A 138,657-nucleotide genomic window follows, 5' to 3' on the forward strand; every position below is an offset into this window, starting at 1 on the left:
CCTGCCCGGGGCCGGGGTCTGGCTGAAGGAAGGGGGTTTGTGCCACTTAAGCATCACTCAGTTCCCCGGGGAGCCCCCAGCCCCCCGAGAGAAATGCACAAGGCCCCACGCACCCAGCCAGGCTGCCACCCCACACCTGTGCAGGTAGGACAAGGCGCCAGCCGCCCCCGGCCCCGCGGAGGGACAGGCTCTGCCTCCCACCCGCCACCGTCCCATCCCTGGGGACCACCGCCCGGGCGGGGCACCCCTGTCCCCAGGGAAGTGCAGAGCAGACGGGGAGGACCTGTCCCGGGGGGGGGGAGGGGCGCAGTGCACCCGGGGGGGGGGGGTGAGTGCCTGACCCGCGGCCCCACCCCCAGCACGAGGCGGACACCCGCGTGCCCCCCCCCCCCGCACAGACAGACCAACACGTGCCAGACCCCCCCACCCCCCCCCGGCCGGACCGGGGCCCGCGGGGGCTGCTCACTCACCGGCCACGGCGCAGAGCTGAGCCCGGCCCGTCCCGGGACGCGGGTGGCCAATGTGGGAGCCGGGGAGGAGCCAGCAGGGCCTGAGCACTGGGCAGCGCCCCCCCCGTTTCTGGGCTCCACCGCCCTGGGCGGCGGGCGGGGGGGCGCACAGTGATCCTGGGGCTGGAGATTTCACCCCAAAAATCACAAACTGGTCCTGCGAGGGCTGTGCCCCCCGACTCCCCCCCCACAGCCCCCCCCCCCCTCCGTGTGATCTCCTCCCCTGGCCCCACACCCCCCCATGGCCCCACAGCCCATCCCCCCCCGTGTGATCTCCTCCCCTGGCCCCACAGCCCCCCCCATGGCCCCACAACTCATCCCACCCCACCGTGTGATCTCCTCCCCTGGCCCCACAACCCCCCCATGGCCCCACAACTCATCCCCCACCCCCGTGTGATCTCCTCCCCTGGCCCCACAACCCCCCCATGGCCCCACAACTCATCCCCCACCCCCGTGTGATCTCCTCCCCTGGCCCCACAGCCCCCCCCATGGCCCCACAACTCATCCCACCCCACCGTGTGATCTCCTCCCCTGGCCCCACAACCCCCCCATGGCCCCACAACTCATCCCCCACCCCCGTGTGATCTCCTCCCCTGGCCCCACAACCCCCCCATGGCCCCACAACTCATCCCCCACCCCCGTGTGATCTCCTCCCTGGCCCCACAACCGCCCCCCCCCGGCTCCCCACAAACAACAGTAAGTTCTGAAGTGGCTCTTTGCCCACCAAAGCTCACGCTCCAAAGTATCTGTTAGTCTTTAAGGTGCCCCCCGGACTTGTTTTTGTTCTTGAAGCTACAGACTAACACAGTGACCTCTCTGGTACTTACCCCCACACGGTTCCCCCAGCCCATCCCACTCCACCCCACCATGGCCCCGGCCCATCCCTGTGCACTGAGTCACTGTGACCAAAGGTCTCCCTGGCTCATGCCAGGGGTGCGGTTTGTGCAAGCAGAGCTCTCGCCGCATAAACAGCCTTCGCCTCCAAGGGGGCGATGAGCCTGGTCTCCCCGGCTCATGCCGGGGCTGTGGTTTGTGCAAGCAGAGCTATCACCGCATAAACAACAGCCTTCGCCTCCAAGGGGGCGATGAGCCTGAGGCACTGCCGGCAACTGGTTCAGGTTTGAGGAAGGGGGACCCGGCCCAGCTGCAGAGATGGGCTACTGGGGGGACCAGGGAAACAGAGAACTGAGCTCCCCAGCACACCCAAGCAGCCCTGCACCTTTAGAACAGGAATTTAAACCTGTTTCCATTCACAGCCCCCCACCCCCATTCTTTGGGCAGTCAGACCCCTTTGGCGCTCCGCAGCTACGCGGCTCCGGCCGAAAGCACTGGTTCAGCCCCCCGAGAGGAGATACGGGATACACAGAACGTTGATAAGAACGGCCAGACTGAATGAAGCCAGAGGTCCATCTAGCCCTGCGTCCTGTCTTCCACGCTGGAGCCCCACAGAGAATGAGCAGAACAGCTGGTTGTAAACACCCAGGAGGAAGAGCTATTCCCACGGAAGGACAGTGGTGGCAAGAGAGCAGACTGGCACTGCCTGGCCATGAACAGCTGCAAGTTAATTGAAAGGTTAATGACCTTTGGAGGAGCAAGGCACTGAACAGCCCTCCCCGCCAGCGGGGGGGGGGGGGGGCGGGCGGCGGTGGGCACGCAGAACCTAACCTGGCTTCAAACCGCGCTTGGTAAGCGTATGGCCAGAACGTCATAGCATTGCCCTGCTGCCCTTTGGGCCTGGGCGTGGTTGTGGTACCACTCCTCACCCCAACCTCAGCCCTTAGCTGGGGGTGGGGCTCTACCGGATTATTGCTAGTAGATGACGATGATAGAGTTGAGGTGTAACCCTTGTGCAGCTACAAGGACTAGATTTGCAGCCTGTTTCCCAGCTGGAAGCAAACAGCAGAGACAGTTGTGCACTCACTGCTCTAAGCTCCTCTCATATGCAAGAGTCCCCTGAAGTCCCTGAGCAAACTTCAACACCATCAACCTCTCACTGGATTGCACCTTCTTGCAAAAATACACAGGAGGGGAATATTCTCCAGGCACAGCATGGCCCACTCAGCCCTCCCCACACTACAAGCTACTCATCCTGCTGCTGCTGGCTGTCAGCTCTCCTGCAGAGGACATGACACCTCACAGCCACTAGCTCCCAGACAAGGACAGTCCAGTGAAGGTGCTGAGCAAGACGATGCCCTCCTGAAAACTGACTGCAGCTGGTCAGTGGCTAGCAGCTATTTCTAAAAGACCCAGGGCATTTAGGGACCTCTGTGACCATCAGCACCCCTCCTTCTGCAAGAGCAACTCCCAACACCCCTACTGAACTCACTACACCCAACACCCCAGTTCCTCCTATTTATTCATGAATATCTTACAAGAGCTCAGAAGAAAGAAGGTGACACTGGTCAGCACAGGCACTGCAAGAGGCAGGTTTATAGAACACGTAAGGAGTAATGTAGCTACTATAAACATGTTAAATAATGTACCCAGACGTTTCTGCCAGACCAACCCTATCTATTCAGCTTCCTAGCTTAAATGAAGCCCCACGCACCCAGCCAGGCTGCCACCCCACACCTGTGCAGGAAGAGCAATGCACCAGCCTCCCCCCAGCCCAGGCCCCACAGAGGGACAGTCAAAACAGGATGGTAACTGTATTTGCATTTCAAGTCAATGTGAAAATGGGTAGTCAAGAGCAGACGACACCAGGTGCTAAATTGTCCCTAGACTATCAAGCCTATGAATTTGGGATATCCAAGAAAGGCACAAGGAGCCTTGTTTTGTCTCGCAGCCCAGCTGGGCAGGATGACGGCATTAATGAAAATGGGATCTCCAGCCGGCATTGGCTGAGACAGAACATTGCAAAGCACAAGGGAGGTTCCATTAGATATGGGAGCTCAGCCTGGCGCAGCTTTTTGTTTGAGCTGCACTCTGTTGCTCTTCTTATGCCTGCTCACTATGTCACATATCTTAACTGTTCATAGACTTAACATTTGTCCCACTAAGCTGCAGTGCTGTTATGGCAGAGCTGACAGCTGAACAGCCGCCTGGGGGCAAGTCCCTGGTAATGCTCCCACGCCCCCACAGCGGGCTGGAAAGCACAGAGGGATGCACAAGGAAGCAGATGGGTAACCAGTGTGTTAACCTGCTGGGCAAAGCAGGGGCTAGGAACAGCCTGAGAAAAACGTCTAAAATGGGGGCTGACACTCAGATTAACACCAGGGCATCTCTGTCTGAGGTGGGTGGAGGGTGACTCCCGGGCACCCTGAGAAAATGCTGACACTTCCCCACAGGGTTTTATACTAACAGCTGTGAGCTTTACTGCCAGCGCTAGGGGCCAGAAGAACTGGAAAAGCACACAGTGGCCTTCTGCTGCACATACAGGCTCCAGCAGCAGCACAGGGCCTCAGAGTGCCAGGAGGAGCAGGCACCTGCAGCCTCCTTGTCAGCGGAAAGGGGTCCGTACCGAGGATAACGTGCACATCAGATGGTACTGCCCCTTGGTCTCTTAACTAGGCCTGAGCGCTAGCTGCATTTCCAGCCTCCGCAGGCACGGGAGAAACTCCGCTTCTTGCCCCAGCTGGTCAGTGCGTGCACACTCTGCCTGCACCTTAATGGAGCGCAGCCAACAGCCACAGCCCCTCTCCCCTTGATGTGCCATATGCCCAAGGCAATCCCCGTCTCCATTAAAAATGCTGGTGTCAGTCAGTCACGGGGCTTGGGGAGGAGCAGCAGGAGGAGGTAACAGCCAGGTTTGCTTTCCAGATCCACTTTGATGACATTCCACCTTCGTCCCTCACACAGCTTGGGCACTGCCACAGCACAGAATTCTCATCTCAGCGAATCATTTAACAGGGTCAGTGCTGCCACCCAGCCACAGGCATTTCCCATCTCATCAGCCAGCCAGCCCGCTAAGCACAGAAACAGCAGCCCCAACCCCTCTGAATCCAGCCTGCACAGCGAGCTTTGGTACCACATGGGGATGCCCTGTGACAATTCTCAGCATCCTGAGATAAGACGTGAAAATGGGACTTTGCTTATTGCTCTAAGTCAATAGCCCTTGCCACAGGGTTCCCTGCCTTCATTTCTTCCTCATAAACTTCTTGGTCGTCGCATTGGGATTCATGCGCCGCCGGCCTGCACCCAGCGCTGCATCCCGGATCTGCAGGTTAGCTGCTCGGCTATAAATGTCATTTTCTGCAAAGGGAGAAACCCCAGCAATGTAATCTGGGTCGAAGACGTTGGTTTTCTGCCTTGCCTTCCGGGAAAGCCGCTGCTGAGGAAATCGCTGGTCCTCAGCCAAGTAGGGGTTCCTGGCATGTTTCCCCCCTTGGGGAGCAGGCAGGGAGTACTGAGAGAGAGAGAGAGAGAGAGAGAGAGAGAGAGAGAGAGAGAGAGAGAGAGAGAGCAGGGAAGAGTGGTTAAGAGCAGAGTCCCCTTGCAAAACCAGCTCCGTAGAGAGGCTGATTCCTCCCAGGGGCTACTCCACAAATAGGCTCAAGCAGCCACCTGTGAAGCAGTGACCTGATGACTCCATGAACTTGCCTAAGACCCCAACATTGAAGATGGGGGTTCTTTTGTCAGGCAGACAAGGGCACAACAATGGCTTGAAGTTGACTCTAGACAAATGTAGGCCCCAAGGAAATGAGGGTAATGAACCACAGTGGCACAATTTGGTAGGGTCGTGGTGGATTCTCCAGCAGTGGGAAACTAGGTGCTTTTCTGGAAGACATGCTCTAGTTCAGCCACAGCTGCTGGACATGGAAGACATGAATTAGTTCAGGGAAGCTCTTTAGTCTCTGTCAGGCAGAAGACCAGATGATCACGCAGACCCCTGCAAGTCAATCTGAGAAACTCCTTCCATGGCAACAAACCACAGCACCAGCAAAACACATCCCTGCCTGGTTTCACACCCCCAAGCAGGCCTCTATTCTTGGTGCCCTGAGCCATTAGCGAGCCAGACCCGCATGCTCTCACTCAGCAACGCTATGATTCCTAGGCTGCATCACCCCAGCTGACCAGACAGAATATGGTGCCTGTGCCCCAGTGAGCAACTACTCACCCGGAGCCCTCGTGTGTTCAGGACCTTTGGGTTGCGGGAGAAGTGCATGTGGAGGGTGCCATCAGTGCCCACGCTTACAGACACCTTTTTCAGTGTCTTGTTGCCACAGTGCTGACAGAAGACCCTGGTCATGTCAGAGGTTGTCCTAGAAAAACAGAAACGGTTCAAGGCTCCAGTATTGCAGCATGTGGCTAACCCAGCAGGATTCTAGCAACCAGCCAGCCTGAGCTCAAAGTCCCAAACCCCCATGACAGAAGCTGGGCACAAGGTCCAGAAAGAGAAAGGAGATCCACAGAGCTAGGCTATGGGCTGGCTTAACACATCTGCTCTTTTATTACGTGGGTTGCGAGCTGAATGAGTGTGTTCAGTCCTAACTTAATCTATGACAGGCATTTATCCAAAAATATCTCACCCCACCCCCATGATATGCACACAGCAGCAGTCCCTGCTCAGGAAAAGCCCAGGTAAAAAAGAGGGGAAGGTCTGGGCTAGGCCTGATGTGCCAGGGCTTAGAGTTCTCTTGGGAAGGCTACCTCCCGCTCTACACTCAGCGGCCAACCACCAACTACCAGCCACCTCCCTGGCAAGAGCAATGCTGCTCTTCACCGGCAGGTTCCAATGCCTGGATACGTACTTGAAGCAGCCATGACAGCGTAAGAGGTAGCTTCTTGCCTGGCGCACCAGCATGCCGTTCAGTGCCAGCACACGAAGACCCATCTGGAGCAGAACATTCTGCGAGCAGAAGGAACAGGCGGGTTACCAAGATTCCCTAGGCTGCAGTCAGCATCTTCAGCTGCTCCAGAGAGCAGCAGTGCTCACTGCTTTGGCCACACGTCTCCTCCCAGAACTACCTTTAGATTGTCCACAAAGCTGGCTCTGTTCAGAGGCCTGTAACGGGTCTGCTACAGGCCTGTCACCCTGCCTTGTTTGCATGTTGATTGGTGCCTCTAAGAGCTGCCAGCAGGTTTTCCCCATGCCTGTGTGCGCACAACAGGAGCCCAACCAGGGTTCCACCTAGGCCAGGAACATCTCTCACACTGTCCAGTGCCTGCTGCAGCAGAAGAAAGCTCAAGGAACGTGGTGGTGGGTGCAATAAACTGGCCACAGCAGGGAGGAGTCTCTTCTAGCCGCTAATGAACAGGGGTTTGGTTTATGCCCTAAAAATCAGACACTGACTCTCTTCAGCCAGGCCGGTTAGGGCTCGTCTCTTCTCCAGTACGGACTAACCGAAATGCTCCCTGCAGTATGGTGACAGCCTTTTCTCATTGGGTGGGCAAGTGCATTACAGCGCGGTTGGTGTACAGACCTTTCTGCCATTCCACTATTGTGCTGGAAGCTGCAGCATCCCCACCAACTCCATGCTCAAAACTGACCAATTCCTGTGCTGTTCCCTGTTCGTGCCGGTTTCAGGCCAAGGCACTTTGCATCTTACCCGTGTATCTGGAGAGACCTGGCTGGTTTGGGAAGGTCCTGGTGAGTTACATGCCCTACTCTCCGGATCCGACTTACTCAGCGACATGCAGCAGATACAGAATCTCCCTTTTGGAGAAGCTCTGCTGCCATTGCTCCCCTCTGCCTAAGCATGTTACTACTGCAGCCCCCAGCCACCCTTACCTGCATGGCAAAGTCTGTGGTCACGCAGCCCACCTGCACGTTGGCAGGTGACTCACAATGCTCCATTCCCTGCTGGATCTGTTTGATGTTGTCAGGAGTTATCCAGCCTTCATCGTCATCACTATCACTTTCACTTCCATCCTCCCCGGCACTCTGCTGATCCTTCCCAGGCTGGAGCCTTGTAGGGACCTCTGAGCTAATGGAAACCATGTGAGTTTTCTAGAGGGCAAGAGAGAGAGAGTCAGATGTGACCTGTGCAGCATGTAGGCAGGAGAGATGAGTGCTGCTGAGAAGGGGCAACCAACCCATCAGCCACAGACTAGACAGGAGTGAGCCAGGGAAAGAACCCACACAGAAACCAGCGAGCAGGCAGCAGCTGAAATGAGCTGGGGACACACTAGGGAATTAAAGAGCACACTCTGCCTCTCACCAGCAGGTCCTGCAGGTCCTCTTCAATGCTTGGCAGAGGGTTCCTCCAGTACAGGAAGGAGCTGAACTCTGGGCTCTCCTCCGCACACAAGTGCCTTTCAGAGGTGGACAGACACACATCTGCCTCCAGGTGTTTGGACTAGGTTGGAAAAAACAGAACAAAGTCACTGGGACTGTTGGGACACTCACAGAGCCTTGGACCTTCGCTGCCTCTTTGGCAGCCAGGCCTGACTGCTTGATCCTATGTAGGCAGTGGAGATAGGAGTAATCTGTATACCTACTGGAAGCTTTCAAGTGGCCCCCCTTTTCTGCTTCCAAAAAGCCAAGAGAGGTCAGGTGGAACTGGAACAAACAATGTGAAGGGATGACTATTGCACACCTGGCTCTGAAATGGTTAGAGCCAGCTGCTTGGAGTCAGAACTCCTGGGTTCCACCTCTATTCTACCACTGACTTGTGAAATTCCTGGGCAAGTCACAAATCTGCTTCTGGCTCAGATTCCTCAAGATACAGACATCTCAGCCTACCTCTCAGCACTTCCATCAGAGGATAACAAGATTTTATCCTAGCTAATGCAAAGTTACCTTGGATGGCAGGTGGAACCCAGCGACGTGAAAAGGAGCCTCTGGGTGCCTTATGGTGGAGCTGAGCTGAACCTGCAGGATATTAAGAGCCACAGTGAATCTGGCAGAACATATGACTGGGGCCATCCTGGGCTAGTTCCCAGATCATCAGAACAGGGATGGCTTTGGGCATCACTACAGAACCCCTCCAGCAATGGAGTGTCATTGATAACTGTTTTTCTAAACCAGAGTGGAAGATGCTGAATAGCAGGCAGCTGACCACTAGATGCGAGCCATCTGAGCACCGTGTTCAGGCCACAGGATGTCTCAGCTACATGTTTACAAGGCAATTTTGTTCATAAGATGTACCATCAAATGGGCACGTGAGGGGGAGTGTGGGTGCGCGAGTGGGAGGGGAAGCCGTGTTTATCCCTTATTACTTCTGGGTGGCTATGGGGGTTGGAGTGGTTCCCAGCATAAATCAGGCATTCCCTGAGGGCTACCAGGGTTAGGGCAACCTCCTTGAGCTGCCTTTAGAGTGACAATATGGTGCAGAGTCCCTGCAGTGTTACAGCTCTGCCACAAACATCCAGGCCAGCACTCTTGCTTGTGCTTTGGAGGCAGAGGGGTTTGGCTGTCCGACTGCGTTCTGCAGCATCTGCACAAGAGAATCCTCACTGGGCCAAATCTGGTACTTTTATGCCCTTTACATACTTCTGCTCTTTCACCAGTATAAAGGAGCCAGAGTGGTGCTGCAGTGACAGACTCCTAACAGGTATATCTTTGTGCGAACCCATAAGTTTATGAATTGATAGCTATTCACATGGATCATGTGGTACTGCATTTAGGTTTTGGGCTATACATTTTATAGGGACTGAAATTACTTAGAGGAAAGATGTGACTATTGCCATGTGGCCAATCTAGCAAGTTGGTTGTTCACTTGGCCAACAGAAAAGAACAGGCTGTGCCATGACGCTAGAGAATGCATTCACAAAGCATAAGTACAAGGGAACAACTGTAATTCCAGGATTTCCTAAATTGAGCATTTGAAGTTTACAATCTTAGCGTTCTTCTAATGCAGGTTTCTCAGAGCTAATATTTCACCTAGGTTCTCTAATGCAGGCAGATATTTCTTTAAAAAAAAAAAAGTAAATTCAAATTTTTCGAGTGCCCAGAACTGCTTTTTGGGGACCAGACAAAAGGTCACGTAAGATAGAACCAGGCTACAACAAGAGAGGCAGACTGAGTTTTACATCAAGAACTGGGATTAAACAATTCCCTGTGCCTCCGACCACCACCCTCCCTTCCCATCATCATACGCCCTCACTGGACACCCGCAGAGAGCCTGCTCCCCTACCCAGCACTATAGTCGGGGACTGGGCTTGCCACTCCAAGGAAGGTTACCTTTTTTTCTGGTTCCGTCTTCAGATGAGCCACTCCAACAGTCTCCGCCTCCAACTGGTAAGTCAGGGCCAGCACCTGGAGATCCGTAGCTGACAGACTGGGATAGTCACCCGTCTTTTTGGAAAACTCTGTTACTATAACAAATTAAAAGTATGCTCATTGACAGACTCCACCAGAGTGAATCCAACAGTTAGCAGACAGGCAGCTAATAATGAGACCTTTCACAGCCAGTTAGAACATTCAGAAAAATACAAAGTACAGAAGTTGACTTGAAGTGACTTTATAAGCTGCTCTTTCACTTGAGCATTTCCATCTACAGAGAATTTTTCCAACCCCTCATTCTGAAGGGTATTTTCTCTTTAAATCTCCCCTAAAGGCTTTTCTTACAGGTCTATGGCTACCTCTATGAAAGAGCATTTATCTGCTGAAATCAAGAATCCAGAAATAGCATCACTTTCTCTTAAATACTGACAATGAGCTTGTTTTAGGCTCAAGATACTGGTTTTAGTAGTAATGGGCTAAGCAGATCAAAGACACCTACATTCTGTCTTGCCTCTCCTCATCCATTACAGTCACTAGACTCATCTAGCTGGGACAGCAATCCCCGCTGTGAAGAGTCTGAAATAAATCCCATGAGAACAGTTTTATCTGAATGCTAACTTTCCCCGGTGCAATTTCCACCCAAAAGTCGCAGCTCTGTCTTTCTGCACAAGAATCAGGAAGCAAAAATTATGAGAAACCAAAGTAAACACCGACTATCCTGCTATCCTAGCTAAGCTGGGATGGACACCCGATGAAGAGCACAAATGGTAGTGCATGCTGGAGTTTTACAATGGTCCATGTCAATCACAGGAGCTAAATAAAAGAAAGGGGCTTTCATCCTGACAGTCGCTTTAAGATTACAGTTAACAGAATCCAGTTTATACAAACTACCAACAGAAAACTTGTTTTGCGTAAATCCGGGCAAGGAAGGATATTGGAATTAGCAGTGGGCACCTGAACTAATGCGCCGCTAGCTGCCCCCGAGCCCAGCTCACCTACCTAGTTTAACATACTCAGGGAAAGGCTGTTTGAAGTGGAGCTGATAGGGCAGCACAGCCAGTCGCCTCCTTGTTTCTTTGTCCCGAATTTCACTCACCACCTCTTTAATGGTGTAAATGTTTTTGCCAAAGTCCTGTGGTATGAGAAACACAAAAATGTCTGTTACGAGGAACAAATACAAATGACTTGGATTTGCAGGCCATGAAGGACATGGGGATGTCCAGGCCCACAGAGAACATAGCACAGTTCAAAAGAAACTCCATACGTAGCACCAATCACCATGGAGCCAGGTGCTCAGCCAAGAGCCATCACAAGAGCACCCTTTCATCAGCTAGTATCCAACCTGGCCCAGTTGGGAATGGGGCTGCCAGGCCAAAGGAAAACCTGGGTCCTCTGCTTTACAGCTATCAACTGAGAAGGAAGGTTCTGTTTTTATGGGGCCACAGGATGAATGAGGTGCTAAAGGAATACTGAAACAAAAAAGCCATTCCAGAGATGCTAAATTAATTCTCTGCAACAACCTTCATGGCACTAGATGTGAGGGAGATTCTACACCTGAGCTAATATTTTTAGGTGATAAATCTTAAGAATTGTTCCCGATTGACATGTCAGTAGAAGAGTAGCTCTGGGATAAATTAAGGAGTCATAAGCCACAAGGACCAGATGTTATTTGCCCAAGAGTGTCAAAGAAACTAAAATATGGAAGTGCAGAACTATAATATGTAACTTACTGTGTAAATCAGCCAAAGGCTCTGATGCAAAGTGAACTGTCATTGGATGAGAGAGAAGGGTCTCTCCCATATAAGCAACTGGTTGAAAGATGGTAAACAAAGGGTAGGAATAACCTGTGTTTTCAGAACAGAGAAATGTAAATAGTTGGGCACCTGTCAATTTGTACTGAGACCAGTGCTGTTCAACATTTCCAAGAGCAATCTAGAGAAAGGGATAAACAGTAAGGTTGCAAAGTTTGCTGACTATATAAAATTATTTAAGATACTTAAGTCCAAAGCAAACTGCAAAGAATTATTAAGGGAGCTCACTCAACTTGGCAGGAGTGATTGCTGAGGAAGGATGTGTGTGGGGGGGCGGGGGGGGAGGTGAGGGGACACTGGCCACATGACCCTTCCTTCCAGCACCCCTAGCCCATGGGAGGGCCAGGACAACACCCCGTTCTAGTCCCCAAACCAACTCTTACCCCAAGCCTCCTGTGAGCGATGGGGCTGGGTAACCAGCAGGGTAGTGCCCCCCCATACTCACTAGTGTAGGGTGCTGGAAGGGACAGCACAGCAACATAGTCCTAGCTTGCTCTGTCATACCAGCTCCTGAGGCATCACTTTGCTCCTCATCAGTGAGTGTGGGAAAGGAGTCCCCATCCCACACATTTCTCTGTTTCCCCTGCCGGCGAATGCCAGGTGGGGCAGAGGGGCCCAAACCTTGCTGCCTACACCAGCCCCTCAACAGTCCTCTCGGTTGACCAGAGGCTCTTACTTCTCCTGCACATGCCCCTCCAGCCTCCCTCACGTGTCATCCCTGTGATTGGACAAAACAGCAGAGGAAATGCAGTGCTAACAAATGGAAAGCATTGCACATTAACAAACGCAATTCCAGCACCACATACACACAGATGGGACCCAAACTAGCTGGAAAACGAGGCCATGAGGTCACCAGGGATAATCCTGCAAACCCAACAAGCAGCACACAGTGCCAGCAATCAGCAGGCTGGGGACCACTGGAAAATGGGGGGATAGAATAGGGGATATCACAGTGCCTATCCACACCTGGACCCAGGGATGTTTCCCCCCTTCCAAAGTGCAAGAAGATGGGTGCAGGGCAGAGAAGGGCCCAGACCCACTTCTGCAGGGAGCCCCAGGCCAGCTTGGGCCAGGGAGAGCTGGGGAAGGGCAGCCCCCGTGGGAAGGAGGGGGGGAGAAAACGGAGGGCAGCTGCAGTAGTGGGGAGTGGAGAAAAGGGAGGGCCGAGGGGGGCAGCCCCACTGGTGGGGGGGGGCGGGGAGAAGGGGGAGGGCTGAGGGGGGCAGCCCCACTGGGGGGGGGGGGCGGGGAGAAGGGGGAGGGCTGAGGGGGGCAGCCCCACTGGGGGGGCGGGGAGAAGGGGGGGCTGGGGGGGCAGCCCCACTGGGGGGGGCGGGGAGAAGGGAGGGCCGAGGGGGGCAGCCCCACTGGTGAGGGGGGGCGGGGAGGCAGCCCCACTGGTGGGGGGGGCGGGGAGAAGGGGGGGCTGGGGGGCAGCCCCACTGGGGGGGGCGGGGAGAAGGGGGAGGGCTGGGGGGGCAGCCCCACTGGGGGGGGGCGGGGAGAAGGGGGGGCTGGGGGGCAGCCCCACTGGGGGGGGCGGGGAGAAGGAGTGGGGTGGGTGGGGGGTGCAGCCCCAGCAGTGGGCGTCGGGCGCGGAGAGGCCCCCCAGGCGGTTTACTTGCCCTGCGGGGCCGGCTCACGCCGGGCCGCCCTCCCCGCAGTACCTGGAGCGGCGCCGCGCGCAGGAAGGCCCCCGCATCCGCCACGACGTGCTCCACCGCCGCCATCTTGGCCCGCGCGCAGCCCCGCCCAAGGCATGCCGGGAGCGCTGCCCGCCCCTGGCCCGCGCTGCCCCCTGGGAGCGGCAGCGTTCTGGGCCCGTGGTGCATGCCGGGAGTTATGGCCTCAGGCCCCGCACGCCGCTTCCCCCAGCTCCGTGACGCATTTCCGGGATGCGAGTCAGGTGGGCGGTCGGTGTCACATGATCACGATCGCAGGAGCCGGAAGTGGAGGCGAAGCCGTCGCCGGTAAATACGGAGGGGGGCGGCGGGCGGCTTGTGCCCTGTCCCCGGTTCTGGCGGGAGTCGCTGCTCTCCTAGCGCCCCGCCCGCGGGCGGCTGCCCCAGGCCTCTTGCGTGGGCGGGTGGTGCCCCCGGGCGGAGGGCTCGGCCCGGGCTGCTGCTGCGCCGGCTGGGGGGGGCCGGGGCTGCCAGCGCGGCGGGGGCAGGGCCCTGGGGCAGCCCGGTGACTGCTGCCGTCCGCCCAGGGGCGCGGGCGCGTGTGTTACCCGCGGCTGAGCGCTGGGGCCGGGGGAAGGTCGCTTCCCGTGTCTCCAGCCTGCGGCTCCTCGGAGCTGCGGGACGAGGGTCCCCGCTGAGTGCTGGGCGGGGCCCTCCTGCCCAGCCCGCCGGGAGTGTCTCCGTGCCAGGCTGTGTTCGGCAGCCGGGGTCGCAGCCCTCTGGTAGGAAAGAGCGTGTCTAGCAGAGAGTCTGTGGCTCTCTCTCACGGGGAGTGAGATGCGGCGTCCTGGTATTTCGTAAGGTCTCTCAGTGCCCTTGTGTCCCTCGCCGGGGAAGGTCCTGTTCCAAGGTGTTAGCCTAACTAGGGCACAATAACAAACGGTCCTTGGGTGCCTCAGAGACTAAGACACTTATTAGGTCATGAGCTGTGTCTGTGGTAGGGGAGCATTGTATCCCACCCCAAGAGTGAGTCACTCATCTGCACTTCACCTAAGATTTCTCTTTCCTAACTAGTATGTGCGGCTGAGTTTTTGCTAAATTACAGTCATCCAAAGCACTTGGCTCCCTTTTCACCAAATGCTGTACTTGATCCATTGCTGGCTCAAATTCTCTTTTAAGGCTACCCTGGCCATAGATGAGAAGGAGTCTCCTGTTTTTGTCTGTGTTCCTCCCTGAGAGCCACAGCCTTAAAACTGTAGAGGGTGTTGATTCAGCATGCTCATGAATAGCTGGTAACTATCGGCTTGCACTGAGATGGGAGCTGTGCTGGTTGTCTACCTCTTTCCAGTATTCATGTGGCAGTAGATTGTGGAGAGGCATCAGGAAAAGAACTAACTACATTCTTGCTCATGGACATAATTTAAAACAGGCACATTGCATCAGACCAGTGGCCCATCTAGCCTGCTATCCTGTCTCTTGTAGTGGCCAATTCCAGTGTTTCAGGATTGTGTATGTTTTAGGGCAGTTGGACTGGTCTACCTTATGTTCCCTTCCCAGCTTCTGACAGCAGAGATGCCTGCCTATAGAAAGGTTTGGGACAGCAATCCAGGGCCCTATGCTTGGAGGTGGGGCAGGGTAGTCTACTGGATTTGCAGGGGATCTGGGGTCAGCCACTCACTGGTGGTAGTTCCAGAAGTGGAGCTCTGGGGCTGTGTCACTCAGTTTTCTGCTACTGCTGGGTATAGGCGGGGGTGTGGCCGTTCCCTGCTGCCTGCACAAGGCTTCTTGCTAATCTCTTTGGCTGCATTGCTTGGGGAAAGAGGCAGAGTCAGGTGGGGCTCGGCCTGGGCAGGAGGAATGTCCAACTAGGGGACTGCCCAGTCAGGCAGTCTGGCCTCTACAGTTGCCTCAAGCAAGGGGTTGCATTCCTCACCATCTTTGCAAATAGCCTTTGATGGACCTTTTGTCACTGAACTTGTGTAGCTCTTTGCGATTTCATTGCTGGGGTGTTTTTTCTTCTGGAGATACACCTATCCCCAAGGGACCTTCAGAGGTCATGAAGTCCAGTCCCCTGCCCTCACAGCAGGGCCTATTGCCTCTCACCATCCTTGACAGATTTTTTTTTTTCAATCTATTTGCCACACATTCCTAAACAGCCTCCTCAAGGATTGAGCTCACAACCCTGGGTTTAGCAGGCCAAGGCTCAAACCACAGAGTTATGTCTCCCTTATTGTTGCAGCAACGAAGGGTCCTGTGGCACCGTATAGACTAACAGAAAAGTTTTGAGCATGAGCTTTCATGAGCACAGACTCACTTCATCAGTGATGCATCTGATGAAGTGAGTCTGTGCTCACGAAAGCTCATGCTCAAAACTTTTCTGTTAGTCTATAAGGTGCCACAGGACCCTTTGTTGCTGTTACAGATCCAGACTGACATGGCTACCTCCCCTATTGTTGTGATGGCTAAATTCCACAAGCCAACTGTGTGTTGTGTGGGAAACACGTTTCCTAGTTTATGCTAACCCTGTTGTCTGTTAATGTCCTTGGGTAACCTTTTTATTGTAGAAAAGGGTAAATAACTACCCCCCCCCCTTTGTGATTGCATAAATATGTTTCATATCCTCCTTACTTATCTCATTTGTAAACTGAACAGTCCTGGTCTCTCTAATGTTTCCTTGTATGGAACCCATTTTGTAGCCTGGAACTACTTTATTGCCCTTCTCTGAATCCTGTCCAGTTCCACTTCTTGTTAAACCTCTGTAGTTTGGCACTCTCTAGTTCAGCAACCTCCGTCGACCAGTGTGATTTTAATTAGTTGGCTTTCCCCTTATCATGGGTGTGACCAAGATTCCCACAAACAATACAGCTACTAATCCTGGCTCTCAGTGTTCTGTGCTGTTATTTAGCTCTAATTTACCTCTAAATGTCGACTAAAAGCCCATTAGGCAGTGGAAGTGTTTGTAATGCTGCTAGACAATAAAGACTTCCTATGGTTTGGCAAATTCTCTGGTTTGGCAGCGTCAGGCCCCGAGGGTGCTGGACTAAAGAGGTTAGCCTGTATATTCTTTTTCAACTGCGGCAACTGGAACTGGGAACAATATGTGAGCGTACTGTAGATTTCTATAATTGTGTTCCACTCACCCAATTAAAAATAGGGGAGGTTTAGCAGCTTGCAATGACAATTGCAACAAGACAAACCATCTGAGCTTGTGGAAGAAATTCCTAGTACTGGAGCTTTGTTTGGCTGTGGTTGCAAACCGACTTTCACCCTCTTGTGTCTTGTCAAAGGGGTGTCTTGTATCAGTGCCCCAGCATCTGTGAATTGTTCAGTAATCTGTTTCCTCGAATTGGAGAAGTGCCTCTGCCTTTAGCCTCTCGTGCTTTAGATTCACCCTGAAAACCCATATGTTCAGTGGTGGAAAAATATCCAGCTGCCAGTTTACTGCTGTCTGATAGGAAACATTCTGGATAGCGTTAGCTTCTGTGCAGCCCTTATGATTGCAAAAAACTTCCATAAGGTCAAAATATGAGCTGATGCTCTGCTGCCTTCCTGAGTCTGTGGGTAGCTCCATGGCCACTCCTCCAGGAATGGAATGAGTTCTGAACCCCTTTCTCTGTTTGCAGTTTTGCTGTTCCAAACCCGGGGGAGTATCAATGAAATTGACACAAGGGGGCTAATTTAATTCTGCTGTGCTGTGGAGGCTGGAGGGGGCTTGTAATTATACCCCTCCTGCAGCTGGTTGCTGGGGGAGGGGTGGGACAGCAGACATTCTTGTACACCCTCCCCTATTGCAGTAGCTAGACAGCTTTTGATTTGAATGTATCAGAGAGGTAGCTGAGTTAGTCTGTATCTTCAAACCCGACAAGATCTCCTGTGGCACCTCATAGACAAGCAGATATCTGTTAATTTATAAGGTGCCACAGGACTCCTTGTTGCTTGTGAGTTGAGGGGTGGGTGACAGGGAATAAAGGACAAGACTGTCCCTCCTGGCAGCTGGTGAGAGTTTCAGGGGCATGTGATGCTTTATTTACTTCATAGCCAGAGACTGACCTGAAAGAAGCCCCCAGGTACAGCTTTTCACCATTAACCAGTTGCTCACAGCTGGGTGAGACTGCATGTTTTCCCCTGTCTAGCAGGTCACTAGGCAATGTTTCCAGCTCTGTGTATGTGCTGTGGGCACAGCCTTTGTGTTCTTGTCAGTCTTGTTTCTGTAGAGGTTTTCCTAAAGGATCCTTGGGCTGTTTAGTGGCATGTGCTAGGCTCAAAGCCCCCCCATGCAGCCCACTCCACTGGTCAGCAGGATGGGGCACAAAATGAAGGCAAACGTATCTTAGCCCTAGAGGGGCTCCTTTCTCCCTGCAACAGGCGAGTACGGCTGTGCTCAGCAGGTGCCATTAGGTGGGATCGCTCTGTCGTGGGAGGAGGGGCTCAGGGGCCAAGCAGTCTCTGTACTTTGGAATACTCTCCCCACAGGGTCTGCACCAGACTGAGTTTATTGCCCTTCCGGCAGTGTGCAAATCCCAGCTTCTGTCTGGGCATTGGCGATGGGCTGGGGTGAAGCAGCCTTTGTTTCTCGGCAGGTGACTCAGTGTGGGTTGTAGGCTGTGAGGAAGAGGAAGTGCTGCTGCTTGGGCTGGAGCTACGTCAGTGGGGTACTCTAAGAGTCGCGGTCATGCAGCGCTTTAGACGGGAGCCCTTCGGTGTGTGCAAAGTATGGGACCAAAATGAAGAGCAGCCTGTTGAACAGCCAGAGGGACAGCAGTGTGTGGCTCTTGAGTGGCGATGCAGGGCAGAGGGCTAGAAAGGGAGACATTGCTATTAAGTCAGCACCTCTTTGGGTTGCTCTGGCTCAATGCTACCCCAGGGCCAAAAGATAGAAAGAAACAGACACCTGCGTCTTGCCACAGGCACACCAGGCTCTCTCCTCAGCCCTGTTATAGTAATTTAAGTAGAATAGATGGGACAAAGGTGTTGACAGACCCCTGTCTTTGTCCAACAAAACCCACTGTTAAACAAGGGTCGGGGTTGGTGTGCAGAGACCTTAGCCTGCTCACTGCTGCTGCCCCACGGTTTCCCCTGTCGTTGAAGGAAAGTTAGTTAAGGCGTTGGAAATGGAGGAGTCGGAGGAGTAAGGCTTTTGTTTTACCAACAGCCTGCGTTCCCTTAGGCTGCAGAGAGCTTGGAGAGGGAAACCCCTGAGTTGCTCAGCTGGAAATCCTGCCCTGGTGAGCTAGGCTGGGCTGGCTTCTCTTGCTGTAGGCCGATCCTGTTTCACCCCGGAGATGTCTGGACTTTAGCTGGAGCTATAGGAGTAATGAGCTACCTGGTCCCCTCTCAGGCTGGACAGGACGGCTCTTGGGGGTGCCTGGTGACACTTACTTCAGTAGCCTCTGCCTGGGCTTCTCCCTGTCCTCTGCCTTTAAGGGTCCAGAAATAGAAGGGGCGAGGAACAGCCTAGCCCCTTATTTTGCCCAGCTATTAATCTCGGTGTCTGGTGCCCCGTTGTTGTTTCCTGCATTTCTGATTCCGCGGCTTCTGTTTTTACTACCTGTGTTTCAGCCGAGTGCTAGAATTTGGTGCCTCTTTGCACTAGTTTCCCTGGCTCTCTGGCTCTCTTGCACTTGCTTGTCACGTTCTTTGTGGAAAAGAAGTTGACCTGCTTGCACTGTGAATTCCTGAGTCGGCAGAGTTGGCTCCCGAGTCTCACGACACCCGTAGAAGATGTCAGTGCTGCTCCCTCAACATCACACACAGGGGATGTTCCACTGTTGCTGAATCCCTGACAGCTCTGGGGTCTCCCCTCTTGGTACTGACAGGGTCTTAGAAGAGCCCAGTCGGAGGCAGCCTTGGCGCAGGCTGTAGCGTTGAGCTGCCTTTCTCAGGAAGCTGTGCTAAGGTGTCTGTCTGTCTGTCTTCCAGTCCCCTGGTGATGACATGGCATCTGCCACCTCCAGCAGAGCCGCAGCAGGGCTGCCCTGTGAGAAGTCCCAGCTCACCGTGAAAGGTGAGTAGAGCCACAGGCGGCACGCCAGGGTGCTGAGGTGCAGGAAGCAGCACTGAAGCTAGGCTGGAAGCTTCTGGTCCTGCTGTTGAAAGTAGATTTCAAGTGTGGCTCCGTTTGTCCTAACTTCCTTCGACAGCTGAGACAAGCACGTGCCTGTCGGTGACAGCCTGCTCCCCAGGGCAGGACGAGTGCCTTAGTCCTGCACTCCTGGTCTGGTGGCTGTTAATTGAGGGCTGATATTGTACCTGTCCAGCCAGAGACTGGACGTGCCCAGGAGAACGCATGCTGTCCGGAGCCGCCAACGACCACGCGCTCTGGCCTCAAGGGAGATTGTCAAAAACAGGCAGACCCCCGTCACGGGTTGCGCCCCCTCCTGGTCACTCTGGAGATTAGCTGTTCAGATCGACGGCCCCACCCGCTGTGTGCATGCCATCACTCCAACTTCCGTCTGTGCCAGGCGCCTCGGTGCCCTCTTCCTGACTCAGCCCTACAGCTGGGTCACTCAGTGCCCCCCTGGCCGGGGTTTAGTCCATTAACAGTTCTAGGCAGTCAGCCCCTTCCCTGCCCAATGCCACTTCTTCAGCAGCTGATAGGAGCACCTGCCCTGCCCTCATCTCTGGGTTCCAGTCCCTCCAGTCAGCAGTTCTGGGCTGCTCTCTCCCCCTTCCCTGACCTGCTTCTTACCTCTCCTCTCTCTGGCTGTGCCTCTTCCCAGGAGTTACTGCTCCCTGCCTTCCTGCAGCTGTCTCCAACCACTCCTCTCGCTTCCCAGCGAGCGACTGCCCTTTCACAGCAGCCTCCTGTGTAACCCACTACCTGGCTTTACAGGCCCTGCCTCACCTGCACAGGCAAGCCACTCTGATTAGCTACCTCCAGACTAAATCCCCCTGTTCGCATCCTGATTTGCTGACTGGGCCCATCTGTGCAGAGCACACCCCATTACATCCCTTAGACAGATGGTACCGTCTACAGCTAGATTTCACTAAGCCTATAACGTGAACTTCTTCATCACTCTAAGTTGTACTAGGGAGCGGGACAGTCCCCTTTTACTCTCCCTGTATCTTGACACCCAGAGGAACTGGCCTTAGTGATAAATGAGTGCTTACACCAAAAATTCCACTGCAGGTTGCTTCCAGTCCCATAAAACCAGTCGCTTACTGCAGATCAGCCGGTACCCTGGATTTTACACAAATGATATCGCTTGTAGCTGGTGCTGAAATAAGTCATCTGAAGGTTTCACAACTAGGGAAAAAAATGAGTTATTTACAGGTTAAAGCAAGCAGGCATCCACGATAAATTACCATCTAGAGCCACGGTGTCCAGCTACATGGTGGCTGCTGCTATATCAAGTGAACCACATTATTCTGAAAACATATTTATTGTTCAGGCCAATTAGCCATACTCAGCTGGCCAAATTGCCACCTGTGGCGAGTATCAAAACAAAAAAGCAGTCCAGTAGCACTTTAAAGACTAACACAATAATTTAGTAGGTAATGACCTTTTGTGGGACAGACCCACTTCTTCAGACCATAGGCATGCCAGAACATACTCAATATTTAAGGCACAGAGAACCAAAAATAGTAATCAAGGTTGACAAATCAGAAAAATTATTATCAAGATGAGCAAATCAGAGAGCAGAGGGGCAGAAGGAGGCGGGGGAAGTCAAGAATTAGATAAAGCCAAATATGTAAAGTAGTCCTTATGAAGAGGTAGAAAATTGCCCTCCCGGTTCAAACCACGTGTCAATGTGTTGAATTTAAGTATAAAAGAGAGTTCAGCAGCCTCTCTTTCCAAACAGCTATTAAAATTCCTTTTCAGTAAAACACAGACTTTCAGGTCGTTGACAGAATGGCCCACTCCATTAAAGTGCTGACTGACAGGTTTGTGAATCAGGAGTGTTTTTATGTCTGTTTTATGCCCATTAACTGTTTGTCTAAGTGAGGTTGAAGTCTGTCCAACATACAAAGCATAAGAACATAAGAACATAAGAACATAAGAACATAAGAATGGCCATACTGGGTCAGACCAAAGGTCCATCAAGCCCAGCATCCCATCTGCCGACGGTGGCCAATGCCAGGTGCCCCAGAGAAGGAGAACAGAAGACAAGTGATTTATCTCCTGCCATCCATCTCCTGCCCTTGTTATGAAGGCTAGGGCACCATACTTTATCCCTGGCTAATAGCCATTTATGGACCTGACCTGCAAAAATTTATCAAGCTCTTTTTTAAACCCTAATAGAGTCCTGGCCTTCACAGCCTCCTCGGGCAAGGAGTTCCACAGGTTGACTGTGCGCTGTGTGAAGAAAAATTTCCTTTTATTAGTTTTGAACCTACTACCCATCAATTTCATTTGGTGTCCCCTAGTTCTTGTATTATGGGAAAAGGTAAATAATTTTTCTATATTCACTTTCTCCACACCATTCATGATTTTATATACCTCTATCATATCGCCCCTCAATCGCCTCTTTTCCAAACTGAAAAGTCCCAGTCTCTCTAGCCTCTCCCCATATGGGACCCTTTCCAAGCCCCTAATCATCTTAGTCGCCCTTTTCTGAACCTTTTCTAATGCCAATATATCTTTTTTGAGGTGAGGAGACCACATCTGCACGCAGTACTCGAGATGTGGGCGTACCATAGTTTTATATAGGGGAAGTATGATATCTTTTGTCTTATTATCGATCCCTTTTTTAATAATTCCTAACATCCTATTTGCCTTACTAACTGCCGCTGCACACTGCGTGGATGTCTTCAGAGAACTATCCACTATAACTCCAAGATCCCTTTCCTGATCTGTCGTAGCTAAATTTGACCCCATCATGTAGTACGTGTAATTTGGGTTATTTTTTCCAACATGCATTACCTTACACTTACCCACATTAAATTTCATTTGCCATTTTGCTGCCCAATCACTCAGTTTGCTGAGATCTCCTTGTAGTTCTTCACAATCCCTTTTGCTTTTGACTGTCCTGAACAACTTGGTGTCATCTGCAAACTTTGCCACCTCACTGCTTACCTCATTTTCTAGATCATTGATGAACAAGTTGAACAGGATCGGTCCCAGGACTGAGCCCTGGGGAACACCACTAGTTACCCCCCTCCATTGTGAAAATTTACCATTTATTCCAACCCTTTGTTTTCTGTCTTTTAACCAATTTCCGATCCATGAAAGGACCTTTCCTCCTATCCCATGACCACCTAATTTACATAAAAGCCTTTGGTGTGGGACCGTGTCAAAGGCTTTCTGGAAATCTAGGTATATTATGTCCACTGGGTGCCCCTTGTCCGCATGTTTATTAACCCCTTCAAAGAATTCTAATAGATTAGACAGACACGACTTCCCTCTGCAGAAACCATGCTGACTTTTGCCCAACAATTCGTGCTCTTCTATGTGCCTTGCAATTTTACTCTTTACTAGTGTTTCTACTAATTTACCTGGTACTGATGTTAAACTTATCGGTCTATAATTGCCAGGATCTCCTCTAGAGCCTTTTTTAAATATTGGTGTTACATTGGCCGTCTTCCAGTCATTTGGTACCAAAGTGGATTTAAAGGATAGGTTACAAACCACTGTTAATAACTCCGCAATTTCACATTTGAGTTCTTTCAGAACCCTTGGGTGAATGCCATCTGGTCCTGGAGACTTGTTACTATTCAGCTTATCAATTAATTCCAAAACCTCCTCTAATGTCACTTCAATCTGAGTGAGTTCCTCAGATTTGTCGCCTAAAAAGGCTGGCTCAGATTTAGGAACCTCTGTAACATCTTCAGCCGTGAAGACTGAAGCAAAGAAATCATTTAATCGCTCCGCAATGGCACTGTCTTCCTTGATCGCTCCTTTTATATCTTTATCATCCAAGGGCCCCACTGCTTTTTTAGCAGGCTTCCTGCTTCTAATGTATTTAAAAAACATTTTACTATTGTTTTTTGAATTTTTGGCTAGCTGTTCCTCAAACTCTTTTTTGGCTTTTCTTACTACATTATGACAGTTAATTTGGGAGTGTTTATGTTCCTTTCTATTTTCCTCACTAGGATTTGACTTCCACTTTTTAAAAGCTGCCCTTTTCTCTCTCACTGCCTTTTTAACATGGCTGTTTAGCCATGGTGGTTCTTTGTTAGGTCTCTTACTGTGTTTTTTTATTTGGGGTATACATTTAAGTTGGGCCTCTAGTATGGTGTCTTTAAACAGTTTCCATGCAGCTTCCAGGGATTTTAGTTTAATTACTCTACCTTTTAGTTTCTGTTTAACTAGCTTCCTCATTTTAGTGTAATTCCCCTTTTTGAAATTAAATGCCAGAGTGTTTGACCGCTGCGGTGTTCTTCCCAACACAGGAATATTAAAAGTTATTATATTGTGGTCACTATTTCCAAGCGGTCCAGTAACAGTTACCTCTTGGACCAGATCCTGCGTTCCAGTTAAGACTAGATCGAGAACCGACTCTCCCCTTGTGGGTTCCTGTACTAGCTGCTCCAAGAAGCAGTCATTTAAGGCATCAAGAAATTTAATCTCTGAATCCCGTCCTGAGGTGACATGCACCCAATCAATATGGGGATAATTGAAATCTCCTATTATTACTGTGTTTTTTATTTTGATAGCCTCTCTAATCTCCCTTAACATTTCAGCATCACTATCACTATCACTGTCCTGGTTAGGTGGTCGGTAATATATTCCTAATGCCATATTCATATTAGAGAAATGAATTGTTATCCATAATGATTCTATGGAACATTTTGATTCCTTTAGGATTTTTACTTCATTTTTTACTTCATTTGATTCTATATTATCCTTCACATATAGTACCACTCCGCCACCCGCACGACCTGTTCTGTCTTTCCGATATAATTTATATCCCGGTATGATAGTGTCCCACTGATTGTCCTCATTCCACCATGTTTCTGAGATGCCTATTATGTCAACTTCCTCCTTTGATATGAGGTACTCCAGTTCACCCATCTTATTAGACAGACAGACTCCTAGCATTAGTGTAAAAGCATGTTAGAAAACTACCACTATTTATATGTCCGCCTTTCACAGACACGGTGGATTTTTTTATGCACGATTGTTTTACATCTGATCTTGCCCATATATTATTTCCCACGTTCCCTATCTGACTAACTTCTAGGGAATCCCTGTCTATGGAGCCTCGTGTAAGAGAAGTCTCCGTCCGATCCAGGTGCTCCCCCGCACCAATCGGCTTTCCCCCACCTCTTAGTTTAAAAACTGCTCTATGTCCTTTTTAATGTTTAATGCCAGCAGTCTGGATCCACCTTGATTTAGGTGATTTAGGTGGAGCCCATCCTTCCTGTATAGGCTCCCCCTACCCCAAAAGTGTCCCCAGTTCCTAATAAATCTAAACCCCTCTTCCCTACACCATCGTCTCATCCACGCATTGAGACTCTGAAGTTCTGCCTGTCTATCTGGCCCTGCGCGTGGAACTGGAAGCATTTCAGAGAATGCACCAAATGCATCTGGGCATTGTTGGCACATGATGGCATATATGATGTTAGTTGAGGAGCATGAGAATGTGCCCGTGATTCTGTAAACAACCTGGTTAGGTCCAGTGATGGTATCTCCAGAATAGATATGTGGACAAAGTTGGCAACAGGCCTTGTTGCGAGGAAAAGTCCCAGGACTGGTGTTCCTGCGGTATAGACTGTGGTTGTTGGTGAGAATCTTCATAAGGTTGGGAGGTTGTCTGTAGGAGAGAACAGGCCTGTCACCTCGGGCCTTCTGGAGTGTGGCATCCTGATTAAGGACAGGTTGTAGATCTTTAATAATGCATTGCAGTGGTTTGAGTTGGGGGCTGTAGGTAATGACCAGTGGTGTTCTGTTATTAGCTTTTTTTGGGCCTTTATTGGCCTTAGAAGCCAATAACAGAACAGCACTGGTCATCACCAGCACTCTCAAGAGCAGCAGTTCTCAACTGGGTGTGAGGAGCCCCATGGTGGGGGCTCCAAGCCAGTTTCTGGGAGTCTGTGTCTCTAACAGTCATCAGTTCTGGGTCCCAAGCCTTGTGCATGGGTGCTCGTCCTTGGAGCTTCAGCCCCAGGCATGACCCCCTGAAACTGCAGGCTCCCAGTGAGACCATCTGCTCTAGGGCCCTGAGTGGATAACAAAATTTGGATCCACATCCAGTCTGCAAAGATGGAAACAAAGAACTGCATCCACGGGTCCAGGCAGGTGCAGATACAAGGTGGGCGTCTGGATTGGCAGGGCTTTACCTCTCAGGCCACATCTACGCTACCGCTTACGCTGGCAAAACTTTTGTAGCTTGGGTGTGCAAAACACACCCCCTCGCCCCAAGCAGCATAAGTTTCTCTGGCACAAGCACCCTCGTGCAGAGCACTGTGTCGGCAGGAGACGTACTCTCAGCCCCAGCCATCGCTGCTCGTTGAGCTGGATGATACGTTGACTGGAGAGCTCTCCCATCGGCATGATGCAGTTGCAAGAGCATCCTTAGAGGCACAGCTGTGTCGGTGCTGCTGTAAGGTGGTAAGTGCAGATGTAGTCTAAGCATTCCAGCCACAAAAGAGATGGAAGTTTTCCTGTGACTTTCTTTGGTTTCCCTGTGAAGTCCCTAGTCGGAGCTTCCTTGCTTGCAGCACTTGCGGGGGTCTGGCAGGCCATTAACCAGTCCTGTGTATTGTCGTGTTGCTTCATGACTCTTCCGATTTTGATAGGACTTCTAGCTGGGTGGTGGTAGTGGTGGGGATACAGTTTCTACCTCCCTGGTCCAGCACCCTCAGGACCTCAGTGGTTCCAAACAAGGGATTTTGACAGACCAGGGGAGGTTAATGTCCTCCTGTTCCCTGGTCACCCCTGCTGTTGCTCACTGCTGCAGTGGGCTCTCGTCCCCAGCTCCATGCAGGGCAGCCAGGGAACTCTGGCACCCCGGCTCCATGGGGCTACCAGATAATGCTGGCTTCCTGTCTGTTGCTCCCCACTGGGCCCCTGGGGGCACTGCCTCGGGCCCCGACCAGGCTGCAGAGAGGCCACCTTAGCTAGCTGTCCTGCACCAGCACTCTGTCCAGGAGTATCCCTTGTCCTGCCAGCTGAGGGATGTTGGCATACCAGAGGATGCTGGGTTTTGGAGATGCAACCCGTACAAGTCTCGTGCCTGGTGTGATGTGACTGGATTTTCTGTTGGCTATGGAAGCCATTTATGTGTCCAGTGTATCTATTGGCAGCAAAAAGTGTGAAGGGAGGCCGTGTGACGTGTCTAATGAAAGCTGATGGTGCCCAGAACCTGCGTATACTATGTCTGTGCCTTGTTTATATATGAAGGTATAGATTGAAACTCTGTAGCAGCATTAGAAATGTTTCAGTGCTGAGGTTCACAATGGGAGGTGATCTCCACCCCAGTCAGACTAAGAAAAGGCCGGACGGCCAGTGCACATTTCACAGAGGTGGGGCTTTTCTTCTGGGGCTGCAAGGAATTGCAGCACAGCACAGCACAGCACAGCACGGTGACCCACCGGGTCGGGTGGTGAGTCAAGACTTGTGGGCCCCAGTATCTTTGTTCTTCAGTCTTCATGAATTAAGTCCGTCTGGATAGGGGCCCATCCCTCCAAAGGATGCTTGCAAAGACTTTCGGGAACCAGCCAATAACATCACTGGCCTGCATCAATAACTGCAATTGATGTATGTAAAGTATCTCTTTAACCGTTCTTCTCTCTAACCCTGTTCCTTCTTTGTAAATAAATCTTCAGCTATTTAGATCTAAAGGATTTGGGCCAGCGTGTTGTTTTTGGGTAAGATCCAAGTATATGTTGATCCGGGACTGTGGCTGGACCCTTTGGGCCTGGAAGAGTCTGTGTGGATTGGGTGAAATAGGTTTAATAACCACTCACCTTAGTTGCGGGTTGTTGGTCTGGGCTGGTACAACAGCTGGGAGATCTGTGGGTTTGCTTGTGTGGCTTTTGGCTGGCCTTTGGGCCGGCAGAGGTGCTTTTGTGGCTGATTAGGTTTGCCTCAGTGAGAAGGAAATCCCAGCCTGGGGCTGTAAGTGGCCCAGATTTAAGCAGAGATACCCTGGATTGAATGCCTTAGCTGTGCCCAGAAACCCTGTCATACTACACCTGGGCTCAGGAGTTCAGAGCAAATGTTTTCCAAGTCTTAGAGCAAACTGTACATATCGTTTTACAGGGTAGCAAACAGACATTACAAGCAAGGGTATAAAATGCATATAAATCACTGCCTGCCTTGAAGGCTAAGCACTAAATGCATTCGTGTAAGACCAAAGGCTGTTTGGCTCAAGAACAGATCAGGTCTGACAGCTCTTAGCTGAGGCGTGCAGCCTGAGGAGGACCTGGCTCTCAGCACCTCAGCATCACACATGGACTTCACCTCATGGGTCAGTGCTGCAGAGTGCAGGATGAGATGGCTTCTTCCTGGTGCCTGCACCCAGGTCAGGGAATTGGCTGCCTGCCAGCCCCAGGCCCATGGAGAGTTGAGGGAGGAAGGATGGGATCTCTCCACAGCATCCCCTGGCTTGAAGGGCTTGTCTAGGGGAATGCTGGTAATGAGCATCCTAGTTCCAGTCCCTGAGCTGGTCCAGAGGGGCAGACACGGAGCCCGGGAAGGGAACTCTTGGAGGGTGCATTGCCCATTATCAAACCTTCAGCCTCTCAGGCTTCCCATGAAACTGGTGCTGGTGAGCTGGGGGGGGCTGGAAGTGTTCCCTGCATGTGCCAGGCAGTGTGAGCCTTGGGAGGTGGCTGGCTGCCCACTCTGCTTTCCCTTTTGCCCTCTGGCCAGGGGCTGTCACTGGGGAGGGGATGCCCTGGCTGCCTGGCGTTAGGGGAGCTGGAGTGCGCGCAGAACTCTGTGAAGGCCACCAGGGGGCTCCAGACACCTTGAACTGCTTCCTTGGCTTCTGGCTGCACTCACTCTTATCCTGCTCCTGTTTCTGCTCCCACTCCGGGTGCGCCTCATTGCCGGTACCTCTCCCTGTCCGGCCCGTGCGATCTGGCTGCCAGGAGTACACCTCAGGCCCGGGTTTCCTAGGCTGGCAGCTGCTGTGTGGTGTGTGGGCCCTGTCTGAGTGGGGCAGCTTGCATATTGCCCTGGGAGAGGCACTGGTCCTGTACCGTCAGGGCGCAGGGTGCACCTTCGGCCTTCCCCAGGAGAGCAGAGTGGGTAGTCTGAGGGAAGGTAGCTCACAGGGACGGCTGGACAGAAGTGTTTGCGTCCAGGCGCTCCCGCTAGTTGCTGCCTTCACAGATGAGTTTGTGCTGAGTGGGGGCAGCTCCTGCCATCCCAAAGCCCCCGACTCCTTCCTGAGCACACAACATTGTGACACGGGCTGGGGCTCTCTTCAGCTCCCTCCAGGGTTGGCCCTAACCACAGCAGGGGCAGTGGGGTGACTCTCTGCCTCTCCCCCTCTGCCCAGTTGTGTCAGTGAAGCCCAAGGTGCACAGCCGCCAGTCCCGGATCAATTCCTACGTGGAGGTGACGGTGGATGGACTTCCCAGTGAGACCAAGAAGACGGGGAAGCGAATTGGGAGCTCTGAGCTGCTCTGGAACGAGATCCTCCTTGTGTAAGAGCACCTGGCATCTCCGGGGGGCTGGGGGTGGGGGGATCACGCAGGCACCCATACTGCCATTGAGCTCTCTACTCCTGCACTGGGTCATGGTGCTTAAGGAAGTCCACCATGATTGCCACAGGCTGGAAGGGGCCTAGGGCGTGTGCTTTGGCCACGTGCAAGAACACGGTCACCACATGGGTGCTGTGCTGATTGGAGAAGCTGGTGGGGGGCCTGGGTGTTCCTGTGGCTTTGCTCTGGCCTCTTCTCTGATCTTGGCGCCTGGCATGCTGGCGCTGCTCTGCTAGCTGCAGCTCTGCTCTTTGGCACCAGAGAGCAAGGTGGGGAGGTGACCGCCCTCCTCTTGGTCTCTCTTCCAGGAACGTCACAGCTCAGAGCCACCTGGACCTGAAGGTCTGGAGCTGCCACACCCTGCGGAATGAGCTCCTGGGAACAGCTTCCATCAGCCTGTGTAACGTCCTGAAGAAGAACGGAGGGAAAAGTGCGTATGAGTGGGCCCTGGTGCCTGGCCTGGGCTTTCTGCCCCAACCTGGAGAGAGCAGGGAGGGGTTACCATGGGAGGTGGGGCTGCTCCGGCTACTGGCAATGGGCAGAATGCCCTGGTTGAGTAGCAGCTGCCTCCCTGTGGCGCTGCCATCTCACCAGTCACCTTAGCTGTCCCCGAGCTCACTCTGCCTCAGCCCTCCTCTGTGGTCCTGCCGAATTCCCTGCTCCAGCAGGCATGTGCTCTGAGGAAGGAGCTGCTGCGTCCCTGGCCCCAAGAGAACAAGGTGTCATTGTTTGAGACTGGGCGGGCCCGTCAGGCACTCGGGCTGGTGTGTGAGGGAAGCCCACACTTTAATTGGCCAGGGTGCCACTGCCAGCCGGGAAGCACAAACCTGGATGCTGTTTGCCATTTGTGGTCTGCAGAGTGTGGCGGCAGCGGTGGCATAAAGGCCTCCATTCAGGGCCGGGCCTCTGCTAGCGGCTGCGTGGGGCAGGAAAAGGTTTGCTGTCTCTTCCAAGCAAAGCTCAGCTGCTCTGCAAGGACAGACCTTGCATTGAGAGTGGAGAGGGGCCGTCTCTCCCCCTGAGGGAGATGGGGCTTAGCCAGGCTCTGCCTCATGCCAGGGGCTGGGCTGAGTTGCGCCCTGGGCATTGCCTGCGGGGAGGCGTGAAACCACCGTGGTGTCCCCGGCATGCTCCCGGGGTAACGTCGTCCGGACCAGGGCCGTGCACTGGCTCCAGATGGGCTGGTGTGTGGACTGAAGGGGGAATCAGCAGGGCCTTCTTGGGGGCCCAGTGATATGCTGGCTGCCTGCGTCACTGGCCAGTGCTGCTGAGCTGGGAGTGTTGGAGGTGGGGTCTGGGTCTGGGTCTGGGTCTGGGTCTTGGCCTGGCAGGCCTGAGCTGCACCCCCCAGCTGCTTCCCTGCTCGGCAGCCAGCCAGTGCTCTCCTGGAGGTGCTGTCTGCTCCCGCCCTACCTGTGCGCGCCCCTTTTCAGAGGCACAGGCAGCCCTTTCAGTAGGCTGCGTCCCCGGAGGGCTGTGTGGAAAATGAATGGAAAAGGCAGCTGGCTGTTCCTGCTCGTGCTGAAAAAAGTCCCATTTTTTCCCCTGGCCGAGCGGGCTGTGAGGGGAGGAGTCTTAAAGCGGCAGCAAGCAGCTGCCTCTGCAAGGGGCTGCCTGGGAGGTGGAAGGCCTCCTGCTCTGAGCCCTGGGCCCATGCCCTGGTGGCTAGCCTGGGACCTTCCTGCCCTGTGCTTGCTCGTCTGGCTGACTTGGCATAGGCGCTCCCATGGTTGTCTCCAGGAAGCAGCCTGGCCTGCCGGGGCCCTGAGCGGGCAGAGTCCTGGGATCCAACTTGCTCACTGTGGTGCCATCGGGCAGGTCCCTCCCTTGTGGGGGAACTCGCTCTGGGCTGCAGGTCCCCTCGGCCTGGGGAATGGGAGAGCCTGTGGCTGCTGTGAGTTCTCCTCTGGCTCCCGGATGGCTTCCCTGGCTGGAGGTTCCCTGGGCGTGCAGGGCCCACGCAGTCTGGTAGTGAGGAGTGGTGGGGACAGGACAGATCCAGGGCAGAGGTGCAGCAATCACTGAAACATGGGCTATGGGGGCTGGCCTGGGGCTGGCTGCTGAGAGCCCTGCCCAAGCAGCAGCACTCTGGCCGGGAAGGGAGGGGGAAGTGCCAGGCAGGCTCCTGTGCCCAAGGGAGAGGGTCTGAGCTAGTCACACTAACCTCCCTCAAGCTCCCCAAGAGGTGGCCTGTGCTCCGTGCCCTGTCAGTCCCACTGGCGTTCCCCAGGCAGCACCATCCTAAGCCCATCTCCCAGGCCAGCTTCTGCCCAGTGGAGGTGCTGAGACAGCACTTCCCTTGCTGCCACTTGTGCAGATCTTTGCAGAACGACTCTCTGGGTCCTTCCCAGTGGGCCCAGGTTAGCCGAGAACAGTGAACCTTGTCATTTCCGTTCTCGTTTAGGCTCCCTAGTCAACACGCCGCTGAGGTGAGTGGGGCACTTCGCATCTCTCCGGGCTGACTTACCAGGGTGTCTTGCAGACTCAGGCGGACATCTCCAATAGTCACCAGGAGGGCAAAGCTTTTTGTATGGTACTGATACCTATGTACAACCTTGACTGTCTTAAAGCTTTGGGCCGGGTGCTTCCGTAGGTTTCATTAGCTGACAAGGACAAACGTTGGTCCCCTGGCTAGGTGTTCTCCAGCGTAGTTCTCCCCTCAACAATGGCTGTGGCAGCATCTCGAGGTCTCCTGCTTGCTGGGCCTGTGCCCAGGCGCCCTCTGTCCCCCCAGAGGAGAGAGTTGTGAGCTTCAGCAACTGTAGCAAGAAAGAGGGGCTTGTGTCCCTGGCAAAGGACCCACAAGGTCTTGGCTTTCAGGCCAGGCAAATTGAATCCATTTGGTGCTAACAAACCAGGCTGTGTGAGGGAAGAGCTTCCAGAAGGGGCTCCTTTTCCAACAGCCTCATTTTTCAAACATGCTCCTCTCTCGACTGCCTTGGCAGATTCCTGCGAGGGGCTCTGCATGGCGTCTGCTCTGGCGCAGCACGCCTGCCGCGCGGCACTCGGGGGTGGGGGAGCAGAGCACTGGGGAAAAGGGGCCTAATCAGAGAACACAAGCTGCAGCATTCTCTCACGCTGCTCCCAAGGGTCCTTTAAACCAGCTCATTTACTGCCGCCTCGCCCCTGCCCAGGCCTCTGCTGCTGTGTGCCGGAGAAGAGGCTCTTTGTTCTAAGGCTGAGGTGGCTTTAAGGTGCTCTGCTGGTGCTGGGCGGGAGGAAGGTCCCCGGGTGGCCTTGCTGTGGAGGTTGCATGGAAGCCGATATGGGGCCCTGCTGATTTCCACCCTCCTTGTGTTTGTGCAGCTCGCTGAGCTGCGGACAGCAGGGCAGGCCCCGGAGTGACTTGAACGTGTCAGGCTGCAGCCTACAAATGAGAGCGCTTGTTTTTATTACTTGCTCCTCAGGTTGCAAGTTACATCAACAGGCTCCTGTTTCTTGAGTGGCCCCATCTGCCAGGGTTTTACAGCTCCTGCAAAGTGCGCGCTTTGCTTTCCGCTCGGCACCTCAGGCAGAACTGCTGGAGCCACAACCTCAAGGAGTTCTTTCAGGAAGCCAGCAACAAACCCCCAGGCCTCTGGGAAGCTGCCGCCGACCCCTCCTCGTGAACATGCTGTCAGAGGAGCCTGCTGAATGGTGGGGAAGCAAAGGCTCTTTTAGCAGAGTCTCATAAAAGCAGCTCTGTAGCCTGCCTGAAGTGAATGTTAAACAAGTCGCCTCTGTCCGCGGCTGTACGGTCGTGCTGTCAAAGCAGCTGTGCCAAACCAGAGCACCCCAGCAAAGCACCTTCCCAAGTCGTTCTTCTGTGGCTTCTGCGGCAGTGCAAACGGCCAGTGGGACTAGGCAGAGATGCAACGGACCCTGTTCCGGCTGCAGACCCTGAGCAGGGCCCAGTTCTCTCTCCCTGGCAAAAGGCCACGCTCTCGTCTCCCTGCCTGTGGGCTGTGAAGTGAAGGGGTGCTGGAGGGCCAGGTGTCCTCACTCTGGGACTTGGCCCTGCCAGTCCTGGTTGCTGTGCCATGCACATGGCTGTTCAGCCTGTAAGCAGCTGTGTGCTGTGAGAATGAGGAGCAGCGTGCTTTCCCTCTGCTGCCAGTGTGCACAGGGCTCGTGGGTGATGACCTCAGGGTAGGTCTGCACTGTGGCTGGCCGGGGCGAAGGGGTTGTTCAATGGAAGTGTCGATGTTTGGGCTGGAGTCTGTGGTCTAGGACCCAGCTGCAGATTCTAGAGCTCCAGCCTGAGCCAGCATGTCAGTTAAATAGCCCCTTGGCCCAGGCCAGCCGTGGGTTTTACCTGCAGCGTAGACACACCCCGAGGCCCTCTGTTTCCCCTGCTCTTGGGCTCATCAGCTGGTAAGGTAAACAGGCTGGACGCCGCTGGCCCTGAGTTCTCCAGAGGGCCTGACATGAGGTGCTTTCCCCTTCCCAGCCTGCCAGCTCATCCGTGGGAGTGAAGGACCAAGCCAGCATGTGGCCTTGCTCCTGCCTGCTGCCATGGGCCTGGTGTCTCTTATGCTGGCACACTTGCGGTGTCACATCTTGCTGCCAGACTCGAGAAGCCCTTTCCTTCCTTGGCTGTGCTTTGGTTCTCCTGGGCTTGGGCTAGTAGCTGGCAGAGTTTCAGTCCCCCCCTTTGCGGAGGGTGCTGCTGGGTGGGAACTGCTCTCTCCAGGGAGTCGAGGTTTGAGTCACTGGGGGCTGGTGCCCTTTGAAAGGGAAGACAAGAGTCCGTTGCCAGCACTGCCAGCTGGCCTGTGAGCCAGCTTGGGTCCAGGGTGGTAGTCTGAGGCCTGCAGAAGCCAGCACATCTTGGTGTAAGGTTGTAGAGACTAGAGCCTGGGCCGGCTGCTGTGGATGGAAACAAGGGGCACAGTGGAGAATAGGCCCTGCTGGAAGTGCTGCCCAGGGAACACAGAGTGACAGGACCTTGCCAGCCACCCTGTTTAACTCAGGCGGGTGCTCCAGAAGCTGTCTGAGCAACCCCAGATTCCAGGCTGGCTGTGACTGCAGATCTCACCTGGTCTCCAGTTCTGGCTCTACTCTGTCCCAGTTGTGATTCCCCTGGCAGCTGCTCACAGAATTTCATCCTCTGTGTGTGACCCCAGCTCAGCTCTGCCCACTAGGCAGCGCCACCTGCGCCCATGCTCTTACACTTGGCTAGTGCACGCTGCACATGTAAAAACTGCCCATGTGCTGATTGTCTGCTGCTCCTTGTGGTCAGTGTCTGCTCTTGCACCCCGGGGGGCCAAGGCATTTCTAGGGGATTTGCCTCTGCCTTTGCACTGACGGAGGCTGAGTTAATTGCCCTCCTGAGGACAGTGTAAAGCCCATGTGTGAGGCTTGCAGGACAGTTGAAGGCAGCGGTACTGAGACCTCAGTGGTTCAGGAGCCAAACTAGCAATCAGCATTATGCAAAAGAGCCACAGGCCTGTGAATTCATTGCCACCGATTGTAGGATTCTAGATTTAGGCAGCAGAACACAAGACATATTTAGTTATATATGCAGTGAGGAGGCTCAGACCTTGCTTGTTGGATCCCACACTTCCTGGCAGGTTATGCTACCTCAGCACAGTCCTCCTCTCTCTAGAGGCCGGGATCACAGCCAGCTGAGCCACTTCCATCTGATGCCAGCAAGGGGTCAGTGGGAAAGGTCCCATTGCTGCCTCAGGCTTAATAAGAGCAGCGCAGCTTCCTGACCTAACTGCTTCTGGAACCTGGAGTAGAGGGCAGGCCTGGTTCCCCCCCCCGGCCCTCCCATCCCCTCCTTTCCCAGGGGGTGTTGCTGTAGTTGATTGGGGAGGGCTGGGAGGAACCCGGGGCCACTCTCTATTCTGGGTTCCAGACAAAGGACCCTGGGGGCAGCTTTCCCATCACTGCCGGAACTGCTACACATCCCTATGGCCCCTCTCCCTCAAGGCCTCCTCCTCCCCCTTCCCTCGGGGCTCCCTGCCCTGGGGCTAGCTGGCGTCCGTACTGCCCAGCCCTGCAGCAGTGCCTGCTCTGCCCGGACTGACTGGGGGGCTATTAAACGGGGTGAGTGGGGCCTTCTTTGGAGCCGGGTGTCCACATCAGCCTCACGGCCTCGGCTGCCCCTGCAGGTTAATTGGAATGAGGTGACGATGTTTGCCTGGAGCAGCCGTTGTGCCGGGTTGTTCCAGGAATGGAAAACTGCTTATCCAGTGGCCAGTTCATCTGTCGTCTGCTGCTCTACTGTCACCTTGGCAGAGCAGTGGTGCTGTCCAGGGCTCTATGCTCAGTGTCCCCTTCCGGTTCCCTTGGCTTAAACCTTTGACCATCACACCTGCCCTGGTTTTCTGTTTGCCCCCTTCACCCGTTATCATTTTGTTCCTGGGCTCTGTGGATCCTGCCTCAGGGCTGGGAGAGGGTCCCTTAGCGGTGGGGAGGAAGAAGCTAACACCCCTATGTCCCTGGAACCAATAGGACTGCTCTGCTGTACCGCTGCCAGCCTGGGTCTGTCGCTATCTGTTATCGTCTCACAGCAAAGAGGAGTATTATTTTATCAGCTACAGTTGGTTAAGAGTGGGGTAACCCTGATTGGTTGATAATTAAGTCATGCGGCAGTTTCATGCCCTGCTGTGAAGAGCCCCAGGAGACACACCCAAGAGCCACTTGAGGTTCACACGCCTCAGTCTGGGTATTGCTGGTCGACGGGATTGCCGCCCGTTTCCCACCGAGGCGCAGGGCATCTCAGCGCATGCAGGGCTTTCCAGGGGAGGAGCTGGCTGCATGGGGGGAACTGGCTTAGCTGACGTTGGCCTGAGTGCCCGGCGCCAATGTGATGGGCACACTCAAAAACAAGAAAGCAGGCAGGAAGCCCACACGTCAGCGGCTCCTGCTGGAAGGCCTCTCTGTCTACACACGTGCTGGGCTACGCCACTTCCCTGCGGAGAGCCGGCCTCGGGAGGAGCCCGCCCCAGCCTCAGCGGAAGGATTTGTGGTGTTCGTGCCAGCGAGCTGTGCGCCTTCACCAGAGCTCGCGGGGGCCCTGGGCTTGACGCGGGAGCCTCTCTCACCCGTGCTGCTACCAGCCTTACTTCTTGGCCCTGTAAATCCCCTTGATGGGCTGTGAGGAGCTGCCGCTGCACCTCCCTCAATGGGCACACTGATGCTGTGCGGGAGGGGCTGAACTGAGTCCTCATTCAGGGCCTAATCACCCCTGGCCTCCTCCCAAAGCACTAACAGCCCCTCTGACATCCTGCCAGCTTGCTGGACACAGGCTGCCTTTGTGCTCTCCCTTGAGGGGACCCTCTGTTGGGGCAGCAGCGAGGACCCTTTGTGCGGCCTGTGCACCGAAGGGGGACAGGGAGTGGAAGGTTCGGCTTGTGTTTGTTTGCGTTAAGTAATGAAGCTGGGCTGGAGGGAGCTGGCTGGGAGGTTTGTGTCCACGTCCTCCAGTTGGAGACACCTTGTCTTTGCTGCCGGGCTAATTTCCCCCTTCCACTGGGGCTGTCTTCACAATGAGGGCTTGTGTAGCCCACAGAGCAGCATGCGCTTGGCTGCTGGCCGCTCACAAAGGCGAGAGCCCTGGAGCATGCTGGCCTTCTCCGCGGCTTGGAGGGGCACCGTTCTTGTGGCAGGCGGTGACCCGGAAACACCGGAGTGCGGTGGCTTTGCTGCTTTCTGCAGCACTTTCCATGGGAGGATCTCAAAGCGCTCTGACCAGGCTAACAAAATCGGCTCCCCTTCAAGGCAAACTGGGGGTAGCGCCTTTGTCCCGCTGAAGAGAGCCAAGTGGTGAAGTGGCTTTCCCAGAGCCGTGCAGGAAAGGGGCCCAGGGCGGTAGTTAGGAAGGGGTTGCTCTGAGTTGAAGGCTTCCAGCTGCCTACAGAAAAGCTTGAGGTGCGCGCACGGAGTCGGAGTGAGCATTGCTTATGCTGCTGCCCCCCAGCGTGTGTCAGTGTCCGCTGCGCCAGGGTCTGTAGGGCTCAGTCTGTGTCAGAAAGGAGGGTGGGGGACCTGTGTGAAAAGGGCCTATCTCAGGCCGGGTTGTCTCCAGCACACGGGTCCTGTGGGAGTCTGTGCCATACCTCTGGTGTAAGCAAGGAGCCCTGTTACTTCTTGGGCTTGGAAACACCTGCTGCTGCATGGCACACTGGTTCAGGAGAGCAGGCGGGCTGGGCCTCAGACCACGCTGGCCTGTTTGGTGCATGGCTCTCAGAAACTTTTGCTGTTCATATTGGGACCTGAATCCTTCTGGCCTGAGCTCCAGCTAGCCAGTGCTGGGGAGAAGCAGCAGCCCCTGGGGCTAGTTTGGAAAGCCCAAGGTCTCTCCCAGTCTCCCAGTGAAGCTGGGGCGGCCCTGGTCTCGCGATAGCCCTTGTCAGAGCCTGAATGCTGGAAGGGAGGGTGCTCCAGACAGGGGTGTGCTTTGATCCTCAGCTCTGCTGTGGCTCACCTGAGACTGGGGCACAACACGGCACGTGGTCCCTCTGCTCCATTCCAGCAGCTGGGTGGGCTGAGACAAGGCCCTGGAGGCGCTGGGCAGCATTTGGCCCTCTCAGAGAGCTGATGGTGCAAATGTGGAGCTAGCTTGCAAACCGCCCTGCACCCCGAGCTCTGCCAGAGGGGCTGGTGAGAGAGCCAGGCTGGAAGCCTAGGAACCCCTGGGACGCTTGTGCGGTGCTGTGTGAACAGCTGCTGTGCTGTGGCTGTAACACCCCCTCGGGAGGAGGCCAAGCCAGGAGGGCAGTCCCTGAAGGCCTATGGCTAGGGTGGGAGCTCAGCAGAGTGTAGCCGCAGGAGTGAGGAAGAGGATTTTCTTTCTCCACTTTCCTTCTCAGTCTCTGGGTGGGGAGAGGGTCAAACCCAAGGTGCTGCCATTTGAAGTCCTCCCAGAGCACGACTGGCCAGGCGTGAGGGCCTTTCCTGCCTCCTGGTACCAATGCAGTCGGTAGTCAGTTTTCAGCACGTCTAGGCCTCCTTGGCTGCTCCTGTCCCTGAGGGGAAGGCGCTTTGTTGTTGGATGTCAGAAGGGGAGCTGAGTTAGTCTGTATCTTCAGAAACAACAAGAAGTTCTGGGGCACCTTGTAGTCTAACAGATATTTTGCTGTCAGAGTTTGTTATAATTACAAGCCACTTAATTGCTGGAGCACTGCACTCCCCTTCTTCCACCTCACCCAGCCCTGAGACCTCCTCGGCAGATCTGGCCCTCGGTGGTACAATGCAGCCTCCTCACAATGGGGTGTGCGCTGGCTCTGGACCCTTACTTGTCTGGAGGTAATGGCTTTGCTTGGACTGTGTTGGGCGGCGGGCAGCCTCCACTTGTGTGGGAAGGAAGAGGTGGAGGCCTGTGGGTGGCGACAGCCCTTGCTGGGATCTGAGGGTCTGACTTGGGGGCTCTGGTGCCTCTGGGGGTGCCGGCGAGCGCGGCGCTGGCGCCTCTGGGGGTGCCGGACAGTGCGGCGCTGGCGCCTCTGGGGGTGCCGGCGAGCGCGGCGCGGGTGCCTCTGGGGGTGCCGGACAGCGCGGCGCTGGTGCCTCTGGGGGGCGCTGGACCAATGTCAGCCTGTGTTCCTGCCACTCCTGGCTCTGCTGGAAGTAGAGCAACTCACCTCTTCTACCTCACTGCGTGTGGAGCAAGCCTAAGCTCCCGTGGCCGGCGGGGGAGGAGCCCAGAATGCGAAGCTGTCCCTGCGAGGCAAACTTTCAACTGCTGGTGACTGTGTCATGTCTCCTTCTCTGCAGTGGAGAACACGCAGCTGACCCTCAACCTGCAGACGGAGAACAGAGGCAGCGTTGTCTCTGGCGGAGAGCTGACGATTTTCCTGGACGGGCCGAGTGTTGATCTGGGAAGCCTGCCAAACGGCAGTGCTGTGATGGAGGGTGAGTGCTGCCCATCTCCTTGGGCAGCTCGCTGCTCTGAGCACGAGGTGGGGCGTACAGGGTGGGGAGACAGCTGGTGTGAGGGCTTGAGTAAATACCAAGAGACAGGAGTCACGTCCTTCCCAGGTAAGGGCCCTGGCGCCACCAGTCGGAGCACTGTGCGGTCTGCCCAGCAGACTTGCTCACCTGGCCGTGCTGACGGCTACCCAAAGGCTCACAGAAGTACCTCTGCCCAGGATGGAAGCCTTGGGCGCTGCAGGAAGAGGTCTCCTCCTCCAGGGACACACCGCCATCTCTGGGCTCTGCATCCCAGCTAATCTCTCATGGGCTTGGGATTGTGAAGGTTTTGCTGGACCAGCCTGGCCAGTCGGGCGCAGGCTCCCAAGGTGATGCCTTGCCAATTAGGTCTCCAAGGGAGAGCGGCAGCGAGCGGGCGTGTTTGAGGCAGGGTATCTCATGCTCTGTGCAGCCCCCTCCCCGCCTGGGGCCATCTGGGACGTCTGAGGGCATGGCGCAAGCAAGTTTTCCCTGCACGCCAGGATCTCTCCTGGCCTGGTGCACGTACCGACCGCTCAGGTGCTGGGTTCTGGGCCATGATGATACCGAGGTGGAGTGAGAGAAAACCATCGTATGGGGTGACTTAAGAGCTTTGGCTGAGGAGAATGCTGGCCTGGGGGCTGCGGGAGAGAGAGAGGCGGAGCTGTGTGGGGTGCCCAGGGCTGGCTCAGGGTAGCCAGACCCAGGGAGAAGGGGCTCTGGCAGAATGGCACCCTGGAAAGTAGCCTGACCCCACTACTGCCAGTCCCTCTTCCTTGGGCCACCACTTTTCCAAGTCCCGGTAAGGCCCTGGGTGGCATTCCCCTGGGGTGTCGTGGGAAGGTGCTTTCCCCCGCAAGACCAGACCCATGCACAGTGCACTGGCGTCCCCAGCGTGCCGAGCTGGTCTCTCTCCCAGTTCCCCCTTCAAGAGGAAGCCAGCACTGGAATCACCGGCAGCCCACATGTCTCAGTCTGTTTCGTTCTCCTTTCCCTGCTTGTTTATTGTCCAGGGGCACAGCTGTCTGGCCGGGATCCCAGTGGTACGGCTCCGGCTGCAGAGAGCAGACACCAGCCACCCAGCACAAACTGCTTTGGCGGTAGATCCAGGTAAGGGCCCTGCTGGTGCGTTGATGTGGGCAGGAGGGGCTGCTTCTTGGAGCCAGCGTAGGCGGTCGAGAAGCGAGGTTTGGGAGCAATGTACAAAGGGGACCATTCAGTGAGCCCACCAGAGAGCCTGCAGAGTGTGTGGGGAGGCACGGGGGACCCTGGCAGGGCCCGCAGAGAGGTGGTGGGAGGTGCCCGGGGGTGAGGTTGGGGGTGGAGCTGCCTGGCTGGGACGAGGCAGACAGAGGAGGCTGGTCATGGGGCGTGAAGGCGAGCAGTCTGCTGGACAGAGGAGAAATGGGCTCATTGTAACCTGCCCTGAGCAGACTGCAGCCAGGAGGGAAGCCCGTCTAAGGCACTTTGACAACGTCTCACCACGTCCGCCCGCTCCTTCGTCCGGCTGGGTCTGTGAGCGGGTTCGCCTTCGGCGGTACCAGCTGGCCTGGCCTCTGCTCGGCAGAGGTGTGTGGGGAGCCCAGGCTGGCACGAGAGAGGCTGCCTGTGACTGTCCTGGAAGCTGCGTGCAGGGTGTGGCTCCAGGTGGCAGGAACGAGGCTGCTTTGCACAGCCTCAGATCCATAGGGTCCCTATCAGCCCCTGTGCTCCATGGAGGAGAAGCATCAGGCTGTGGTTTTGTGCAGCCCCCCGTTCACGAGGAGCAGGTTGGGCTCCTGCCCTGCTGTCCAGCGGGTGCAGCTGCGGGTAGCAGGCCAGGACCAGCTTTCTTTTCTCCGGTCTCGTCTTGTATCTCCATTGCTCTGCTGTTAACGACCGGGCCACTTATCAGTCCTTTCTGCTCCAGGTCAGCCTGTCCCCAGGGACCTGCAGCCTCCCTTGCTCTTCTCCATCCAGTCCCGCCCTGACCCAGTGCCTCCCCTTCAGAGCCCTGCATTAGAGAGGTTCTTCACCCCAGTCTGCCGTTCAGCCAAGCCACACGCTCTGCCACGATGTCACTCGAGGGGGAAGCGGCACTGGCCCCCAGTGCCCCAGTCCAAGCCAAGAAGGTTTCTTCGTCTGGTGCAGCAGTAGCCATGTGGCCCAGAAGAGCCCTTGGCTGAGCCTCACCTCTGCCCGTGGCCAGCTGCCGGTGTCCTGTACTGGCCCCCCCATTCCCAGTGCTGGCACTTGCCCTGGGGTGGCTGGAACAGACAGTTCTCTGCCCAGGGATCATACCCAGCACCCTGCCTGTCACATAGGAGCGAGCCTGGGGGGTTCACTTCTGTTCTCCAGAGCCCCAGGAAGGCCGTTCCGGAGGGCTGGTGAGCCCTGGGACGTGGGCCTGGGCTGTGCCCATGTGAGTGCCTTTCTCAGAGGCTGCAGGCAGGTGTCAGTCAGTCTGTGGCCATCCAGGCTCAGCAGGTTTGCAGTACGCTGACTTGCAAGAAACTCTTTCCTCTCTGGCATCTGGCAGGGGCCCCCGAGAGGTCAGGATTGTGACAGCTCAACAGCATGTGACTCATCACACTGCTCATTCTGCCACGGGTGCAAGTGGCCATCCTGCTCAGACAGGATCTGTCAGCCTTCCACCACCACCTAGCCTGGTGCACCCAGCTCTGCCACAGGAAGCTGCGTGTGCACCCGGCCGAGAGCCTTACCCCACTGCCGCAGGGCAAGGCCCCATGGTCAGGTGTCAGTTTGGCCAGAGGCAGTCCGATCTGGGCAAGGCTCCGTGCTCCCAGCACCTGAGCTGGATGGACAAGCTCCAGCAGAGATGCTCTCCGCTCCGTTGCAGCCCTGCAGATGTGGGCCTGCCCCTGCCCATGTCTGGGGTCTCCAGCCTCTGGTGTCATCTTCCTGTGCATTGCACCCAGAGGCTGCTCTAAACCCACGGTTCCTTATCCAGTCGGGACCAGTGGGATATTTCAGATCCCACCCAGAGCTTTCCAGCAGCTCCCTGTGGCTCCGACCATCTCCTGGCCATACTGGGTCCGATCAGAGATCCATCTAGGCCAGCACCCTGTCTTCTGACAGCGGCTGGTACAGATTCTTGGGAGGGAGTGAACAGACCAGGTACTCCTCAAGTGATCCAGCTCATCGTGCCCCCGAGCACCTGGCAGTCAGAGGCGCAGGGACACACAGAGTATGCAGTTGTGTTCCTGGCCGTTGGGCTAACAGCCATCAATGGACCTGTCCTCCAGGAAGTTGGCTAGTTCTTCTTTTGAACACGGGACAGCATCTCCTGGCGGTGAGTTCCACAGGTGGGCTCTGTTCAGTGTGAAGAAGTGCTCCCCTTGGTTGTTTAAACTGCTGCCTATTAATTCACTGGGCGATCCCGGTTCGTGTGGTATGTGGTGGGGTAAATAACACTTCACCATTCACTTCCTCCACCCCAGCCATGGTTGTATAGAGCTCTGCCATGTCCCCCTCCATCGTTTCTTCTCCAGGCTGCGCAGCCCCAGCGCTTTTCAGTTCTCCTCCTCCAGAAGCTGGTCCTGACCCCTTGGCGCTCCTGTGGGGCCTCTCTGTGCTGCTGCGAGTTCTCAGGAGTGGCCAGAACAACGCACTGGTCCAGGTGTGGGCACGGCCAGGATTGATGTAGCGGCATTACGGCATTTCCTGCTGTATTCTCTCTTCCTTTGCTGATGGTTCGTACCAGGCTGTTTGTGCTTTGCTTGGCGCTGCCTGTGGAGCGGATGTGTTCAGAGAACTGCCTACGGCAGCTCCAGGACTCTTTCTGCATTCATGGCGTGAGCAGTGAGACTCCTCGTGAGGGCCCAAAGGCCGTCTCCTGCTCCTCTCCAGGGCAGCACAGCACAGCTGTGGAGGGAGGGCCACTGGCCTGCTCCCCTCTGGGCCCCTGCTCTGCTAGAGGTTTTCCCTGGAGAGAGCGCACAGCCTGGGCTCGGCCTACCTTAGCCGGAGCCATGAGGAGTGTCTGGATGGATCCTAGCATTTCCCTTTGACTCCAGCACAGCATAACCCGATAAACTGGTGCACAGCCAGGCTGCAGGGGCTCCCCTGAAACAGCTCCTGCCATTTGGAGAGCCCCAGCCTGCTGCTGCGGTGCAAGGGGCAGCAGGCTCCTGTGGGGTGAGGGCACAGGGAGAGGGAGGGCAGAGTGCCCAGGCTGCGTAGCTCGTTGGAAAATGCAGGAGAGGCGAAGCAGCTGGGGCTGGAGGGAATCCAGCGAAGAAATGAGCAGCTCGGGCACTGGGCCATCCACTTCCTGGCTCGGGGCCACGTTTTCACCTGGTGGCTCTGCACGAAGCGGGGAGAAGAGGGAGTGCGTGGGAGTTGGGGTTACTGGGAGATGCGTCTCACTGTCAACGTGAGCTGGATTCGAGGCCTCTGTGGATGTGTGGCTGGTGTCCAGCAGCTCCCAGAGTGCTCTGCATGTAGGGAGTCCCAGCAGTCCCCTCAGGACAGCTGATATCTTAGGGCGCTGCTGCTCTGCACGGATGTGCTCGGCCTGCAGGGCTCCTTAAGGGGCTGTGAGGGTGCTGAGCCCCTGGCTTCTGCAGGGCAGGCTCCTCTCTTCCTGGTCCACGCACTGAGCACCCGTGGGCTCCAGGCTGGGAGAGGGGAGCGTGCTCACTGCGCCATTGACCCTTCCCGGGTGGTGCAACAGTTCCGGAGCCTTGTCTGGAGGGCGGCTTTAGGGGCTGGGCTCTAGCTCTATGCCCAGGGACCAGGGCTGGTGGCTGAGCTGCTGATCGTGGGCTGCAGGTGACGTGACACGGGTCGGCCGGGCCTCGGGTGGGGTGTGTTTAGGGGGCTCTGTCCTGGTTAGGTGAGTTCTGGAGCTGGGAGTGCATCTGGGGCTGCATGTACACACCCAGTGCAGAACTCCAGGCCAGGCATTTCCGAACTCCCCTCGACTTGCCGGCTTGGCCTGCCCAGCTCTGCACACTACACAGCCGGGAGCCCTCCAAAGGCGGGGAAAGTGCTACGGGCCCATCCGCCAGCAGGATGCGTGCGAGGGGGACTGAGGGGCTGGGCTGTTGGCTTTGCTGTCTGTGCTCACTGAGCATCCCTTGCAAGAGCTGGGATTCCGGGGGCGCGTTCTGCCTGCCTGCGCCGCCAGCCGTGCGAGAGGCAGGGTGGTGCTGGGCTGTGCTCGGTGCGGTCCTGCTGCGTTCTGCCTCGGGAGTGGCTGACCTCCCGTGATGGAGGGTGATTCCTGTGTGTGCCTGAGAATAGGCTGGGAGTCTGCCGGGGGACAGGCTCTGGTTGCACGCCAGGGGTCCTCCTGGGGTGGGAGACAGGGTGGGAATAAAAGGGCTAGTCTCTGCTCCTCAGCAGTCTCTGCCCTGTCTTCTCCAGGGAGCAGAGCTTCCTTTTCTTCCCCAGCACAGATGGTGCTCTGGGATTTGCTGGTGAGCTCGGGGGCGGGGTGTGAAATTCCGCAGGTAGCTGTGTGAATAGAGAAGAAAGAGCCAGTCATTTGCACTGGCTTGGAAAGCTGGTGCCCTGGGCGTGGGGGAGCAGCCGCAGACCTGGTGTGCTGTGAGCAAGGGGCAGAGGTGGGGGCAGGGGAGGAGGATGCCTCGATGCTGCTGCTTGGTGTATTGCCAGAGGCTGCAGTTGCCAGGTGTACACGATTTGCTCTGGTCGTGGTCACATCACTGGTGTCATGAGTTCGGGCATTCCCAAGGGCTTGTCCAAGCCAGGCACCTGGCCTTACAAGGGCTGAGATCCTGCCCCCCCATTAGTGATGAGCATCAAATTCCTCCTGAGTGGCCGTTCATTGCCCAGGGAATCTAGAGTCAAAGCTGTGGTCGTGCACCCCCAGACAGTGCCCTGCAGCCCAGCACCTCCCAGGGTTTGCCGGGGCACACGGTGGCAGAGCTCGGCGCTATGGGGTGTGATCCCAGAGCAGGGAGGCCCTCCAGTGGGGCGTGGCGATGCAGGCTGAGGACGGTGATGACTGATGACGGGCGGGGGCTCGGAGAAGAGCGCTGCTGATGGCCGGGCGGGGAGAGGGTCTGGCTCTGTCCTGGTGGGGATCAGAGGGAGAAAGCGGGGGCGGGGGGAGCTGAGGAAGGCTCTGTGTGAGCTCTGTGCAAGGCTGCGGAGTGAGCTCCAAAGGGCAGGCCAGCGGCCCCATCAGCACACCTGGCAAATCTAGGGAAGAGGCCAGTCTAACGACCGCCGGCTCTCTTCCGAGCCTGCACCGGGCAGCTGCCTGTGCCTGCGGGCAGGGAGGAGGTCGATGTGTCTGCGGCTCTGTCCGTGCATGCGCTGCCTGAGGCCACCTGCAGCGTGGGGGGGGTCCCTGCGAGGCAGACTGGAGAGTCTGTGCGTGTGGCATCCTTCACCAGTCCTCGCCGGCTGGGGCACGTGCGTCTCTCCGGCCTGCAGACACATGAGGGAGCTCTGCTCTTGTCACCACCTCCCCCACTGTCACAGGGACCAGCGGAATTTCCCAGCGGTTGCAGGTGGTGGCTGATGGTGTGGGCGTGGGGGGCTGGAAGGCGGGGAGAGCAGGTTTTCCAGAGCTGCTTGGGCACCGGTCACCCTGGAGCCATCCTGGCCTAGTGCACCTCCTGCCGCCTGTCCTCCATGCTGCTGCAGCCTCTGGTGAGGAGAGCTCCTCCTGTGTAGGTGCAGACGGAGGATGGGTGCTGGGTGCAAGGGCTGTGATGTGCTGAGTGGGTTTGCTGGAGGAGCTTAGACACACCCTGGCCTGCCCCGCCCTCGCAGGGTTTCGTTTTGGCAGCACTTGCTGCCCTGCGGTCTCTGAGCTCCGGTCCCAGGGCTCACACAGGGCCTCAGGCCGGCGGGGCGTGGGGACGCAGCCTGGCTTTGTGCACAAGGGGGAGAGCCTGGTGCGGCAGGGTGTCTGGCAGCGTTCCTGGCTCTGCTTGGCATCGGCCTCTCTCCTCCCCCGGGTGCGGGCGAGGCTCAGAGCTAAGTCCATTCCCAGAGCGCTCTGCCCTCTTTTCCCCGGCTCCTATTTTAAGTGTTAGTTCCCAGCTGCTTCCAGGCCTCTATTAAAAGATGGTGCCCTCGTGGGAGGACTGGGCTGCCACCCTGGCGAATTCGGGACTGGTAACTCTGCGTGTTCGGCTGGCAGCCTGGAAACAGCCTGATTTTGTTTCTAAAACCTTCCCCGGGTTGCTTTGAGGTTCTCTGTACTGAGACGGGCCCAGTGGGCACCTGCAGTTGCCTGCCTGGGAAGGGGCACCTCCTTCCCGGCCCCCAGCTGGGTGTCTGGGAGCTTGACTTTCCACCCGGGGGAACATGTCCCTTGTCCTGGGGCCCCCTTGCTTCAGCGCAGCTCCCCTCTCGGTGGCTGGGGGGGGGCCCATTTACTCACTTGGAGGGAGCAGGGGAATGTTCCTCCTTGGGCCAGAGCTCTCCCTGCAGTGCGTTCAGGCTGTAGTCCTGTGCAACTGGTCAGGTGCTCAGGCCTGGCCCAGACCGACAGTGAGGGGAGGCTGCCTTGTCTAGCTCGCGCCTTCCAGACCCTAGTCTAGACTGGGTCTCAGTTGCCTCGGCAGCCCCAGGAGGCAGGCAGCCAGGGAGGCAGATTTCTCCAGGTTGGTGGTCAGAGTGTGCCCCCGGTAGTGGTGCGGGTTACTGCCCCGCTCGCTCGCTCGCTCTCAGCAGGGACAGGGATTCCCTCGTGCTGAACCCAGCCGTGCTGGGAGAGGCCCCCGCCAGCTGGGCGTCAGGAAGCACGGTGGAGACGGGGCTGGGGGGTATAATGGGAACTGTGTTTCTCCAGGGCTGCCCCACGGCAGGAATCCCGGCAGATCAGAAGCAGGCCCCATGGCTCCTGCTCACTTTCCAGCCTACCCGGCTGCCGAATGAGCTGGCTGCCCTGGCCGGGGCTGATTTCTCTTGAGTCATCAGCTTCTGGCCGTGCCCAGGCTGCCTCCCAGGCCAGTGTCGCACTCGGCTGCTCCCTGCCAGGCACGAGAGCCGAGCGACTGGAAGTGCTTGTGGGCTTGCTAGTGCTTGTGTGGGGCGCGCCTGATGTCATGGTCCTGTGGCTGTCAAGCTGCCTTTGCCTCCTCGAGTCCAGCCCTGCCCCGAGTCCCGAGCCACAGGGACGGCTGGAGGGTTTTGCCTTTTAAGGCGATGGCTTGTCTGGCACAAACCAGCCTTTTTTCTAGGCACACTCCACCCTCCCTGCAGCAGGGGCTGCTTCAGCCGGGCTCATTTGGGAGCTGTGTGCTGGTGGGGGAAAGTCCTGGCTTCTCTGCCCCATCCCCGTTGGGACAGGGGCTGTTCGGCCCTAAGTCCTCTCCCAGCTCTCTGCTACGCAGCTAGGGTCCGAAGCCCAGTAGGGACAGCTGCTGGGGCCGGGCTATTTCCATGAATCAGTGTTTTCCATTGCTGTCCCCAGCTGTAAGCAGATGTCTTCTGCAGGCACCGGAGCCCTCCCGGCTGTTCTGTGCCCTGGGAAGCGGGCTGTGTTTGCTGAGGGTGGTGGCTCACCTCCCCTGCCTGCAGGCCCTGAGCTCTGCCCTGCCCGGCTCAGACACGGCCTTTGGTAGAGACACCCAGTAAGCAGGGAGGGGCTGTCTCCTGAGGGTCTCAGTGCTCTGCTGAGTGGGGACGGCCCCATGCACCGAGATCGGGGGCCCAGTGTGCCATCAGTTGCCAGCATAGCTTGGGTTAAAGCTGCTCAGGGAACATGGCAGCTGCCAGTGTTTTGCTCCTGCTGGAGGCCTCAGCTGGCGTGGGTCTCTCTCCCCGTAACCAGGTCACTCCAGACTGAATCCCCTAAGCATGTCTGTGTAACTGCTTTGGCAAGTTCCCTTCTCCCCAGCTCGGGAGCGGCCAAAGAGCCCAGGGTGTGTGCCGGTGCCTCCTGCTGCTGCTCCAGGCACATTGTGTGGGACAGCCGAAGGCCCTTGGTCCTGGGCATGCTGCAGTGCGTGTGCTGGCCGTGCTCCTGAGGGCCTGCTCCGAAGGCAGTGACACCGAAGGGGTGGGCAGCAGGGCGGACATGGTGGCAGGAGAACTGCCCTGGGGACACCAGCGCAGGTGGAGCGGGGAGGGGGTGTGAGACAAGATGGCGAGTCCTAGTGTAAACAGGACGTGCCTGATGTCACCAGGCCAGGTGGGAGAGGAGACCCTGCTGGAGCCTGCGTGTCTGACTCCCAGCTCCCGTCCCTTTCTCTCCCAGGAGCCCGGGTGGCGCTTGAGAGATCCGGGGCTTTGCACACCCATTTCCTGAGTCGGCGGCTCCCTCGTTGCTGCCAGCAGGGCTGGGTGCACTGGGCAGCCGGCTGGTTCCTTGGCTCTAGTGTGCAGTCCGTGCAGCCCCATGCGACTGTCCTCGCCCTGCCTCATGGACTGGCCTCGTCGCTCTTCTCCAGCTGGTCTCCTGCTCTCCAGCTCCGTGTGCCTCACGAAAACGGCGCTGCCAGTGCCTGTGACAGCATGGGGAGGGGGTGTTGGAGGCAAGGCACAGGGGCGGGCGGTCTGTGTGGGTCAGGCCTCCACTGAGGACGGGAGTGATCCCGTGAGCCGTGGCAGGAGCAGGCTGTGTGGAAGTGTGTGCCTGTGTTCCCCGGTGACTGGCCTCTGCTGCACCATGCAGACGGGCTGTTCTGGGGGTGCCTGTGCTGGGGGCCGGGGAGGGAGTCTGTGCCTGGGAGCTGCCTGGCCCTGCGTATGAGCTGCCTGATGCCTCCAGTCCCTGTTAATGCTGGGGCAGAGGGACAGGGGCTGCAAATAGCCTCTGGGTGGACACTGATCAGCCTGCTGCCCCCCCGGAAAGCTGCCAGGTCCAGTGGAGTTTATGAAAGTTATGCCGTGAGATAATTTGCGTATACCCCTAAACCTGATCTTGCGTGATTTGACTGTGGGTGAAACCCCAGCTGGCAGCCCTGGAGAAGGAAGCCCAGCGGGTGTTCCCAGAGCGGCAGGAGGGCAAGCGTCCCATGCGCACTGCCCTGCCGCACGGCCCATGCTCTGTGGGGGGCACGGCCAGTCGCAGTACCAGGGCAGTTCCATCTCAGGCATTGGGAGCCCCCAGCTCCTCCTACAGGGGGCCCCATAGGGGTTGGACAGGAAGAACTTTTCATCCCAGCTGAGCTGGTCTGGGATCAGGCAAGTCCGGAAATAGCCCTGCTTCGGTTTCTAACCGTCTGGGCCGCGTGGAGCGAAGGGTCGGCGTGCGCCTGTGGCTGCCTGCTGCAGTGGGATCCTGCCCGCGCAGCTTCCTGTCGGTGGGAAACGCCACAAAGCCTTCCTCTTGGAAAACCCGTTTCCACCATGCAAACGGCCCTCCCGGCCCTACAGCCCCTCCCTCGGCAGATCTTGGCTCCCCTCGGGAGTCGTGCCAGGAGCTCCTGGCGGCCACTCCGATACCAGAGTGGTGAGCGGCAGCACAGCCCCTGTGCTATGACAGAAGCAGAGAGCTGGGCTGGCTTCTGGAGGTGAAGGCTTTGTAAGCCATCAGCAGGGCCGTGAGGTGCCTAATTCCCCAGCACATGTGAAAGTCAGAGGGGGGCCTGTATAAATGGGTCACACCACAAACAAGTGTTAGAGTGTTCAGGCTGCAAAGCTGAGGAGAAGCCAGAGCGAAGGTTCCCAGGGCTGCCTTAACCCTTCCTCCCCCGGGTCCGTCTTAGCCTAGTGGTGCCCTTCACTGGACTCACAGAAATGTGGGACTTGGCAGGACCTTGAGAGGTTTTGCAGGCCTGTTCCCCACACGCGTGGCGAGGCTGAGTGTCAGCCAGCCCAGCCCTGCCAGGCGTCTGTCCCACCTGCCCTTCAAAGTCTCCGGCCAGGGAGATTCTACAGCCTCGCTAGGCAACTCGTTCCAGTGCTTAACCAGCCTGACAGCTGGGGAGCTTTGCCTAAAGCCTCCCTTGCCACAGGACAAGTCCATTGCCTCTGGTCCTGCCCTCAGGGCAGCGCTTAGGTAAACAGTTTCTCTCCCTCCTGCTTACGCACTGGGATCATGTCCCTGGGGCCCTCTCCAGGCTAAACAAACCCCCGATCAGTCTTTGCTTGCAGGTCATCGTTTTCCCCACCAGCAGGGTTTCGGCACAGGCACGTCCCAGACCTCTCGCCTCCAAGAGCTGGTCTGGCTGGTGCAGCCTGAGAGAGGGGCAGTGTATGTGGGCGGCTGGGATCTCTCTTCCCTGTTCAGATCCTCGTCTGGTCCCTTCCCCAGTCAGTCCGCCCAGCCCCTGCTCCCCACCTCTCCTCGGGACGTGCTCTGAGCTGCATAGTGCCTGGAGCCGCGTCACCTCCAGCTGCGGCCGCAGGGGGATCTGCTTCTCCTGCGTCCAGCTCAGCCACCCCCGGGACGTGCTGTGAGATGCAGGTGGGGGATCACAGGGCTTTTGCGTCTGTGTGCCGCTGGCCAGCCGTGCTCTAAACCCTCAGGCATAGCCCAAAGGCGCACTGCTGGGCTGCCCATCCGCGCGCCAGCAACTCCCGTCTGCGACTGCCCAGCCAGTACCCTGGCAACCAGCCAGCTGGCCCCCTCCTGCATGGGGAGTGGTTGGCAGTGCGATTCCAGTGCTGCCGGGCATTGCTCTCCCTCGCTCCCCCCCCGATGTTTGGTGCTGGGGCTCTCCAGCCCCACCCTGGGACACGCCTGTGCTGTGCTGTGCTAAGCTGATGGTGGGAGGCTGGAGACAAGCTGCCCAGAGAGCGAAGTCAGCTGGCTGTGCTGGCACTACAGAGACGAGCTTTGGCAGCGGGCACGGCTCAGGCCAGGCAAAGGTGGTGGTGCACATGGGGCCTGGCGGCCTGACGTGAGCTGGGGGTCACTTTGTGAGAGAGCCGGGTGGCTGGGGAGGGGCAAGACGGGCTCTGAAATGTGACCACGGCCGATAGGGAGGTTCTGATCCTGCAGTGCCAAATAACCAGGAGCCTCCCGGAAGAGGCTTGGGCTGTCTGTGAACACACCGGTAGTGAAGGGTGAGCAGAGAGGTGTGGAGTTGGGACATCCCAGCACCTAATGCCCAGCAGCAACGCCCACGTGCTGGTTCTCCTGGATGGGACTTGAGAGCTGGTTAGATAGGAGGATGCTGGCCTGGGACCCTTCACATGGCACAGTGAGTCACTGGGAAGGCTGGCAGGGCGCACCTGGAGGGCGGGAAGCCTTTGGCACGGTGCCGGGCAGGAGGAACTGCAGCATTTCCTTCTGAGGTCCGCCAAAGCTCTGACCTGGCGTGTTGTTCTCCCGCAGGGCGCACAGGCATTCAGCTGGAGGGGCCAGACAGAACAGAGGGACCGGAGACCAAAGTCCCAGTGCCAGGGTTCGCCACCGACAGCAGATCAAGAGTCAGAGCACAGCTAACGGCACAGGTGAAGCACGGTACTGGATGGGCTTGTCAGGTGGGGTCTGGATGGCTGGCAGTGCTCAGGGCCTCCCCTAGTGGCAGAAGAAGGAACAGATGCCTGCGGAACCAAAGCACTCTGGGTAACACAGCGTGGCCTTGAACTTCATGAAAACATGGGCGTGTGGTTCAAGAGGGCCACCAGCCCCTGCATGCGGTGCTGAACCTTGGGCCAGACGCCCTACTGCCATATGGGAGGAGAGGGAAGTTCTGGGCCAGGTCTCTTGTGCACCCTTTAGTTGTGAGTCGCTGCGGTGGCCCATGGCTGTGTAGTCGGAACGGTACAGTCCTTGGTCTGACGTACTGCACAGGCTAGAGAGTGACCCCCCAGCTAATGTCATTGCTTTCTCCCTAAATGGAGAGCTTGTCTGCATTTGCACATTGGCAGCGATGGACAATCTACCCTGGCTTTTGGGGAGCTGTCGCCCTAGGAAGCGCTGGCACCTCACTTTCTGTCCAAATTTGTCTAGTTCCAACTCCCAGCCACCTTCTGCACTAGACTGTAGAGCCCATTGTTACATGTTTTACCTCATTACATGTGGTCTGAGGTTAGGGCCCCCTTACACCCCTCTTCGTTAGCTCTGTGGGTCTGTCCATACAAGGAGCAGGTTCAGGGCCCTGCCAAACTCACAGCCATGGAAAATGCATCATGGACTGTGAAATCAGGTCTTTTGTGTTCTGTTACCCTATATTACGGGAGGGAACCTACAGCCCACGGGCTGGATCGGGTCAGCGGCTTGCCTGGATCTGGCCCACAAGGCTCAGGGCTCGGCCCCCGCTGGCACTCCAGCCCTATGGTCCCACCATGAGACTGGGACCTGGAGGCTTTTCCCCCCACTACTCCCATTGGCTGGAATTGTGGCCAATGGGAGCAGCAGGGGGTGGTGCCTTGGAACCGGGGCACAGACCCATGTGTGCCCCTGGGGAGCTATGCAGGCAAGCACCTCCTCATCCCCCTGATGTGCCCCACTCCTGTTCAGATCCCTACCCCCAGCCTGTTCCTGTACCCTCCCTCCTGCCCAGAACCCCACACCTGCCTCTCGGTGACCCCCTCCCATGCACTGAACACCTCATTTTTGGCCTTGGCCCAGAGCTGTGGGGCGGGGAGCAAAATCTAATGGCTCCAAGACCTCAGAAGAGATAATGTGGCCTGGGGGAATCCCTGAACCTCAGTCCTTCCTCCCCCCGATAGGGCTGGAGTGTGAGGGGTCTCACTTGGGCCACATCAGTGAGGGTTTGGTTTTTTTTCCCACTTTTGTGTGGCCCCTGGCTGATTTTTCTGCGGCTGGGTGGCCCCCTTACTCAGAAGAGGTCCCCCACCTCTGCTGTAGTGTAGCAGATTTCACAGGGGAGACCAATGTTCCTCCAGCTGGGGGCCCTGACCCGAAAGGGAGCTGGGGGGTTAGCAAGTTATTGTGGGGGTGGGGTGTTGTAGTTTTGCCACCCCAACTTCTATCTTGCCTTCAGAGCTGGGTGTCCAGAAGTGGTAGCTCCAGCTCTGAAGGCAGTGCCCCATCAGCAGCAGCGCAGAAGTGAGGGTAGCAGTACCACAGCACTGGCTGCACTACAGTGATTTTGTGACCCTCCTCCCAACTCCTACAGTTACAGGGCCATGACGTTTCAGATTCGTGTAGCTGAAATAATGACGTTTACAATTTGTGTAGCCTCTGGGTGTGAAATTGACCAAGATGGACTATGACTTTGGGAGGGCCCAACATACGTTCTAATCCTTCATTCATTCTTGTGGCCCTTCTCTGAACCCTCCCAGTTTATCACCACCCTTCTTGACTTGTGAGCACTAGAACTGGACACAGATTCAAGCAGTGGTCACCCCTGTGCCAAACGAACGTAAAGAAACCTTTGTACGTCTCAAGATTCCTCTGCTTACGGCATCCCAGGTCACGTGAGTTATTTGGCCTCACACTGGGATTCCTTCTTCAGCCGATGGTCCACTGTGACTCCCAACTCATTTTCAAAGTCACTACTTCTCAGTACAGTCATCCATCCTGTAAAGGTGACCTACATTTTTTCTGCCTTGATGGATACGTTTACATTTTAGCCACATATTAAAACACACACCCATTTGATTACAATTCCCCATTTATTACGTAGTTTTTAATCCCTTTAACGTATGCCATGTTAATTTTATATCATTCTAGCTTTTTAATGAGAACATCATGTAGTGCCAAGTCAAATGCCTTACTGAAATTTAAGCACAGTACCTCAATACTGCTGCCTTTATCAGCCACACCTGTAACATCATAAAAAATCAATTTATTTTGATGGCTCTATTTATCGTACATCCACATTGATTTGCGCTAACTGCATTATCCTCCTTTCATTCAATATTAATCAAGTCCTGTGTCTGCAGCTCCATTGCGTTGCTCAGAGTTGATGTCTGGAGGTTAGTCCTATAATGGATCGTCCCATTTACCATTTTTAAAAATTGGCACAATATTAGCTTTTTTCCAGTCTCCTGGAAGAACTTACCCAGTGCTCCAAGACTTCCTGAAAACTAGCATTAAAGATGCGATGAGCTCCTCATTCAAAACTCTTGCAGGAGTTTTCTGGACCTGCTGATTTAAAAATGTCAGACTGCATTAGTTTCTGTTGAACATCCACTAGAGATGCGACGTTGCCAGCATAGATGAGATTGAATTATCTGTTTTCCCCCAATAATGAATGTAGTTTATAAATTATATATATTTAGTAATACTGTGACATTACCAGCTGAGTCACCCCTCCCTGCAACCGCGGGGCCTTATAGTGCCTTGCTGAAGTGACACCCGCCTGGGCTGCTCACAAACAGGCTTCCAGCATGCAAGCAGCCCCTGAGTGTCTCTGTATAACTGGAGCCTGCCAGCCATGATTGGCTTACACTGCAGTTCTCACCAGCCTTGGGTGACCCCCAAGACACCCCTGTGTCAGAGTTTCCCCGGAAATGTGTGTCCTCTACTGGCCAGCTCCCCACTTCTGGACCATACAAATATACTAAGTTTGTTGTTCCTTTAAAGGCATAATATACCAATATATTATCTTAAATATATATTCAAACACTTCAGTTCAAATGCACAAGGTTTGATAAAACAGTAAGGCAAGTTTGTTAACTACAAAGAGATTTGAAGCGAGTACAAGTAATGGAACATAATAATTAGAAACGGTTATCAGAAAAATAAAGATTAAACATTTACTAATGTCTTCAGTGAACAAGCTACATTCATTTCATACCAAAGCTTTGCAACACGTGTTCTTGCCATTTCCTGAGCAAAGTGACCCCACTCCTCACAGTGCAGCACCTACTTCCTTTGTCTCTTCAGGTGCAGCAATGGGTAGGGAGGAGATGGCGTAGCCTTTGAGTCTTTGTCCCTCTTTTTTATAGTTTGCCCCTCTCTTGAAAAATATTCCCAGCTAGGTGCTAGGAGCCAGAGTCTGTGGCAGGATATTCCCTGCTGGCTTTCTTTCTTTCTCTTCCTGCTTGATGACTGTTTTCTGCTTATATGCAAATTAAGCACATAATTCTTTCTTTAGGCCGTACCTGGTTGCTGGCTTCTGTTTGGTCAGGGCTCTGGGGTTTGGAACATGTGGTAATAACACCATACAGAGGAGACATAATTTCACATACAGCATATTAAAAATTGATACCTTACCAGCATGCTTCAGACAAAGATTATTACAATAGTGTGCAGGTTATGACTTTACGGGTGTATTCTGTCACAGATACTCTCTACTCTACCTTTTCTGAACAATATTACTGTTTTCATTTAGTAATGGACCAATACCACTTTCAGGGTTCTTTTTGTTCTTAATATATTTAGAAAACTCCTTCTTGGGCCACAACATTAAGGACCTAGATTCCTGCTTGTGTTCCTTGGCTTCCCATATTGATTTGCTTCTGTTCTTAACTTATTTATATTAATTATTCTCAGTTCCCCTTTTTTCCCTTTGTGTGATTGTGTGTAAATTAATAATAACATAGAGTTTAACTCCAGAAGGGACCATTAGATCACCTAATCCTATGCTGTACATCACAGCCCTTAAAATTCTGCATTACTCCTTACTGAGCCCCAAAACTTGCATTTGGCTAAAGCATATCTTCTGAAAGGCCATTGTCTGGATTTGAAGGCATTAGGAGAGGGCTTCCTTTGGCAGCTTCTACCATTGTTAATCCTCTTCACTGTTGGAGAAAAATAAAATAAAAAATTGTGCCTTATTTCTACTCTGAATTTGTCTGGCTTCAGCTTTCAGACCTTGGTTCTTGTTTTGCCTTTCCTTGTTAGATCAAAGAGGTCTGGAGTGCGTGGTATTTTTACTTATACTCTGAAACCAAGTTAGTAAGTCTTTCACTGTAAGGGGTTTCTTTTTTTTTTCTTCCCCCAACCTCAGATTGGTTTTGTGGCTTTTTTCTGCAGCCTTTCCAATTTTTCCACATTCATTTTAACGTGTGGAGGTCACGCAGCACTCCAGTACCAGTGCCCCTAGAGCTGGGAAGTTTGCTGGCAGCCCACAAGGGAAATGCGAGACACTGCACACCCTTGTTCCCACATACTCTGCTTTGTCCCTCGAACCTGCCTGCGCAGACAGAGGAGGTGCTGGCAGTGGCAGCAGATGCAGAGGAAGAGAGGCCCCAGCGCTGCTCCCCACCCTGGGTTTCACAGTGAGGCTCCCTTTGCAGGGGGCCGCAAGCTCCTTGTGACCCCAGAGCCCTGATGGGGAGGCTAAACCTTGCGGTCAGTCAGAACGGCTGTAGTGGCGTGTTCCCTTCTTGTGTAGGTGGTGTGGCCAAGCATGTGTCAGGGCCCACTGGGTCAGCCCTGGCAGCCTGTCCCTGCTCACTCAGCCCTAATCTCTCTACCCTCTGCATTCCCAGTGAATGGGGACTCTGCTGGTGCCACTGACACCGAAGAGGAAAGGTCAGTGGTGGGAGTGACCTCAGCAACTGCAGCTGTGTCGGGCGAGACTCCCAATTCCACCCTGGCCGCCCTTCCTGCATCGTCTGTCTCTGGGGAGCCTGAGGAGCCAGCCACCGGCTCAGGCACCCAGCCGCCTCTGGCTGCAGCACCGGCCTTGGACGCTTTGCCACCCGGGTAAGCAGCCCTGCTGAGGGGCTCATTCAGAACAGGCTGCAGCTCGCTCCCTGGCAGGGCGGCCTGGCTCTTGCTTCCACCATGGCTTGGGTCGGGGAATGGCCAACAGAGCAAGAGGGAGTGTGCAGACAGGGTGGAAGGAGCCTGACTGAGTCCAGCTTCCGCCCCGTGCCTGCAGGAGCAGCGCTAGTGGGGAGAGAGGCTCTGGTCTCCCAGACTGGCTCGGGGAGCAAAAAGCACCTGGGGCCCTGGCCAGCTTCTGGATCAGCCCAACAAGAGCCCATCTGGGATGTTGGAGTGGGCTGTGGACCAGCGCTGTTTGGCTGTGCGAGGGGACTTGCCTGCTCCTCCTGCAGCTGGGAAAGGGGTCTGGCCCTGCTTGCTTCATGTTCTCAGGGTCTGTACACATAGGTGAGCTCCATGTGCAGAGGATCTCACTTTGGCGTGGTTTCCCATGCTAGCTGTCTGTCCAGAGAAACGTGAGTCTCATCCACCACAGCGGACGCTCAGATGCTCACCAGAGGTGGAATTGGAGGGAGCTCTGTCCTGGGCCTGTCTCCGGACCTGGGCCTGTCTAGACTTACAGGGAGGTAGACAATACTCACAGCACAATCTGGTTTTCAGCCTCCTCCTGTCCCTTGCGAGAAAAGATATGAGACTTGGCTGCTCTGTCTGTCCCCTGCCCCCGGTGGTGTGCTGCTGGGTGCCTAAAGCTAAGCATCTTTCTGTGCCTCCTGTGTGGCTCTGGGTCCTGGAGGTGATACCAGTGCCCAGCAGAAGATGGGGAGGGGGATTTGGTGCTTGCAGTGGCTCTGGGCTGGGCAGAATTACACTGCTGCAAGAGTGGTTTCCTGGCCAAAGCTGCAGGACAATCGCCCAGCCTGCATAGCAGCAGAGTGAAAGCTTTCTCCACCTGCCTTCCAAGTCCCTTCCTTCAGTCTGGGCTGCTCAGGCAGCGCAGCAAGGGGAGTGTAAAGGGGAAACTGTCCCCCTGCATTTCCTGGGAAGTGAGCTGTTTGTTTTCCTTCGGCTAAGCCAGGGCCTGGAAGGTCAAGGCCTCGCTTACGTGTCAGTCACAGGTTATTAGGGGTAACAGCTCCATGTGTCTCTGTGGGGTGTGTGAGGGTTACTGTTCTCAGGCCTTGGCCTCTCTGGTTTCCAGGCAGCTGGCGGAGGCCAGTGCTCTGAAAAAGGCCTTTATTCTACCAGGAGCTGGGGCCTCTTGCTGCTCCTGTGGGTCAGACTGAAGCTCCTTTTCTGGTGCCCCAGCATGTTCTGGGCAGCTCTTCAGCCTTGTCTCCTTCCCAGCCTGAGTGGCGCTGACTGCCATGGCAGCCTGGGTGTGGCTCATGGACAGAGGAGCGGTGCAGGCAGCTTCAAGCCACCTCTCCATCACGTGCTGTTCTCCCGCCACCCATTTCATGGCACTGTGGAGCCACCCCGAGGACAGGCTAGTGCTGTCCGGGGCCTCGCTCAGGGGCACGTTCTTGCTTGTGTTGCTCTCGGGGACTGGAGCAGAGGATCCAACCTGCTGGAGGGAGCCAAATATTCACCTTGTTCTTCAGCATGGCGAAGAGGAGGAGGAGCAGCAGAAGCAAAGCCCCTTCTGTTGCACCCACTGGTTTGCAGGAACTTTAAGGGCCACCACGCTGCAGCTTGGGCCATTTCCTATCCGTAACAGGGCCAGAGGGTTTCCAGGTGGTAGAAAGACACTACGTGGGCTTGTTGTCAGAGTTCAGACTCATGCTCTGCTAAGCTAGAGCGCTTGGCTGCCAGCCTGCTCGCTCTGGCCTGCAATCGGTGGGAGTGGAGTATTTTCTGGGTCTCTCCTGGTGGTGCTGAGCACATCAGGAACTAGACTTCAGGGGCACGAGTGGCCAAGGGTGAGACCAGCCTTTCTTTCCCAGAGCCTGGCCCTGGCTCAGCAGCGCCCCAGGCTAACATGAGGGAGGGAAAAGGTTGGTGGTAGATGACCCAGAGCTGGCCAGTGAGCTTGTGGGGGCAGGAGGTTCTTTACAGGCTCTGCTCTGGGAAGGCTCATTTCTGACTCTTACCATGTTGGGGTACTGCTGGGTGTGATTCTGGCCAACAGTTTGGGGAGCTGCTTGGGGGCTGGGGAAGCAGTCAGCTGTGTCCACGTGGGAGAGGTGTCAGAGGAGGAAAGGGCCCCAGACCAATCAGAGTAGCAAGGCATTCCCGCGAGTGGTGGAGCTGGTGCAGGTCAGCTCGGTGGTGGCTGGTGAGGAGCGTGGAGTGCATGTGTCCTGGGTCCGGGGCTTGCTGCCTATTGGGGGTCTGGGTCCCCATGTGCTACTGGCCATCGTGCCCTCGCAGGTGGGTCTAAGGGACACCACATCACTTGAAAAGCTGCAGGGGTGCACCTGTGTCCCCTGGAGAGAGGCCATAAGGTCATCTCCCCCCATCTCCACTCCCTTCCCTTGTACTTGGGGGTCCCAGCTTTATTTAATGGCTGCCTGGAGCCTGCTTCTCTCCCCAGCTCTCACCTCCACCACACACCTGGAATTGACAGGGGCCAGGTTCATGTAGTGTGCTGGGATGGCTGTCTTGAAACAGCTGCACCAGATGCGGGGAGCACAAAGGAGTCTGATACTTGCATGAGCTGGCGTCTGTTCTTGAGCTGGACAAGCCTGGAAGGTGGTCTGAATAATTCCACCTCCAGCCGTGCCCCGAACCCATCCTCTGCCACCCACCGAGCCTTACGCTGAGACTTGCTGCCACATGGTATCTTGAAGGGAGGTGCAGGCTATGTGGGGTGAGAGCAATTGCTTTGTAGGGTTGGACATGTTTGGGGTGGGGACCCCTGTATGACATGGGTTTCCCAGCTGGAAGGGGAACGCAGCTGGAGACACAAGCTGCTGCGTGTGGTTCCTATCAGTGATGATCCTGTGCTGGGGAGGGAGCGCCGGTTACCCCGGTGTATACACAGTGCTGTCTCGCACACACAAAGAGGCACATTATGCTGTCTGGCGCAAGGCGGGGGGCTGTGGTTTCTTATATAAGGCACGGCATTTTGTTTGGCCTGCAGGTTACCTTAGCTCTGCCGTCTCACCCAGGCCACTGCTCCCTCCAGCTGCTGTGGGGGGCAACCGTGTCCTGCAGCCAGAAGAGTGACATGGATATGCATGCTGAGGCTGTGACACGGGACCTGGTTAAAACCGCCATCACCTTGCTCTGGGGGAGGGAAGGAATCCTCTGGTTGTTTCCCACCAGACGCGTCCTGGAGCGTGACTGGAGAGAGAGAGGTGCTTGCAGATAGATTGCTCACATTCCCAGGGAGTTTCACTGGAAGCTTCGTGCCTGGGCCTGGGCAGTGAGCACAAGATGCAATGCGCACGCATGAGCAAAACCCAGACACTGACTTCTTTGCAGCAGGTCATTGGGAGGGTCTTTTCCGTTTTTACCTCTTACCCTGACTTAGTGCTAGAGTCACAGCAGCCAGCTGCGTTCTAGACTGTTCTTTGGGGGGTGGGGGTGCATTCTGCTTGGCTCAGAAAACAGGCTGCAGCCAATTTAAATATATACACATTTTAATTACAGATCATAAAAACATCTTTGAACGAGCAGGTTTCTGATTGGCTGGACTGGTTTTTATCTCAGCTCTTCCTGCAAAGGGACGGTTGATTGTGCGATGACCCCTGCTGGTCTACTGTCTTGCGGAAGCTCAGCTGTTGCTGGACCCTGAAAGAATACAGAAACTAGTTTATTATCCACATTTTTGCATCCATGTTGCAATAGTCATCCAGTGTCTGGGTAACTTCTGTTTGAAGACACTCAAACCTGCATTTGTCAAGATGCTCTTTGATGTGCTCTTCACAACTGTCCACCTGGTGGGAGTTTGGCAAGTAACTTGCCCTTCTTGATGGCCTGGACGAGTTGCAAGCGCTTCAGCTCTCTGTGGGTCTCCTTTTCCTTCTCACCTGATCAAACAACACTGTTACCAACTTTGTTGCTGCAGTAATTGTGGCTTGTCAAATACTTTCCCCCATTTGGCAGGATTCCCGAAGCAGTAAGTGCCCTTTGTTTTGATAGCATTAACCAGGGATGACACAGAGTCATCCTGTTCATGAGCATGCCGAAGGCAGCGTGTTGCAGAGATCAGGAGTGACATGGTTTGCAGTCGCATGAAGAGGCGCTGGTGAGTTTTGCTGGTAACAGCACCTTTTTCAATCCACCTGCTGGCTGCGTGTTCCAGGTCTGGAATCTGTATCAGATGACCTGATCACTGTGGTTTCTTTGACACCAGGGGAGCTGACAGGCATGCTGGGCCATGGGCCAAGGAGTAAGGGGGGTATCCAGCTTCACACTCCTGGAAGGGGTACGGCCAGTGGTGGGAGGGGTAGGCTGAGGGCCACTGGCCTGGAGCGCTGCCCAGACCACAGTGCTTTCCTCCCGCTGTGCTGCCCGGAGAGCACAGCATGGCGCCCTAACAGCATCACGGAACGCCGCAGCAGTTCTCTGGTTGTGATTTAAAGGGCTGGGCTCCAGAAACCAATGTCAGTGCTGCCACAGTGAAGGTAGTTGGCGCCTTGGGTCCCTTTAAATCACTAGGCCCCGGGCTACAGTCCCCTTTGTCATTCCTGCCCCTCCCCCCTTGCTGGCAGGCCTGTTTGACACCAAAGACCCAAAAGCCAAGTTAGCACGTACCATATGCAGAAGCATCCTTGTATCCACTTCCGCTTTAATATGGTAGAGCTCTTTGGCTGCTTCAGCACCTCTGCTGGTGATGCACTTTGGTACATCACCATTGGAAAAGACTCCAGCGAGTGAGAAATATTTGGGTGCATCTCAAATCCTCTGTTCACAGCGGAATTTTACAGGTCACTGACTGCTCATAGGGTGCTGCGTTTATAAACTTAAGAATACCAATCACCTGGTATTTCTTGCAACCTACCTTAGATCCTGTCCAGCACTGTCTTTCTGCAGTTTTCACAGAGTTTCTGGTGTCATATCAGTCAAAGACTTTGATTACAGAAGTAGCTTTATGAAATGCTTTTAGGATTTGCCTCAGGTGATCAGCAGCTGATGCATTGAGTGAGTGGAATTTGTCTCCACCCTTCAAACTTCTGCACGCTTCCTTTGTGGCATGCTATTATCTCCTGGCTTGAGGTTCCAGCCGATTCCCTAGCTTAGCATCTCTGTTCTTCTCATTGTTCCATCAGCATGGAAAAGTGACACGGATCCTGCGTGATTACTGAGAACAGTTGCCCTTGAAACATCATCTCTGCATTTTGAAGCATTTGGAGAATGGACTGGTAGCTGCTGTAATTGTCTCTTCCTTATCAGACCTAAATTTGGTCATCTTGGTCATGGCTGCAAGTATTTTGACGCTGGATTTTTGACTAGGTTGCAGAAGCTGCATGTCTCCTCAAAATCAAGTGCACCTCTCAGATTTCTCCATTTCTGCTTTGTCAGCATCTGCAATTAGCAATCGAGATTCATGTGTATCTGACATTACAGCCAGTCCAGTAGGTATGTTAAACCCCTCCGAGGTGATAGAGCAAAGAACAGCCAGCCTTGCGGGGCGAGGGGGATGAGAGAGGAGTGACCTAACTTTTCAGTCAGAGGGAGTGGGGGCACTGGGGGGAGAAAGAGACATGGCAGAGCCAGAGATGCATAAATAAAGAAGTGTCCTACATTCCTCACGCTCCTGGGTACACAGGGCAGGAGCCGATGTCTTGCAGTGGCAGGGTTTTTGGGGTGGGGGACTGCTGCTCTCCCTTGCTTTCCTGCCCCCAAATGGTGCCCCTGCTGCATGGATGTTTAGAAGCAATATTTGCATACCCTGGACAAAAAGATTCCAGACTTGAATGTAGCAGACTGGGTGTATGCTCATGTCTGAAATTCCTCCAGTAGTGGCAGTGTATGTTGAGTCTCAGCACTGTCAAGCTTTTAAATGACTTATTGGTACAACCCAATGTCTTCAGCCTTAGACGCCTCTTTGAATGTTAGCCAGCCTACATGAGTATCCCCCTCCATCCCTGCTTACAGCAACGGATAAATTCGTAACGCTCCAGAGCAGCCAGGGCTTCAGGTGCCAGTGCCAAATCAGGCAGAGTATGGGACCTGTAGTGCATGCTGCAGACACCTCAGAATATCCTGCGCCTCCCCAGGACGTGCCATGAAGCTGAAGAAGAGAACACCACCCCGGCCAATCGCAGCACCAGGTTAATTTGGGAGAGTCCGTTCTTCACGTGCTGCGCAACGGCTTGCAGTGGTAGGTCCGTTGTCTGAGTGGCATGCAGCTGCCCTTTCCTTACATTTCAGCATTGTAGGGGAGTCTTTGGCCATCTCAGTGCCTCGACATCCATACTCATAGGCAGCTGCTGTGTAGCGGGTCTGGGCTGCCAGCTTGTGACTGAAACTATTCCAAGATGGAATCACCTGGGTGTGAGCAATTTCAGGGTCACTTGGCCTTGGCAGGACGTCACAAGGTAGTCATCTTAAAAGATCCCAGGAAAGCTGCTGAACGATGTTCATTCGTAGGTGAGAAGAGTTTTATTTTCTCAGGTACTTTTTCATGGGGAATTTGTTCTGGGGGTTTCAAATGTTGCCTACTGGGGAAGAGATCTCTTTACCCAGGGCAAATAAATTACTTTTTCCCCACAGTGAAATTTGCTGTAGTGTGGCACCATCTGCAGCCTGTGCTTTCAATGCCACTAGACATTGAATGGAAGGGGTTATTTCCAGCAGTGCGCTTTGAGTTGGTGTGTGATCTGTGTGATGGTCGTGTTCATGGATGAGGTTTCCACCTGCATTAATCAGTACAGTTTCCTTTGAAAGGAACATACCTCCCTGGAATCTTCCCACTTCAGTTTTTGCAGTGATGGTGCTGAGCTATGTCAACTCATCGTGATTGAGGCAAGGTCCATGAAGGTGTAGTCTGTCAGTTGTGAGACCCAAACTCCTGGTGTAACTGTGCAGCACGGCTTGTGTACAGTGGTGTGATGATTTTGGAACTGGCAAGTACTATAAACACGATATCAAAGTACAGAAAATGCTTTGAGAACACAACCCACAAAGCAGCCAAGTCGCACTGAAAACGAACTGCTCTGAAATGAAATATGTGCAGTCTGGTGTCTTGCCAGAAACCCAAATAATCAAGGAAGAGCAAATAGAAGTTGAGCAATACTTCTGTTTGGGCCAAGAAATTAACATGCACCATGATCAAGAAGGTGAACTCTCATGAAGAAATACAGCTTGTTGGTGGCATTCAGTTTTATCAAGGAAAATTCCCAAGGCAACACACGCAAACCTGTTGAGTGTTGTACAGCTGGGAAATATGGGTGCTGATGAAGCCGGAGGAGCAACAACTGCCCAGCAAAGAGGGGGCACTTGAAAGAATTCTGGGGATTTCAATCCGTGGCCAAGTCCCCAGTGAAGTGATCAGACAATAGAGTCGAGCCCAAGACGTTGTTGAAAGCAGGTAGAGTCAAATGGGAAGGCTGGGAACGAAGATCGGCTTGCTGATAATTGAGGGACCACAGCTGTCCCTGACTGATACCCACAGGAATGGAAATGACCCCTTGGCCGATCTCCAGTGAGATGGGAACGCTTTATTGTGAAAAGGCATGGCTGCACGTGGAGAAGGAAGAGCAGAAGATGGGTTGTGATCAGTGCAGTCTATATGAGGGCTGAAGGATTGCTCAATCAAAGTTAATTACTAAACACATTGCAACTGAGGCACCTTTCTGAATGTCGTCTGAAGGATGATGCTAATTGCTACCTCGATATCTGTCAGCCAAAGAAGAACTTCCTGCACCAACTGGGGCAAAAAGGAGCTGACCTCTGTCCACAGCAATCACCTGCGTGGCATGATCTGAGGCTTTCATTTGGCTATGTCAGACTGAGGGATGGAAGCAGTCTATACAAAACCACTTGCCCATTTGGAAGCATTTCATCAGACTGACTTGCCAGCAGAACATCTGCGCATATTTGGTGACCTGAGTTCCTGCTTCAGATTACTGGCAGGTTGGGTATCATCAGCTAATGTGAGGCTTCGTAGAAGAAGAGTAGATTTGCCTTGTCCATGCTGTGAATAGAATGAAGTTGCAGAACCTCAGTATTTTTCTAATCTTGCCTGTCATGTGCTGCTGGAATCGCTTGCAGCTTGAAGGGAAGTAGAGCTCGGTAGTGTTGTAGCAGCTTGGACAGGAGAAGAGGTCTCTTGCTGCACAAAAGATAGAGACTCTTCAATCAGATAATAAAATGCAGTGTCATAGAGGGGCTGTTGTTGCATTGCAAGCAGATGTTTTTGCTTTACGATTCATTTTACTCAAGTAGAAAGAAAGGCAACTTGAATGATTTTGGCATTTTTAGTAATCAGGTTTTCCCCACGTATTCTGAAAAACATGTGAACCTCTCCTCTTTGAAGTGCTGCCTCCCTTAGGCTGGTTGTTCTCTCAAACGTTTCCGTTTTGTGAAGTTTTTGGTCTGCCATGTATGTTTTCTCTCAAGGAAACAGTGCGATGGGACCAGCCTCTGGGGAGGACATGCTTGTGGTGGTGGGTGCAGAAGCAGAGGAAGATGAGTCTGTTGCCAGCATCAGAGGATTTTGTCCAGAACTGATGACTTGTGGCAGTTTTTTACACTCTTCATTTTTCTCAATAACGAACACGTTTTTCACAGTTTGTGGAGTGCTTTTTTGATATAAGCTGAAAGGGGCTTGTATCTTCCATATCTCATATAGCACAGCTTCCCTGCAGAGGTAAAACTCCCAGTGTGTGGTGTTAGCATGACCATCATTGTTTCCTCTTATACAAGTATGGATGCTTGCACTAAATCAGATCCAGATGTTACCAAAGTGGACGTTTTTGTTTAGTGAGTGCTTTGTTTGAAGTCCACTGTGAAGTGGTGTATTGTCCTCTCCAGCACCAGTACAGTGCTGGTGGTATGGAGTCCTGTCTTGGTGCTTGAGATGCTTAAGAGCTCCCATCCATTTCTAAGTACTTCCGTGAAGCTCATGAGATAGCTATGCATGGTATTAGAGGAGCCGTCAGTAACCCCGGTTTTGATTCTTCCCATGGTGGACGTGGCAGATGGGTCGTCCTGGCTCGTTGGGTGTTTTTATTTTCACTCGATGGGGGCAGCGATATTTGCCCATTTGAAATATAAGGCTCTCTCCTGCTGATCAGAGCCAAACCTGTCCCAGTTCTGGGGGACAGCACCGATGTGTTACGTGACACCTACTGCCCAGGACGGGTTTGATCTAGCCAGCTGTGCTAGGAGTTTTCCCATCCTGACCAAAGTATCAGCCATTTGATTACTCCAATGTCTCCTTTGCCAGGAAATGACCGTGTCTCAGCAGACTCAAAGTCGTGTTACGCTAGGCTACACAAGTGCTGCGAGTCCCATCTAAGTCTCCTTCTAGCAGAGATGATGTCTTTTATCCTCACTTATGCTGGGGGACGAGCAGAAGCCAATATTGCTGACCTATTCCTTTTTCTTTAACTTGGATCTGAAGATCTTCTGTGTATTGTCTCTGAATCCTTCAGGTTGGCAGGCGTATTCGGAAACCAGCGGCGAGAAGCCAGCCTGCTCTCAGTAGCTGTGTGTAGGGCTTGGCGATTTTCTTGTTTGACGTCATAGGTTTGCTGTTGCTGTGCATGGACCCTGTTCCCAGATTACCAGACTTGCTGTGTCGGGGGGGAGCTGAATCTCCCAAAGGTCACTCAGCGCCCCAGTTTGACTGCTGGGTAGGCAGGATGCTCAATCAAATGCATTCTGGTGAGCTTTGAAAGACCTCGTTCGGAAGGAGGAGTCTGGTTAGATGACCTGTCTGCACTGAACTGGAAGAGATTCCCCAGCTGAGCCGAGAGAGTTAGCCTGAGAAGGCCCTGGGTCTTAAGGCTGGACTGTCCTTGTGCTCTTGTCAGTGTGCATTTGGCTGCCATCCCAGCTACCTTCCCTGGGCCTGGCTCAGCGTTCTTCCCTCACCACACAGTAACCAAGTTCCTGACTCCGTGTGCTATTAGCAGAGTTTGGGGTCGTTGCTTTCTTCAGGTTGCCACAGAAAATGGGAACGTGTGCTCCCTTGCAATGCGTGGTCTGTGCTGGGGCAGACAGGCTCGCCTGTGCCACTCTAGGGAGTATTCCCAGTGTGCAGGCATTGCAGGCTTCTCCCACAATGCACCTGGCCCTTTGTTCTGTGTCTCTGAGATGGTGCCGTTTATTACACCTGTAACTTCAGTTCGGCAAGTGAGTGAGCAAGCTACAAGCCTAATCCTATTGCTGCATGTGCAGTACTCAGTGCCAGATCTATGGTGCTTCTGCGTCCACATCCTAAGTCCTGCCTGAGGAGGTCCCTGCCTTTCACGTGCATCCTGGTCACTGGACTGGTCTCGTCCAAGTCCTGTTCACATCCACGGAGAGCGAGCCACACCCTGAGGATGCCCAGAGGACCCAAAGTTTATTTGTATGGGGTCAGACATTTGGGGCGTGTAGGCTAAGCCCACGGGTCCATCCATGACTGCTACAGGGCTGTGCCACTGCGTTGTGCTGTTTGCTGGAGGCTGTGGCATGCGGGTGTTTACCTGCTCAGGTGGCTGCACCCGGTAGAGTGAGAAGTGTGGTCACTTCTAATGCGCTTGCCCAACGCCCAGAGCAGATGTTCGTTGGCCAGCTTTGCTGTCCTTGTTCACTGTGAGCCCTCCACCCAACTCCTGGGCCTGTTTGTGGACATCCCACCGGAAGGGAAAAATGAAGGGTGGTTTCTACTGGTGAGGTGAGTCCTCATTAACGTTCCTTGCCCTCTGTCCCAACGTCTTCAGAGCCATAGGTCAGAAATGCCCCTCAGCGGAGCAAAGTGTGGTGCAATTGGGGCCACACACGGTGTTACGCTCTGGGAGGGGAAGAGGTGGCTGAGGAGCCCCAGCAGACGCTGGTCACCGGAAGATCCAGAAGCGTCCAGAACAGCTGCGCTGGTCCTGCACATGAGCACGCAGGGCCTTGTCTCAAAGCTCTCCGCTTGCCGAAGCCTTATGCAGCAATGATTCTGGATGGTCCCGCAACGCATTGGTGTCAGGCTTGAGCTGCCGGCCAGTCCTCATTCTGTGCGTGGGCAGAGCACAGCTGAGGCTGAAGCCACATGCAGAGGCTCCTGGTGGAGGGCACAGGAAGTGGAGCCGGGGAGAAGTCTGGGAGTATAAGGCAGCCAGCCGTGCCCCAGGATGACCAGTACCACACATTCAGAGATCATGAGTCAGGCCCCAGACATCCTGAGGCCGGCTTAAAAGCCATGAACTATTCTTCAGTAATAGATTTTGAGTTCTGTCTGTTGCCTTTTGGTTTTTGAGCCTTTAGGTGCACTTGCTCCCTGTCACCGTGAGGGCTGAAAACTTGCTTTGATTACATGAAAGCTGAGCTGCTCAACTCATAACTCGACTCTCGCAGCTGGTGCTTTCAGAAGAATGCTGGTTATGGTGGGACTGGCAAGGAAACCGCACATCTTGGCAGCCACTGCTACTCTGGAGTCGTGGGGGAAGCCCGATCGCTTCCAGCGCTGCCGGGAGACGCGTAGTCTTCTGGCCTCTGAACTCCCAGCTAGAAGCAGCTTTTGAACCCAAAGGGAATGGGAGTTAAACTTGCTTTTCATTGCAGGTCTTGAGCTCTCGGAGTTGAGCCGGCTGGTGCGGGCCAGACACAGGTGTATGTTGGCAGTGTAAGTGCACCCTCTGTGGCCAGCGACAGGTCTCAGTCTTTGCTCCGGAATCAAGTGCATGCAAGGAGTTAGGGCCACAGCAGCTGTCAGTGTATCATCTGACTAACATCTAGCGCTCTGCTCCGGGCTTCACCTCCAGAGCAGCTGGAGGGGTAGTGGGCCTAGCTGGTCTTCCCTAATGGCCTCTCTCAAATGGAGGCTGCTTTCGCTTGCTACAGCAGCGTCCAGGCCACTTTGGATGGCTGCTCACTTCAGTGTCCTGAGGCTTCGGGGCTCTGTGTGTTAAAGAGAGATGTGGCTTCTGTTGTCTGTCTTGTGCCCGGCTTTTGTAACAAAAGCACTGGGGAGTCAGTGGAGCGCCTGTCTGTCTTGTTCTTTGCTCCCCTCCGGCGACATCTCTGCCGGCGGGTGAGGCTGTGGCTGTCCCAGGCACCGAAGGGCTGGAGGTGAAGTACTGGGCTGACTGATGGCATGGCAGTGGGACACAGGCCTTCTCACCTGGAAGGCCAGGCTCAGACCTAACCGTGGGGTGGTGGCTGAAAACCACGGCTGCCCCCAGCTGTCTGAGCTGTGTGAAGTGAGGACACTTCCCATATCCCATCAGCAGTTGTCAGTACTCAGGGGCAGCCTCAGCTGGGGGATTCAGATGTGCCCTTGAGACCGGGTGCCTGGTGGTGGTGTCTCAAAGGGGCTGAGACGTCTGGGCAGACTCAGGCACGTAGTGGGGGGCAAGGCTTGTGCTGGGCTGGAGGTGAAAAGAGGCTTCGGCCGCTGGGGCTGTAACCCCGCATGTCTCTCACTCCAGACCCCTGGAAGAGGTGATGCCTTTGGTGCTTTGGGAAGCTGCTGGGCTTCACTGCTGCCCTCACGAGTGTTGTGTGAGTCCCTGCTCTGTTCTGGAGCCAGCTGTGGCCATTCAGGGACCCATCTGCTTGGAGCCCGTCAGTTACCGGGAAAAGATCTCCTGAGCCCCGAGTCATCACTGCCACCTCTGTGCCTTTCTCTTCCAGCTGGGAACAGCGAGAGCTGCCGAACGGGAGGGTCTATTACGTGGACCATAACACCAAGACCACCACGTGGGAGAGACCCCTGCCTCCAGGGTAAGGCGTTTTCGAGCTCCGTGGAGATGGCGAGGGCAGAGGGGAGCCCTGGACAACAGCTGCCTGGTTGGGCTGGGCACACAAACCCTGGGAGAGACAGTGGGGCGGGGGGGTGGGGCGCGACTCATCTCCGTTTCCAGGCAGGCCGCTGCTTCCTGGGGATGTGGCACCTGTTCTGCCACTTGTCCCCTTTCTGCCTGGCTGTGAGTTGGCTTCTCGGTCCGTTTTATGTTCCCTTAAGATAGGAACCTTGTTGCTTAAACCAGCCAGAGAGAGTGCAGGCAAGCTGGTCAGGAGGGTAATCACAGCTGTGCCGAACAAAGGTGCCCTCAGGCAAAAGGAGCGGGGGAGCCCTGCATGCGGGAGGAGGGAGCAGCCTGTTCCGATCATTGCTGGTCCCTGATGGTCAGGGGTGTGCACTGCCCCCACGCGCCACAGCAAACCTGGGGACGGCGGGGGTCCTCCCTCAACGAGCCCTTTCCCGTGCTTCCCTGCGGTGGGGACTGCGAGCTCTGACCTGAACAGAGCCCCAGGCAGCCTGGGAGGCGCTGCTCGAGGAAGTGGCCTCTGCCAAGCTGGTGAGTGCAAGCGGCGGGGTTTTCGTTGCAGCAGTAACTAGCAGGTCCAGTCTGTAGCCCCTCTGAGCCTGTGTCTGGAGGTCTCATTGGTTCTCTCCTCTCTGGGCTCCCTAAAAGCTGAAAGTGACAAAGCTAAATCACAGTTCTTCCCTCAGCTGCATTTAGACAGGAGCGACCCAGGCCTGTGAACGTACTTGAAAAGCCAGCCTGCAGTGTGGGGCCAGGGAAGGCCTTTCCCACGTGGCTTCCCTACCCAGGATCTCCCTGCTCACATGCAGTTCCTGCTGCTCTCCCTGCTGCCCTGCGGCCTTGTCAAGGCTCATAGGCTACCCCAAGAGTAGACAGACCCACATGTGGGTGGGAGCCCTCTGGGAAAAGCCCTGGTGATGGTTCTGCTGCAGTAGGGGGCGCTCTTCCCTCTTTGCGCTGATCCGGATCTCCAGCCTGGTGCTGGTGGCGCTGTGCTCCTGGAGGAGTCCAGCTCTCGGGGGAAGAGAGGGGGAATAGCTGTTGACTCACTAGTGCCATGTCCTGCAACACCTGGGTTCTCCTTGGACCGGTCCTGCCAGCCACCTACTCAGCGATGCTCCCTGACTTAACACCACACCTGCAAAGAGGGACCATTGCGCCTGCCCTGGCAGTTGCAGCTGTTCCAAGTCGTCCTCTCCAGAGGTTCCAGAGCTATCGTGTAAAGCTGGCAGTGCCGGCTCCTTGGCGCGAGGAGGAGCAGGGTTTGCAGTGAGACTGCAGGGCTAGGACTCAGTGCAGTCAGGATCATGCCGGGAAATGGCAGCCCAGCACAGCTTTCACAGTCCAGCTTTCCCGAGACCGGCACTGAATGGCCCCTCCTGCCTGCAGACCCCCTGAAGGCTGCCAGGAGCCCATAGCCCATCCTCTGCAATGCACTGTGCCCTCTGTTTCGTCCCCATGCCTCGGACGGTGTCTGTCCTGCGGGGGTGGGAGGCTGGCAGTGGTCTAGCTGCCAGTGGCTGGGGAAGGGTTTTAGGGCTCGCTTCCTGCCCATCCGACACGTGTGGAGGTGAATTCCTAGGAAGGACGGTCTGTTCTCCCTGGTGGTCTCTGAGCTGCCAGGAACTAGAGCAAGTCCTGGCCAAGGTGGCATCGCCACAAGGCTGCAGCTGCAGCTGCTGCTGGCTGGAGACTTCTCAGGGATCCCCAGGCGCTGGAAAGCAGAGCAGCAAGCGGCATCTTCTGCTGTCCCAGAGCCAGCAGCAAGGGCAGTGGCCAGGGGCAGACGGACCGGACCTGCAGAGGGGAGCTGTCCCACAGCGCAGCAGTGCTGGCCTGACCCCGGTGCCGTTACCAGGGAGAGCGCAGCTGAGACCTTGCACACCCTGTGCTCTCCTAACTCACATGCCTGCCTGCCTGCCAGGGGTCATGGCTGCTCTGGGCTGCTGGCCCCTTGTGCTAGGGACGCCATTTCTCTGCGAGCAAGCAGCGCAGGGAGCTCTTCCTCAGGCCTTGAAACATCGGTGGTGGTCCCCTCTCGCCCCCGACCTGCTGTGTGTGTGCCAGCCAGTTGTCCCTGCAGGTCCCCTGGGTGGACCCCTTCTCCCCAGGGCACAGCCCTGGGCTCTGGCGTTTCAGCCACTCCTGACAAGTGCTGGTTCTGTGGCCCTGGGGGTGGCTGTCTCTGTGTGGCGAGGGCAGCATGTGTTTGATTTGCTATGAGATCACAGACTGTGGGAGCTTACCCAGGGAGATCTGGTCCCTTCCTTCCAGCCACACACTCCTCGGCTGAGCCCCGGGGATCTGCAGCACCCCCACTAGCTCGTGCGAACGTGTTAGCCGAGCCAGGGTGGCTGTCAGCTGAGGTGGCAGGGGTGAGGGAGAGCTGGGGTGGGTGGGTGCTCCTGTGCAGACTGAGGCCAGCTTTCTGTGCCGTTCCAGCTGGGAGAAGCGAGTGGACCCCCGTGGCAGGTACTACTATGTGGATCACAACACCAGGACCACCACCTGGCAGCGTCCCACCGCTGAGTACGTGAGAAACTACGAGCAGTGGCAGACGCAGCGAAACCAGCTCCAAGGGGCCATGCAGCAGTTCAGCCAAAGATTCCTGTACCAGGTAGGGGCAAACGAGGGTCGGGCGGGTGGGACCCTCCCAGAGCAGCGTGGGCAGAACACGTCCCTGCTCAGCAGTACTGGCTGTAGCTGGGGAATGATGGGGAGGGTCTCAGCTCTGCTAACCAGTGGAGGTGACATGGGACCCAACCAGCCTCCAGGGTAAATAGTCTTCTCCAGCCACAGCCTCTAGGGCCCTGCCCTAGCTGCAGCATCTTTCCCTGTTGGGTTGGGCACTTCTCCAGGGCAGTTACCAGCCCTTCTTCTGGTTTTGGAGCCTGGCTCTCCTCCGGGGGCCAGTCCAGCAGCTCCTCAGCAGCTGCCCTCGTGCGCAGTATCCCTGGTCCGTTCCTCTCCACGGTCCAGGAACAGCCGGGAGTTCAGAGCAGGGGGCAGAGCAGCTGGGAAGATACCACCGACACCTCTGCTGCTGCTGCAAGCAGGGAGCCATGAAGCCCTGAGGGAGCTGGCTTTGCTTAGATTTGTAGGGCTGGGAGGGGCCTTGGGAGGTGTCTGCCCCAGCCCCTGCTGCTGAGGGAGGGCCAAGCTAACCTTGGCCTCCCCGAGCGCTGTTTATCCAGCCTGGTCAGCGAGGGGGATTCGCAGCCTCCCTGGCGGCCTGTCCCAGAGCTTTGCCGAGAGAGAGAGAGTTTCCTCCCTAATGATTCATGCAGCAGGAAATGACCTCAGCTGCCCCCTGCCCCGCACCAGGGCCAAGATCATTCCTGGCATGAAAGGGGACGAGCCCTTCCTGCTGCTTGTGCGCCCAGCCAGGCAAGGAGGACCATGGAGCTGTCCCTGGGACGCCTGCAGGTCGCTGCCGGCTGCCAGGCAGGGCTCACGCTGCACTGTGGAAACCACGTAACCAAGGTGGGGGATAAAGGGGCTGGGAGCCCAGCTGTGCCTGGCTCTCCAGGAGCAGAGGAGTGGCTGGGCTCGCCTGGCGCTGAGGGCAGGGAGGCCGTGTCCCAGGAGACTGGCTCTTGTGTCCCCAGTGAGCCGTTACAAGCCGGGCGGTGGCTGCCCGGTGAGGGCCAGCAGGCCCTCGAGAGCCCTGGGGCTAGGTGCTGCTCTGCTTGGTGCTCAGTCAACTGCCTGCTTTCCCTGCCTGTCTCCCCTGGGGCGCGAGCCGGGCAGAATGGCCACGGCTCCTTGATCTGTCCCCTAAGCCAGCTCCCATCCCCTTCAGGCAGGACTCCAGCGGCTTCTCCTGAGAGCTGGAATGACCGCTGCAAAGTCAGATAGCGCCTTCTGGAGCCCCCGCAGGGGTCTGTCAGTCCTCAGACCCTCTGCCTCCCGCTGAGCACCAGTGAGCCCAGCTGACTCAGACCTGGTGCCGTCAGGCCGAGGTCACAGCTGGCAGGATGTGCACTGACTTACCCAGGCGCCTCTGCTCCCCGGGCGAGGGCCCACACCGCTGCCCTGTCAAACAGCCCCCTGCTGAGTCCAAGCTCACGCACAGGGCTGCAGTTCGGCAGGGCCGCTCTGCGGCAGCTCGCTGGCTGGGGAGGGGGGGACCCCCCTCCCCTTCCGGCGTCCACGTGCCTGGGCCTGCACAAGCGTGGGAAAGCAGGCGCTCCCGGGCGAGGAACTTCTCACCCCGCGGAGGGCGCCAGGCGTCCGTGCGTCCTGGGAGCTTTAGAAACAAGCTGGGCAGGTGGCACCTCGCCGCATGCTCCCAGCCTTAGAGCGAGGCTGCACCAGCTGGGATGCTGGGCTGCTCTCGTGTGCCCGTTGCTCTTCTCCAGGCTCTGGGCCGGGGGGCACCCACGTGCCACATGGCAGGGTAGTCCGCTGGCCTGCTGCATTGCCTGGGGTGTGAGCACCTCGCTGCGCACAGCCCAGAGCCCTTTGTGACGCACCAGGCAGGGCCGGGGTGGCCGGGCCGGACTCAGCCCCACAGAGTGAGGGTTCTTCTCTACTAGCGCTGCTGCTTGGCTTCCTTCCCCTAAGGCTGGCACAGGCTCAGCCCCACCCTTACCCCCTGGGCCTGCCTGTCTGTGGCCAGAGAGGCAGCTGAGCTGGGCTAGGCTGGCATAGGCAGGCGGGGGGCGGGCGGGGGCACCCTTGTCTCAGGGCTGCTGGCCTCTGCCGAGGGCTGCATTTCAGGGCCCTCTGTGCAGCAGCTGCTCTTCCTTGCTGGGCCAAGGGGCCCTGCTGTACCCTCCCATTTTCCGTGTGCCCCTGCCCTTGGCAGCGGGGGAGCCTTCGCTTTACTGGTTTCACTGGGCACCGCAGCCCTTTTTCCTTGCGCTCCTGCATTGCCCCGGGGAGCAGGTCTGCCCCGGCCCCTCGCTGCACACGTGAGCGTTGCTGGGAGCAGCCTGGGCTGGCTCCTCTTGCGCTGCCGGGGCTGTTTAAATCGGCTATTTTTAGGCCCAGTGAGGTGACCCCTCCGGATGTGACTTGGCTGGGTCCTTGGCGGCCGGCTCCCTGTCTGGCTGAGCAGGGAGGGGAGCTGAGACAGCACGTGGGAGCCATGCCAATGGCCTACTCGGCTCACTACCTGCTCGGCAGGGTGTGTGCTGGGAGAAGGGGCCGTGGCTGGCAGGGCCTGGCTCACCCCCCACCCCGGGGCCCAGATGGCCCCTCGGGTTCCGTGGCGCTCTGACACCAGCACGCTTCCCTCCGCAGGCAGCGGGAGGCGCTGTGCGTGTGTGGCCAGGTGGCTCAGGCCCGGGAGAGCCCCGTGGCTCCGAACGGGAGCTGTGCGGCCCCGTCGTCCATTTCCCTGTCTCCGGGGCCGGGCACGGGCGCAGGAGGGCTTGGCAGCGTGGTGGTGGTTCTCTGAGCCTGGACTGCCTTCCGGTCAGGTTCCTTGCGTGGTGCCCTGCCGCCTTCCTCCCGCCTTCTGCCAGGGACGGGGCTACCTCGGAACGTGAGCCCCAACCCCACCGTTCAGCCGTGGGAGGGGAGGGGAGGGGAGGGGAGGGGAGCAGCCGGTTCTAGCAACAATGTGTTTCTTATTTAACGCGGAGCCGTGTTTGCCGAGACCCCTGAATCCTGGCCTGTTTGCTCTGGCGGGCCATCCCCAGGAGACCTCCCCGCAGAGCCGGGGGGAGGGGGCAATCCAAACAGTGCCACGCCAGCAGCCCCCAGCTCAGGCGGCTCGGCTCGCCCCGAGCCAGAAGAAAGGTGCTTTGTGCGGTGGCCCTGTCGGGGGCGGGGAGGTGCGGGGGGCTTGGGGAGACGCCTGTCTGCGCAGGCATGAATGTTGCCTTAGTGGTGTGCGGCTTGCACACGGCTGCCCGCTTTCCCAGCCCTGCGAGGGGGCGGGGGAGGCTGCAGGCCCAGCCAGGAAGTGCTGGGCGTGGACAGGGCTTGTGGGAATGATTTCATTGGAAAGGCCTGCGCTATTTTTTCCCCTCTGGTGTGTGGTTCTTGGAGAAGGTTGGAGGTGTAACTGTGGTGGTGATACCAGTTGCCTGGGCCAGCAGGAGCAGAGCAGCCGTACGCAGCTGGCGGCTCCAGCAAGCCCCTCTTCCTGCTGCCTGGCCTCTGGGTAGCGGGTGCTGTCACCCCCAGCGGGCACGTTGTTGGTTCCGCGGCAGCAGGCTCCAGCCCCCTGCGGTGAGAGTCGGGGTGGTCGGAGGTGAGGGGAGTGGGGAGCCCGTCCCCACCCCTGCTCAGCTCACTCCCGGCTTTTGACAATCTCTGCTTTTGTTTTGTATTTTTGCCCCTCTGCTGCCTGCAGTCGTCCGGCGCCTCATCTGACAATGACCCTCTGGGCCCCCTTCCTCCCGGCTGGGGTAAGTACTGAGCTGTGCCGCTGCCTCTCCCTCCAGGGCGCAGACCCTGCCTGTGCCTCCTGGGCGCCGTCCGGCAGCACCTGTCCGTGGGCTGGCAGCAGAGGAGCCAGGGGCTGTGCGCGCCCCCAGGGTTTCCCTCTGCGTTCCTGGCAGTGTGTGAGAGCCTGGGGCTGGGAACATTCTCCCCGCGTCGGTGGTGCCTGTGGGGCAGACCTGTGGGTCTCTAGTGTTTCCAGTTGGGAGGTGCCCGGCTCTGAGCCCGGTAGTGCATGTGACTGTTGCCTGGGCTCAAGCCTGGACTGGAGGTGTCAGAAGACTTTCTGCAGGGCTGTGCTTCCCCTCTGCCTGTGGGATGGGAGGAAAGGCCCCTCCCCAGGGGAGGCTGCTTGCAGATGGGTGCAGAAGGACATCTGCATTGGCACTTGCGGTGCTCCATTATCTGTGCCATCGCCTGGCCTGCCTCCCCCAGGCACCTGCCTTGTGTCACGTCGGAGCTGGATGACACCCCAAGTGAGGCTGGCTTGTGGGCAATGCAGGGATGGGCCGGCCACTTAGTGGAGATCCAGGAAGTGGCCACAGCGTGTGTCCAGGGGAGTGGCCGGGGGTAGGGGCGAGAGCAGATGGGGAGCCTGAAGGTGGTGAGCTTGTGTGCAGAGTGTGAATGATGGATGGGGTGATCCCAGGGGTGCTGGCCCAGTGTGTGCTGGGGGCTGTGGAGCAGGGTGCGGAGCAGAGTGCTGTGGGTACCCAGGGGTACCCCGGAGGCGCTGCTGGGATGGGGCGGGCTGTGCTGGAGGGTGTTCTGGTTTGCCTCCCTAGCGTACACGCTTCTGCGGGGACGGCCCCACTGGTGATTGTTCCGGCTGGGCTGAAACCCAGGGTGGCAGATGTCCCCCTAGAATGCTCACGTTTTGGGGGACGGTTGTGAAGCTGGGACCACAGGGCTGCCAAGAGAACAGGGCTCTGGCCAGGGGTTTGCTGGCTGGCACAGCACCGTGTCAATGGCCATGAGCTTAACTGAGCAGGCGATGTGAACTGTGGTGAGGGCACAGACCAGTACGGGGGCCAGGGCCAGGGCCAGGGCCGGGCCCTCTTGTGACCCAGCCCACAGCAGCCGCGGAGACGGCTGCTGGGATCTTGGTGCTGCCCCCGTGAGCAACGTGGGGCTGGGCAGCAGTTGGGCCCTAACACCTCAGGCCAGGGGTGTGTGAGTGCCATAGGAAAGCTGGAGCAGGGGCCAGAGCAGAGGTTAGCAGCCTGCTGGAAGCACCACTGGGGCAGCAGCTGGTTTCCTGCCTTGACACCGGGAAAGCTGACAGGAGTTGAGAGCCCCTTGAACTGTGTGTGCAGTGCTCGTGGGTGGGGTGGTGGCAGTGGGCTGGTCAGTGCAGAGGCCCCGGGTGGGCAGTGGACTGGGCCCGGCTGGGCTGTGGGCCAGAGGTGGTGGCCCAGCTCAGCTGCAGGCTGGCCATAGCAGGGCCATGGAGCAGCTGACAGTCCTGCGAGAGCCCAGCAAGCACAGCGTGCAGGCAGTTCAGGGTGGTGCTGGTTCTGCCCGGTTGCTGAGGGCTGCGCCCTACAGCGGCTTCTCTGCTCAGCCCCCGGGCAGGAGAAACTTTGGTCTGGACCACGACAGGGCTTCCAGCAACTCTCAGCTTGTTGGCCAGCTGGAAGGGAGGCCCGTGGGGGCAGAGCAGGGGCTGTGGGCAGGAGCTGGCTCCCACGTGCACAGCCCAGTTGGCTCCTTACCTTTGCCTCGACTCGGTCGCAGTAGGTAGGGCCCTACCAAATTCATGGCCACGAGAAATGCATCATGGCCCAGGAAATCTGTCCTTGCACACACACGCCCTGTGCTGTGTCGATCTCGGCGGGGAGACCAGCCTGTCTCTCACCCGTGCGCCTGGCCAGGAGACACCTGCAGAGAAGTGGCCAAGTTATTTTCGGGGGTCGCGGCATTGCCACCTTTGCTTCTGTGCTGCCTGGAGAGCTGGACAGCCAGCGAGCAGTGGGCTGTTGCCTGGGTCCCACCTGCAGCAGTGCAAAAGGGAGGCTGGCAATGCCATACCCTGCACCCTAACTTCTGGGCTGCTGCTGCTGCTGGCGGGGCACCGCCTTCCTCCCCAGCTGGCGGCTCTGCCTTCAGGGCAGCTGCCACTTTCCAGCCATCCGGCTCTGCCGGGCAGAAGTGAGGGCAGTGATACCACAAACCCTACAGTAACCTGGCAGCTCTCCCCCGACCCCAGCTCCTTTTGGCTTTGGGCCCCTCCAGCTACAGCGTGCTGGCACTCCAGAGTTAAGTAGCTGAAGTGAGGAAATCTCCCATCTTTACAGCCCTCTGACCGTGAAATTGCCCAAATTGGACCATGACTTTGTAGGGGCCCCACCAGCATCCCTGTGGTCTGAGCGAGGAGCGTCTGGCAAACCCTGGGTGGCTCTGTGCCTCGGGCTGGGAGCCTGCAGCCTGGGAGCCAACACATGAGCTGCCTTCGCATCCAGGCAGGGAAGGAGAAGGGAGCCTGCTTCCAATTAGTGCTGCAGCCTGAGCCACCCTCCGGGAGGTGTCTAAGCCACGGGGGAGCCTCCTGCTTCTCCACCTCAGGCTCTGGAGCTGGAGGGGAGCCGGGCTTCTCCAGGGAAGCAGCAGGGTAAAGCCTGCGCTCCCTTGTCGCCTGCGCAGGAGGGGCTGGTGCTGGGTTGGCACACACGGCCGCGTGCACAGCCAGGGAGGAGGTGGAGGCCAGAGGCCAGGGCCTCGAGCAGAGCAGCATGGCTGGGCACAGGCCTGGGGGAGCCCACGCGCCATTGTGTGGGAGGGTGCATGGCGGGGTGGCAGGACGAGGGTGTCTGGGTGTGCCGGTGGGCCGCAGACGGGAACTGGGTGTGCCTGGGAATGGGGACGGGGCGTCTGAGAAGGGGGCCGGTACTGGGGGGCTCTGTAAGCACTGCCGCACCTGTCTGCCCGTCGGCCGCTGGCTCGTGAGCGCCATGGGGTGGCAGTGGGGACTGTCAGCTCTGGGCAGCATTAAAGGGCCAGGTGCAGTGTGAGTGTTTCTGAGGGAGGGGTGTCCGTGCCAGGGCGGGGGCAGGGGCATGTGTACAGGGGGAGGAAGTTGGGGGGTTGTGTGTGAGGGGGAGTGTTGTAGGGGTCGGGGAGGGGTGCATACGAGGAACATGCAGTGATGGGTGGTAGGTACATGTGGCTGGGGGGAGGAGAGCGTGTGGGGTAGTCGTGGTGGGGGAGGAGGTGGGGGTTGCATGCGATGGGGGCAGTAGGTGGGGAAGGGGCATGTGAGGTAGTTGTGGTGGGGGAGGTGGTGGCAGTTGCGTGAGGGGTAGTTGTGGTGGGGGAGGAGGTGGTTGCATGCGATGGGGCCAGTAGGCGGGGGACGGTTATGTGGGGTAGTTGTGGGGGAGGAGGTGGGGGTTGCGTGCGATGGGGGCAGTAGGTGGGGAAGGGGGGTGTGTGGGGTAGTTGTGGTGGGGGAGAAGGTGGGGGTTGCGTGCGATGGGGGCAGTAGGTGGGGGAGGGGTGTGTGGGGTAGTTGTGGTGGGGGAGGAGGTGGGGGTTGCGTGGGATGGGGGCAGTAGGTAGGGGAGGGGTATGTGGGGTAGTTGTGGTGGAGCAGGAGGTGGGGGTTGCATGCGATGGGGGCAGTAGGCGGGGGAGGGGTGTGTGGGGTAGTTGTGGGGGAGGAGGTGGGGGGTTGCATGCGATGGGGGCAGTAGGTAGGGGAGGGGTATGTGGGGTAGTTGTGGTGGAGCAGGAGGTGGGGGTTGCATGCGATGGGGGCAGTAGGCGGGGGAGGGGTGTGTGGGGTAGTTGTGGGGGAGGAGGTGGGGGGTTGCATGCGATGGGGGCAGTAGGTAGGGGAGGGGTATGTGGGGTAGTTGTGGTGGAGCAGGAGGTGGGGGTTGCATGCGATGGGGGCAGTAGGCGGGGGAGGGGTATGTGGGGTAGTTGTGGTGGGGCAGGAGGTGGGGGTTGCGTGGGATGGGGGCAGCAGACGGGGGAGGGGTATGTGGGGTATTTGTGGTGGAGCAGGAGGTGGGGGCTGCATGTGATGGGGGCAATAGGCGGGGGAGGGGTATGTGGGGTAGTTGTGGTGGGGGTTGCATGCGATGGGGGCCGTAGGTGGGGGAGGGGTATGTGAGGTACTTGTGGTGGGGGCTGCATGTGATTGGGGCAATAGGTGGGGGAGGGGTATGTGGGGTAGTTGTGGTGGGGGTTACATGCGATGTGGGCAGTAGGTGGGGGAGGGGTATGTGGGGTGGTTGTGGTAGAGCAGGAGGTGGGGGTTGCGTGGGATGGGGGCCGTAGGCAGGGGAGGGGTATGTGGGGTAGTTGTGGTGGGGGTTGCATGCGATGGGGGCAGTAGGCGGGGGAGGGGTATGTGGGGTAGTTGTGGTGGGGCAGGAGGTGGGGGTTGCGTGGGATGGGGGCAGTAGACGGGGGAGGGGTATGTGGGGTATTTGTGGTGGAGCAGGAGGTGGGGGCTGCATGCGATGGGGGCAATAGGCGGGGGAGGGGTATGTGGGGTGGTTGTGGTAGAGCAGGAGGTGGGGGTTGCGTGGGATGGGGGCCGTAGGCGGGGGAGGGGTATGTGGGGTATTTGTGGTGGGGGTTACATGCGATGGGGGCCGTAGGCGGGGGAGGGGTATGTGGGGTAGTTGTGGTGGGGCAGGAGGTGGGGGTTGCGTGGGATGGGGGCAGTAGACGGGGGAGGGGTATGTGGGGTATTTGTGGTGGAGCAGGAGGTGGGGGCTGCATGTGATGGGGGCAATAGGCGGGGGAGGGGTATGTGGGGTGGTTGTGGTAGAGCAGGAGGTGGGGGTTGCGTGGGATGGGGGCCGTAGGCGGGGGAGGGGTATGTGGGGTATTTGTGGTGGGGGTTACATGCGATGGGGGCCGTAGGCGGGGGAGGGGTATGTGGGGTAGTTGTGGTGGGGCAGGAGGTGGGGGTTGCATGCGATGGGGGCAGTAGGTGGGGGAGGGGTATGTGGGGTAGTTGTGGTGGGGCAGGAGGTGGGGGTTGCGTGGGATGGGGGCCATAGGCGGGGGAGGGGTGCGTACACAGCACACGCAGCAGTGGGGTGGGGGGCGGGCGCCTGCAGCCCCACGGCAGGGCGAGGCTCCTTGTCCTGCCCCTCTTGCAGCTGCTTGTCTGCGGGCCGGCCCGGGGGTGGCAGAGCCGGGGAGCGTGGGGTGGGCCCGGCTGCTCCTGCTCCTTTTCCCCCTGCCTTCAAGCAGCGGCTCGTCCCTGGAGCCCGGCTGCGGGTCCGGGGCGCCCCAGTGTGGGGGCAGTCGCTGCCTCGCGGGGCGCTGAGTTACACAGCTCCTCGCTCAGGTCACAGCCGGGCTGCGAGTGCAGCGTGTGCCTCTGACCGGCCTGCCCACCACCCCAGCCCGTCCTGTGCCCAGCCAGCCCGTGCCTCTGCATTGTTATTGTGGGTGCTGCGGACATCTGCCCGAGCGGCAGCCCCACGTGTGACCGCAGAGCCCCGGGCGCGGGGCCGGAGTCGGGGCCCTGTGTGCCAATGGCCCGGGGGGCAAGTTCTCACGGTCTCCCTCTCTCGTAGAAAAGAGACAGGACAACGGGCGAGTGTATTACGTGAACCACAACACGCGGACCACGCAGTGGGAGGACCCTCGCACACAGGGGTAGGGGGCAGCACCCGCCTGTCCTAGGCGAAGTTGCACTCTGAGGAGGGGCCCCTACCCCAGCCCAGCCCTGGACATGGGCCCGGACCACAGGCATCAAGTGCCAGGGCCTAAGGGGACGGGGGCACGGCGGAGTCCCCTGGGAGTCTTGGTCAAGGCCATTGTGCCGGGCCCCAGGCTAGGAGGCAGCCGGGGCCCAGGCGCTCCTGCAGAAGGCACTTCCCGCCAGTGTGTGCTCTAGGATGTTAATGGTTAACTGGTTGCCCCTCGGGGATGGAGCAGTCACTGCCGGTAGGGGGCTGCTGCAGCCCTGCAGGGCTGTCATGGTCAGGGACACTCCAGCCTGTCTGGAGCAGGACCCCCTCCGGCCACTGCCCCCCGAAATTAGATGGGATTTTACATCCCTCATGTGTTCTGTGTAGGCCCCTTGGAGCCCCAGGTCCTCCTACCATGCAGCTCTGTGTTTGGGTTGCCACCCCAGGCTGGGCCAGTGCATTGGGGTGTTCTGCAGAGGCTGGGGGTGTTGCTCCCCATTGGGCACGTCTCCTGGGAGGCGGCAGAGTGCAGTTGGCTGGAGCCTGTCTCCTGGGCTGAGCTCATGCTCTGTGCAGGGCTCCTGGCTCAGGACCCCTGCAGCGTGGAAGGGTGAACTGTGGGCCAAGACGGAGCTGCAGCAGGCGTGCCTGGCCTTAGGGTAGCAGGCACGGGCATCGGGGCTTCACTGTCCCGGCCTGGAGGTGGGGGCCGGGGCTGGGCATGCAGGGGGACCCCAGTGTACCGTATGCCCAGGAGCATTTCCCATGTGCTGGGCAGGATGATCCAGGAGCCGGCCCTGCCGCCAGGCTGGGAGATGAAATACACCAGCGAAGGGGTGCGCTACTTTGTGGACCACAACACTCGCACCACCACCTTCAAAGACCCCCGGCCCGGGTTTGAGTCTGGGTAAGATGCTTCCTCTCCTGACTCGGGCCGCCTGGTGCTCACGCCCAGGCGAGGCTCTAGGGCCCAGCACTTTGGGCCTCCCCGCTGGCTCCGTACCCCATTGCTGGGACTGTGAGCTGCCACATGCTGCCCTAGGGAGGAACTCTGCACCTTGGGCAACTCGGCACCACTGGTTCCGGTCAGCCAGTGCTGGCTGTTGTGCCTGCAGACTGCACCAGGGACTGCTGGCTGGGACCACCTGCTGCCGAGGCTGGTAGCCTTGCGGTGCTGGGCATGCTCACTCCAGGCGTCTGTGCCCCAGGGCCCGGCAGTGCAGAGGTTGGCCAGCCCCTGTCCACATTGCGAGGGGGCCACGGGCTGGGGCTGGGGCATGGCTCCCACAGAGGTGGGTCTGTGGGTGTGCAGGGTGCACAGGTTTAAGCCAGGCCCCGGGTGTTTTGCTTCTGCAGGAATAAGCAGGGGGGCTCCCCGGGTGCTTATGACCGAAGCTTTCGCTGGAAGTATCACCAGTTCCGCTTCCTGTGCCACGTGAGTACTGGCGAGAGGATCCATGGCTGGGTGGGCTGGGCCTCGTGCTCTGCCCAGCTGGAGGCGAGGGCTGGGGGTGGGCGGGCACGGCCTCGCGCTCTGCCCGGCTGGGGGTGGGGGCGGGGGCCGGGGGTGGGGCTGGGGGTGGGTGGGCACGGCCTTGCGCTCTGCCCGGCTGGGGGTGGGGGCGGGGGCCGGGGCTGGGGCTGGGGGTGGGGCTGGGGATGGGCGGGCACGGCCTCGCGCTCTGCCCGGCTGGGGCTGGGGCTGGGGGTGGGCGGGCACGGCCTTGCGCTCTGCCCGGCTGGGGGTGGGGGCGGGGGCTGGGGGTGGGCGGGCATGGCCTCGCGCTCTGCCCGGCTGGGGCTGGGGCTGGGGGTGGGGGTGGGTGGGCACGGCCTTGCACTCTGCCCGGCTGGGGGCGGGGGCTGGGGCTGGGGGTGGGCGGGCACGGCCTTGCGCTCTGCCCGGCTGGGGGCGGGGGCCGGGGCTGGGGCTGGGGGTGGGCGGGCACGGCCTTGCGCTCTGCCCGGCTGGGGGCGGGGGCCGGGGCTGGGGCTGGGGGTGGGTGGGCACGGCCTTGCGCTCTGCCCGGCTGGGGCTGGGGCTGGGGGTGGGCGGGCACGGCCTCGCGCTCTGCCCGGCTGGGGCTGGGGCTGGGGGTGGGCGGGCACGGCCTCGCGCTCTGCCCGGCTGGGGGTGGGGGCGGGGGCTGGGGGTGGGCGGGCACGGCCTCGCGCTCTGCCCGGCTGGGGCTGGGGCTGGGGGTGGGGGTGGGTGGGCACGGCCTTGCACTCTGCCCGGCTGGGGGCGGGGGCCGGGGCTGGGGCTGGGGGTGGGTGGGCACGGCCTTGCACTCTGCCCGGCTGGGGGCGGGGGCCGGGGCTGGGGCTGGGGGTGGGTGGGCACGGCCTTGCACTCTGCCCGGCTGGGGGCCGGGGCTGGGGCTGGGGGTGGGCGGGCACGGCCTTGCACTCTGCCCGGCTGGGGGCCGGGGCCGGGGCTGGGGCTGGGGGTGGGTGGGCACGGCCTTGCACTCTGCCCGGCTGGGGGCGGGGGCCGGGGCTGGGGCTGGGGGTGGGCGGGCACGGCCTGCGCTCTGCCCGGCTGGGGGTGGGGGCTGGGGCTGGGGGTGGGCGGGCACGGCCTGCGCTCTGCCCGGCTGGGGGTGGGGGCTGGGGCTGGGGGTGGGCGGGCACGGCCTTGCGCTCTGCCCGGCTGGGGGCGGGGGCTGGGGCTGGGGCTGGGGGTGGGCAGGCACGGCCTTGCGCTCTGCCCGGCTGGGGGCGGGGGCTGGGGCTGGGGCTGGGGGTGGGCGGGCACGGCCTTGCGCTCTGCCCGGCTGGGGGCGGGGGCCGGGGCTGGGGCTGGGGGTGGGCGGGCACGGCCTTGCGCTCTGCCCGGCTGGGGGCGGGGGCCGGGGCTGGGGCTGGGGGTGGGTGGGCACGGCCTTGCGCTCTGCCCGGCTGGGGGCGGGGGCCGGGGCTGGGGCTGGGGGTGGGTGGGCACGGCCTTGCGCTCTGCCCGGCTGGGGGCGGGGGCTGGGGCTGGGGCTGGGGGTGGGTGGGCACGGCCTTGCGTTCTGCCCGGCTGGGGGCGGGGGCTGGGGCTGGGGCTGGGGGTGGGTGGGCACGGCCTTGCGCTCTGCCCGGCTGGGGGCGGGGGCTGGGGGCTCCCTGGCAGCAGGGCCATGCTGCCACTGAACACCTGCCTGTGTTCGGTCCCAGTCGAACGCGCTGCCCAGCCACGTGAAGATCAGTGTTTCCCGGCAGACGCTCTTTGAGGACTCCTTCCAGCAGGTGAGCCCTGCGTGGGGGCGGTGGGAGGACTCTGGGACACTGCAGGCTGGCTGCCCGGGCTCTTGGGGCAGCCCTGCCTGGCAGGCTCCGTGGGCACTGAGCCCCAGCTCTGCCCTCGCAGATTATGAACATGAAGCCCTACGACCTGCGGCGCCGGCTGTACATCATCATGCGCGGCGAGGAGGGGCTGGACTACGGCGGCATTGCCAGGTGAGGCCCGCGGAGTGAGCAGGGCCCTTGGGTTGGGGGCTGGAGCATTCCCAGGGTTCAGGTGCCTCTCTGGGGCCCTGCTCAGCACCTGGGCACAGATGCCCAGGCAGGCCCTGCTGGGCTTGAATGAGGAATGGCCTGACTCTTTTGCGTCCCACGGTAACAAAACAGAGCAAGAGGGTCCCGTTCTGGGCTGGGATACGGGGGGCTCTGCCTGCTCCCCTGGGGCTGGGGTATGGGGGGCTCTGCCTGAACCCTGGGGCTGGGATACGGGGGGCTCTGCCTGCTCCCCTGTAGGAGAAGGGGTCTGCACCAGTGTCCCGCCAGAGTCTGCTGTAGCTAAGCCTGAGGCCCGTTGGTGCTCCTCAGGCCAGCAGGGCCATGCGTGGGCAGAGCCCGGGCAGGAGAGCTCTCGAGGCTGGCTCCCACGCCAGGCTGAGCGGTGCTGCCCCTTGGAGGGCTCAGGGGCTGGAGCCCTGGCAGGGGAGGCTGGTTGTGGGGAGCTGGCCTGGGCTTGGCACGCTTAGCTGGGGCTCTGAAGAGCGCCTGTATGTGCAGCGCTGGGCCACAGGAGGGTCCTGGGATGCTGCTGGCCCCAGCCTGCCTCTGCCTGGTACCTGGCTTGGTGTTGACTCTTCTCCCTGCCCCCGGTGTTGTGCCCCTCCTGCCATGCCCAGCTCCTCCTCCTGCGCTGTGACCCTGCCGGCCTCTGGTTCGTGGGCTCCTGCTCTGTCTCTCTGTGTCCTGCCAGTGGTTTTACCCTATGGTAGGTTACGTCAGGCTGTTCTACCACAGGGTAGAACCACGGACAGGATGCCGGGCGTGCTCTGCGTTGGAGGATTCCTCGTCGCCTGGGCTGGAGGGAGGACCCCGGGCCTCCCCCGTGCTTCTCCTCGGAGCCAGCGAGCCAGTGTTCCCTGCACCCAGCGCGGGAGGCCAGGCTGGGGCGGGGGGGCAGCGAGGCGTGTGTGCGGGTGTGTTCAGGCACACAGACAATGGGGTGTGCGCGCTGGGCACGAGCAGGCAGGCAGGCATGCAGAGGTGTGTACGTGTGTGTGTGCCCACGAGGTGCAGGCCGGCGTGTGCGGGGGGGGCATGTGCTCGGCGTGTTAACGTGTGCAGGGGTGTGTCCCCGTGCTCTGGGCACAGGCAGTGTGCGCCCGTGAGGATCGCTGGGGCTGGGCCTGACAGGGACGGAGGAGCAGGCAGGGCTGCGTGGCTGGGGGAGCGTACGCACATGGGCGGGGGGAGGGGGCAGCTGTTCAGCATGTCCTGGGCCCCAGCACCCAGCCGGGCCCAGGGCTGATGCCAGTGCGGGGCGTGTGCACCAGGCCCAGGTTTGCTGGGTATGGTCTAAGCCTTTGTTATGCTGCCGTCTCCTGCAATGCTCTCCGGGGCCCTGAAACGCAGCTGCCGGGGCCAGGCTGACCCGGGAGCTCTCCCCACCACCGCAGACAGGCTCTGCCCCGCGGACGGGCTCGCGGCACTGCCTAGTGCAGTAGGCCCAGGCCCGCCTGCGCCGCGCAGGGCAGAGTGGGGCAGCCGTGGCTCTCCTCTCCCCCCAGGGAATGGTTCTTCCTCCTGTCCCACGAGGTGCTCAACCCCATGTACTGCCTGTTCGAGTACGCCGGGAAGAACAACTATTGTCTGCAGATCAACCCCGCCTCCTCCATCAACCCTGACCACCTCACCTACTTCCGCTTCATCGGCCGCTTCATCGCCATGGTGCGTGCCCGGGCGGGAAGGGGCGCAGACAGGCCCCAGGGCACTGCCAAGCAGGAGGGACCTTACAGGGGGGTCTGTGTGTGGAGGAGGTGGGGGGATCCGGGGGGGTCTGTGTGTGGAGGAGGTGGGGGACTCTGGGGGGGGTCTGTGTGGAGGAGGTGGGGGGCTCCGGGCGGGTCTTTGTGTGGAGGAGGTTGCAGGAGCTCTGGGGCGGGGTCTGTGTGTGGAGGAGGTGGGGGCAGGGGAGTCTGTGTGTGGAGGAGGTTGTGGGAGCTCCAGGGGGGTCTGTGTGTGGAGGAGGTTGCAGGGGTCCGGGGGGGGCCCTGTAGATGGGAAGAGGTTCAGGAAGGTGGGACAGGGGCCCTGTGGATGGGGGTGGGTTGGGGGGAGCCTGGGCTTGCCTGGCTGTACTGCCGGGATGTGCCTGGCTCCTTGGCCACCCCAGCCTTCCCTTCTAGTGGCTCTGCAGCTCTGGGGACTCTTTTCCTCCCCAACATGTGACATCTTCCAGCTGCCAGGGCGCAGCCGGGCCTGTTGGGTTGGCTCAGCCCAGCCTGAGTGTTGGGCTCCCCTTGACCCCGGGCTCAGAGGCCCTTGGCTGCGGGAGCGGCTCCTGTGGGCCCCACCCATCCCCGGTGCCGTGCTGGGGAAGCAGCTCTGTGCTCGGGTCCCAGCCATGCGGGAGTCTCACAACCCGGGCTGGGGGCGCCAGGTGAGCGTTTGCACTGCTCTTGGTGGCTCTGCCTGAGGGTGTGGGCAGCCAGGGACCCAGGGCGGGCGTGGCAGGGCTGTGAGAGCGAGCGCGTGGAATAGGGCGCAAAAGAACTTGGGGCAAGAGGGAAGTTGGCTGCTCTGCGCACCTGGGCTCCCAGGCAGGACTCGGCGTCCCGGCCTCTCTTAGGACATAGGGCTGAGCTGAGGCAGCACCGATCAGCTGTTCTCACCCGTTTCCTTAGCACAGCGTCCAGGGCTCTGGCCCACCTGTGCTGCTGCCTGCGCCTCAGGGCCGCAGTGCGCAGCTGCCTGGCGGGCTCTGGTCGCTGTGACCTGCAAACCCGGCGGCCGTGTGGCACTCCAGAGCCGTGACCGGTGCGTGGTCTCCTGGGCAGGCGCTGTACCATGGGAAATTCATCGACACTGGCTTCACGCTCCCCTTCTACAAGCGCATGCTGAACAAGAGACCCACGCTGAAAGACCTGGAGTCCATCGACCCCGAGTTCTACAACTCCATCGTCTGGATCAAGTCAGTGCCTCTCGTCTGTCCTGCGAGCGTCTCTGGGCGACGGGGCCAAGTCCCCTCACGGGGCGTCTCGCCAGGGCTCCGTGGGCTGAGGAGCCTGCCTCCAGCCTTGGTGTGTCAGACCCACCATTGCCTGCATGGGGACCTGGAAAGTCTCCAGGCAGCTCCAGACAAGCCTGTCAGGCCAGCCTTTGCAGCTTACAGACTCAGAGAAAACTGGGGTTGAGAGAGCCCTCGGGAAGCCCTCTAGTCCAACCACCTGCTCCAGGCAGGGTCAACCCCAGCCAGCTCATTGCAGCCCAGGCTGTCTGTCTGTCTTGAAATGTCTGAGGAGGGAGGGGCCACCACCCCCGCAGGTGTCCCACTGTAGGGCTCACCACCCCTGGTGAAATAGCTCTTCCCAAGAGCCAACCTACGCCCCCGTCCACTGCAGCTTGAGCCCATCGCTCCTCGTTCTGCCAGGCATCACCACGGAGAACAGCCTCTCTCCATCCTCTACGGAATCAGCAAGTTGGAGGCTACTGCCAAATCGCCCCTCACTCTTCCATTCTGCAGGCTAAATAAGCCCAGATCCCTCAGCCCCATTTTCGTAGCCCTCTGCTTGACTCTCCAGTTTTCCGAATCCTTTCTGAAGTGGGGGCCAGTCCTCTGCACTGCTGAATAGAGGGGAACAATCACTTCCCTTCACTGGCTGGCAGTGCCCGGGGACCCCAGGGTAGCCACCGGGTGCGCCACCGCCCCCGTCCCACCAGATCTCGCTGTGCCGTGGGTGCAGCCAGGCTGAGGTTCCTGGTGCTACTTTCACCTCCGCCCTAGGGAGAACAGCTTGGAGGAGTGTGGCCTGGAGCTCTACTTCATCCAGGACATGGAGATTCTGGGCAAGGTGACCACCCACGAGCTGAAGGAAGGAGGGGAGAGCATCCGGGTGACGGAGGAGAACAAGGAGGAGTACATCATGTAAGTGCCAGTCCCTGGGCTTGTGGGCTCCATGCTTCCCGCTGACTGCGAGGGGAGTTAGAGCCTTGGGCTCCCGGCCCTGCCCATCGCAGCTCAGGGGCTGCTGAGTCAGTGTAGCGTCAGACCCAGGCAGCAGAGGAGTCCCTGGCGTTTCTTTGGGGCCGGGGTGGCCAGTGTGCCCAGGACAGCTGCTGCTCTGGTCCCGAGGTGCCGCCAGAGCCTCCAAGAAGCAGCGCAGCGCACGGAAGGGTTGGGAGGAAGGGTGAGAATTTGGCGGCTCCTGGCCCTGGGAGGTCAGAGCTGGGCTGGCAGGATCCTGCAGGGCTGTGAGCTCGGCTGGGGGCCCCATGTCTGTGTCTGCCCCGGCAGGCTGCTGACGGACTGGCGGTTCACACGGGGCGTGGAGGAGCAGACCAAGGCCTTCCTGGATGGGTTCAATGAGGTGGCGCCGCTGGAGTGGCTGCGGTACTTTGATGAGAAGGAGCTGGAGGTGCGTCGGGGCAATGCCTGGAGGTTGCAGGGCCCTATGTGGGGGCATTAGTGCCGGCTGGTCCACAGCAGGTGTCCTGGCCTGCGCCGAGGCAGGATGGTTGCTGGCCGAGTCGCACAGCCACCCCCCGGCTGCAGTCCCAGTAGGGTTCGTATGTAGCCCCCTCCTGGCAGGGGCATTGCCTTGTGCTGCCCCTGGCAGTGGGTGGGCCTGTAGAACCCCCCAGGCTGGAGACTTCCCGTTAGCCCTGACTTGGGCAGGGTCTGGGGGAGGGGCGGCAGTGGAGCCTGCTGCCTGGGCCCCTGTCCAGCCCTGGAGGAAAGAGCCCATCTGCCAGGCCAGGCCAGGCATGACCCCTCTTCAGGCGGGAAGGGGAGAGGCCGGCTCAGCTGCTGACGTGTGCCTGGCCTCCAGCTGATGCTGTGCGGCATGCAGGAGATGGACATGAGTGACTGGCAGAAGAACACCATCTACCGGCACTACACCAAGACCAGCAAGCAGATCCAGTGGTTCTGGCAGGTGAGCCGAGGGAGCAGGGTTAGCCTGGCCAGCAGGCAGGGCGGGATGGACCTGAGCGTGTCTCCAGTACGAGGGCTTTGGTCACCCCTGGCCATGGCTCCAGGGCAGCATGTTGTGCTCAGGCCGTCTCCAGCAGCGGCTGCTGCTCTGGGGAGGCAGGGACAAGAGGCTGGCAATTAAGCAGCCCCAGTTCTGGTGCCTCATCACTGAGTGGCCAGGACAGAAGGGGAGCGACTAGCCCTCAGCTGCAGCAGTGCCAGGTAGAGCCTGTGTCCAGGAGTCCCAGCAGCAGAAGCTGCACCTGCTGTGGTCTCGGGGTCCTCTGCTGAGGCCTGTTGGGCAGGGCTCTCCTCCCAGCCCGCACCCCTCTGGACAGTGCGCTTGGTCCCCCAGCTGCAGCGTCCGGTGGCACCCGGTGCTTTGCACTTTGGGTCCCTGCTGGAGGCAGTGTTGGTGAGGCTGAAGGGAGAGGTGCGGCCCCTGCCCCATTGGTGAAGGCGAGAGCACGTGGGGCTGGCAGAATCCTTGTCTCAGTTCATCACCCTGCAGGTGGTGAAGGAGATGGACAATGAGAAGAGGATCCGGCTTTTACAGTTTGTGACTGGGACCTGCCGTCTGCCCGTCGGAGGCTTTGCAGAGCTCATTGGTATTGACCTCTCCTGCCCCCAGCTGCCCCAGCATGCAGCAGTCCAGGGTGGGAAGTGGGCAGCAGATCTGGCCATGCTGTGACTGTTCCACTGGCCTTTCCCCAGCACCTCTCATAGCACTTTCCCAAGGCTGGGAGGTGAGCTGAGGCCCAAAGAAGGGACAGGAGTCACCCGGCGCACACGTTTTTAATCCAAATGTAGCACAGTGCGAAGCCAAGTGCCGTACTGCAGCCCCAGCCTCCTTGGCCAGTAGCTATGTGCACCCACTGGTCATCTCCTCAAAGAATGGGATCAGTGTTGTTTAACACAACCTAATTCCATACAGCCAGTCTGTCTGGCACTGATCACGCTACCCTCATTTAATTCTGGGCTGACTGTTTCTTATCAGCCTGGTTGTTGTTTTCCTGGAATTGAGGTAGAGCTCGTTAGCATAGAGCAACCCAGGTTATCCAGTTTTCTCGCGTTAAATACTGTCCCATTAGCTTCTTTCCCTGTCCTCTGGCCTTTCCCTACATTTGTTAAATATCAACATCCATGGCTCACAGAGTGCATCAGCCAGTTGGTTTGGAACTCTTGAAATGAGCCAGTCAGGCATGTTTAAAAGCGTTTAACTTTCTCAGTTGCTATTACCGTTGGAATGGAAATATTCCATTTTCCTCCTAAGCTGTGACTGTTCTATGGAGCTTCTTTCCAAGTACTGCACAGAAATATTTGTTCAATACTTCTGCCTCATCTGGGCCATTGATCATTTTACCAGACCTGTCTACTCACAACTGTAACTTTTGTTAGAGTTGTTTGGTCCCGATAGATTTTTAAAACTTAATTTTTATTATCCTTAAATCTACAGGGGTGGTTGCAGTATTTCTTGAGCTAGAAAACTGTAACTTTCAGAAACCCCAGGGACATTTCCCTCATGACAGCAGGAGACCTCCAGAATACATCCCCAGACTGAAATCCTCCCCGAGATGTTTTGCTTCCTGCACATGCTCTGTAGCTCTTAAGGAGCTGTTACTCCTGCTCTCTAGTCTGGTTTGGTGATCTGTAATGGGGCACCACCTTTGCCATAGCAGGCCAGACAAATGGTTGGTCTAGTCCAGTACCCGCTGTTTCTGAGGAAGGCAGAAGAAACCCCTTTGTGACCATTTGTGGTGCATTTGACTCATGCACTAACATACCTGTTGGGGAATTTTCTTCCTGAGCCTAGGCAGGGGGTGTTGGCTTAAGCGCTGGAGCATGAGAGCTGTAATACCTGACGAGGTGAACGTTTACCCTAGTTAGTGTCCCACTGGGTGATCTTGCCCATGGAAATCCTGCTGAGCTCTTGGGGCAGTGAGTTCCCTGGGATGTCCGTGTGGCAGGGGAAGTGCCCTTTACAGCTGTCTGGTTCCCGTCCCTGTGACGTAACAAGCCGTTCTGGTGGTTACTGACAGGCAGTAATGGGCCACAGAAGTTCTGCATTGACAAGGTTGGCAAGGAGACGTGGCTGCCCCGGAGTCACACCTGGTGAGTCCCACTCCTCTGGGGGCGGGCAGGGTGAATGCACGCAGTCTGTCTGGGGCTGCCCGGGGCACACAGCTCCTAGCTGCTCCAGCTGCTTTGCCAGCGAGCTCCACAATGGACTTTGCAGGCGTGTGGCTACAACTTGTGCCTGCTGGGACCAGCTTGTGCCTCGCAGAGTGTAGTGCAGAGAGGCTGAGCGCGCAGGGGACGCCCGGCTTTGGGAGAGCTGGCAGAAGGCGAGTGGGCCTGGCACTGCATTGACAGCCTGTGTTCTCTTGTCAGCTTCAACCGCCTGGATCTTCCTCCCTACAAGAGCTATGAGCAGCTGAAGGAGAAGCTGCTGTATGCCATTGAGGAGACAGAGGGCTTTGGCCAGGAGTGACGGAGCTAGCTCCTTCCCGGCCCACCAGCTGGCCCAGGTAGAGCCGCACACTGGGTGCTCTCATTCTTGGCATGGCGTGTCTGAGCACTCTGTCATGCTCCCTGCCTGGGAGGTTGTCACACTGCTTCCTGTAGTAGGACTGTGCTGGTGCAGCCCCGGGGCAGACGGGCCAAGGTCCCTGCCCATGGCAAGCCCAGCGCGTGACAGGGGAGATGGACATCGGCGCCTGCCCATGTGCTGCTCCTGAGGGGGAATGAAGTGGGTCGCTGGGGGAGGCTGGATCTCTGACCCCTGGCTACGTGGTGCTGTGTGTGGGGCAGACGCTGTACGAGTTCCAGCAATTGTTTTGTTACTCTCTAACTGAAACCCAGTGGCTGAGCTCCAGACCTTGGGGTCTTTGGGCCCAGCGAGGACCTCAGAGACAGCACTGTGCCCCCGAGGCCCTGCCAAGTTGAAGACTCCTCCTCTCCCCGAGCTGCCTCACACCAAAGAAGCGTGTGCAGTTGGGACATCAGCCAGCCGGACAGCGGGCATGGAAGGAGGAAGGAGCAGCAGAGAATTCCAAACCAAGCAGGGGCTTCCCTCGGCATTGGCCTTTCTTCACCCCCAGAGCCGTTTAGTGGTGGCCCTGCGTCCCTCTGGGTTGGGGCTGCAGGCGCCAGAGTGGCAGGGCTGAGTGGGCGCTTCTGTCTGAGCAGACGCCCTGCCAGGAGTCCTGCCAGGGCCAAGTGCTGGGCAGTGCTGCCTGGAGTTACCCGTAGCCAAAGGGACCAGCAGCTGCTTTCCAAGTGGTTTTCCCTTCGGTTTCTCCTGGTATGTCCAAAAAGTAGCTAACTCTCCTCCACTGGTGGTCCTGGGGCATTACCCCATGAGCCCAATGCTGCCCCACCAGAGGCCATGGCAAACTTCCCACTGCCTTTCAGCCAGCTCCTCCCACCCCTCTCCTCTGGCTCACGTCGCAGGGGGTTTGGGAGCCTGTCCCCGGAGGGAGCAGTGGGGAGTAGCTCCCGGGGCAGGGCAAGGCAGGGGCCTGCGCTTGGTGTTGCGAGCTTTGATTTGCGCTCTCCGTAGCTATTTAAGCAGATGTATTGCTGGGTGGTGGTAGTGATCCTCAGGAGGACCCTCGCGGCCCCACCGTTTTGTATTCTCTCGCGTGCTGGTCCTGCAGCGACTGGGCCTGTGCCGTGATCTGGGCTCTGCGCTTCTGAACAGAGCAAGACAGCTGTTTCAAGCTGGGACCCCTCCAGACTGGCCCTGGGCCAACAGGGCCTTGGCGCTTTGGGGTTTAAAGTGGAAACTCTTGGCCTGGTTCTTCCGTCGCAAGCCGAGGTGGAGCTGAAGCCCTCAGTGTTACGCTGCTGTGAGTGAAGGCCGAATCCAGCCCTCTGCCATTTGCCTTGATGCTGTTTCCTTCTTTCGACAGCCGCTGACAGCCTTGGCTGCTGCCACCGGGATTTCTCCTTCCCAGGCCTGCAAGCAGCCGGGGCCTGGGCGGCAGTGTGCGTGGGGAGTGTTTCCCTGCGGGTGGGGAGAGCATCTGTGTATGCAGCTGTGCGTACAGAAGCCCACGGACACAACAGATTGCGATAGCTTTTGAGCGGTAACTTGGATAGTTTTGTACTGCACCATCAGTGATGCCAATTTCTTGTGCAATAAACAATTAGCAGCTGCTTGGGGGTTTGCGTGTGACTGTGGAGCTGACAGCTGCTGCTGGCCCCAGCGCCATGACTCTGGAAGGGGCGGAGCCTTGGGAAAGGGGCAGGGCCAAGGGCAGTTGGCCCTTAGTGTCGCCCAGAGCGTGGTCGTGGGTCCCCCGGAGCTCTCAGAAGCTGCTCAGAGCAGTGGAGTGATGCTCCTGTGACCTTTCAAAGGGGCCTGGAGCTCCCATACTGGGGCCCCTGTGCAGTTGCCCGCTTGCCTTGCTCTCTTCTCCTGTCGGCCATGGGCATGGGCAGAACGCTGCAGGCAGGGGTCTGCAGGTGGCTCTGCCAGTCGAAGGCTTGGCGTGCAGCTGAGAGCCAAGTTTGCATAGGGACACCCAGCTGCAGCACTCATGGGAGAGACGTGCCTCCAGGTGTTCTGGCCAGCAGCAATCAGCCCAGCCCAGCCCCAGCCCTCACGCATCCCCGTCCCTCCCCTGCTCCAGCTGGAGGGTGGCCAGGGGACTGGGAGTGGGCAGGAGGCTTTAGTTGTTCTTCACTTGCCCATTGGGATGAGTACATGTCCACGTGGGCTGCAAGAGCAGTGAGTGAGCCTGTGATCCAGCGGGAGCAGCCAGCCGCTGCAGCCCCTGCCCTCACTGCCTGCGGAGGGAGGCTGATGCTCCCTGAACGGCTGCGATTGGCAGGAAGGTGGGACACAGGCTTTTTGATACTGCAAAGAGATGAACTGGTGTATTTGCAGCTCTGCCACCCAGGGGCCTGTGGTACAGCAGCCAAAAGCCTGCCCAGGGCCCGGATTCTGGGGCGGGGGCCTCCTAAAGCAGCTGGAAAGAATTCAGAGAGTAGAACACAGCAGGGAGTGTGCAGAGGGCAAACACCGAGTTTCCAATTTCAGGCATGCTTAGAGAAGGGACCCCTGTGGTTATCCAGCCTGAGCTTCAGCAGGCCAGAGCTCTGCCCCAGAATGAGGCCTCGAGCAGAGCTTTAACAGCCAATCTGGGCCTACAAGGGGCCAGGGATGGAGCATCCACCATGACTCTTGGCCGCTGGACGGTTACTCTCACATCTAAACTTTACACCTAATTGCCAGTCTGAATTGGGCTCACATCAGCTCCCAGCATTGGCTCCTGTTTTCCCTTTCACTGCTCATTTGAAGAGCCCATGAGAAGATACTTGGTCCTTGCATAGTTGACTTGTGAACAATCATCTAGTCACCTGAAACCCAGCAGTACCAAGACAGCAGTGTGATGTCTGCTCCACAGCCTTCAGTAAGAGCCGCTCAGCTTTTAGTTCATGCACTAGAGCGCCGGTGCCCAGCCTCTCCCATATGGGGACCCATCTGGACAATTCAGGGAGACTTGGCGACTCAAGGCCTAAAAAAGAGCCACCACGTCTTAACCACCATGTAAAAGAGGCAGTGAGAGATAAAAAGGCAGCTTTTAAAAAGTGGAAGTCAAATCCTAGTGATCAAAATAGACAGGAACATAAACAGTGCCAAATTAAATGTAAAAATGTAATAAGAAAAGCCAAAAAAGATTTTAAGGAACAGTTAGCCATAAATTCAAAAAACAATAGTAAAATGTTTTTAAGTACATTAGAAGCAGGAAGCCTGCTCAAAAAGCAGTGGGGCCCCTGGACGATAGAGACATAAAAGGAGCAATCAAGGAAGATAATGCCATTGTGGAAAAACTAAATGATTTCTTTGCTTCAGTCTTCACGGCTGAGGATGTTAGAGAGATTCCCAAATCTGAGCCGTCCTTTATGGGTGACAAATCTGAGGAGCTGTCCCAGATTGAAGTGTCATTAGAGGAGGTTTTGGAACTAATTGATAAGCGAAACAGTCACAAGTCTCCAGGACCGGATGGTATTCACCCAAGGGTTCTGAAGAACTCAAATGTGAAATTGCAGAGCTATTAACGGTGGTTTGTAACCTATCCTTTAAATCAGCTTTGGTACCCAATGATTGGAAGACAGCTAATATAACACCAATATTTAAAAAGGGCTCTGAAGGAGACCCTAGCAATTATAGACGGGTAAGTCTAACGTCAGTACCGGGCAAATTAGTAGAAACAATAGTAAAGAATAAAATTGTTAGACATGTAGAGGAACATGATTTGTTGAGCAAAAGTCAACATGGTTTCTGTAAAGGGAAGTTGTGTCTCACTAATCTATTAGAGTTCTCTGAAGGGGTTAACAAGCATGTGGACGGGGGGATCCAGTAGGCATAGTATACTTAGAGGTCCAGAAAGCCTTTGACACAGTCCCTCACCAAAGGCTCTTATGTAAATTAGGTGGACATGGGATAGGAGGAAAGATCCTTTCATGGATTGGAAACTGGTTAAAAGAGAGGAAACAAAGGGTAGGAATAAATGGTAAATTTTCACAATGGAAGGGGGTAACTAGTGGTGTTCCCCAAGGGTCAGTCCTGGGACCAATCTTGTTCAACTTATTCATCACTGGTCTAGAGAAAGGGGTAAGCAGTGAGGTGGCAAAGTTTGCAGATGACACCAAACTGTTGAGGATAGTCAAAACCAAAGCAGACGTGAAGAACTTCAAAAAATCTCAGCAGAGTGAGTGATTGGGCAGCAAATGGCAAATGAAATTTAATGTGGGTAAGTGTAAGGTAATGCACATTGGGAAAAATAACCCCAATTATACATACAATATAATGGGGCCAAATTTAGTTACCACAGATCAGGAAAGGGATCTTGGAATTATAGTGGATAGTTCTCTGAAAACATCCACACAGCATGCAGCAGCAGTCAGTAAAGCAAATAGGATGTTAGGCATAATTAAAAAAGGGATAGAAAATCAGACGAAGAATATCTTACTTCCCCTATATAAAACTATGGTACACCCACATCTTGAGTACTGTGTGCAGATGTGGTCTCCTCACCTCAAAAAAGATATATTGGCATTAGAAAAGGTTCAGAAAAGGACAACTAAAATGGTTAAGGGTTTGGAACGGGTCTCATATGAGGAGAGGCTAGAGAGACTGGGACTTTTCAGTCTAGAAAAGTGGAGACTGAGGGGCGATATGATAGAGGTATATAAAATCTATATATATTTTTGGTGTGAAGAAAGTGAATACAAAAAAGTTATTTACTTGTTCCCATAATATAAGAACTAGAGGACACCAAATGAAATTAATGGGTAGCAGGTTCAAAACTAATAAAAGAAAGTTTTTCTTCACACAGCGCACAGTCAACCTGTGGAAGTCCTTGCCAGAGGACGCTGTGAAGGCCAGGACTCTAACAGAGTTTAAAAAAGAGCTCGATAAATATTTGGAGGTTAGGTCCATAGATGGCTATTAGCAAGGGGTAAGGTATGGTGACTAGCCTTTTGTTGAAGGCGGGAGATGGATGGCAGGAGACAAATTGGTTGATCATTGTCTTCGGTTCACCTCCTCTGGGGCACCAGGCATTGGCTACTGTCGGCAGACAGGATGCTGGGCTAGATGGACCTTTGGTCTGACCCAGTATGGCCATTCTTATGTTCTTAAAAGTGGGGCGGGGGTGTGTGCTGTAGCTTAGTTCATTTTGCACCTGAGGCAAGAGCATAAAATTGTGCCCCGTCATGTTTGTATATTCATAGTTGTGATTTCATAGAAAAAGGGGAAATACATTAATAATTAATAATAATAATAGTAATACTGCATTTATTATAGTTGTTGTATTATTATGGTTGATCTGAGTCATGGTGGTGGAAAGATCTTCACCCCAAACCACTCTCCCCTCCTCCCCCAGCTTAAACCCCACTCTCAGAGGCTGGGGAGTCACACTCAGGGGCTGGGAGAGTTGGGGGCGGGGGGGGGGGTCACACTTGGGCTGGAGGGAGATACAAACAAAAAAATAAAAACTGACGAATCGGCTACATAGAACAGAAGTAGGGGGTGAAAATTACTTACTGCAAGAGTCCAAGTGGCTTGCCTGGGATAACTACAATATCAAAGTGGAGAAGCGTTTTTTGTAATGCGTAATTGCTTCTCTATTGACAGAGAGCTGCTGGATGTGGCAGTGTTAAGGAGCTGCAAATGGCTTCTTGAAGAGCCACGTGCAGCTCTGAGCTGCTGGAGACCCTTAACAAATCTAATTGTGACCCATGTTTGGGTCCTGACCCACAGTTTGGGAATCCCTGCGCTAGAGGCACATGACTTTAGCCCCTGGGGTTGCAGGTTCAGTCCCAGCTGCTGACAACCAAGGTCAGTTGGCTTTACACACCCATTAAGCTTCTCTTTGTTAAGCTAAATAGACTGGGCTCTTTATGTCCCTCATGGCGAGGCAGATGTTCTCATCCTTTAACCATCCTTGCGGTTCTTTTCTGATGCCTCCCTGATTTATCACCATCCGTCTGGAACTGTGGGCACCAGGATGCAGGATTCCAGCTGTGGTTGCACCAGTGCCAAATATAGAGGTAAAGTAACCTTTCTACTGTCCCTGGAAAGTGCCCTATGTACACATTAGCTCTTTTGGCCCCAGTGGCAGCTCACTTTAAGTTAATTGCCCACCATAGCTCCCAAATCTTTTTCTGAGTCCCTGCTTCCCAGCTAGAGTCCCCCAGCCTGAACATGCAGCCTGCACTCTTTCTTCCCCGAGGGGTACATTTAGCCAAATTAAAACACACATTATTCACCTGTGCCCAGTTTTCCACGTGATCCCAATTGTGCTGACTCTGTGACCTGTCCTCCTCCTCATTTTGTTATCTGCAGCCGTCTCAGGGATGATCTTCTGTTCTCTTCCAACACGACAAAACAGCAGAAATGTTGCAGTGTTAAAAACGAGCAGAATGATTTATTCGGTGATGAGCTTCTGTGGGACAGTGGGTCTGTCCCACCAAAGCTCATTGCCGAATACATCGTTCAGTTAGTCTATAAAGCGCTACATTTCTGCTGCTTTGTTGTGTTGGAGTGCAGACTAACACGGCCACCTCTCTGTTCCTGTTCTCTTCCAAGTCACTGATAAGAATACTGAATAGTGCCTGGCCACAAACAAGTCCTGGCCGTGTCCCACTGCGCACACACCTACTCTGTAATGATTCCCTGGTTACAGTTACTGTTGGAGACCTGGCAGGTAATGAAGGTTTAATGCCCTTTGATGTGCGCTGTGGTTATTGTATATTCTTCTAGTTTTTACACAAAACATTTTGTGGTGCCAAGTCAGACTCCTTGGCTATAGTGTAAACATAGACTGTTGGTATTAGTAGCTTCACTACCCCACTTGTAATCTCATCAAAAAATATATCAAAGTAGTTTGACAGGATCTCCTTTCTGTCACGCTGTGCCATTGCATTACTAACGATTCTTCACTAATTGGGTCTTGTATCACTCACTGGGCCTCTGTTTTGTCTGGGATCAATATCAGGCTAACGAGCCTGCGCTTACCTGAGGCATCCTGGTCATCCTTTTGAAAAATTGGTACAAGGGCAGTTTGCTCATCAAATCTTCTGGCCATCTCTACTGTCCAAATCTTATTGGAAACCACGAGTGACTCTTGGATGCTGTTAGCTGGATTGGCTGCCTTTAAAACCTCGGACTTCAGTAGATTCTGTTTAGCAGAGACACTGATGGACTGGAAGGAATGCTCATCCCACCACGTGATGCGACTGCATCTTGTTTTGAGTCTGCCCCTTCTGTTCACGTGATCTTTTTCAATCAGCGGTGGTAACCCTGTGCTAGAAGTCCACTGAAGTCCCTCCTGGTGAACTATCCCACAAAGCTCAAGTAACACCGACTGGAGTGAATTGGTGCCTGTGAATGCTGTTCCACTCCCTCTCGTTCGGAACCGAGGGTTCTAGCCTTGGGCTCTGGGCAATTCAAGAATTTCTTGTCTTCATGTTCTTTATTTCCTTCATTAATTTGCTGTGGAAAAGCACCTTGGGGGAGTAGTTTGAAGAGGGTGAAGACAGGCCTGGCAGGCAGAGCTTGTTAGGTCCATTGAAGCACCAGCACAAGGCTGAGAGGGGAATTGAGGTGGAGGGGAAGTAACAGTGGAAAGCCCATTCAAATCATCAGTGGCTGGTGCTGTAGCAGAAGAGGCTTTGCAGCTCATTCCTCTGGCTGGCTGCCGCTTTCCCAGGAGGCTGTGCCCTTATAGGAAGTTCTTTCTCAGCATGCCTGGGGCTGACTCTTTACATTTGATACAGCCAATCAGCTTTAGCTGAGGGATTTGGGTCATGGCAGCTGCACCTCTTTCCAGGCTGCGCTGTTTCTGGACGTCGGCTTGTCTCTTGCTCCTGGGGAGAGAGGTGGCCGGAGCTAAGCCTGTCTGCTGTGTCTCATGGATTGGCCCGTGTGATGCTCAGGCTGGGAGCTGTGACGGGGAAGAGGACTCAGCAGCAGCTGTGGCAGGACAGCAGGAGACAGCCAGGGAGAGGAGCAGGGATGCTAGCCCCACACAGCAAGTGCTGCATAGTGCATTAGTTAGCTAGGAACCAACGGCAGTGCTGGGTCTGGGACGCCATTCCCTTGGCAGTGGTTTAGGACATGCTAAATCCCCAGTGGACCCTGCTATTGTTGGTTTTACAGCCTGTGTAAATGGCTGATGTGCAGAACGTGGCTCTGAGTGAGCAGCTCTGGCAGCCCTCTGATAGGCTTGGTTGGGCTGTGCCTGTGCCCGTCAGCTCTCCTGCAGCTAGGATCCAGCGGTGTCTCAGCCAGCAACCCAAACAGGAGCCAGGACTTTGGTGGTACCCCCTGGAGCCAGGGAGGCAGCCAGTGCCTTACTGCTAGTTAACAGCACTACTGAGATGGCACTTAATGGCTTGAGCGCTGAACCGGGCACGACGCTTCCAGCCAATAGTCTCTCTCATTCTTTCCCATCCACGTGTGGCATATGCAGATGTGTACCACCAGCTCTGCTAATCGACGGGGGGCCACTGGACTCTCTCTGGAGCGGCTGCCCACATGCTCAGCTTTCAGGGAACTCCGCTCCCTGCCGCAAAGCACTTCCAGCCTCCCAAGAACTGATGCTGGAGTCACGGGGCTGGTGAGTGGGCCTGCAGCCTGCTGCGCTGGGCAGCATCACGGCTGTGCTCCCAGCCCTGAGAGTGAGGACAGACAAGTTGTGGTCTGGGCAGTGCTGGCAGGACCAGCTTCAACCAGGGCAGCATTTCCATGGAGCGTGCCGTCCCTCTGTGTAGTGCGAGCTCTGAGCAGCCTATCGGCTTGCCGGAGCTGGTTGTGTGGCACGTGAAGGGTGAGACTGGGATTGTGCTGGGTATGGTGACCTCACTCAAGTGAGCGCCAGTCCAAGGGGAAGGGATCCCCTTTTGCTCCAGGGGTACCACCAAAGTCCATTTGCTGCAAGAGGCAGCAGGCCTCGGGCAGGAGGCGCTGACATGACCTAGTTCAGCCAGGCACACTGGATTTCTGCCTCCTCACCAATCAGCAGAATTCGCAAACGTGCCCCTCCCGCAGTCCTTTGTCTGAGTGCAAGCGGGTGAGAATGAGGCACACCCCTTTGGCACCAAGGCTGCCTACCCTGGCCCAAGCGACAGGGCTTGTGGACTTGATGCACACCCTCCCCACTGCCCTATTGTGGAAGGCAGCTGGCAATGAGCTGGCTGTCATGTCACTGGGCAGTGGCACCATGACCTCACTTTGGCACTAGTAGTGGGTTAAGTCCGACTCAGGGCTGGCACTTAATTCCCCTGCAAAGAGCCTCTTCTGGATGTCCTTAGCAGTTGTCTGCCCTGGGCCAAACCCCCTTGGAATGCCTCGAGTCCAGTCATTAAAAGAAAAGATTTCCAGAAGTCGTTCCTCTGTAATTATAGGGCCTGCAGTCAGAGGCTGGCACTAGACCGAAGGAAGCGGCACGCTGGGCTCCTGCAGCTGTGGGAAGCAGCGTGGTGCATTACAGAGCCGGCATCCTGCCAGTGCCAGGAGAGTTTTTAGGCTTCTAAAAATGCTGTGCCCAGAGCCACAAAGATATTTAGCCTCCCACCATCCAGGGCTGGCAATGGTTCCTAGAAGCCGTCCCCCCTTGGAGGCGTGGGCCTTCATTTTTAAGCCAGCTTCACACTGCTCCAAGGTCTTGGCTCCGCTAGAGGGCTGGCCCCAGGCCTTGGCCTGGTTCCTGAAGGCAGCAGGGTGAAAGGAGCTAATTTTTCACAGCTACTGCCTGTGCGCAACCTGCCCCGCCCACCTCAGGGCAGCGGGAGGGGTGCGCTAGGCCAGTCCTGGCAAGAAGCGTAAGGGGGTGGGGGGGGTGTGTGTGAAGTGTGAGGGCCTGTGGGCGATGCGGGAATCAGGGCAGGGGTGCGGGAGGGGCTCAGGACAGAGGTGTGTGCATGGGCAGGAGTCAGGAAACGGCTGGGGAGGGGCCGGAGCCAGGGAATGCACTTGTGGGGGTTGGGTGCTCAGGGAAGGGGTGGCAGTGGGGGGGGGGCAGCGCTGAGGGTGGGAGCGCAGGCCCCATGCTGCCCAGCTAGTGGCTGCCCCCCCCCCCCGCCCCCAACATGTGGCTGGGCTGCATCCCATGCTGCCATCACTGCCCTCTGCTCCCCCTCCCACTGGCCCAGGTGCTGGTGGAGGCTCCAGTACCCGGGGGCTGGGCAGGGCGGTGGTGGGGGTGGGTGGGTAGCAGAGCCAATCTTTAGCCTGGACCCAGAAGCTCAGCTCCCCATGCTGCTCCTGAGCCTCCTGCACCTTGGCCCTGAACTTGGCCGCTGGGCCATGGGCTACGCCAAAGTCCTGGGCCAGGCAGGCCAGCAGCTCCATCTGTCAGGGACCTAGCGGAGCACAGGAACGCCATGCTGTGGCGCTCAGCCAGCAGCAGCGCCAGCTCTCAAGTCTAGGAGCAGGGGCACACAGTGGCTCAGTGCCTGGGCCAACAAGGGGTGTGCAGGGTTCCATCCCTATGGAAACTCCTAGGCTGCTTGGTGGGCCCAGTGCTGCCGGAGCAGGCGTGGTACAAGCAGGAAAGGGCCCAGCTGGGTGCCCTCAGCCAGGGGCTCTGCTCCCATGGTATGGGGAGCAGGCAGGTTTATGCTTGGCAGGCTGCCATTCCTGGTTCAGGGCGCTCATCATTTTCCCCCATTTCTCAGTACAACTCATGGAGCAGGTCACTGTATTTTATGCAGGGTCTCTGGCCTACAGAGCTGGCAGGCTAATGAATGTTCCTGGTGGCAGAACAATGTCTCGTGAGCTGTTTTCCCTGACTCCCTCCATGACGTAAGTATTCTAGGCCTCAGCGCTGGTGCAAAATGCTCATAGTGTCACAGTACAAATGCTGCCCTAGCTCTCCCTGTAGTGAGCTTCTGCTCTATGTCGTCAGAGGCTGGCCACTTTCCTTCTGGTCAAGGCGATGAGGAAACACTGTCCTCTACTGGTACAGAACCACCAGCCTGTGAGCCTTGGCGCTGCCTGAATAATTAACACGAAGCTCTGGCAGTATTTTTGTGGATGGGGGGTGGGGGTGGGGCTGGGGGGAAAGCCACAGCATGACCTGGCTCACGCATCATGGGAGGGGGGGTGGTTTCAATGCTCAGCTTTAAGTCCAAACCAAGGCAACAACACGGGGCTGAAACATCAGATTTGAGCCCCACATTGCAGAACTCTCCTGCGATTGCCAGCAGCACGAGAGGAACAGCTGCTACACAAGCCTCCCCATGGTATTTGTCACGTTCAGTGTGTTCACAAGAGTGACACTCACCAATTCACTGCCACCTGGGATGATATACGGCCCCTCCTTGCTTAGGGCAGGCTTGAGTGGTGAAACCTAGACGAGGTTATGAAGACCAGGCCTTTAAGAGGGTTCAAAAAAGAGCTAGATCAATTCATGGAGGTTAGCACCATTGATGGCTATTAGCCAGGATGGGCAGGAATGGTGTCCCCAGGCTCGGTTTCTCAAGGTGGAAATGGACAACAGGAGAGAGGATCACTTGATTACCCCTTCTGTTCATTCCCTCTGGGGCATCTGGCATTGGCCAGTGTCAGACGACAGGATCCTGGGCTATAAGAATCTTTGGTCTGACCCTATATGGTTGTTATGTTCCTAACCCCCTTCCTCAGCCCCAATCAGCCACTTCCCCCCCCTTCTTACAAAGCAAGCGGTAAAGTGGCTGTTAGTCCCAGGTGGGGTTTTGCTTTCTTAGTCCTTCACAGCAAAGGGAAGGGGCTTGAAATCAACAAACTTCTACGCAGAAAGGCTGGGGTCCCAGGCAGGGCACTAGCTCAGCCTGCTGGAGGGCTTGGCTCACTAACGGTGCAGTGGCAGGGCCCTATCACAATGGACCTGATACATACCCAAGAGAGTCAGCTTGAGCTGGTTCACCACAGACCTGTGCTACTGCAAGGAAGTATATTGGCTAGCCCTCACTCAAATTATGTTAAGCATTTATGGCCTCCAAATGGTACAAGCGTCCCATGGTAACAAGCCTGTTTAACTTCTCCTGGAATGGGAAAATACTCTTACCACATCAGCAAGGGACTGAGTGGGGGGCAAGCCTTGACACTGACTTGGCCATTGCAGCCGCCTGGCAATGGACAGCCTTGGAAACGAACATTCTAGTTTTTACATGGGAGCAGCTGAAATCCACAAGCTCTGCCTAGTGAGAACAGGGCACAGTCAACAAGAGTGATGACCTTACAGAGGCTCTGACTTGACTGCTGCAGCTACATCTTGGCCTTCAGAGCTTTACAGCTACACCATTTTCCATCTCTGTTTCAGGAGAAATAGGGCACTTCACAAGGAACTTCTGGGACCAGGACTGGCACTCGGTGGCCTCCCCCTATTAAAGTTACCCTGTGTGAACTGAGGTTATTTCAGTCTTGTTCCCTGCTTCACTTTAGTTGCAGCAGCGTTTGTACTTGACGTGTTCTGTGGAGAACGAAAGGCAGCACATGCAGCAATTGCAATGACGCTTGCTTGGCTATCACAATGCCACCAGCTCTGAGAGGAAATGGTTATGCTGTCTGACAAGACACCCGAGCAATGACTTCCTAGGCTCTTCACCACAGACAAGGGAAAGTGTAATTGACCAACATCCCTTTCCATTCACCCAGGTTTAAAGTAGTGCTTATGCAGGGCTCCTTTATTTCCACACCACCTGGCACCAAGATGCTTCTGTTACTGGAGCGTTAAGACAATCACCACCTTACAAAAATGCACTCCTGGACCCTAGGCGTGGAATGGGTCTGCTTGAGCTGAGCCAATGCCCTCATGTTTAACAGGGAGTCCTGCAGCCCACAGCTGCACTTCCACAGAAGGGTTAAAAGTTACACCTGACCGGCTTGCTGGCTGCCCTGCATCCTGTCACTGAGCATGGTAGGGGTGCAAAGGAGCTACCTGCCCCTCTCAAAGGCTAGCTGGAAGGACGTGAGTAACATGGACGAGCTCTTTAAAGTCACGATTAACTTGCCCGTATCTTGCAGACTCCCTGCCCAGATGGAATTTATACAGTGGTAGCCTCTAGTGCCCTTGATCAGTGGGGGCTCTATTGTCCTGGGCACTGCACAGGTGCACTAATTGGCCCAGAGAGCTTTGTGCTAATTGGCACCATGGCACCGCTAGGATCTGGGCACCCAATGGCTCCAGAGCAGTTTTGCTCATCTCACCAACTCAGCTGTATTCTTCTTGGCTCTCGGTATTAAAAATGACCCGAAGTCAGATTTACAAACCAAACCATTTAATCATCTCTTGGAAGTAAACAGTAGAGGAGGCCGACCTCAGATCTCATGAGCACCAGGCTGGGCAGGTAAATTCATGCTGTGCAGGGCCCTCCAAGCAGAGAGCAGGAGTGACAGCAGGAAGGCAAGCAGCAACAGGCTCACACACACAGGTTAGTGGTTTGCCACACTACATGGCAGGAACCCCACAGAGCCTACAGACCTGTATCAGGAGAGCAGGAGACAGTGAAACACCTTGGGAAACAAGGTTTTACTGGCAGATGACGACAAATGCTGCACTTGACCTTCGCTTGCTCCTTCCGCCCCCGGTACTCCAATACACTGAGGACTGACCTGACAGGGGCCTTCTGCCCAGTTGTAAGACTACTTGCTCCTTACTGTAACTGCTGTTTGCATGGACCAATCCCCCCCAACCCCCATCTATCCAGCCAGATGTCAGGGCAGTGGCAGCTGATCTGAAAGTGCCTCCCCACACAGGCAAGAACAGAGAACTCTCATCACTTTAACAAGTGAAAAGAACCTCCTAGCAGCAGAGATTTAGTTTACAAGATTTTAATTTACAAATAAAAAACTACACTTTTCATTTTTTCTCTTTTTTCTCCTCTTTCTTGCCATCACTCTTTTCTTTATCTTTCTCCTTCTCATCTTTTCTCTCCTTTTTGCTTTCCTCCTTCTCCTGACCTTCCTTCTTCTCTGCATCCCTGTTGGCAATCTTATTGTTGATGAGGTTATGTAGGGCAACCACAGACCGGATAAGAGACGCCAAGTAGACCACCACCATCTGGTCATTGGTTTTCAGGTAAAAGGCTTTGACAAACTCTTGTAGGTTGACATCTGGCAGCAGGTTGAAGACATCCTGAAGCTGGTAGATGATCTGGTGATTGATGGGTAGTTTGCCCATGGCCACTTTCTCTAGGTAGCTCCTGATATCCAGAAGCTTGGAGTTCAGTCCCTTCAACCCATGGACCTGGTTTGTGATGCGCTGGGACAGAGTGCCCACCGTTGTGTCTTTAATATCTCTAAAATACCCAAAACAGGAGAGAGAAGCTTCAATATTGCTTTACATACATTATTTCTGAGCTAGAAAGATCTATATAAGGCCACTTTAAATAGTAGATGAAGTAAAATTTATAAAAACCTTTCACTGAAAGGATTCAGAAAAAAACTAATTTACACTAAGTAACATGCAACAAGGCCCTGGTATCATATCCCTGGGCAAGGAGCTAGTGCCACCAACTGTTAGATGGTGGAAGTGAGCTGCCACCCCACCCTTGATGAAAAGTTTTTCATTAAAATAAAACTTTTACCGTAACAAGTGCTCAACACCAACTTCTTCTGCTTCCTCTGCTCCAATTTCACTGGTTACATGTTCAAAGGTCTTGGAGGTTGGAGTTCCATCCTTTATTGGGGTATACAAATGGGAATTGACAAGGTTAGAAATAGAGAACAGATGATGACAGGCTTGGCAGCGTAACCTCAAGTGAGCTAGTTTTAGGCAATGAACAGTAGAACTGCTCCAGTGAAATTTCAAAGCAAAGAAGATTTATTGGATCCTGGATTTGTTACAAGCCCAAAACACTTCATCCAGCGCTCTGATGTGATGAGTAAGTGGGACATGCATGATAAGAATAGGGTTCAGAACAGCCAGTGAGGAAAACCTATCAAAACAGGACAGGAGAGCTCCACACAGATATGGTGAAAACAAGTTTGTAAAGGAGGCCTGAAATACTTGGAGTTTTACATAGGGAGACTAAGAACCTGATATTCTTAATGTGAATCTAGACGACTGGCTAGACATGCAATTGGAAGTCAGGAAGGAGGTCATAGCTACAATTATCCAATCATTTCTATTGCACACCAGTTAAAGTGAGGCAGGCGTCACTACCCACAGAAATGCTAGAGATGCATGAGGGGATGGTACCACGATACATTGTAGCTCCTTCCACCACTTCATCTGTAGCATAGGGTGAGGCTCAATAGCTTCCAGGCAGTCTATTTGCAGAGCTACATACTGGAGTGTTGGGATATATCCAGTGTCATGATGATTATTTTACTTGAAGACGGGCCCTAGACAGACTTACATTCATTTTGGTTGTACCGTGCTCCATGCCTGGTGGGGACCGACAGCTGTAAGAACAAAATTCCACAAAACCCGGGGGAAAAAACCCCATATACGTCAGAGCGGGAGAACCTGGGGACAACTGTCTCTCTCCACCATGAGCCTCACACAGACAGCAAATGCACCAGGTTTTCAGGGTTTTTTTTTCCTTTTTTTTAAATATTTCTGGATTCTAATTCTAAAACCATCAAAATTAAATCTGGATGAAAAGCCCACACTGATTGTAGCGCATACACTGACAGATAAGTGACTAACAGAGTAAAGCCAGGCTTGTGTAGCTACGACTAAGCTGTGATTACTCAAGAGTATTGCTGCAACAAACTGAAATGTATCAATTGCATCATAAATGCACGTCCATTCTGCTGCTATTTTCACGGGTTTGGAAGAGCATAATGAATCTGTACAGCTAGCTGAAATTGCAAGAAACTGCAGAGCTCCTTGGTTTAAGTAGGGAACAACTGCTTTTCTGAAGTGCTGGAAGATGGATAATTTTGCTTTAAATAAGCTGAAATTTAGTCAGGGGGTTCAAACAATGATTTAGCAAGTTTAGCCTGAAAAACTTAAAAACCCTAGTTAGCAGATGAAACCCTATTTCTCTACTGAACTGAAAAAGACAAATTGATGTACCGGAAAGGGTATCCTAAGGGACAAGGCAACATGCTTTATCTGTTTCTTAAAGCAACCCTTTTCCAGATAATCCTGCAATAGTCTGAAAACGAAAATACTGAAACACTAAACACTCACATCATGAACTTCTTCAACTGAAATATAGGCTTCGGTTGGCAGTCCCAGGTCCTTTGGCTTTACATCAATAATTACCAACACCTGGTGGAGAAAAAAAATCTTAGACAAAACCCACTCAAGAGCTAGAGGCAGGCCCCAAGAAGCTCCATAAACAATTTTAAGTGCATTACTTACAGAATTAGGACAGTATCTTTTCATTAATTCATTGATGGCAATGTCATTCTTGTGCAGCTTGGGGCCTGTGTGGTACCAGCCAACAATTCTTTCCCTAGCTGGAAAAACAAAAACAATTATTAGAATTGTCATTCTAGGGGCGTGACACTCCTAAAGACAGGAGGATAGTTTACACAGAGGAGTATGAGAGCTTGAATCCATGTACTGCCTTATGCTCGGCTGTGCCCAAAATTCCCAGAGGACATCAGTCCAATTCTCACTTCTGCTTTGCAGACACAGTAAAGGCTACATGTTTTGAGAAATTTGTTTGTTGCTGCACTTTACAGTCCTTCAGCTCAGACTTGTGCTACTGAAAGGCAGCTGAGGAATGGAAAATGAGATGGTGATGGCTAAGGTCAGATGAAGTTGACATATTTTGTTTTAAAATTTACTGGCAAATTGCTTCACAGGAAGGAATTTCCTAAGAAACAGTTTTTGTGCCCAGACACTTCACCAACAGGTGCACGCAAGAAAGCATTTTATCACTGAGTAGCACAGGGGAGCATCTGTGCCTCACCCCAAACAACTAAAACTACCTTAGCAAATACTCGCGCAGGAGAACCTTTAACAAGTAAGATGCATCTTGGGTCATCTAACTGAGGCTTGGGAAAACACTTCATACAAAACAACTTTAAATAATCAACAGGGCAGTAGTCACACCAGCAACAGGCTGTAGCTGACTTCAGCATCCTTACAACAGAGAGGCAAAGCAAACATCCTCAAGGCACCACGGGTCCAAATCTTCTTGGATTTTTTTTTTAAATTAGTGTCAATGCTTTGATCTGCAGACTGGAAATCAAAGGCGTTCAAAGCACAAGGTTTAATGTCCTATGTTGCTCCACTTCCTGAAACAGGCAAACTGCCAGACTCTGCTCTAGTCAGTATTTGTGAGGCTTTGCTCTTACTAGGATGCCAGTCTCCCAGGGTCAGTTTAGTGGATCTACTAAAGACTCACTAAATCAAATCACTGATGACAGGCCTGCTGATGCTGGTTTTCCACCGGCTCTAGAAAGGTAAGGGGAATTGACAGGAGAAAGAGAAGATTAAGTGGAGACAGCAGGAATTCGGCTTAAGTTTCATAGCTGGAGTTGCACAGAATAGTTTGACATTGCCTCCTAGTGTAGACCTGACCTGAGTGGTCTCAAAGGGTAGAACCCCAGAGAATTTATTGCAGTGTGTTCTACCCTGACAGTGACAAAGGCATGGAGCATGTTTGGAAAATATTTTACACCCCTTTTCTGTTCTGAATGCTTCCTGAGTCAGAGAAGGTTATGCAACATGGCACCCTAGAACAGACAGGCCTCAGGGATTTCTTGGCGACCAAAGGCAGCGAGTGTGGCCTTTCATGCCCCGTTGCACAAAAATTCAAAAGAGAAGAAGCTGTAAGATCTGCACTAACTTGAGACTCCAACACTAAAGGAATCATAAGAATATCAACAGTCTAAATAAGTGTTTTTCAAGGGCTGAGAATGTTCATAGAGGAATTACTGTAGCCTCTCCAGTTTCAGATCCCATAATCTTATACAGAAAAATGACACTTGGTTAACAAAAGCCAAATAAAAGGGAAAGGTTCATCACTTCACCTGGGTTTGTAATTCAGATATCTGCACCCATACGAGAGAAGTGGCGATCTGGCACAAGGGGTCACAGCAGCAGCATCTGAATTTCTGATAGCTCTGCAGTCCCACAAAATTGTCTCAGTCCTTGGAAGTACAGAGCTACCAGGAGACAGAGTGTGCCTTCCACTCACAACATGTACTTACCATTGACCTTCTTGAACATTCCATACATGTTCTCCAGATAATCATGGTCTAGAAACCACACAGAGTCATCTTTATCGTCTTCATCAAAAGGGACTGGGAATAAAACAAAGTTCATTCAAGTTCCAGTACGAAAACTTTCTCAGAAAAATCAGTGTTTTCTACAATAAGTTCTTACACGCAAATGGGAAAATATTTCTCAATTTTGGTTGAATACAACTATTCTGCTACATTACGCTGCAGATGTTGCTGTAAAACAAGAGTATCGTTAGCAGATGCCTTCAAAGTGGTCTTCTGACAGTTAATGAATTAGTCTTAGAATTAAGCCAGGGAAATACTTGATCCTTGTGTGAATAAGTAGCATCTGCAGTGACACTAGTTAGGTAACTTGATCCATGAATCCTCAAAGCACACGGTCATAAAACGATTACAATTCAGGAAGAAAACTTCCATCTCCAAGAATACTGCCCAATTACCATGACAGTTGCCCCTAAGCATTCAGCACTTGATTCTGCTGCAGGAGAGGCAGGGCAGGGCGGGACTTGATTCTTTCATAACATGTTTCCATGAAAACATGGACAGCACATCGTCATGAATTTATAAATGGGAAGAGAATTTGTGACGTGCCAGTATGATGCAAAATGACATGGTGATTTTCTGCCAGGTGCCTTAGTGGTAAACTGAATAGGGCACCCAAACTCACCTGCAAAACTGTTGGATACATCTAATATTTTCTTCTGCCAAGAGCCCAGCAACACACCAACGACTCGCTTCTGATTACCAACTTTTCCTATTCTAAACGGAAAAGACTGTCACAGTTTGCATGAAGGAATGCAAAATGTTTGATACTTGAAATAAAACGCCAACAATCTAAATGAATCCGTTTTGTCATGTGATTTTAAGTTAGAAGAGAACCAGCATGTGGTTCTGAGGGAGGGAGGTGGGAGAACACGGAATATGTTCCTTATCATCACTCAGTTAATTCATATCTAATGTGCACTCTAAATCCAGGCACTAACTTTGTCATTTATCCTCTGATGTGAAAAATTCACAAGATGTTTCCATGAAGCAAATGGATGGAGATTACTGTCATAAAATAGAGGACTACTATTGCATTTGTTCTTCTAATTAAGCTGTAAGAAGTAAACTTTCAACTTTGCTCACTGTCATCACTAATTTACTGTTACAATAGTAGGTCTTTCTCTGCTATTGCATGCTGTCTTGAAGATTTTTTTTGCATTAAGGTTGTGTCTACACATGCCCCTCTCATTTGGAAAGAGCATATTAATGAGGCAGATCAGAACAGGTTAATGAGGTGCTCACATGCATATTCAGCACCTCATTAGCATAACGTCAGCCAGTTGTGGTTTGAAAGTGCTGCTTTTGAAACACAGACTGGCTGTACAGATGTGGGTGCACTGAAATAAACCCCACACTCCAAAATTCCCTTATTCCCTTTTGTTTTAGGAATAAGGGAATTTCGAAGCGCCTGCGTCTATACAGCCAGTCTGTGTTTCCAAAGCAGCACTTTTGAACCATGACTGGCTGCCATTATGCTAATGAGGTGCTGAATATGCATGTCAGTGCCCCACTGACATGTTCCAAAGTGCCTCATTAACATGCCCCTTCTGAATGGGAAGGGCATGTGCTGACACTGCCTAAGAGTGCTTGTCAGTTGGTGCAATTAAGTTAATATTAGGTGAAATGAGCCCAAACTTCACTAGATGTTTAGATGACTGTAATCTATGCTCTGCCGAGTGAATGGCAGCTTTAAGGGTAGAAATCTGTTTAAATGAAAAATGCCAGACTTCAATATACAGAGAATACGCACATTACATTTAAAACCACTTTTGCCTAATAAAATGGTACTTACAACTCATTAACCAATTTCACAGTACGAGAATGTTACTTTATCTTTGGTTGAATTGTTCTTGCTTCAAGGGAAAGAAGAACCTGCCTGGGACTATCGTGTCCTTTAACGCAATCGTTGCTCCAACCTTCTAAAGCCGAGATGACATCCCATGACAAACCGTGCAACTCTCACCACATCGCAGCACTGCGAGCGTCTTACACCCCCGACCCAGATGAAATCACAACCCCAAAGCCACCGCTGCTGCAGTCCCTGCGCGCAGCTCCGCGCTCTGTACGTGGCAGCCGCCTTTGCTCACGCCAGGTAATTCCACTTCCTAGCGCTGGTTGCTTGTTTTTCTCTCTGTCTGGGGACTTGCGGGCGGAAACGTAGCAAGACCCGTCGCAGCGACTCTCGGGGCCGCGGCGGGCCGGCGGGAGCAGCAGCCCAGCCCGCCCCTCGGCGCCGGCAGGACGGAGCTGGGCGCTGCGGGCCCCACGTCCGCGCACAGCAGCCGGTGCCCGGGGCCTCCCCGGGCCGCGCAGCCCCAGCGGGGAGCTCCGAGGCGCCTAAACGCGCTCGGGAGTCGGGGCCCCGGGAGGGGAGAGGAGGGGAGCGCGCACGGGGCCGGGCCCGTGACTCAGCGGCCGGGCCTCACCTGTTGAAGTGATCCACCACGCTGAGCAGCACCAGCGGGTGAACCACCACCCGGTCCACGGCCAGCTCCGGCATCGCGCCTGCCTCGGCCCGGTCCGGCCCCGCCTCGGTACGATCCCGGCCCCGCACACCCGCACCAGGCCCGGCGCCTCAGCCGCCGCCGCCGCCTGCCAGCCCCGCCGCCGCTCCCAGCATGCACCGCGCGGGGGGCGGAGCCTCCCTGACACCATCTTGGAAAGGGCGAGAAGGAAGCGTGAAAGGCGCCATCTTGGAAAGGTCCCGGAAGGGGCTGCGGTAACGGCCGCGCTCGCCGAAGCAACATCGCCATCTTGGCAAGGTCTGGTGCAGGTAGGCACCGCCGCCATCTTGGGAGGGTCAGTTAGAGTCGGAAGGCCCGGGCCGGCAGGAAGTGCCTCGGCGCTGCCCGCGCTCGCGCACCACCCCACTCAGCCATTCACATTTCGGCCGGGGCTTGGGGGCGGCGCCCCCCGGAGGGCTGCTGCCAGTCACCCGTGCCGGGTGTAGGCACCGCCCGCCGCATAACGCCTCAGCAACCCCCGGCCCTCTGCGGTTCTAGCTGTGGCCTCCTGGGCTCCCCACGTGACCCTCCCTCCTGCGCCTGAGCCCCGCGCGTCCCTGCCCCTCCCCCCTCGCAGGGCTGGAATGCCGCGAGCAGCCGATTGGCTGTGTTCCAGCTCGGGGGCGGGGGCGAGAGGGGGAAATGGAGCACGGATCACGTGGTTTGCATGCTCCGGAAGTGCTGCTGTGGGGGGCGGGGGGGGGGAAGGGGGAAATGGAGCACGAATCACGTGGTTTGCATGCTCCGGAAGTGCTGCAGTGGGGGGGCGGGGGCACGCGGGAAGTGCAGGGCTCCAGCGCCCCAGTGAGCAAGGTGCGTGTAGGGGAGGGGGTAGCGGGGGCCCGGTGACTGCAGGTGGGGCCCCAGGGGACCTCCTGCGGCTCTCTTGGCACAGGTTGCTCATCACTGGCTTAGCCTGTGGGCCGTGGGCCTACTAAAGGAGCAATGCCCTGTGGTTTTTCACGGGAGTGCAGCTGTACCGGAGCTTTGCAGTCATTTTATGTTGCTCTACCTGAAATAAACTGACCGCAAGGCAACTGTGAATTCCTTTCTAGACTGCAAATTTCGTGGAGCAGAAACTCATACATTTTCCTTTATATTTCTACTTAACTGAGCAGTTGGCAGCTACTATGTTAATAAGCAGTAAGTGTTATGCACATTATACAAAACATTGGTGAGAACTCATCTGGAGTACGGGGCGCAGTTCTGGTCTCCCATTTTTAAGAAAGATGAATGCAAACTGGAAGGTGAGGAGACAGGCTACTCAGACGAACAGAAAAGGTACCTTTTGGGAGGAGATGAAAGGAACTTGTCCAGGGCTGGCCCAAGGTTTTTTGGTACTCTAGGTCAGGGATGAACAAAGTGGGGGTGGGGCTTCCTGGGGGGTGGGCATAAAATTTCATGGGCGCACAGCAGCATTGGCTGCTGTGTCTCAGGCTCATCCATCCTATTAAAAATGTTGAAATATGTTACTGTTTTTATGTCTATGTATTCACATTTATACACCAATTAATAAACGTGTTATATTCTACATAACTTATTTTCATTAAGGCTATAGCCACACTCGACAGCCATTTTCCCTACAAAACCTGGGCCACATCCACACTGCAAGCACATTCTGTCGACAGAAGTTTTTTCGGAAGATCTCTTCCAAGAAAAGCTTCTTTTGAAAGAGGCTTGCAGTGCAGACGTAGCCTTAGAAGTGGCGAGTATTACTGACTCAACTGTATAACTGGCCAATAGTGGGCTACTGAGAATGACTGAACCCCCAGACTTTGCCCCCAGGCAGCAAACCCAGATGGTGGTCTTTTGAAGCTATGCTGTGACACATTTTAACTGTATTTACATTTACAGCCATGCTCCACAATGTGAAAGAAATAATATAACTTGACCTCTGGTGTGGCAATGATGCACTGTTGTACAAGTATGATATTTGATAGTTTTGTTTATGAGAGAGAATATATTAATATATTTTTAAATAGAGTAAAAAAATCACATCTGTCTAATTTGGTGCCCCATAAAGCCTAGCACATTAAGTGACTGCCTCAGTCACCTATATGGTCGGGTTGGTCCTGAGCTTGACTCACTAACAAAGGCTGAGTGGAGATATGATTGCTCTTTATAAATACAACAGAGGGATAATTACCAGGGAGGGTAAGGAGATACTGCCTTTAAAGGTCAATGTTAGCACAAGAACAAATGGATATAAATTGGCCATCAACAAGTTTAGGCTTAAAATTGCATGGGGGTTCCCAGTCACCAGAGGAATGCACTTCTAGAACAGCCATCTAAGAAGACTAGCACGGGGTGGGGGTGGGGGGGGGGCAAAAAGTTATCTAGTTTAAAACTGAGTTTGGTAAGTACAAAGAGGGGATGTATGATGAGATTGTCTACAATGGCATATGGCTAATACATGACAGCTATCAGCAAATATTTCCAGTGGCTGGAAAATAGGGTCTTGGCTGGAGGTGAGGGGTAGGGAAAGTTACCACAGTGAATTCTTTCCCAGGCTGGTGGATCTTGTTTACATGCTAGGGTCTAACTGATTACCATATTTCCACTCACATTTAGGCAGCAAGGCAATGGGTTTTGTTTTTGTTTTGTTTTTTGCCTTCCTCTGCAGTGTGGGACACAGTTCAGCTGCTGCTTTGAAATACAGTAAGTGATGGCTTTAATGTAACTTGAAGTCTTTAAATCAACTTTTACAGTAACTGAGACATTATGGGCCTATTACAGAAGTGGGTGGGTTTGGTTCAGTGGCTTGCAATCTGCAGGAGGTCAGACTAGATGATTATGATGGCCTTTATGCCTGTGACTCTGAGAATCGACAGTATCTTTAGATCAGTAATATTAAAGCAGCTATAGAACCATTTCTATTAATACATCATCAGCCAACACAACTACAACCCAGGAGGGTGGTGAACCACTCCAATGGGTTGCCTAGGGAAGTGGTGGAATCTCCATCTATTGAGATGTCAGTTTTGGAGGCCAGGCTTGGCAAAATCCTGGCTGGAATGATTTAGTTGGATTTGGTCCTGCTTTCAAGCAGGGGTCTCTAGGAGTATGTCTACACTACAGTGCTATTCCAGAATAATTTACTCTGAAGTTATTATTTAAAAATATGCTATTCTGGAATAATGTGTCTATGATACAGGGAAGCTGCAAAATAAGCAAAACTTATTCCAAAATAGTGCATCTGCACACCAAAGAGCATATTTTGGATTAGAGCCCCTGGAAGCACAGCTGCTCTGAAATACTGTCTACACAGCAGTGTTATTTCAGAATATACTATTCTAGAATAGCTTATTTCAAAATAGCCCTTATTCCCTGGCTGCGTCTACATTAGCAAGTTCTTTTGCAAAATCAGGCCCTTTTTTGAAAGAACACGTGAAGTGTCCACGCACAAAATGTGCTCTTTTGATCTGAAGTTGAAGGAATGCAGCTCTTCTTCTGTAAGCCCTCTTCCGCTCCTGGATCAGGAAGAAGTGTGTGTAGACATTCCACAGGTCCTTTTTTCGAAAAAAGCAGTCCACATGGCACTGGATTTTTCAATCTCTGGCCTATTCTTTCAAAAGAGCAGGGGATGTGTGGATGCTTTCTGTAGAAAGAATAGATTGATCTTTTGATTTGTTTTTTTTTTGTGTGCGGACGTACAGTTTTGAAAGAAGATCTTCCGGAAGATCATCTTTGGAAAGATCGCTGTAGTGTAAACGCAGCTCCTGTCTACACAGCCCCTATTTCAAAATAGCTATTTAGGAATAGGCACTGTTCCTTGTAGAATGAGGTTTACCAAATTTGAAACGAGTTGTCTGCTATTTCAAAATTATTTTGAAATAGCAGTTGCATTGTGTAGACACTCACAAAGTTATTTCAGAATAGTGGTCCTTATTCTGAAATAACTTTGCTGTGTAGACACACCCTAGATGACCTCCTGAGGACTGCTCCAGCCCTAATTTTCTATGATTCTATGAGGGTGCGTCTACACTAGCCGGTTACTTCGAAGTAGCCAGCACAACGTTGAAATAGCATGTGCTGCATCTACACGCACCGTGCGCTGTTTCGACATTGAAATCGATGTTAGGCGGTGAGACGTTGAAATTCCTAGTCCTATCGGAAGATGGGAATAGTACCCTACTTCGACGTTCAACGTCAAAGTAGGGCGTGCGTAGACGATCCACATCTCGCTACCTTGAAATAGTGGGGTCCTCCATGGCGGCAATCAGCTGAGGGTTCAGACGTGCTGTCCAGCCCCTGTGGGGCTCTATGATCACTGCACGCAGTAGCCCTTAAAGCACCACAGACCCAGATTCCCTGTGGCAGGAAGCTGAGAGTGTGCAGGCAGCAGCACACGCATGTGGCAGCCCTGCACACCCTCCACAGACCCCAATCCCTCCAACCAGTGCCATGGCATCCAGCCAGCCCCCAGAGTTCCCCCAGGGGACCCAGGCACCCCCAGCAGCCAAACAGGGGGCCAAAAAAGCAGCAGGGACCACTCCTGGTCAGAGGCCAAGCTCTGAGACCTGCTGGGGCTCTTGAGTGAGGAGGAGGTGCTCCATGTGATGGGGAGCAAGCAGCGGAATGTGGAAGCATTTGTCCGACTGGCCGAGGGCCTGGCCACCCAGGGTCACCCTGCCTGCACTCTGGATCACGTCTGGAGCAAGGTGAAGGAGTTGCGGCAGGGTTACGCTCAGGCCTGGGACTTGGACAGCTGGTCTGGGGCCGCCCCACTGCTTGCCCCTATTACAGGGAGCTCAGGGTCATCCTGGGCCCCTGGCACACCTCGTTCTCCATTGGACACTGCAGCCAAGGACCCCAGCAGGCCTCGGAGCTGGAGTCTGGCCCAAAGGCCAGCCCCGCACACTGGGGCCCACCCGAGGAGCCACCCCTCGGAATGGCAGAGGAGGGGTCCAGCAGCGAGGAGGGAAGGCTCCTCATAGACCTCCCCTCCTGTAGCACCAGCCGGGCATCTGCCCACTGGGGTTCCCCCGACTGCGGCAGTGGATGGTCAGGTATGTACCTCACAGGGCACACACCCCTGGGCCATGGGACAGGGGCACCAGACATGACTGGGAGCCTCAGACACCCTCAGCAGACCCCAACCCACAACTGGCCAGCCACAGCCAGGTCCCAGGACGGCAGCATGGCCATCAGCGCCTGTCAGCACCCACACCCATGGACAGCACTGGGGCAGGGGGATCATGAAATGGGGACACCCAACAGGGATACCACACCCACCGACAGGGATGAGGGGAATGGGCCATGGGCCAGGTCACAGTACTAACAGCCTTGTCCGTCCCTCTCTACCTCTCCGCAGCTGCACCATCTGAGGCCCCAAGCAGCCAGGCACCCTCTGTGGTCCCTGAGAGCCTGCTGGAGGTCAGCCACCGCCAGCACCCGCGGACACCTCCAAGGCCAGCGGGATGGGCACGCCACTGCCGGACCCAGGGGATGGCCCCTGTGAACCCCCAGCTCCTGGCGGCTCTTTGATGGCAGGCGCAGGTGGCTGAGGAGAGGCTGTGGTTCAAACATGAGGCGTCCACCTGGCGCTGGGCAGCGTGGCAGGAGTCCATGGGCATATTTCGGGACATAGCCAGGTTGATTTGGGAGGCTCCTGCCCGGCTCCTGCCCTCTGGTGCTCCACCCAATGCCCCCCTGCTGCCCCACCTGCCTCGCCCCCATGTCACACTGCCTGCTGCCCCACCTGCCATACTACCTGCCAGTCCCCCAGGACCGGACCCCACTGCAGCTGAAGACCGGCTGGTGGAGGCCTCCCGGCTGTACCTGCTGGTCCTCCCAGCTGGCCATGCTGGGGACCGTGGACAAGGGGGGGCCACAACCCATACCCACCGGGGGTTGCGCCCCTCTACGCCCACCCCAGATTGATGGGCCAACAGCCAAGCCATCCGCTGGTCCCCCATTTGTATATAGTTGTCCCCCTTGAATATGGTTGTCCTCCTTTGTATATTGGTTCCAGTTTTTGTTGTGAACATAAGATAGTTTACCGGTTTTCAATATCCAGAGTTTATTTTCCAAAGAACCTGAGACGTGTGCTTGTTGGGGGGGATGGTGTGTGGGCGGTGTGCGGGCAGTGGGGGTGGTGTGTGTGGGGCCCTCCGGGGAAGGCCAGGGAGGTGCTCAGGGGTCTCCGTGATCAAAATTGGTCCTCAGGGCCTCACGGACCCGTACCTGGGGGATGTTCTGGAGGCCGACGTCCAGGAGGGCAAGGAGGTACCACCAGCAGCCCTTCAGGCGGCTGAAGGTCCTCTCCACCATGTGGCAGGCATGGTTCAGTCAGGCATTGAACCTCTCCTGGCTGGCGGTGAGGGGGCCGGTGTACGGGCGCATGAGCCAGGGCTGGAGGGGGTAGGCCACGTCTGCCATGAGGCAGAGGGGCACGGTGGTGTCCCCCAGAGGGATCTCCTTCTGGGGGATGTAGGTTCCTGCCTCTAGCTGGTGGCCCAGGCCCGAGTTCCGGAAGATGTGGGCATCGTGTGTACAGCGGGGCCAGCCCACGTAGACATCCTGAAAGCAGCCCTGGCTGTTCACCATGGCCTGCAGGACCATGGAGTGGTAGCCCCTCTGGTTGATGTATCTTCCCCTGCAGTGGTCTGGGATGTGAATAGGGATGTGGGTCCCATCCAGAGCCCCGAAGCAGTTCGGAAACCCCATGGCAGCAAATCTGGTGATGGCTGTGTCCAGGTCCCCGACTCGGATGACCCTCTGGGGCAGCATGGCATTGAGCACACAGACCACCTGTGGGGAGGGAACACAAGCACCTATGAAGGTGTGCAGGGTGCCCCAGGCCCCCCCCGGGCATCTCCCCAGGCACCCCCCCCACCCAGCCCCTCCCTCCCCAGCATCCCTCTCTCCTCAGCCCCACACCCTGCCCCCTCCCTCCCCAGCACCCCTCACTCCCCAGCCCCACACCCGGCCCCCTTGCCCCCCAGTGGGTGTGTGCCCAGACCTACTTACCTCCACAACAATGGCCTCAACCATGAATTCCCACTCCAAACTGGCGTCCCATGGAGTGGTAGCTGTCTGGAGTGGCCAGCTTCCAGGTGGCTATTGCAACCCTCTTCTTGATGGGGAGGGTGTGCCGCATCCATGTGTCCTGGTGCCTCAGTGCGAGGGTGAGCCACTGGCAGAGCTCCATGAAGGTCTGCTGGTGCATGAGGAAGTTCCGCGGTCACTGTTCATCGTCCCACTCCGCCATGACCAGCTGCTCCCAGCACTCGGAGCTGGTGGGGTAGCTCCAGCGTTGGCGGTGCACCTGGCAGGGGAGGAACAGGGGAGCCCGGTGGTAAGGGCATCCCCGTCTGCCCCCTCGGAGGGCCCCCCTTCCAGGAGCTGCTGGGTGGCCTCCCATACAGCACCGAAAAGGGCACTTGCTCCTTGGGTGACTACCTGGAAGGCTTGCTGCTGCTGCTGCTGCTGCTGCTGCTGCTGCTGCTGGGGGTCCATAGCTGCTGTACATTGGTCTGCGAGAGTGTGGCTAGTGCTCTGCAGACCTCATGCTGTGCAGGCTGAGTGTGTCTGGGAGGGGACCTTTAAGAGAGCAGCTTGCTGTTGTCCTGGAAGGGCTAGTCCAGCCTGTGACCCTGTCCGCGGGCTTTCTTGGTCCCTTATGTTGACAGGGGGGCCTTGTGTATGTGGACACTCTGCATTTCCTTCCAGGACAGCTCCTTTCGATGTTCCCTGTGGCTACTTCAACGTTGTTGCTACGAAATAGGCTACTTGGATGTAGTGTCCTAGTGTAGACGGAGCCTAAGAGTAGTCCCGTAGTAAAATTAACAATGTTCAAGAAATTGCAAGGCATTGTGAGAATTGTCTCACAATGTGTTCAATAAGTTTGCCCACAAAGAGAAGATTCAACATAAATTGAGTTGGGTAGATTGTCTATAAAATCATGGCACAATATAAAACTGGAAGGAACTTCAGGAGGTCATCAGTGTTAAGTGATGTTTTCAATATGTATGCCACACTTTAAGGGAAGTCAGTAGCTCTCTTTCCTTAAAAAGAGATATTGGCAATCTTCCTTAGCACCGGCCCCGGCATCTCTCAACTGTCACTTGCACTTACCCCATCTGAAAAATGGACCAGTGCAGCACTAGGGCTGAGAGGAATTTTGGCAGAGAATGCTGTAGAAAGAATTTAGTACGGTCATCAGATTCCGGATTATTGTTTTCACTTTTGAAAATGTGCTGTGTCTAGTTCAGATGCTGACAACAGAAAATCACACCTACTTTTCAAATAATGTCCGTTTCTTAAAAATGTATTATTCTGGCCCTGAAAACTAGTTATTTTAGGCACTAATATCAAAATCTATGTATGCTCTAAATGCTGCAGTGTGTCTCATCTGCGGTCTCTCAGGAGTTGCTGGAAGCCTTTACAGATACATCTCTGCCACCAGGGGTGTGAGATGAGATTGATCAAACTGTCTCTATGGGCAGGTCTACACTAAAGCAGGTCTAGTTAAAGTCCACATTCCAGCTAATTATGTAGCTGGAGTCAATGTACCTTAATTCAGGTTTCCACACCATCTCTGCTAAGGGAGATCGACAGCAGCATTTGCTCCCATCCACTTCCCTTACTTCTAACAAGGGACAGACATACCGGCACTGATGCAGGTGTCCTGTAAGTTCCATTTAGCACATTAAATCCAACCCCAGAAGATCGACTCTCTTCTTAGCTAATTTTTTTTGCTGCTTGGAATTTCTGATGCTATTCCACAGCTTCATTGTTGCAGACAGGGAACAAAAAAAAAAAAGCATGATTTTTAAGAGGGGTTCTACCATGCAACTTCTGCAGCTCACTCACAGAGCTTGGTGAGCAGGAGCCCTTCAGTAAAGAGCAAGAAAACTAGGAGATGAAGAATAGATTTGTTGTTAAGGTGCTGAACTGGGATTCAGGCCCTGCCTCTGCCAAAATACAGTGTACCCTCAGGCAAGTTGTAGGATCTCTCTTTGCCTCAGTTCCCCTCTGTAGAATGAGGAAAATAATACATTCTGTTTCTCACTCTTTGTCTATCTTGCCTGTCTAGAGTGTAAGTTCTTCAGGGAAGGATGGTTTCTTATTTTATATGTACGTACAATACCTAGCACAATGTGCTTGACAGGGAGCTATGAGAACTACTGAAATATGAATTATAATGTGAGGTGTCTGGATCTCTTTCCTTTTTTGGCAATGGTGCTGGTGACTTTTGTGCACTTCTGAGCCCTACATGTATGTCTTTCTGGCAACATGCCCAACAAGAATTCAGTTGGCATGTCTGCCCCATGTCTTTTAAAGCCTTACAGCCATCACTGCAGTGTCTGAAGAACTCCATCTGGTTATGAAGAAAGCTGGAACGTGTTTCTAAATTTGTTCACTTTCCAGAGAGGTTTTATTAGGATTTTTGCTTTGTTTCAGTTTCTTGTGCAGACTTGGAGAAAATAACAAGCTTCACCTTAAACTATACCTTTCAGTACATAACTTTGTTGAGAATGGACAGCAAAGGAACCTAAACACTATGGTCCTTGGCAAAAGAGTAGGATGGAGATGAGCTTAAACCCCACATACTAAACCCAGTTCAGCACTCAGCCTGTGAGAAATGTTTTATATGTGGAGGTTTGATCATGGCTATTTCTAGTAGGAGAGATAAACCACTCTAATTTGGTGGGACTTGATCCTTTCACTCCAGAATCTACTACCCAGAATAGTTGCTTGATGTGAGATTCTGGAGGCAGTTCTTAAACTTCCCAACATGATTTATAAGCAGCATCCTTTATTTCCTGCCATTGTCCTTCAGAATGTAGTTTTTCACAAATCCTGATAAACCTACAAAGTTCTCAGTGCTGTCTAAAGAGAAACACATTTGTATTGCCTTCTTAAATAAGGCTCGGCTTAATTCTGTCAGCATTTGCAAACTATACACAGAGAGCCCTCTTGTGGAGTTTTTAGCAGTTACACCTTTTTATTGTAATGGAGAGATAGCAATTTTTAAATATTTTTCATTCTGCTAGGATTTTTTTTTTCCCAGAAGAGGGAGACATCTGACCATGAAACTGAATGGTTAGGAGCAATACTCTGTAGCTTGTTTTATCAATATACATATAAAACTCAATGTTCAAATTAACTAGTTCAATAAGTAATTTAGCTCATTGATTTTTGGGCATATCCTAAGTGCCATTACAAGCTACGGATATTTTAAATGCCATTACCTAATAGAAGGAATGTTTTAAGCACCTTTTATTGATTTTATTACTGCTTTATTTTGCTGTCTTGGTTTAAAATCATTTTAACCACTCTGTAATCAAGAAGAAATATATCGTTGGTGAAATACAGTCAATTTCCGAAAAACCTTTGACATCGTTAAATAAGGAATTACAGTTGTTAAATCATGTCAGGCAATAACCGAGGGACAGAAAAGATATAAAATTTGGAGCAGTGGGCCAGCATACCAGTAAGCTGTTTTGACCTTTGGCATTCAGAGTCTGTATGTGACAATCACACTTCAATTCTCTTCTTGGTTCTTACATCAGTAAGAAAGAGATTTAAAATCTCAGCATGCCAGGAAGGTTGCTGAAGGATAACAGAGTATGATTTAGAGACAATTAAAGGGCATTTTAATGACCTGCTGTGACTTTCTGTTAAAATTACTTTCTAACTTAGCAAATTTGAAGTTTCATTTGCCAGGTTGTATTGCAAGTAGTGTGGTATATTGATGTTCTACACAAAAAGAGTAAATTGAATCTGCTCACAGGGATTTTCAGCTACTTCCTTGCCTAGTTCTTTTGACTTGAGAAGATTATCAGTATTATTGAGCTAATCAGTTGGTGAAAGTAGACTGGGAATACAGGCTCGACGTTGCCTAATCAAAGAATTGCAGACGTATGTAGTGAACATTAGAGCTCAATACAAAAAAGGCTAATGAGTTGATTGCATTGATATTTGATGTAATTTAACTGTAGAGTGGCAAACATCAATATCCCTATATGATATGGCAAATGATGGTTGAGCTGAGATTTAAAGTTTAAGGAGATTCTACAGAAAGCATGTGGCAACCAATCAAGACTGAGGAGTTGAGTTTTGCCCATTAAATGGAATAGACCAATAAACGCGAGTGTTTCAACCATTACTATTTTTTATCAAAATTAATTTACAGAGGACCTTTATAATTACATGTATAGCTCATTTCAGACTCTCTGATTCTGAAAAATCAGAAAACAGGGAAAAATAAATTAGGGTTTATAAAATACAGACAGGTTATGCATATAATAACATATTTTGCATAATCATAAATACTGTATATACAATATATAACTGTTATGCCTACAGATGATTTGGTAATTATAATCTAACCATGAGCGAAAAACCTGGAAAGAGGGAAGTCAACACCAAGAAACATTAGGCTATGTCTTTGGAGTTACAAATCTGCTGTGTTTGATGTGCTAAATATACCATGCCTGAAGCACCAGTTGCAGCTAGTTAGTGATAAATAAACACCTCAAATCAATTTTGTTTTCTAAAAATAGCATATTAATTGGCCATGATAATATGAACTGTACCTTCATTCTTATTTTTTATTCATCCTTTGTTCTATTCCTGCTTGATTTATTTCTTCGGCATTGTCACTTTCGTGCTCATAGCTGAAACTATAGTTGATAATAAATAGTGACATCTGTGTAGGCTTTTCTGAACCAGAGCTCTGCCAGTTTAAAACATTGTGTCAGCAGATAGACAGCGGGCTATTGGAGCCCAGCTGCTGAGCAATTCCTTTGTTTGATTATATCAAAGTCTGTGCTCTTCTCTTCCTACTGGGAATTAGACTGATACCACAAGGAATGTGGGACTTTCAGTTAGCAATTAGTATGTGTCTTCAAACTCGGAAGGATTTAGATGGTGTAGCAGTTTGTTTTTTATTTCTCCTTATAGCATCTGACAATACCTTTGGGGCTATGGCCTCATTAGAGGTTGAACCATACCTGTCGCAACTGTGTGCAAAATGGTTATCAAGCACAATTTTGTGAAAACTGTGCTTACCAACTGATTTCTATAATGGCCATTGCTAGCCAATTTTCCTGTCTAATGTGACAAGGGACCTTTTTTAACAACCCTGGCAGGTAAAATCATGCTATAGACTCTGGGTGTCAAACATGTTGTGAGAACAGGACCAAATTCCATTTTGAGATTATGGTCTAGAGACTGGGGTATGAATTTAGGGTTATGCCTGTCCCTTGATCCAGTGTGGACCTCCTACTGATGTCAGGGGGGACATGCACAAGACTGAGTTTAGACTACATCTTTTATGTCATAATTAAAGTTAATATTATTTCAGTATCTGTTATTTTGGTATCTTATTGTTGTATTCATTATAACAGAAAGGGAAAATATACTCCCCTTTAAGACTAATGATTTCTGCCTCTTCTTCCTTCCCACTCTGATAGGCCTTATTCCTACTTACCTCTTTGCTGTCACCAATAAAATAGTTGATACGGACATTTAAGGAGCCTATACTAGGTTTAAGAGTTAATGGGTTGGTGTTTTTGGCTGTCTTCAGATTCAGAAAACACAATTGTCTAGTTTCCACCTAGTTTATGTTCAGTTAATATTTTCAAAATTTTCTTTGCAACTAATTGAGTTGGAAACTTACTTTATTTTAAAATTAAAGACTAGTTCCTACAGGATCTAATATGTTATGTGGGCCACAAAGTTATATCAAACAAACAGGATTTGGTCCCTGTGCTTGTTGTTTGAAAAGTCTGCGAAAGATGGAACTTCTTAGCACATCAACTGGGTGGTTTATGTGTACTGTTGTAAAACAGAGCCAGATCCATATGCAAAGGGACCCTCTGTGTGCAGATTTTATACCTTTTGTGTGGAAGAGGGTTCAGCCACATCCATGGCATTGCTCCTCCTGGATCTACAGGAGCCTTTTCTGTATAGTTCAGGATCCAAACTGTAGGAGGAAGAAGAGACTGGGTGAGCAAGGTGGCTGAGCAGGCCAGATGTAGATCAAGCTGGAATACAAATCATCCCTTCTTTGGCCCTATGGACTTCATGAGGAAAAAGGTAATAAAGCAACCAAGTGGCTTTACCTTTTCTGTGTAGCTTGCTCTGGGGGCACTCGTGAACATGTGGCATTCCTGGCACCATGACTTCTGTAGTGTTATGCTGTTATGAAATGTGTAGGACCTAAAGGGTGCTAGTTCCTAACACAAAAAGGACCTTACTCCCTTTTCTCCATTCTCACTATTATTGAAAATAGACTGGAGAAGATCTGAGCCTTCTTTAGATCTGTTACTAGATTGCCATGGAATATCTTGGTGCTACGAGTTTTATTTGGAGCTTGGTTTCCAATTAGATTTTTTTAGCCAGGCCATATGATGAACTGTTTTGGAAGGAAGAGTATTACTTGGAATTGGGCTAGGATAATGCAAACTATGGAAGGAAAACAGACATCCACCATATTAGTTCTAAGTTTGTCTTAGTTAAATTGTAACTCAGTGTAATCCTATTGCTAATGCTGTATACTGAATGTATAATGCTCTGAAAGATAATAGCAACTGTTCAAACCCAAACTTTAAGTTCAGGTTTAAGCTTGTTTTTGGAGTCTTGTAAATTTATCAACAATAACCATTTCTCTCCAACTGGATTATTTTAAAGTCTATTGTTTCAGTAACAAAAATTCTTACTCTAAAATTTTGTCTGTCAATAATTAAAAATTGGCCTATTTGCTCCTGTGCCATTGGATCTGCAGATATTCTTTCAGTTGTAAAAACTTTTTTTTATGTATGTTGCCAGGAGAACTGTCACTTTACTGAAAGACAGAGGTGTAAAATAAAGTACTGGCCATTATATGGCCTTTTAATGCATTGCAATATTTCCTATCAGCTGATTTCAGAATTTCCATGTCCATACCTGTGGGTAAGCTAGCAACCAAAGTAATTGTGTCCTCCTTCTTATAGTATTATAGTGGAATTTAGAATAATTTTCAGGTTCAGAACCACCATTTGTTTTGGAAGAGATATAGCATATATGTGGCCTAATGCCTAACAACAGTCTGTAAAAAACCTCCTTTTTTGTATTGCATGTCTGGTAGTTCTTTTCCAAACTATAAGGCTTAGAAATGCCAGAGAAATTTTAATGGCCATCACTAACTCTGTTGAAATATAAAGAGTAATTTAAAATAATTATTTGTTTATTCTTGTGTTTTTGCCATAAAATGATTTTTGAGAATAGAAAAGGAAACAGTTAAAACTGGGTTCTTCTTGCACTTATTTTTCCACACCTTGAGGACTAGCAAATTCTTTAATATGAGAATTTATTTGTACAAAGCAAAACATCAGAACCACTCAAAAGCTTACTTATTAACTGCTGTCAGTCCTTTGATTTACAAGGGCAATAAAGATCTGGAGGGGGCGCATTTATCATGGAGTTCAGCACACCAGGAGCCATTTTCTCAAGCGGTAAAGCCAAGTGATAAAATGAGTTCTTTTGTTCTATGACCAAGACACATTCCCTATTCTTAGGCATTTATGTGAGTTTTTGGCACATAGTTTGGCTGTGTTCCTCTGAAGCTTCAGCTACAAGTAATGATGAATTGCTAAAATGCAGATACTGATTGGCTGAATGATGCATGCAAATTTACCTTCATTTTTTTTTGTTTTTTATTAGTTGCCAACATTATTTATTTCTCCAGTGTTAGTTTTCATTTTATTTGCCTCACGCTTTTAATACTGAGTGGAAGAAGTTATCATATTCTCCCTTCTTAGCAATGATCAGAGAATTCTGATTTAGTACCAAATAAAAGCATTTTGTTTATGCAAAAGAATCATTCTCCTGGTATGTGATGCTGAGAAGCAAAATATAGTTGTTTTATCTACTTTCCAAAATTAACCTGTGTTGCTGATTTTTGAGATTTGTTGTTCAGTTCTAGCAAGTATGAAAACTTATTTTAACTAGATCTATAAAAAACACTGATTACCAGTGTAAACAAAAATGTCCTTAAAAGCCAGATTACGTCAATGGATCTACTCATATGGTGACAAGTGTCAGAGGCGTAACGGTGTTATTCTGTATCCATGAAAACGAGAAGTCCTGTGACACCTTACAGACTAACAGGTTTATTGGAGCATAAGCTTTCCTGGGCAAAGACAAAGTGGGCATCTGACGAAGTGGGTCTTTGCCCCAATAGCTCATACTTCAATGAATCTGTTAATTGATAAGGTGCCACAGGACTTCTTGTTGTTCCTACTCATACAGGTGACTGTTCAAGAGTGTGAGTAAGGCCCTCAGGATCTGTTTTTAAATAAATTAGTTGAGTGTTGAGTTAATCTGAACTTTATTATTAAAGAAATGAATGCTGCTTCGATTCATATTAGCTGCTTGTACCGCATCTTCCCTAAGGAAGTGCAGCACCTCTTCCTGCCAGTTACCTGATGAAACTTCTGGAAAGCCTGTTTGGACAACCAATAAATTTGCCCATCATCATTTCTTGGATGCCTTTTAAAATGTCTGAGTATGAAAATGGATTTCAAAGCAAGCACCTTCCAGTGTACCTCTGAATATTTTCTTCTCAGCCTAAAATCTCATGAGAACTTGCTTTCCAATATTTCCCTTTGAGTTGGGCCATTGTTGTAAAGTGGGATTGGGTGAGGTTTCGAAAAAAGATGTGCACGTGACCCTGTCTATATATCTATATGGCCATGCTATGATACCGGCAACTGTTATTTATTCCCAAATGGAAGCAAAATAACATAAGAGTGGCCAAACTGGGTCACACCAAAGGCCCATCTAGCTTAGTATTCTGTCTTCTGGTGGTAGCCAGTGTCAGGTGCCCCAGAGGGAATGGACAGAACAGGTAATCATCAAGTGATCCACCATCCCCTGTTACCCATTCCTAGCTTCTGGCAAACAGAGGCTAGGGATGCTACTATGATGACTGTGCTTGTCAATCATTTTTGTCAGTCCCACTCTGCTCTGCTCATCCAGTGATACGCGTCTGGGGAAGAAGAGTGTGGTGGGCTGGGGGTCTCTGCTTCCCGCCACTGCCGTAAAATGAAATGATAAACCAGGAGCATGGGCAGCAGTGTGGAGCAGGCTGCTAGGTCCCTCTACTTCTTGTGGCTCCCACTGCCACATGAGTGTGGTGGCCTGATCTCTGCTGCTACCCCATGGTGGAGCAGGGGTGGGAAGAGGCAGGGGTGGAGCTGGAGCAGGGGCAGAGCTTGGGGAACTGGTGAGGTAGGGGTAGATCAGAGGTGAGAAGGAGTGGCAGCAGGGCCTGGACAGATGGGGGGTTGCCCCAGACCCTGCCCCCCACCCCCAGCGACAGTCCTGAGTAGCATTGTTCTATGTAGGCAGAGTGTGAAAATGCACTATTCTAGTAATAAGAGTGGTTGATAGCCTGCATTGCTACTGAGATCATAGCATGCTTTCTTAATGTTGTTGTACATTATAATTTTGAATGTTTTTATTCTGGAAACAAAATGTTATACCACCATTTTAAAATCTGTTCAAATATCATTGCAAGACCTAATGCGAATGTGATCTGTAGAGGTAAAAGACGGTCAGAGGGGGAAGTGATTCTTTTGCATTTCCTATATTTTACATACCATAATTTAGGATAAATCATACATGGAGCTCTGCTACTGCCCTCCCTGATAAGGCCATGCAGGCATAATACAAAGAAATCTAAGAGAGTGTTTCATAATGCCTGACCCTTAGTATTTACTTATCCAAAAGGAAGCAGCTCTTGTGACAACCAGGAGAAGCTATTATAATCAGCTTACTAACATATGGAAAATTAAAGTTTTGGCTGAACTACTGTGGCTATCAACCATAGCAAAAAGATTTTTCAGGTCTGTTGCTGTAATTTTGTGTTGGTACTTAAAATGTAGGGAAGGAAACATTTTGTCCAGTAATCCCACCTCTTTATATAGCTGTGGAGGGAGTTATGTTATTTCTGATACTTTTCATACTACAAATCTTTTAGTCTCTGTTATTTTAAGTTGGAAATATACGTTGTTGTGTTTTTGACCCTAGGGCCTCTTTTTTATACTGTAGCCTCTTGAAAGATCCTAAAGATTTGGAAAAAAACCCTACTTTATTTTATAAAGCAGTTTTGGGGTCAGTTTTTCTAAAATGTATGCTTTTATGTTGGATGTTTAAAGACCATCTGTTAACTGAAACCAACCATTTATGTTTCCTATTAGTCTTGTATCTTTCCTATTAGTCATGTATGAAAGAATACAGAGACATCCAACTGAATTCAAAACAAAAATTGAAAAAGCAGATGTTGAAGCCATGTTGGCTTGTTGCTTTCCTTTTACAGGCGCAAGCAGTTATTAATGGACCACAAGATACTGTCAGGCTAGTTTTGCAAACCATTATCTAGCATCACTGCTAAGATGTTTTTCTGATTATTTATTGTATTTTGCAGTTGAAAATTGGAGTACTTGGAGACGCTGAAGTGGATTCTAAAAATATATGTATGATGAAGGTTATGACTGGAAGCATACAGTGAAAGATAAAATACAAATTTTTAAATAGTTGTGCACTTTTTAGTCTCTCAGCACTCATTTATTATGTTGTCCTGGTGAGCAGTGAATAAAAAAAAAACAATAAAAAGGCTTTTCCTTGGGTAGTTGTGACTGATTGGTAGTTATCTTTCCAAGAGCTCCATACTGTCTTAAGTAAAGATCTCCGAGAGAAAAGAAAACAAACTTTATTTTTCAAATAAATTCAGCTAAGAGCCCACGGACTTCCATGATACCACACTGAATTATTATCAATATGCACTGCTGTGCAAATAGCACTCACTGCTGTTTAACAATAACATCTTTCTGTGGAATTTCAGAAGGTAGGAAAATGGAAGGCAGATTTAATTGGTGCAGCAGACATAAACTAGTCCACTTAATAGCTGGACATTTTTTATCATTGCTTCTGCAAGAAAGGAAAAAAAATGGATTAACACTTACTGTGTATGCGGGTTCATGTGCTGGCTGAAAGATTTTGAATGACTTGTGTATTATGCAAGACCAGGCCTCCATAGCCCTGAATCATATCCATTTTCACACATTCCTTTTCCTTTGTGGTTTTTTCCTATCTTTAACTAGGAATGGATCAAATGTCAGGAACATTCCCAGTTTTGGCTATAGAACTGTATCTCTTAAGGTGTGCATTGCTATCCTTGTTCTCTTTGCTTGCTTACCTTTTAATGGGAGGCACTGTGGTCTTCTTCCGAGACACCTGGACTAAAATGGGAGTTATAGTTTCTGTTACTAGTTTTGCAGTGCTCTCACTGTGTAATCTTGGGCATATCACTTTGCATTTCTGTGACTGTCTCTCCATTTAGAAAATGGACAAATATTATTTACCTTTTCGGGATGTTGTAAGGTTTAATTAATAACCATGAAGTTCTTGTAAGGAAGGTGCAGTAGGAGTATTAATATTAATAACTATATTTATTAATTTTATTCAAATTTGGGCACCGTGAAATTAATTAGCTCTTTGTGGAGTTCCAGTCTCTGATAGAGGGTTTTTCTGCTGTCAGATATATTGGGCTTCTATAGGGTTGTGACTAGAGCTGGTTAGAAAATTTTCAACAAAATTATTTGTGAGAAAGTGCTGATGAGAGAGAGATGCACGCTGTACCCCAGAATAACCAGTTGTCAGGGCATTCATCTGACAGGTGGCACCAGATTCCAGTCCCTCCTATGCTTGATTTAAAGTAGTTACTTCAGCCTAGTGCTCTCACAGCCCAGGTAAGTGCCCTACCCACCAGACTATTCTGTCAGTCATTCTCTCCTGTTGGAGTTGTTCCACTTGGCATAACTAGTTAAATGTTCACTGGGGCAGAAGTCCCCGCTCTGAATCAGGGAAACCAAGGGATTTGAATCCATATATCAGGTGAGGGCCTAACTATCAGGCTACTGGTTGTTCTGGAGAGAGGCTGGGTGTCTGGCCCCATGTTTTCCCCTCAACTGTTTTTGAAGGGTTTTAGTTTTGTCCTGATGTGTAATGGGGCTTTTTTTGACTTCTCAGAATTTTTCACAGGACAGGAACATCATACCCCTCCAGCTGGCCCAGTTCTAGTTCTCACCTTTTGAGAAGGAAGGACTCTCAAATGTCCATCTGAATAGCAAAATAGAGAAGGGTGGAAAACATGAGAACATTTAACATAATTCAGCCAGACCTGCATAATTATTTTTTATGATTATTTTATTGTTTGCATGGCAGTAGTGCCTAGTGGCTCTGATCAGGGATTGGTATCCCATTGTGCTAACCACGTTTAAGAAAAGACAGTCTCTGCCCAAGAGTATACTGTCCAAGAGGAGCCCCTCCTGTTTACTAGCCCCGTGGAGGTTATTCAACAGAGGGGAGCCTGGTGACTTTTTGGGAGACTAGGCCTGAGGCGTCTTTGTGTGCTTGTGTGCTTGGCTTTGTATCTCAGTGGTGCTCAGCCACACCACCAGAAACAGGCTTTGTTCTGTACAGAACCTAGGACAGGATTACAGTTCAGCCTCTCTCCTTGCAGCCTCAGTGCTCCCAGTTCAGTCAGTGCTAGACCCTGCTGAGAGTGCAGAGGTTACATTGTACAGTAACAGAGAGGGAGCCGTGCTAGTCTATATACTATCAAAACAAAAAAGCAGTCAAGTAGCACTTTAAAGACTAGCAAAATAATTTATTGGGTGAGCTTTGGTGGGACAGACCCACTTCTTCAGAGCATAGCCATACCAGAACAGACTCAATATTTAAGGCACAGAGAACCAAAAACAGTAATCAAGGAGGACAAATCAGAAACAAAAAATCAAGGTGAGCAAATCAGAGAGCAGAGGGGCGGGGGTGGGGTCGGGTGAGGGGCAGTCATGAATTAGATTAAGCCAAGTTTGCAAAAGAGCCCCTATAGTGTTCCAGAAAATTTGCATCCTGGTTCAAACCACATGTTAATGTGTCGAATTTGAATATAAGAGAGAGTTCAGCAGCCTCTCTTTCCAAAGCAGTGTGAAAATTCCTCTTCAATAACACACAAACTCTTAAGTCACTAATGGAATGGCCCACTCCATTAAAATGTAGACTAACTGGTTTGTGGATCAGGAGTGTTTTTATGTCTGTTTTGTGCCCATTAACTCTTTGTTTTTCTTAGACAAAGAGTTAATGGGCACAAAACAGACATAAAAACACTTTCTTAGGCAGAGAGTGTCCACACTACAAACGTGTCTTGTCAAGAAACTGTCGACAGGACGCGGCAGTTTCCTCGGGAGAGTTCTGTTGCTCCCACTCGAGGCACAATGCTTCTAGAACAGTAGTGGAGATGCTCGTGTGGGGGAGAGGGGAGGCTTCTATCGACAGAGGAGTCCTCCACGGCGCTCGTCACCTGGAGCCGGGAGATGCTGTGTCCACTGTGCTTTGCCCCTCCAACCAGCCTTAAAAGTACAGGAACCCTGGAAACCCACCACCAGGAAGTAAGAAGTATGCGAGCAGCCCAGCCAGCACATGTGCTTGCAGCCTGCTCGCAGCCGCCCCCTGCGGCCGGCACAGGCAAATGGTGGCCTCCCACTCCACCAGGGATGCCCTCCACCTCTTCAGGGAGCAGGGAAGGAGCCCCAGGAGGTCCGGGCGAAAATTAAGGAGCTGTGGCAGAGATATACCTGCGCCCAGGATGAAGGCCGCCAGTTAGAGGCACAATGGCCAAACTGCCCCTATTATTGGGAACTATATGAGCTTCTCTGGGCAGAAGACACCCCCCGACCCCCATGAGTCCCCTGGACACGTCGTGGGAGGCCCACACCCCGAAGCCAGAGTCCCACCTGGGGGAGTAGCAGCCTGATGACGAGGGTGACGCCTTATCCCTGGTCAGCAAGGGGACCCTCATCATCAGCCTGGAGTCGGGCCCCTCCTCTAGCCAGGGCATGGTACATAGTTTGTCCCCCTGCACTTTGTAAATATCTACGTAGACTGAAGGATGCTACTACTTTGTAAATAGTTCCTGTTCATGGTTCTCTCCACACGTTATGCTACCATAATCCAGTATGTAATACTAATTGGCAGAGGATTAACAGCCATACCATGCTAGAAAAGAATAATATAATATAATATAATATACAGGTGAAAAAGAGAGCACATAAGGCCTGCTTCAAAGTGCATTGAAATGAATTGGAGTTTGTGAAATGTTGCTCAGGCCCACAAAGAGCTGGGGTAGAAGACAGAATGAAGATATTAGGTTACTAAGAAAACTAACATCATAAGAAAAGCATATTGTTAAAATTCATTACAGAGACACTTGGTGTGGTTCAATAGTTAGGATGGAGTTAATTTTTCCACTTCAAGTAGGGATTTAATCTCAGTTATATAGTACAAGCTTTATCATCCGGCATCCCAGGGAACCCAGAGATGCTGGACAATAAAATGTGCCAGTTATTCAAGATGGGGCAGGCAACACCCTGCTGTGACCCCTGGTCGGGCAGTGGGCAGCTGGCCCCAGTCTGTTAGCGCTGGCTGTGCATACTGGTTAACCCGATGTGCCGGTTATGCGAGTGCCGGATAATCAGGCTTTTACTGTGCATGGAAAATACAGTGTGTTCTCCTGAAATACATAGCACTTTGAATACAGAAGGAATCTTTCAAGGATGTATAAATAAATGTGTTAATTAGTTTATGAATTCAAATTATTACTTTTTAAAGAATGCCTCCTGTAGAGCTGCGTTGGATTTCCCTGTTCCACATAATTTCCATAATGGAAAAATACAGCCTCATCAAACTTCCCATAAAAATAAACTTAACTGAGTTTTGTTAATTGAAGTTTGAGTCTTCACCTGAAGAAATTAGGTTGATTAAGCAGGTTGTACAGCAGAACCTCACCAGTCAACTGTACCTCGTTTGGAGCTAGAGTATGCAGTCATGCAACAGAGACAACAAACTACCCTCTGCTAACCACCCAATTAAACAGAAGAAGTAAACACAGTATAGTATCATGTTAAATGTAAATTACTACAACGGGGAAAGATTTGATGAAATTTAAAAAAAATTAACAACATAAGGAAACTTTCTGGCTACATCTACGCTACAGAGATTTTTTGAAAGTAGCTTTTATAGAAGATCTCTTCTGAAAGAACCTCTTCCGAAAAAGTGCGTCCACACACAAAAAAGTGGATCAAAAGAGTGATCCGCTCTTTCGAAAGAGAGCGTCCACATTGGCCCTGCTCTTCCGAAACAACAGCCTAGGGATTGAAAAATCACACCCCCTGAGGACTGCTCTTTCCAAAAAAAAAAAAGGGACTTAGGAAAGTCTACATGTTTTCTTTCAAAAGAAGCTTTCAAAAGGGGGCGCTCTTCCTGAAACAGGAATGGAAGAGTGATTTCAAAAGGAGCACCACGTTTTTCTGATTTACTTTCAAAAGAACACTTTTTGTGTGTAGAGGCTCCATGGGATCTTTGAAAGAGCCCCCTTCCTTTGAAAAATATTTGGAAAGAATCTGCTAGTGTAGACGCAGCCTCTGTGCTTTTTAAATTTCAGTTAAGATGAAAGCAGCATTTTTCTTCTGCATAGTCAAATTTAAAGCAGTATGAAGTCAATGCTCAGCTGTAAACTATTGAAAGAATAACCTTAAAGCTTTGTTCTGAGTTATGAATAATTCAGAGTTATAAATGATAGCTTTTCCTAAGGTGTTCGTAACTGTGAGGTTCTACTGAACATATGCTTTTTTTGTGGTGTGGAGAACGTTTGCTATTGTTGTTTCTGTCTCCAGATGTCTGAAAACGTTTTTGTGGCTGGTCTGTAGCAGTGCTTGCACAGCCTCTTCTCTCCACTGGTCAAGACGAGCCAATATTTCTTTTCTTCAGGGGCATGTATAGGGAGGCAAGCATGGGCATAACCCCCAGTCAGTGAGAGCACAGAATTTCTTCAGTTCCAGCACAGGAGATGACAGCTCCTCTGGCTCTGGGGCAGCACTGGGAGAGCCGGCTGCTCCGGATAGCAATTGCCTCCATCCCTGGGGCTGCAGAAGGGTGGAGGGAGGGAGTATGGGGGGAGAGATCAGCTCCTCTACCCACAGGGACTCTGTGTGTGTGTGTGTGTGCGCGCACGTGCGCACAGTGGGGGGGCCCTCCAAAGGGCTACGTAGAAAGGGCCCCTCCAAAAATGGCTACGTTTTTATCCCTGTGCGAGCCCCTGCTTGCCTTCTCCAGGCAGGAATGTGTCCAGTAGTGCTCTGTGTGTGTGGAACCAGCATGGTCAGTCTGACAGTTGCACGCAGCAAAGGTGAGCTGCTAGTTCTGCTTGCCAAAGTGGGCAATGTTGAGAAAGGTGTCTACAACAGACGGGAGTTTTAAGGAGAGGGGCAGGCTTCCAGACTCTGTAGCTGGGTCCACACTACAAAGGTTTGTTGACAGAAGAGGCCTTCTGTCGACAAAACTAGGGAGTGTTCACACTACAAATGTGTTCTGTCTAGAATCTGTTGACAGAACACACAACCTTTTTCCCGGCAGTTATGTCTTGAAAGTGTGAGGCATAGCGCCGCTGGGGATAGATTCTGTTGACAGAAAAATAGTGTAGAGCTCTGGGGGGCCCTCTCTTGACAGAGAGGAATTCTGGTTCACCTGGCAGCCCTGGTTGCAGAGCTTCCAGTGGGCTGTTCTGTTGACAGAAGCCTGGGCAGTCTGGCCACTGTCTGTCCACAGAGGGCATTGGCAGGGGGAGCCCTTATTAGGTGTGGACAAGTTCTGTTGACAGAGGTTTTGTTGACAAAACTCTGTTGACAGTGACTTCTGCAGACAGAACTTTGTAGTGTAGACCCAGCTTGTGATCCTGGACAGTAGAGTTGCAAATAGTGAATGGAGTGATCTCTATCTTGGGGACAGGAGCATTGTGGGACAGGTGCTGGTGGACTGCTAAGGTTGATACAAGGGATGCAATGTCTACATGTGCATTGTGTCAGCCTAAGTAGGTTGACTGGGGCTCTATGCCAGTCAGGGAGATGGCATTACTGCCTCACTGTAAACAGACACTTACTTCAAAGGGGACAGGTTTGAGTGTAGACATGTGCATAATTAGATCAACACATGTGGACTTATGTTGGCCTAACTTTGTGCATAGAACAAACTGAAGTTGCTTAGGTCTTGCAGTGTTGAGCAGACTATCTGAGTACTGTATAATTCTGGACCCTTGTTCCTTGTGATCTCTTCCATTGTTCCTGGGTCCATAGTGGTTCTTCCTAAAATTCTGCTTTTAACCCACAGACTCATCATAGTTTTCTGCTAGGTTTTAGGGGGGCAGATGAGTAGGGGAATTCTGACATTGCCAGCATGTGGTCAGAGCAGGAGCTAGCATAGCTCCATATGCTAAGTACTTTTTGAAAATCCCCATGAATGAATTTATAGATAGAACCCAGGCGTTCAAACAGCTGTGCATGTAGACAGGCAAATGAATTTCCAAGTGCTTGCTAACACCCATGTTCGACTTGGAAAATACTTCAAATTCCAGAGGAGCCTCAAAAGAGGGGATAGCTCCACTGACATATTCATGAGAAGTGCTAAGGAACTGACTCTTCCATTAACCTTACGGGGAGTCGGGGTGTTCTGCACCTCCTGAAATTATATCCTAAACTGGTCACAATCTGAGAACAAGACAGGGACTTGTGACCTCCTGAGTCTTAACCTACTATCTTTGTTTCTCCTTCTGTTAAAAGAAGATGAACACGCGTGTTGTGAGGTCATTAATATAAATGTGTTTTTTCTTCAAATACTGTGTAAACACTTAGAAGTAGTAGTATTAACAGTATCAAACCAATGTAAATATTATAGCATGTTAACACCAGCAAAACCTGTATGCTTATTTAGAGTTGCAAGTAAACTTAGTGATAATTGAGATGAGAAACTGGCTATATTTTGAACAGTTATGATTTACATGCAATAAAGGAACCATGCAGACAAAATGCACACAAGTTTAAGATTTTAATAATAAAAATATTTATTCAGGGAAACATGAGAACTTAATTTTTGTCCTAAAAATACGTGACGGCATTCTTGGCCTGTATAATAAATAATATATTGTTATTAAGTTACCAAATTACATGCACAATTAACTTTTTTATTAAACAACATATAATGCCAGCAATGTTATAATAATTTTACAAATATAATAAGTTTTAATTTTAACAGCAAAATGCACAGTGCCTTGATACTCTGGAGACTAATTTTAAAAGTGAGGGCATTCAGTAATTGAAAATTAAATTATACAATTAGTCACCTGAGTAATTTGATCATTCACATAAGTATCCCAACTGTGTTGATACTAGCTTTTAGCCAAATTTACAAGGGCTCCTTTTACTTTATCTCTCTAATTATTTCTGCTTTGTATCACCAACCCAAAATTATCTGATGTCTAGGCTTTTTGTGTGATACCTTGCAGACAAAGCCTGATGGGTAGCAAGGAAGCAATGAGATTTTGTCTATTGTAAACACATTGTAAAATCACAATTTATGCTGACACTCAGTGTGGGAGTTGTGGGATCTCGCCAATGCTCTGGGTTGTTGTGGGGGACAGGGCAGTTGCCATAACTGTATAAGACATTGATTACACAGGGCTCCCTGGTGTGTGTAAAGCAGGAGGGGAGGGGTACTGATTGAACCAGCTTGTTGAGTGCCTTGGCCCTGCCTATGCTTTCACAATATAGCTATAAGCCCGGTTTGACTAGCTGTCCTCCTCCCCACCTGTTAAAAGATAGAGCTGGATATTCCACGTTGGTGGATATTAAGAGCTGAAATCACAAAGTGGCAGCTGAGGCCCCCAAGAGCTGAAATCACAGGGTTTTGCCTCAGGCTAAACCCACAACGGATGGCATGACTGGCGGGCGGCCAGTAGGAGGAGGAGCGGATGGCATGACCGGTGGGTGGCTGCTAGGAAGAGCAGCAGACGGTGTGAGCGGCGGGCAGCTGGTAGGTGGAGCAGCGGACGGACAGATGGACGGCATGACTGGCGGGCAGCCGGTAGGAGGAGCAGCGGACGGACAGATGGATGGCACGACTGGCGGGTGGCCGGTAGGAGGAGCAGCGGATGGACAGATGGACAGCGTGACTGGCGGGTGGCCAGTAGGAGGAACAGCGGATGGACAGTGCGACTGGTGCGACCAGTGGGCATCCGGTAGGAGAAGCGGCCAGCAGCCAGCAGGTGGCAGTCAGCAGGACACTGCAGACAAGTGGACAGCTAGTAC

The 138,657-nt window shown here is 54.0% G+C and overlaps 3 protein-coding genes and 1 long non-coding RNA gene across 11 annotated transcripts; 2 read left to right on the forward strand and 2 right to left on the reverse strand.

Moving 5' to 3' along the window:
* Positions 1-2,859: 2,859 nt before the first annotated feature.
* NOB1 (NIN1 (RPN12) binding protein 1 homolog) lies at positions 2,860-13,216 on the reverse strand. 2 transcript variants are annotated; one of them, XM_075008474.1, is made up of 9 exons: positions 13,094-13,216; positions 10,615-10,747; positions 9,574-9,707; positions 8,191-8,262; positions 7,610-7,747; positions 7,180-7,398; positions 6,200-6,297; positions 5,566-5,710; positions 2,860-4,854 (listed from the first exon to the last, which is right to left on the reverse strand). In XM_075008474.1, exons 1-9 carry the CDS (start codon positions 13,154-13,156, stop codon positions 4,585-4,587), a joined length of 1,272 nt encoding a protein of 423 aa, XP_074864575.1. In that variant the 5' UTR covers positions 13,157-13,216; the 3' UTR covers positions 2,860-4,584. The 2 variants fall into 2 exon arrangements, with proteins under 2 accessions (XP_074864575.1, XP_074864576.1); XM_075008475.1 differs by lacking the exon at positions 8,191-8,262.
* Positions 13,217-13,281: 65 nt separating this feature from the next.
* WWP2 (WW domain containing E3 ubiquitin protein ligase 2) lies at positions 13,282-93,427 on the forward strand. 4 transcript variants are annotated; one of them, XM_075009046.1, is made up of 25 exons: positions 13,337-13,396; positions 18,968-19,052; positions 28,441-28,588; positions 28,954-29,075; positions 38,351-38,488; positions 39,538-39,634; positions 50,739-50,857; positions 55,757-55,973; positions 68,661-68,750; positions 71,240-71,414; positions 75,105-75,159; positions 80,737-80,818; positions 81,632-81,760; positions 82,210-82,288; positions 84,016-84,087; positions 84,209-84,297; positions 85,863-86,022; positions 87,132-87,265; positions 88,079-88,219; positions 88,589-88,709; positions 89,124-89,228; positions 89,778-89,874; positions 91,306-91,378; positions 91,658-91,794; positions 92,129-93,427. In XM_075009046.1, the coding sequence occupies exons 2-24, from the start codon at positions 18,983-18,985 to the stop codon at positions 91,755-91,757; spliced, it is 2,613 nt and encodes an 870-aa protein (XP_074865147.1). In that variant the 5' UTR covers positions 13,337-13,396; positions 18,968-18,982; the 3' UTR covers positions 91,758-91,794; positions 92,129-93,427. The 4 variants fall into 4 exon arrangements, with proteins under 4 accessions (XP_074865148.1, XP_074865147.1, XP_074865146.1 ...); XM_075009045.1 differs by having other exon boundaries at positions 91,658-93,427; XM_075009047.1 differs by lacking the exon at positions 18,968-19,052 and having other exon boundaries at positions 13,282-13,396; positions 91,658-93,427.
* Positions 93,428-105,021: 11,594 nt separating this feature from the next.
* Positions 105,022-112,631, reverse strand: PSMD7 (proteasome 26S subunit, non-ATPase 7). Of its 2 annotated transcripts, none has more exons than XM_075009050.1 (7): positions 112,388-112,631; positions 110,584-110,670; positions 109,884-109,976; positions 108,082-108,179; positions 107,908-107,988; positions 106,352-106,443; positions 105,022-106,063 (listed from the first exon to the last, which is right to left on the reverse strand). In XM_075009050.1, the coding sequence occupies exons 1-7, from the start codon at positions 112,614-112,616 to the stop codon at positions 105,625-105,627; spliced, it is 1,119 nt and encodes a 372-aa protein (XP_074865151.1). In that variant the 5' UTR covers positions 112,617-112,631; the 3' UTR covers positions 105,022-105,624. The 2 variants fall into 2 exon arrangements, with proteins under 2 accessions (XP_074865151.1, XP_074865152.1); XM_075009051.1 differs by having other exon boundaries at positions 110,584-110,675; positions 112,388-112,581.
* Positions 112,632-112,634: 3 nt separating this feature from the next.
* On the forward strand, positions 112,635-118,490 carry LOC142020831 (uncharacterized). Of its 3 annotated transcripts, none has more exons than XR_012647512.1 (3): positions 112,635-112,734; positions 115,089-115,123; positions 117,780-118,490. It is a non-coding gene; the product is annotated as an uncharacterized LOC142020831 (long non-coding RNA). The 3 variants fall into 3 exon arrangements; XR_012647511.1 differs by lacking the exon at positions 112,635-112,734 and adding an exon at positions 113,306-113,608; XR_012647510.1 differs by lacking the exon at positions 112,635-112,734 and adding an exon at positions 113,619-113,746.
* The last annotated feature ends 20,167 nt before the right edge of the window (positions 118,491-138,657 follow it).

This window comes from Carettochelys insculpta, chromosome 14, assembly GCF_033958435.1.
Source record: "Carettochelys insculpta isolate YL-2023 chromosome 14, ASM3395843v1, whole genome shotgun sequence".
In the NCBI taxonomy this organism is placed as follows: domain Eukaryota; kingdom Metazoa; phylum Chordata; order Testudines; family Carettochelyidae; genus Carettochelys; species Carettochelys insculpta.

Bases quoted from the DNA above. Each gene is read 5' to 3' on its own strand.
- NOB1 (XM_075008474.1), bottom strand. From the start codon at position 13,156: ATGGCGGCGGTGGAGCACGTCGTGGCGGATGCGGGGGCCTTCCTGCGC. The intron at 10,748-13,093 runs GTACTGCGGGGA...CTCATACCACAG, and splicing joins TGCGCGCGGCGCCGCTCCAG to GACTTTGGCAAAAACATTTA. The intron at 5,711-6,199 runs GTACGTATCCAG...CTGTTTTTCTAG, and splicing joins CGCTGTCATGGCTGCTTCAA to GACAACCTCTGACATGACCA.
- WWP2 (XM_075009045.1), top strand. From the start codon at position 18,983: ATGGCATCTGCCACCTCCAGCAGAGCCGCAGCAGGGCTGCCCTGTGAG. The intron at 86,023-87,131 runs GTGCGTGCCCGG...TCTCCTGGGCAG, and splicing joins TCGGCCGCTTCATCGCCATG to GCGCTGTACCATGGGAAATT. The intron at 88,220-88,588 runs GTAAGTGCCAGT...CTGCCCCGGCAG, and splicing joins AACAAGGAGGAGTACATCAT to GCTGCTGACGGACTGGCGGT.
- PSMD7 (XM_075009050.1), bottom strand. From the start codon at position 112,616: ATGGTGTCAGGGAGGCTCCGCCCCCCGCGCGGTGCATGCTGGGAGCGG. The intron at 110,671-112,387 runs GTGAGGCCCGGC...CGTTTAGAATAG, and splicing joins GTGGTGGATCACTTCAACAG to GAAAAGTTGGTAATCAGAAG. The intron at 106,444-107,907 runs GTGAGTGTTTAG...ACCCCAATAAAG, and splicing joins CAGTTGAAGAAGTTCATGAT to GATGGAACTCCAACCTCCAA.